At 44.6% G+C, this 133,588-nt stretch overlaps 4 protein-coding genes and 1 long non-coding RNA gene across 13 annotated transcripts; 1 reads left to right on the top strand and 4 right to left on the bottom strand.

The window, feature by feature from the left end:
• Positions 1 to 3,339: 3,339 nt before the first annotated feature.
• Positions 3,340 to 13,528, bottom strand: LOC147375991 (uncharacterized). Its single transcript, XR_015160617.1, has 2 exons — positions 13,287 to 13,528; positions 3,340 to 3,728 (listed from the first exon to the last, which is right to left on the bottom strand). It is a non-coding gene; the product is annotated as an uncharacterized LOC147375991 (long non-coding RNA).
• A 16,924-nt stretch (positions 13,529 to 30,452) lies between these two features.
• AMPD2 (adenosine monophosphate deaminase 2) lies at positions 30,453 to 42,471 on the bottom strand. 8 transcript variants are annotated; one of them, XM_086391658.1, is made up of 19 exons: positions 41,993 to 42,437; positions 41,447 to 41,509; positions 37,035 to 37,165; positions 36,680 to 36,810; positions 36,115 to 36,183; positions 35,914 to 36,025; positions 35,491 to 35,677; positions 35,133 to 35,274; positions 34,920 to 35,009; positions 34,539 to 34,668; positions 34,205 to 34,399; positions 33,987 to 34,118; positions 33,657 to 33,820; positions 33,294 to 33,420; positions 33,042 to 33,205; positions 32,580 to 32,700; positions 32,136 to 32,309; positions 31,842 to 31,952; positions 30,453 to 31,518 (listed from the first exon to the last, which is right to left on the bottom strand). In XM_086391658.1, exons 3-19 carry the CDS (start codon positions 37,062 to 37,064, stop codon positions 31,309 to 31,311), a joined length of 2,289 nt encoding a protein of 762 aa, XP_086247784.1. In that variant the 5' UTR covers positions 37,065 to 37,165; positions 41,447 to 41,509; positions 41,993 to 42,437; the 3' UTR covers positions 30,453 to 31,308. The 8 variants fall into 8 exon arrangements, 5 of the variants coding, with proteins under 5 accessions (XP_086247784.1, XP_086247783.1, XP_086247781.1 ...); XM_086391657.1 differs by lacking the exon at positions 41,447 to 41,509 and having other exon boundaries at positions 41,993 to 42,471; XM_086391655.1 differs by lacking the exons at positions 41,447 to 41,509; positions 41,993 to 42,437 and adding an exon at positions 41,036 to 41,222.
• A 7,285-nt stretch (positions 42,472 to 49,756) lies between these two features.
• GNAT2 (G protein subunit alpha transducin 2) lies at positions 49,757 to 58,696 on the top strand. The gene is made up of 8 exons (XM_086391665.1): positions 49,757 to 49,937; positions 51,599 to 51,641; positions 51,935 to 52,076; positions 53,024 to 53,181; positions 55,154 to 55,282; positions 55,514 to 55,643; positions 57,681 to 57,834; positions 58,366 to 58,696. The coding sequence occupies exons 1-8, from the start codon at positions 49,757 to 49,759 to the stop codon at positions 58,554 to 58,556; spliced, it is 1,128 nt and encodes a 375-aa protein (XP_086247791.1). The 3' UTR covers positions 58,557 to 58,696.
• An 8,157-nt stretch (positions 58,697 to 66,853) lies between these two features.
• GNAI3 (G protein subunit alpha i3) lies at positions 66,854 to 114,521 on the bottom strand. 2 transcript variants are annotated; one of them, XM_086391663.1, is made up of 9 exons: positions 114,444 to 114,521; positions 83,621 to 83,663; positions 83,358 to 83,499; positions 78,984 to 79,141; positions 76,507 to 76,635; positions 73,224 to 73,353; positions 72,498 to 72,651; positions 68,128 to 68,342; positions 66,854 to 68,037 (listed from the first exon to the last, which is right to left on the bottom strand). In XM_086391663.1, the coding sequence occupies exons 2-8, from the start codon at positions 83,623 to 83,625 to the stop codon at positions 68,152 to 68,154; spliced, it is 909 nt and encodes a 302-aa protein (XP_086247789.1). In that variant the 5' UTR covers positions 83,626 to 83,663; positions 114,444 to 114,521; the 3' UTR covers positions 66,854 to 68,037; positions 68,128 to 68,151. The 2 variants fall into 2 exon arrangements, with proteins under 2 accessions (XP_086247789.1, XP_086247788.1); XM_086391662.1 differs by lacking the exon at positions 114,444 to 114,521 and adding an exon at positions 111,092 to 111,317.
• On the bottom strand, positions 114,388 to 117,071 carry GPR61 (G protein-coupled receptor 61). Its single transcript, XM_086391661.1, has 2 exons — positions 115,206 to 117,071; positions 114,388 to 114,521 (listed from the first exon to the last, which is right to left on the bottom strand). Exon 1 carries the CDS (start codon positions 116,810 to 116,812, stop codon positions 115,457 to 115,459), a length of 1,356 nt encoding a protein of 451 aa, XP_086247787.1. The 5' UTR covers positions 116,813 to 117,071; the 3' UTR covers positions 114,388 to 114,521; positions 115,206 to 115,456.
• Positions 117,072 to 133,588: the final 16,517 nt, after the last annotated feature.

Below are 133,588 nucleotides of genomic sequence, written 5' to 3'. Positions count from 1 at the left end.
TGCTATGGGGCAGCTAGCAGAGAGAGAGTCTATGTGATCTGGCACTTGGGTCAAGGAGGCTCCTGCTATTCACCAATCAGGGTGAAAATGAAGTGTTACCTCAGTGTAATCAGAATGAGAACATACAAGTTACAATAACCCGAGTAGTTCTGCACAGCAAAAGAAACAATCAACAAAATGAAAATGCAACCCACAGAATGGGAGAAAGCATTTTCAAGCCATGTATCTGATAAGAAGTTAACATCCAAAACATAGTGAACTCATACAGCTCAACAGCAAAAAAAAAAAAAAAATTTTAACGGGCAAAAGTGTTCACCTGAAACTACCACACATTATTTGTTAATCAGCTATGCCCCAGTACAAAATAAAAAGTTTCAAATAAATAAGTAAACGGGCAAAGGGCCTGAATAGACATATTTTCCAAAACTGAAGTGAAAGTGTGAGTCGCTCAGTAGTGTACAACTCTTTGCAACCCCATGGACTTTAACCTGCCAGGTTCCTCTGTCCCTGGAATTCACCAGGCAAGAATACTGGAGTGGGTTGCCATTCCCTTCTCCAGGGGATCTTTCTGACCCAGGGATTGAACCCTGGTCTCCTACATTGGAGGCAAATTCTTTATCATCTGAGCCATTAGGGAGCCCACAGTTTTCATTTTCCAAAGACAGTATACAAATAACTAACAGGTACATGACAAGATGCTCAACATCACTAATCATCAGGGAAATGCAAATCAAAACCATAATGAGATATCACCTCACACCTGTTAGAATGGCTATCGTCAAAGAGATACAGCAATTACTGGTGAGGATACAGAGAAAAGGGAACCCTCGTATATTATTGGTGGGAATGTAAATTGGCATAGCTACTATGGAAAACAATATGATGGCTCCTCAACAAGTTAAAAATAGAACTAGCATATGATTCAGCAATCCCACTTCTGGGTGTTTATCCGAAGGAAACGAGATCACTATCTCAAAGAGATACCTGTGCTCCCATGTTGATTGCAGCATTACTTACATTAACCAAGACAGACAAATACTGTATGATCCCACTGATATGTGCAATCTAAAAATGCCAGATTCATAGAAAGAGAATAGGTTGGTGGTTGCCAGGAGCCAGGAGGTAGGGGAGGTGAGGAGTTGTTGGTCGAAGGGTACAAACTTACAGCTCTTAGAGGAACAAGTTCTGGGGACCCAATGTACAGCATCGTGGCCATAGTAAACAATACTGCATTGTACACTCGAAAATTGCTAACAAAGTCAATCTCAGATGTTCTCAACACACACTGCATGAAAACAGTAACTATGTGAGGTGATGGATGTGTTAACTAACCTTGTTGTGGTAATCATTTCACAATATATACACATATCAATTCATCACACTGTCTGCCTTATACTTATGCAATGGTTTATTCAGTTCAGTTTAGTCACTCAGTCGTGTCCAACTCTTTGCGATCCCATGGACTGCAGCACACCAGGCTTCCCTGTCCATCACCAACTCCTGGAGCTTGCTCAAACTCAAATCCATCGAGTTGGTGATGCCATCCAACCATCTCATCCTCTGTCATCCCCTTCTCCTCCCGCCTTCAATCTTTCCCAACATCAGGGTCTTTTCCAATGATTCAGTTCTTCCTATCAGGTGGCCAAAGTATTGGAGTTTCAGCTTCAACATCAGTCCTTCCAATGAATATTCAGGACTGATCTCCTTTAGGATTGATTGATTGGATCTCCTTGCAGTTCAAGGGACTCTCAAGAGTCTTCTCCAACACCACAGTTCAAAAGCATCAATTCTTCAGCACTCAGCTTTCTTTATAGTCCAACTCTCACATCCAAACATGACTACTGGAAAAACCATAGCTTTGACTAGATGGACCTTTGTTGGCAAAGTAACGTCTCTGCTTTTTGATATGCTGTCTAGGTTGGTCATGGAGAAGGAAATGAGAACCCACTCCAGTGTTCTTGCCTGGAGAATCCCAGGGACGGCGGAGCCTGGTGGGCTGCCATCTGTAGGGTTGCACAGAGTCGGACATGACTGAAGCGACTTAGCAGCAGCAGGTTGGTCATAGCTTTTCTTCCAAGGAGCAAGTGTCTTTTAATTTCATGGCTGCAGTCACCATCTGTAGTGATTTTGGAGCCCAAAGAAATAAAGTCTGTGGCTGTTTCCACTGTTTCCCCATCTATTTCCCATGAAGTGATGGGACCGGATGCCATGATCTTTGTTTTCTGAATGTTGAGCTTTAAGCCAACTTTTTCACTCTCCTCTTTCACTTTCATCAAGAGGCTCTTTAGTTCTTCACTTTCTGCCATGAGGGTGGTGTCATCTGCATATCTGAGGTTACTGATATTTCTCCTGGCAATCTTGATTCCAGCTTCTGCTTCATCCAACCCAGCATTTTACATGATGTACTCTGCATTAAGTTAAATAAGGAGGGTGACAATATACAGCCTCAATGTACTCCTTTCCAGATTTGGAACCAGTCTGTTGTTCCATGTCCAGTTCTAACTGTTGCTTCTTGACTTGCATACAAATTTCTTAGGAGGCAGGTAAGGTGGTTTATGTCAGTTACATCTATTTTAATAAAGTTGGGGGGATATTCCAAGTAAACCTCCTGAGCACAATAGTTCTCTTCACAGAAATAGCACAGTAACTCAAATATATCCTTTCATTTCTTTTTCGTATCACCCCAAGTTAAGGAAACCTGGCAACATCAAAGGGCAATGTGTCAATCAAAGCCTGATGAGAATCATTGGTGGGCAGAGTCTGTGAACGCAGACCCCTCCACCCTCCACCAGACCTGTTGAATTCGAGTCTGGAGAGGGCGGTGGTACAGGGCACTTGCATATATTTATTCCAGACCCACAAGTGCTGCTGATGGGCAGGAAAGCTTGAGAGCCCCAGACCAGAGAGGACATCCTCAGGCTGGGCAGGACAAGACCCAAAGCCCTCCAGCTTCGGAACCAGAGTAAGAGCAGTTCTGGGGCTGAGGCAGGAGGGGAAATGGTGAAAAGAGGATGGAGGGGTGGGAAAGTCAAGGAGCAGAAGAGCTGCTGAACTGAGGCCAAGATCCAGACACCTCGAAGATGGCTGCTTTCTTTCCAGCTTGTTCTTGATTTCTTTCCAGGCTGGCCTGGAAGAAGGGCAGGTTCAGACATCATCCCTCCCATTTCTCACGTCTTCACTGAATGTGCAGAACATGCCTGGACAGTCCAGAAGGCTTTCTGATTTGGTGCAAATCACCGGCCTTCAACCTTGAAGATCTAATTCTCTGAATACCTTCATCATCAGGAAAAACTAGAGTTTGCAAACATGTAAACCAGACTCTTTTACTGAAGTATAGGGACATACGCTGTGAAAATGGGAAATCGAGTGTGGGTGAAAATAAGTGCCCCAAAGGTAATTTGTCCGAGTTTACAAACATCTACAGAGAGGCAAGGTAGGGAAAGCTCCAGGTAAGCAGATCACAAGAAAGAAAAGAAACTGGTCAGACACCCTATGAAAACAGGCAGAGGGGAGACGGGATCCAGATGCTTGCAGGCAGTTTCTCCCTGTGGCCTGGGTTCCATCCTGAGTTGGCCCTTTGCCAGCTGGGGAATCGGGCAAGTTACTTCATCTCCCTGCGTACTCGAACTTCTTCCTGATTCCAGCGCTGCTGACAAACCTCACAGGGTTTGTTCCTTCAGCAAATGTGTATCAGGCATCTACTGTGTGGCAGGAACTCTTGAGAAATTCTGCAGTAAACAAAACAGACAAATTTTGCAAAACGCATTCATGGGGGGTGGTTTGGGGCATTGAATCTGCTCACATGTGAAGAGCACCTTGAACAGTGCTCTACACAGGGCACAAGTTCCATGAGTGTGTGTGTGTGTCTGTGTCTGTGATCCTCAGGCCGGGCCTGGCTCACTGCCTGTGGAGCCTCAACTGCTCTGCTAAGGCTGGGGCCTGAGTTCTCACCCGAGGCTCCTGGAAGCTCTGCTGCTCCCTGAAATCGGATCCCACCTTTGGCTTCAGTCCTTTTACATAATTCCCCAGAACAACCTGCCTCTGCCTCACCTGCCCCAGGTGGAGGGCTCAGCTCCTTACACTGCAGAAGCTGGAAATGGCCCTTCTCCTGCTTTTTGTCTGAGGCTGCAGATCCCTAGCACCACGGGGCAGCCCCTCTCCCCTGCTCCCTGAAATAACCCTTTCCCCAGCCTCTGCTCCTGGATGTCTGGGGGAACCACAACTTCTTGGAAAAGTGTTTAGTAAAGAGCTATGTTCCTTTTTAAAGGAGGAGCCTGTAATCCTAGTACTAATTACTAATTGACTAGTAACCCTAACCAATATTTTTCTGAGTGCCAATCACATCTACTACATATACTTTCTCACTGAATTCTCAGAACATTTCTTTGAAAAACATTTATTTAAATTTTGTACTGGGGTATCACCAATTGAGTATAGCCAATTGGATCATAGGAAAAGCAGTTCAGTTCAGTTCAGGCGCTCAGTCATGTTCAACTCTTTGTAACTCTGTGGACTACAGCATGCCAGGCTTTCTTGTCCATTACCAACTCCCAGAGCATGCTCAAACTCATGTCCATTGAGTCGGTGATGCCATCCAACCATCTCATCCTCTGTTGTCCCCTTCTCATCCCGCCTTCAATCTTTCCCAGCATCAGGGTCTTTTCCAATGACTCAGTTCTTTGTATCAGGTGGCCAGTGTATTGGAGCTTCAGCTTCAGCTTCAGCATCAGTCATTCCAATGAATATTCAGGACTGATTTCCTTTAGAATGGACTGGTTGGATCTCCTTGCAGTCCAAGGGACTCTAAAGAGTCTTCTCCTACACCACAGTTCAAAAGCATCGATTCTTTGGTACTCAGCTTTCTTTATAGTCCAACTCTCACATCCATACATGACTACTGGAAAAACCGTAGCCTTGACTAGATGGACCTTTGTTGGCAAAGTAATGTCTCTCCTTTTTAATATGCTGTCTAGTTTGGTCATAGCTTTCTTCCAAGGAGCATGCGTCTTTTTATTTCATGGCTGCAATCACCATCTGCAGTGATTTAGAAGCCCAAAAGAAATAAAGTCAGCCACTGTTTCCACTGTTTCTCCATCTATTTGTCATGAAGTGATGGGACCAGATGCCATGATCTTAGTTTTCTGAATGTTGAGTTTTAAGCCAACTTTTTCGCTCTTCTCTTTCACTTTCATCAAGAAGCTCTTTAGTTCTTCTTCACTTTCTGCCATAAGGGTGGTGTCATCTGCATATCTGAGGTTATTGATATTTCTCCCAGCAATCTTGATTCCAGCTTGTGCTTCATCCAGCCTGGCATTTTGCATGATGTACTCTGATGTAAGTTCAATAAGCAGGATGACAATATACAACCTTGACACACTCCTTTCCTGATTTGGATCCAGTCTGTTGTTCCATGTCTGGTTATAACGGTTGCTTCTTGACGTGCATACAGATTTCTCAGGAGGCAGGTAAGATGGTCTGGTATTCCCATCTCTTGAAGAATTTTTCACACTTTGCTGTGATCCACACCGTCAAAGGCTTTGGCGTAGTCAATAAAGCAGAAATAGATGTTTTTATGGAACTCTCTTGCTTTTTCAATGATCCAGCGGATGTTAGCAATTTGATCTCTGATTCCTCTGCCTTTTCTAAATTCAGCTTGAACATCTGGAAGTTCACAGTTCATGTACTATTGAAGCTTGGCTTAGAGAATTTTGAGCATTACTTTGCTAGTGTGTGAGATGAGTGCAACTGTGTGGTAGTTTGAACCTCCTTTGGCATTGCCTCTTTTTTTAAGGGAATTAAAAAAAAAAATCTACTCCTGCTTCATTGGGACTATGCTAAAGCCTTTGACTATGTGGACCACAAAAAACTATGGAAAATACTCAAAAAGATGTGTCGGGAGCCGCGTTAGGCATTACTGACAAAATGGAGGCATGGTCCCCAGCCCCTTCTCCTCATTCCGCAGGCACGGATCCCAGGATGAAGGAGTTAGGCCTTGTAATTCTGACTTGTCTTTTCCTCTCCTCGGCTGAGTTGACTGAAAAGGAATATTAAGGTGCTTATTGGTCTTGAGAGGAGCATGAGAAGGCACAAAGCCTTCTGCAGCATTGCTCAGAAAATAATTCATAAAGTTAATCATTGACATTTGTTCAAGGACTTTTACAAAAGAGTGTTCCAGGATGAGCACATAGGCCATACCTTGAGGCCATGGGAGAAATTGATATCTGAAGCCTATTTGTGAGGAGAATGTTTATGGCAAAGGAGTTTACTGAATTTAGGGCTTAGAAATAATTAAAATATTTAGAAGTTAAAGATTTAAGGAATGTTGTAAAGTTAGCATATTTTACTATAGCTTATAGAAGTTAGGAATTTTTAGAGACACTATAGCTAGAAGCATTTTTTAAGAGATAGTGAGCTCAGGATGTTAGGGGCAAACAGGATTTAGGAAGATACGTAATAAACTGAGGAATGTAGTGTGAGTTACAATGTAATCACAAGTTAACTATAGGACACATTAGAAGAGGTAGATAATAGATGATATTATACCGAGAGAATCACTGAAGCAGGGACTCTGTTTGAAGAGCAACAATGATTTATGGGGATAATCAATCTGGGAGAGGGGGAACTGAAAATGTCAAACCTCTGGCCTAATGTTTTTGTAATATAAGTATAAAAGAGAATCTTAAACTTGAAATAAGCAGGCAGTCCATAGAAAACTGAGAGGCTGTCTCATCACCAACACTGTTCACCTCTTCAGGTTGAATCCCTGGTTGCTGGAGTTGGACTCCAGCAGAGATGGGAATATCAATCCACCTTACCTGTCTCCTGAGAAGCCTATATGCAAGACAAGAAATAACAGTTAAAACTAGACATGGAACAATGGACTGGTTCAAAATTGGAAAAGGAGTATGTCAAGGCTGTATATTGTCACTTTGCTTATTTAAATTATATGTAGAGTACATCATGCAAAATGCTGGGCTGGATGACTCACAAGCTGGAATAAAGACTTCGGGGAAAAATATCAACAACCTCAGATATGCAGATGATATCACTCTAACAGCAGAAAGTGAAGAGGAACTAAGGAGTTTCTTGATGAGGGTGAAAGAGAAGAGTGAAAAAGCTGGCTTAAAACTCAACGTTCAAAAAACTAAGATCATGGCATCCAGTCCCATCACTTCATGGCAAATAAATGGGGAAAAAGTGAAAGTAGTGACAGATTTTATTTTCTTGGGATCCAAAATAACTGCAGACTGTGACTGCAGCCACAAAATTAAAAGACGCATTCTCCCTGGAAGAAAAGCTGTGACAAACCTAGACAGTGTGTTAAAAAGCAGCAGCATCACTTTGCTGACAAGGGTGCATATAGTCAAAGCTGTGGTTTTGCTAGTAGTCATGCATGGATGTGAGAGATGGACCATGAGGAAGGCTGAGTGCTGAAGAATTGATGCTTTCGAATTGTGGGGCTGGAGAAGACTCTTAAGAGTCCCTTGGACAGCAAAATCAAATGAGTCAATCTTAAAGGAGATCAATCCCGAATATTCATTGGAAGGACTAATGCTAAAGTTGAAACTCCAATACTTTTGCCACCTGATGCAAAGAGCCGATTCATTGGAAAAGACCCTGGTGCTGGCAAAGACTGAGGACAAGAGGAGAAGGGGGTGACAGTGCATAAGACGGTTGGATGTCATCACTGACTCAATGGACATGAGTTTGAGCAAATTTCAGGAGATAGTGAAGGACAGGGAAGCCTGGCATGATGCAGTTCATGGGATCGCCACAAGTCAGACACAACTTAGTGACTGAACAGCATTAATAGCCGATTACCAATGCTGTGTAGTTTCACATGAACAGGAAAGGGACTCAGCCATACATGTACAGGTATCCATTCTCCCCCAAACTCTCCTATCCCGACTGCCATAGAACATTGAGCAGAGCTTCCTGCACTATATAGAGGTCCTGTGCTATCCATTTTAAAGAAGTTTGGAATGGACATGTACACACTGCTATATTTAAAATGGATAACCACCAAACATCTCTTTAAATTACATATTTCTTCTCCCATTCTATGGATGAGGAAACTAAGTCTCAGAGAAATTAACTAACTTACCCGAGGACACACAGCTAGTAAGTCACTGAAGTATATTTGGCTCAGTCCAGACCACCCCAAGGCCTGCTTCTCCCCAAGACACCACCCTGCCCACAAAGGCTGTAAACTGAAACCACAGGACCAGAAGATCCAACAACAACTCAAGAGTGTTTCCAAACACCGTGGGAGCTGATACTAGACAAACTTGGCAGTAAGCAAAGGGCCCTCACACACCAAACATAGTGGGTGTTTCTTAGAATGCTTTATGTCTTTTGTATTCCTTATCGGCAAGAAATGCAACTTCACAAGGCCAGATTATGTGAAAGTTAGTAGATCTTATAAATACTTTGAGTGGTGTGAACAAGGTAACTGATATACCCGAGGGAGATCATAATAAGCCAGAAAGAATGTGCTAGAAAGATTCAAAACAGTGCTGCTGCTGCTGCTAAGTCGCTTCAGTCGTGTCCAACTCTGTGCGACCCCATAGACAGCAGCCCACCAGGCTCCGCCATCCCTGGGATTCTCCCGGCAGGAACACTGCACAGGGGCACAAAAGACTTGTTGGGCTGCAGAAGACTCATTGTATCTAACCTTTGGGCTTTTGCACACAATAAGATTAGTGAACTTCTAAATACAAAGAAAATGTGAAAGAAAGGGTGTGACTGGGTGAGGTGGAAACAAAAAAACAGACAGCATTGCTCATCACCCAGTTCTGCAAGGATTAACCCACTGCAGTTGCTGGCTGGTAGCACTCTGCGCTCCAGACAGAAGAAATGACTATGATAACAGGATGCCCTGTGTGTTGGACAACCAGGCTTATTAGATGTATTAATATTGATTTATTATTTAATTAATCTCAGGAAGAATTTTAACGACCCCAGATTCTTTTACCTTCCCATACATGGAAAAGCGCTTAAATCAGCAACTTGAGGTATCTATTTTTTGTGACTAGCAGTAGTGTTTTGCCAAAATGTATGCTTGACTGCACATCAGTCAGTTCAGTTCAGTCGCTCAGTCGTGTCCAACTTTTGCAGCCCCATGGACTGCAGCACGCCAGGCCTCCCTGTCCATCACCAACTCTTGGAGTTTACTCAAACTCAGGTTCATTGAATCAGTGATGCCATCCAATCATCTCATCCTCTGCCTTCTCTTCCTGCCTTCAATCTTTCCAGCATGAGGGTCTTTTCAAATGAGTCAGCTCTTCACATTAGGTGACCAAAGTATTGGAGTTTCAGCTTCAACATCAGTCCTTCCAATGAATATTCAGGACTGATCTCCTTTAGGATGGACTGGTTGGATCTCCTTGCAGTCCAAGGGACTCTTCAAGAGTCTTCTCCAACACCACAATTCAAAAGCATCAACTTTTCAGTGCTCAGCTTTCTTTATAGTCCAAATCTCACATCCATACATGACTACTGGAAAAACCATAGCCTTGACTAGACAGACCTTTGTTGGCAAAGTAATGTCTCTGCTTTTTAATATGCTGTCTAGGTTAGTCACAGCTTTTCTTCCAAGGAGCAAGCATCTTTTAATTTCATGGCTGCAATCACCATCTGCAGTGATTTTGGAGCCCAGAAAAATAAAGTCTGTCACTGTTTCCACTGTTTCTCTTTCTATTTGCCATGAGGTGATTGGACTGGATGCCATGATCTTTGTTTTCTTAATGTTGAGCTTTAAGCCAACTTTTTCACTCTCCTCTTTCACTTTCATCAAGAGGCTCTTTAGTTCTTCTTCACTTTCTGCCTTAAGGGTGGTGTCATCTGCATATCTGAGGTTATTGATATTTCTCCCGGCAATCTTGATTCCAGCTTATGCTTCATCCAGCCCAGCGTTTCTCATGATGTACTCTGCATATAAGTTAAATAAGCAGGGTGATAATATACAGCCTTGACGTACTCCTTTTCCTATTTGGAACCAGTCTGTTGTTCCATGTTCAGTTCTTACTGTTGCTTTCTGACCTGCACACAGATTTCTCAAGAGGCAGGTCAGGTGGTCTGGTATTCCCATCTCTTGAAGAATTTTCCACAGTTTATTGTGATCCACACAGTCAAAGGCTTTGGCATAGTCAATAAAGCAGAAATAGATGTTTTTATGGAACTCTCTTCCTTTTTCAATGATCCAGCGGATGTTGGCAATTTGATCTCTGGTTCCTCTGTTTTTTCTAAAACCAGCTTGAACATCTGGAAGTTCACAGTTCATGCATTGTTGAAGTCTGGTTTGGAGAATTTTGAGCATTACTTTACTAGCATGTGAGATGAGTGCAATTGTGTGGTAGTTTGAGCATTCTTTGGCATTGCCTTTCTTTGGGATTGGAATGAAAACTGACCTTTTCCAGTCCTGTGACCACTACTGAGTTTTCCAAATTTGCTGGCATATTGAGTGTAGCATTTTCACAGCATCATCTTATAGGATTTTAAGTAGCTCAACTGGAATTCCATCACCTCCACTAGCTTTGTTTGTAGTGATGCTTCCCAAGGGCCACTTGACTTCACATTCCAGGATGTCTGGCTTTAGGTGAGTGATCACACCATCATGATTATCTGGGTCATGAAGATCTTTTTTGTACAGTTCTTCTGTGTATTCTTGCCACCTCTTCTTAATATCTTCTGCTTCTGTTAGGTCCATACCATTTCTGTCCTTTATTGAGCCCATTTTTGCATGAAACAGGAGATGGCAAGAGTGAACATTGACATTTTAGGAACCAGTGAAATAATATGGACTGGAATGGGTGAATTTAACTCAGATCACCATTATATCTACTACTGTGGGCAAGAATCCCTTAGAAGAAATGGAGTAGCCACCATAGTCAACAAAGGAGTTCAAAATGCAGTACTTGGGTGCAGTCTCAAAAATGACAGAATGATCTCTGTTCATTTCCAAGGCAAATCATTCAATATCACAGTAATCCAAGCCTACTCCCCAACCAGTAACGCTGAAGAAACTGAAGTCGAACAGTTCTATGAAGACCTACAAAACCTTCTGGAACTAACACCCAAAAAAGATGTCCTTTTCATTATGAGAGACTGGAATGCAAAAGTAGGAAGTCAAGAAACACCTGGAGCAACAGGCAAATTTGGCCTTGGAGTACAGAATGAAGCAGGGCAATAATAGAGTTTTGCCAAGAGAACCCACTGGTCACAGCAAACACCCTCTTCCAACAACATGAGAGAAAAGTCTACACATGGACATCACCAGATGGTCAACACCAAAATCAGATTGATTATATTCTTTGCAGCCAAAGATGGAGAAGCTCTATGCTGCTGCTGCTGCTGCTAAGTCTCTTCAGTCGTGTCCAACTCTGTGCGACCCCATAAACGGCAGCCCACCAGGCTTCCCCATCCCTGGGATTCTCCAGGCAAGAACACTGGAGTGGGTTGTCATTTCCTTCTCCAATGCATGAAAGTGAAAAGTGAAAGTGAAGTCGCTCAGTCATTCCGACTCTTAGCAACCCCATGGACTGCAGCCTACCAGGCTCCTCTGTCCATGGATTTTCCAGGCAAGAGTACTGGAGTGGGGTGCCATTGCCTTCTCTGGGAGAAGCTCTATACATTCAGCAAAAACAAGACCGGAAGCTGATTGTCATTCAGATCATGAACTCCTTATTGCCAAATGCAGACTTAAATTGAATAAAGTAGGGAAAACCACTAGACCATTTAGATATGACCTAAATCAAATCCCTAATGATTATACAGTGGAAGTGAGAAATAGATTTAATGGACTAGATTGGATAGACAGAGTGCCTGATGAACTATGGATGGAGGTTTGTGACATTGTACAGGAGACAGGGATCAAGACCATCCCCAAGGGAAAAAAAAATGCAAAAAAGCAAAATGGCTGTCTGAGGAGGCCTTACAAATAGCTGTGAAAAGAAGAGAAGCAAAAAGCAAAGGAGAAAAGGAAAGACATACCCATTTGAATGCAGAGGTCCAAAGAATAGCAAGGAGAGATAAGAAAGCCTTCCTCAGTGATTGACTGCACATAGCCTCTAGCTAAAATTACACATAAACTGGCCTCTCTGTGTACCTCTTTAGATTCATTTTCTCTGAGCTACTGAACAACTATCTGCGGGCTGTTGTCCTCAGTAAGATACTGAATAAAACATAAACTCACAGCTCTTATGTTAGGTGTCTTTCTTTTGGTTAACAGTTTTAGTGACCACAAAGGGACCCAGAGCAAATTCTCTTCTTCACCTGAATCTGCAAGGATCCAGAGCGTTGGTACTAGTAAAGTCTCCTTGTGCCCTTCACCTCCTCACTGAGTCCCATAACTGGATGTCTCTCCCGGCCTCAGATCTCACATCTTGGTTGATGATCCTGAGTTTTATTCCATGATTGGTAAACTCCTCACTATGAGGAGAAAGTTTCTCTGAACTTAAATCAGTTCAGAAAGAGGTACCTGGACTTTCAGTTGAAAGACACTGGGAAGGAAGGTCACTTATTGGAAAGACACTGAGACGGTTTTTAGGTAGGGGGCTGACCTGGCTAAAAATGACCTGATGTTCTTTGTTAATTAGCTACTTTAACAGAGTTATTTGAATGAAAGTGAAGATATCATATGAGAGCTTTCAGCTTCCAAGATAAGGGACAGAGTTCCTCCTGGCCAGGTACAGATTTTTCAGGCAACTGAGAAATTTACAGAAGTGGTGGAGGTGAGTCCTATACCTGTGCAGTGGTCCCTCAGGGAAAACCACTCACTCGTTTAAAAACTGCTTGTCTGAGGGACACACACATTAAGATTGGCCATGTAAGAACCATGTTGAGATCGGCTCTGAGAGCCCATGCTGGTTTTAGACTGCTGGAGGGGGAAGAAATGACTCTTGAGTGACACCTAGAGGAGTTCAGCTCAAAGCAGCACACCAGCCCCCCAGTTTTCTATAGTAATTCTGTCCTGACCAACCACTTTGAAATGGGAGGCAAAGGCTTCAGATTTTTTTTTTTTAATATTTGTTTATTTATTTTGCCGCACCCTTGGGTCTTAGTTTCGGCAAGTGGGATCTTTAGTCGCGCCATGTGGGATCTAGTTCCCTAACTAGGGATTGAACCTGGGACCCCTGCATTGAGAGCACAGCATCTTAGCCCCTGTACAACCAGGGAAGTCCCAAGGCTTCAGATTGAACGAAAAAGGGGTGACAGATAGATGGTCAAACTCTGACCACCCTAGCCAGGTTTATGCATGTACAGAGAATATACTTAGAAGTACTTACTTAAATGGGAACTAAAGAAGACCTGGCCTTGAAATGGTCAAGATGAGGCTCCAAATGGGTTTTTTGTGTACGCAGCCAGAGAAAGCCAACCTGAGAAAAACATCGTTTCCAAGTTCTGACCCTAGGGGAGCAAAAGTCCTTCTGGGAGGAAATTACACTTATCTTCCTGTGCCTGTGAGATGTGGATGTTTCTCCATGTCTTCTCAGGATGCTCTTATCTAGACCATCTCCAATTCCTGAGACTGAGAGGGAAAAAGGCCTGTTTAAACTCAAGTGAGAGACTTAATTTATTCCAGCTGTTAATCATAAACTAGTGGGCTTCCCTGGGGGCTCAGTGGTAAAGAATCCACCAGCCAATGCAGGAGTTCGATTCCTGGTCCAGGAAGATCCCACATGCCTCAGAGCAACTAAGCCTGTGCCCCACAACTACTGAGGCTGTGCTCTAGAGCCTGGGAGCCGCAACTACTGAGCCCAAGCACTGCAACTACCGAAACGTGCGCACCCTAGAACTGGTGCTCCACAAAGGGAGAAGTCACTGCAGTGAAAAGCCTGTGCAGTGCAACTAGAGAGCGGCCCTGGTCTCCGAAACTAGAGGAAAGCCCACACAGCAGCAAAGACCCAGCACAGCTATAAATTAACAATTATTTATAAACTAGTGAGTTTTGTTTTATACCTGATTCATAACTAAAGCCTTAAAATGAAAGCGATGTGATCTCTGGTTGTGTCTATCTATTATGTCTTATATATTTTATAGGTAAGTTATGTTTCTAACTCCTGACAGTATTGCCAATCTTAATTTGTAAAGGAGCTCTATTTAATTGGCTTAAAAGTAAATGCTTGTGAATTAACTATTTCTAAATGTAATAGAAACTAATGCATTATTTTTAAGATTATGTGATCTAGGATTGGGGCTTCCCAGGTGGCACCAGTGATAAAGGTGCCCACCTGCCAATTCAGGAGACATAAGAGATGCAGTTTTTATCCCTGGGTTGGGAAGACCCCCTGGAGGAAGGAATGGCAACCCACTCCAGTGTTCTTACCTGGAGAATCCCATGGACAGAGAAGCCTGGTAGGCTACAGTCCATGGGATCACAAAAGAGTCAGACACGACTGAAGCGACTGAGCCAGCCTGCACGCATGATCTAAGACTAATGCTTAGTAAATAAAAACAGGTTTGTTGCTTGGCTTAATTTACATAGGCCTATCTTGTCTACAGAGTTATCAGTATTAAAACCTTTATTCTACCTAGGTTTACCGAAAGTGAAATAAGTTCATGTTATCTCTAACAAAATTTGTCATCAAGAAAAATAACTTGGTATGATCGTATCTTCATAAGTAAACTAAATGTAAGTGAGATAAGAGTTTGATGTAAACTTTTGAGAATAATAACTTCCCTGGTGGCTCAGATGGTAAAGCATCTGCCTGCAGTGCGGGAGACCCAGGTTCGATCCCCGGGTCAGGAAGATCCCCTGGAGAAGGAAATGGCAACCCACTCCAGTATTCTTGCCTGGAGAATCCCATGGACAGAGGAGCCTGGTAGGCTAAAGTCCATGGGGTTGCAAAGAGTTAGATACGACTGAGCAATTTCACTTTTGAGAATAATTATGTCTTATGGTATATCTAGTGAAAAATAGTTTCTCCAGGGAATTCCCTGTTTGATGTTTTCACTGCCACAGGCTCAGGTTCAATCCCTGGTCAGGGAACTAAAATCCTGAAAGCCATGCAGAATGGCCAAAAAAAAGGAAAGAAAGATCTTGAATTTAAAAAAAAAGTTTCTCCAAATCTTTATGGTAACTTGAAACTTTGGAGTTTTGCTACATTAAATTAAATTATGGGAATTCATTGAATGTCTAGATTATTTTCCAAATAAGACAAAATACTTAGGCATTAATTGCTAAACAAGTCTAAGTTTACCTATTTTTATCTTCTTAGTAGATAAAAAAAAAAGAAAGATGTTTCGGTTTATCAGACACACATCTTGTACCACAATGAGGAAATAAATTATGCTGGGAGGACACGTGTGTTTCTAGAGGCTGTGGAATGTGTTCATAAGCTTGCCAGTCTCACACTGCTAATGTGAAAGTGAGTGAGAGCTTCCCCAGGGGCTCAGAGGTAAAGAATCTTCCTGCCAATGCAGGAGATGCAAAAGACAGGGGTTAGATCCCTGGGATGAGAAGATCCCCTGGAGAAAGAAATGGCAACCCACTCCAGTATTCTTCTCTGGGAAATCCCATGGACAGAGAAGCCTGACAGGCCAGTCTATGGGGTTGCAAAGGAGTCGGACACAACCTTAGCCACAAACAACAAATGTGAAAGTAAATTTACAGTTGTTTACTTCTTAGTTTTCACTAGAAATTAAGATTTTTAAAGGTTAAGAATTCCAATCAATATGTGTGACGAAAACTATTAAAATTAGTAAGGAAAAACATCTTGGTAAGCAAGGAATGAAAACATGTTTGTTAAGGAAAAAAAGCAATTTTATCCTAAAGAAAGGTTAAAAAGAGTAAGAGAGAGAAAGGGAAAACATAGGACAAAATCTGAAGGTAAAAAAACTGTAAAAAGTTTGGGGAAGAAACCCTGAGAAAAGAGTTTTGTGCATGGTCAGGGCTGGTTAAGGTGAGAATAAATTTAGTTGAATGAATGACTTTTTAAATATTAAAAATAAGATAGTGCAAAACTAGAAACTGGCTTTCTCTCTGTTAAAAGGACAAAGGTTTCTTGGAATATCAATCTGCTTTTGGTAACAAATTGTACAGTTTCTTCATCTTTTAAGTAACCTGTTGTAACTTTCTGTATTTGCCTTTGAAATCTTTATTGTCACTTTGGTTAAGTGAATAAGCATTGTTTCACAGTGACAGTGATCCTATTTGGCCAAGTGTTTTAAAATCTTGTGATATCTTTGACAAACTTTCCCAAATCAAATTCTAAATGAAGCCCTTTTAACCTCTAACTAACTTTGAAACATTTTAGCAGGACTCTGAAACATCTCGAAGAAAAATATTAAACAAGGCTTATTTGATATATTAAATTATATGGGAAGCACTGTCAAATGAGTGATAATAAACCTTCTTAATTTATGTTTTATGGATATATGTTATTAATATAAATGCTCTAGGAATTATATGAAATTTGCATTTGCTCTGGCATAATGTTATCAATCACAGTGTTAGTTATTATCTTAAAATATGTCGTATGTCATAGAAATAACCAAATTTCTTTGTCAAACACATTGTAATCCAATCTTTAATCATGCCGTTTTGTTTTGACATTTATAAATAATTACTGTTTTACTTTGATGCTCTTACAAAATGCTTTGTCTTCAAGACAATTCATAGAAAGAACTTCTTGACAAGTAGAGGTTTCTGATAACTTTTAGATCAAACACTGAACAGGGTTGGAAATAATTGAACTCCAGCGCAGGACCTGATGGTTTCCTAAAACTGTTAACAGAAGGTTAATATCAACAAGAATTAGCTACATAGGGCTGAAGGTTTCCTTAAATCATACTAAGTTTAATACACACATCAGCTTAATAATAGTAGGAAATTGGACTGGGCACCTTATGAACAATTAGCTTAGTCACTCAGTCGTGTCCAGCTCTTTGTGACCCCATGGACTGTAGCCCACCAGGCTCCTCTGTCCATGGGGATTCTCCAGGCAAGAAGACTAGAGTGAGTTGCCATGCCCTTCTCCAGGGGATCTTCCCAACCCAGGGATCGAACGCAGGTCTCCAGCATTGCAGGCAGATTCTTTACAGTCTGAGCCACCAGGGAAACCCAAAAATACTGGAGTGGGTAGCCTCTCTGTTCTCCAGGGGAACTTCCCAACCCAGGAATTGAAGCGGGGTCTCCTGCACTGCAGGCCGATTCTTTACCAGGTAAACCACCTAGCAAGCCCCACCTTATGAACCATATCAATATATAATTAGCCTTAAAGGTAGTAGTTGGTATAGAACAGACTGAGTCAGGTAACCAGGGATATACTAGGCTGGACCTAATGGGAGTTCTTGACTTAAATTTTCACTTATGACCTTATTAATGTTATAAGACTTGTATTCTATTTTACAAGATGTTGTTTCTTTTTTTAAGATTTATTCATTTATGGCTGTGATGTGTCTTCATTGCTGTGCAGGCTACTTCCTAGCTGTGGTGTGCAGGCTTCTCACTGCAGTGCTTTCTCTTATTGTGGAGCACAGGCCCTAGGGCGTGCAGGCTTCAGCACTTGCAGCTCACGGGCTCCAGAGCACTGGCTCAGTGGTTGTGGTGCACAGGTTTAGTGGTTCCACGGCACGTGGGATCTTCCCAGACCAGGAATTGAACCCATACCCCCTGTACTGGCAAATGGATTCTTTACCACTGAGCCACCAGGAAAACCCAAGATTATAGTTTCGTGTATTTCCCAATGTGTACGTGAGCCTCTGACAAAAACAATGATTACTAAGCTACTTGAAATCATCAGTCAAATATATAGTTCTATATAAGATTAAAATTATTGTTGTACTGTAACTCTTGGTATGGGAAGAAGCGGCAAGGTGGAATCATGTCCTAGACCATAACAGTGAGACAAATGGTGCAGAGACCTTCATGGCTACCATTAGAAGGGCCCAGCCCAACCATAACACATCAGGTGGCCTGCCAACAAAATCCTCATTTGACCTAGGAATGAGCCTTCCTGGCACCATGGGAAATATTGGTCAGGAAATGTGTCTCAAACCTTGGTAGAATTTATGACCAAAAGGGGAGAAACTATAAGTAAACAGAGAGCCTTGCTCATCGCCCATTTCTACAAGGATTAACCCACTGCACTGATCAACAGGGCACTTTGGGCTTCAGACAGAGGAAACAAGAATAATAATAACAGGTTGTTCTGCACCGTGGACAAGCAGGCCCATAGTTAGATGCACATCTCAGGAAGAATTGTAATGACTCCAGATTCTCGTACCCTTTCATGCATAGGAAAACACCACAGTCCTTAACTTGAGATGTGTCCTTGGTGACTAGCGTTAATCTTTCACCCAGATGTACGCCTGACTGCACATAGTCTCTAGCTAAAAATCACAAAAAAACTGGCGGTTTACTCAGAGCTGAGTACGCGTTTACTGAGCAAATGTCTCCTGAGCCATAGTCCTCGGTCAGATGCGAAATAAACTTACACTCACAGCTCTAGCCTTATGCATTTTTCTTTCAGTCAGCAGTGGCAATGAGTGCGTCTGGCGGGAGCACAAAGCAGGCTGTAGGCTTGGCTCCAGCAGACTGGAACTGGGCCTTGTGTGCCTTCAGAAGGCCTGAGCTGACGTGGGAGAAGCAGGAATCTCTAAGTGGTGATGACGTAATAGTGGTGGTGGTCTCGTTCCAGGAGTTCTGCCCTTGGTAGAGCATCAGGAGTTGGGGATAACCCCCAGAGGAGGGGCAATGAGAGCTGTGGTCTCAGTGGGCAATCTGGGACAGGTCAACTAAGCCTGGCTTGAGAACTAACCAATGAAACATGAAGCAGAGGTGACGCAGACTCACGCAGAAGTGGCTGGGAGAGAAGGAAAGGCTGTGGCTTCAGGACACAGAGGGGTCAGACACCCCTCGCATCCCCAGATCCCTGAACCTCCAGCAAGGAGACCAACTCCAACCCACCAGTTCCTGGGTCTGAGCCTTCCCACACTGGTCCTGCCTCAGCACTGGCCAGGCCCTGGAGTCAGGGGCAAGGCCAGAAGTGCAATAGCTGGATGGGGTGGATGGAGGGGTGGGCCTGGGCAGGGCCTGCCCTCCACTCCAAGCCCACCTCCCTCCCTGCCAAACACACAGCAACCTCTATTCTATTCAGGGTGCATGCAAGAGAAGGAGAGGAGAGGAGCCTAGAGAGATTGCCTGACCATGGGGGAGAAGGGTTTTCCCCTCTTTCCCCTCTCAGTTCTTCTGGCAGACATAAGGCAGATTAACAGGAGAAAATCAAGTTTATTATGTGCACACAGGCAATCCACATAAGTATGAAGAATTTCAAAGACAGCAAGTCAAGATGAGGTATATGGAGATGAGAGTGCTCAGTCACTTCAGTCTTGTCTGACTTTTTTGCAACCCTATGGACTGTAGCCCACCAGGATCCTCTGTCCATGGGGATTCTCCAGCCAAGAATACTGGAGTGGGTTGTTGTGCCTTCCTCCAGGGGAACTTCCTGACCCAGGGATTGAACCCACATCTCCTGAATTGCAGGTGGATTCTTGTACCACTGAGCCACCAGGGAAGCCCAGGTATATGGATATATACATTGATACTTGGTCCATCTCCTGGTGGTCACATTTGCAGTTCCCAGGCAGGGGAAAAGCCACTCCTTACCTCTTGCCCTGGGAATGCCCAGCTTCAGCCCCTCCAGACCTCCCACAGAACACTCGCTTGTTCTGCAGTGGCTCCACTACTCTTGCAAGGGGCATATCTTCATCCACATGAGAACAATAGCCCATTAGGTACCACCTCACACCTAGAGCTCTTGGGGAATTTTGCCCAGGGAGGTAAGCCACAGCTCCCAGGGCCCGCAGGGAGACTGGGGCACCCCTGATGCAACCTTAGGAAGTGGCGTTGAGAGAACAACAGGCACCTTTTATTGAAGAGCTGAACAGGAGCCGCTTTGTACATACTGTTTTATTCCTTACCACCTCCCATGAAGTAAGTAGTATTTTAGCCTCTTTTTGCCAGTAAGAAAACTGAGACTGGTTATTTCTTCTCACATTTGTTTTACATTGAGGTGAAATTCACCTAACATAAAATTTAACGTTTTAAGGTCAGCAATTCAATGGCAATTAAGTACATTTAAATTATTGTGAAACTGCCACCTCTATCTAGTTCCAAGGTTTTTATCACCCCAAAAGCAAGCCCCACACCTCTTATGCAGCTGCTCCCCACTGTCCCTCTTCCTCAGGCCCAGGCTGTCTCTATGGAGTCACCTGCTCTGGATATTCTGTATAAATGGAGTCATGCGGTATATGGCCTATTGTATCTGTCTTCTCTCACTTAGCGCAATGTTTTCAAGGTTCATCCATGTTGTCACATGGCTCAGGACTCCATTTCTTCTTTTTAAAATGTATTCATTTATTTTATTTTGGAGGATGGATATTTATTTTTATGGCTGGATAATATTCCATTGCATGGATTGCACTGTTGTTTATCCCTTCTTCTGTTGATGTATCTTTGGGCTATTTTTACTTTTAGGTTATCATGAACAGTGCTGCTATGAACATAAATGTTCATGTATGTATTTAAATACCACTTTTCATTTCTTTCGAATATGTAGGTAGGACTGCAATTGCTGGGTCTGATGGTAATCCTGTGACTCACTTTTTGGGAAACCACGGAATTGTTTCCCACAGCGGCCGCACCATTTTAAACTCCCACCAGCAATGTATGAGGGTTTCAACCTCTCCACTAATTTTCTATTTCATCCTTCCAATTACAGCCATCCTCGTGGTTGTGAAGTTACTCTGAGACTGATTTTTTAAATTATTTTTATTTTTTTATTTTCATCAAATACAATGTTAACTTTTTCCCTCCTGCACAGCATGTGGGATCCCCAACCAGGGATCAAAGCTGTGCCCCCTGTGTGGGAAGCGCAGACTCTTAACCCCTGGAACACTAGTGAAGTCCTGAGATCGTTTTTGGTTTTTGTTTTTTTTACGTGAACTAACTTGCGTGGGAAGCGCAGACTCTTAACCCCTGGAACACTAGTGAAGTCCTGAGATCGTTTTTGGTTTTTGTTTTTTTTACGTGAACTAACTTTAAATCAATTTTAAGAAAAGCGTAGCTCGGCTGTTGTGGACAGGGTAGGTACGGCTGGCAAACGCAGAGCCTGCAGCCCGGAGGCGGGAAAGCAGACTTTCTGCCGGTTCGTCACTCCCCTGGCCAAAACGCTTCCCCTGCAGCACCCCCACTGCTAAACCCAGCCCTGACTCTGCAAGAAGCCTCCGGATCTTCTCTGTCCCCTGCATCGAGGTGAGCCCCAGGTTGAGGCAGATCTCCTCTGGGTAGAAGGGCCATCACTGTGTCTCCCACCTTAATACCAGGGACCTGACCACAGAGACCGTGTCTGCTTTGCAGGCTCTACCTGGTCCTGTGCCTGAGAATGCCCTGGCTCGGATCCCAGGGTTTCCCAGGGCAAGTCTGTGGGTTAGTCCCACCCGTCCCCATGATTTTGGTTTTTAACTTCTTATTCTTATTTCCTATATGTATTAAATATGTATAGGAAAAGTACACAAGTTACAAATATACAGTTCGATGTGTTTTCACAAAATCCAGACTCTGGCTAACAGCATCGAGAAAAAAATAGGACATCATTTATACCCCAAACAGCCCTAAAAGTCTGTACTACCCCCAAGGGTTACCACTAGCCTGACCTTTAATACCATGGAGTGGTCTGGCCCGGTTTGAGGTTTTGGTAACTGGAGTCACTTAGCATATGTGTCTGGTTTCTTCAGCAGCACTGCCTGTGTGGTGTTGCTCTGTGTGTGTGTGTGACTGTGGCTTGCTCATTTCCCTCACTGTCTGGCATCCCTTTGTGTGACTCAGCCACCTCCATTTCTTTATTCTGCAGTTGACCGGCACTGAGCTACATGGATGGTGCTGCTCTGACAGTCTACCAAGGAGTGGGGTTCCTGGTCACAGGGTGTGCCTGTCCTGCTTTGCCAGATACCACCAAACAGCTTTCTGTATCCACACCCATTGACACTCCCCCCAATAATGCAGGACTGTTCCAGCGGCCCCACACCCTCATCAACACTCGGCACGCCACCAAGCTTTTTCCTTTGGGGCCAGTTTGGCAGGTGTCCAGCAGTAGCAATCTGAGGTCTTAGTTTAGATTTGCCTGATGGCAAATAAAGAGGAACACCTCATGTGTTTATTGGTCATTTAGATGTTCTCTTCTGTGAAATGCCTAAGGCCTCTGTTTATTTTCTATTGTTACCTTTCTATTATTGCTTTTTAGGAGTTCTTTATTCTAGATGCAAGCCCTTTATTTTATGTTCTCATCCTGTGGCTTTTGATAAATAGAATTTCTTAATATAAATTTCATTTATCATTTTTTCCTTCATGATTAGCGCTTTTGGTCTCCTGTTTAAGACATATTTGCACTCCAGAGTCATCAAGATGTTCCTCTATATTTTCATATAAAAGCAGATCTTCAAGACACGTAGAATTGACTTCTGTACATAGCGTGAGGGTGGAGTTGGCCTCGTTTCTTTATGCATATCCAGTTATTGAAAAAGCCATCCTTTCCTGACCCCCAGTTTTCAAGTAATAACAGTGGTTTTTCTTTGACTCACAGGAGCAAGTGGAAGGCATCCTGTTTTCTCCAAGTTTTGGATAAGGGTTGCACTGAGAACTATATCTGTCATAGCCATACGAATGGTAAGTAGTCCCTAGGAGAAAAAAAATTCTCCCCAGGAGGCAGGAGGCAGTAAGGAAATCAAAGACCTAGGGGCCAGAAGAAGTATATAGGTGGGACATTCACAGGGAGTCCAGGGGATGGAGCTTTGGCTTGGTAGGTATGTGAGAGAAAATGGGGACAAAGAGTTGACTCTAACTTTGGGTTACAGAGATAGGGCAACCCCCAATTGCCATCCCAGAGATCCCAGAGGGTAGAGGTTGTTGCTCAGGTCCAGGGCTGCAACCACATCTTACATTGAAAATTCATTCTGGGGGCCTGCCATGGCCACCCTTCTCTTACAGTCTAAGGGACCTGCCCCCACCTTAGCCATAATGGGCTCCTCGGCCACCTCATCCACAGAGGCCAAAGGAAGAAGATAGTGCGACACAAAAGATAGAGCCAGATATCCTGGGTTGGCATCCTGGGTCCACTACTTCCTAGCTGTGTGACCTTGGGAAAGTTACTTAACTACTCTGTGCTTTTTCCCCTCTGTAAATGGCAATAATAATAATGCCTAAAAAATAAAATAATGCCTACTTCACAGGGCTGATTTGGAGATAAATGAAATCGTATATGTAAAATTCCTAAAACAGTGACATATGGGAAGTGTTCAGTAAGTGTGAGCCATTGTTATAATTATCCTGGACAACTGAATTTAGGACCCCAAACTCCTGCCAGAGCTATATGCTGAGCACCCATGAGAAGCACCCACTGAGAACAAGCCTCCCATTCCAGCTGACTCAGTCCCTGTCTCCAAGAGCCTAGGAGACCCCTCCAGGCCCCACCCCAGGGAGGCACTGTCCATGTGGCCTTCAGGACACTGACCCCACACCAGAGGAGGAAGGGGAGATGCCCCCCAGACAGCCCTAGGATGCCTTCCTCCCTCTCCCTCCTCCATACAGGTTTTCCCTGTCCTTGCAGGGCCCACTCAAAGCCCACCTCCCCCTTGGAGCCCAGAGCTTCCTCCTTGCTGACCACCACAGCCCACACCCGCCTCTGCCAGCGCTCTTAGCAAGAGCCTTGTCTCCTTGACTAGGACCAGGGTACAGCCAGCGCATGTCAGGGACATGGGCCTTCCTCAAGCTCTGAAGGCTACAGGCAAATCCACTCAGAGGAGATGAAATGAACTCCTGCAGTGCTCAGCTGACCAGTCAGGTCTGCCTCTTTGTGACCCTATGGACTGTAGCCCACCGGGCCCCTCTGTCCCAAGGATTTCCCAAGCAAGAATACTGGAGTGAGTAGCCATTTCCTCCTTTAGGGGATCTTTCTGACCCAGGGATCAAACCCACATTTCCTACGTCTCCTGCATTGCAGGTGAGCCTCTGGGGAAGCCTGAACTCCTATAGAAATCGTCTTAAAACTAAGAGGTGCTCCAGATGAGGAGCCTGGGCAGCCAGGAAAGCCAGTTAGGATCTGCTGACTGTAACAGGACAGGGGCCTGACTACTTGTGGCCCATAGACCTGAAAGAAGAATATGGTGACGAGGGAAGAGGGGTGGAATGGGGTCTGGAGCAGCAGAGCAAAAGGATTCAAATCCTCGTAGGGGAGACAAGAATGTCCACACCAGCTCACCCCGGGCAGCTCTTCTCCTGAGAGAGTCCTGCCTTAGCCTAAGCCACATCTCAGTGGGAGGATTCATATGTGAGCCAGCCTGCCTACTGGGCTAGTGGGGTGGGGCCCCATAGGTGCCAGCTTCATGAGACACTGATATGGGTGCCTGGAGAGGGTGCCCCAGCCCAGCCTCAGAGGCAGAAGCCGAAGCCCTTGTACGTCTCACACAGCTCTCACTAGCGCCACCGTGTGGATCTATTTGAAACCGCATAGGGCTATCAGTGGGGCAAGTGGAAGCTGAAATTCAGTCTACACTCTGCTCACCAAGAAACTTGCCCTAGTATGGCTGCCTGGGCTGCCTGGGCCAGCGAGGGGGGCGAGGGGACGCGGTGGGGGGGAGAGGCAAAAACTCTTCTCTACCCCAAAACGCTATCAGGGCTACACCTCCCCAAAGGGCCCACATTTTCCTATCTCCCACAAAGGTGACACGTGGGTGAACATCAGCCCTGGGTTTGTGCGTGACCCAGCGTTCAAGCAGCCTGGCAAGGCCCCTGCTGCACAGCAATGGTATGTGGCAGAGGGGAAGGAAAAGAGCCACCCAGTTCTTCACATCAGGGGCTCCAGCACCCAAGGCAGACTGCCCTGGGGGCACCGTGACATGAGTCTGTGTAACCCCACCGCGGCACTGAGGGCCCCGGGCAGTGCTGGGGGCACTGAGCTTTGTTCAGCTATAAGACAGGGGTGGATCAGAGGCGCCTGAAGCTTCATTTGACTTATAAGCTCAAGTAGGATGCTGCCAGGAACTCCCAGATCTGGCTGGGTGACACCTTCCAAGGGCAGATGCAAGAGCCAGTGGCATCAGTGACAATGTGGCTGTACACACACCCTCAGGTTGCAGGGGCCCAGGCGCCAGTTCAGTCTACCACCTCCATCCAACGGGGTGTCCACTGACAAGAGCTCCTGGGTGATCAGGGACCAAAACCCAGCCTACTGTCTGCTCACCAAGCTGTGTTCCCCAGCGTGAGTCCTGAATCTTCAAAGAAGAAGCATCTTTTTCTAATTACACAAAGGCACTCTATGAGCTAGCATGGCTCTGCCTGGGGGCATATGGCTGCAGAGGAGAAGGGGGTCCAGGGCCAACAGAGGCTGTTCAAACCCCTGGTTCCATCTCACTACTCACCAAGCCCTTGCAGGTGGACTTCTGAGAAACCCTCTGCTGGTGTTTCGATTCCCTGTTATAAGTTGATGAGCAGTTTGCCTGGTCTGCTGCAGGCCTCCCATGAGCTGGGTCAGAGAGATTCAGGTACTGTGCTGCAGTCATCTCCAGACATTGTGACAGATTGAGGACCTGGCCTGCAGGGTCACTTCCTCCAGCAGCCTTTTGACTACCACACTACCATCTCCATCTTGACCTCTGCCAAGATGTTCACCCACCAAGGCCCTCAGCACGTACTCCCTCCCTTCTGCTCCCCTCCCCCACCTCTGCCCCAATACATGCTTTTCACCCAGCAAATAAATGTCTTTGCTGACTCTGGGATGTGAGCAAAAAGCATCGGCAGGAATCGGACTCCATGGTCTGCTGGGGAGAAGGAGGGGTGGATAGAAAGATAGAGACAGGAAGCATTAAGGTTTCATAAATTTCACATGAACACTCTGGCTTTTCAGGTGCTGATCACCCAGCTAAGAGCTTTATTTAATGTCCACGATAACCAGTGCAGGAGACCTTGGTATCCCCATCTTACAGGTAAGAGAACTGAAACTCAGAGTTCATACAATTTGCCTAAGATCACAGGAATAAAGTGAAAGAGCTGTATACCACGAAACAGTAATTTTAACCAGGGGTCACAAAGTTAACTACCTCCCTGACAGTATATAGATTGAGCCAGGTGAAAGGCTCAGGGATGGGCGGGGCGCTTTCAGTCCTTTCCAAATGCTGCATCTGATTCTTAAGAGGCCCCACCGTTATTGAAACAAACATTAAAATTGCACGCACATCCCTCATTAAATAGAACCCTCTTTGCTTGAAATGTGAAAGGATGTTCATGAATTTCCTTTTGAAATGACTTGCCTCTGAGTAACTCATTCAATTTACTATTGGCTATGATTTCTCCTCAATCATCCTGCACAGTCTGGAACTCTTGCCAAAAATCCAACTTACAAATTGTTTTCAAATATAATGACATGTGTATGGATACCAAACTTAAATATTAAAGTTGATGTTACTTTCTGAAGGCACGTTGTTAAACATTCAGCAATTTTGACATTGTCTTTTTCATAGTTTGCAGCCCTCAAAGATTTTCTTTAAATCTCCAACATTTCCTGGGCCTTTGGAAGTCCACCCTGGCCCCTAAACAGGAGGGTGCATGCTAAGTCGCTTCAGTCGTGTCCGACTCTTTGCGACCCTAAGGACCGTAGCCTGCCAGGCTCCTCTGTCCACAGGATTCTCCAGGCAAGAATACTGGAGTGGAGTGGGTTGCTGTGCCCCTCCTCCAGGGCATCTTCCCGACTCAGGGATGAAGCCCATGTTTTGTCTCCTGCATTGGCAGGCAGGTTCTTTACCTCTAATGCCACCTGGGAAGCCCTAGGGTTGCTCATAAAGCCAGGACACTTGGCTCCTCCCCATCTCCAGACATGCAGGCTGCCCCAGCAGGTCCAGCTGCAAGACCACCCACCCAAGATGGTCCAGGGTATCCTAATTTGGGCAACTTGGGCTTCCCTGGTGGCTCAGACAGTAAAGAATCTGCCCGCAATGCAGGAGACCTGGGTTAGATCCCTGGGTTGGGAAGATCTTCTGGAGAAGGGAATGGCTACCCACTCCAGTATTCCATGGACAGAGGAGCCTGGTGGGCTACAGTCCACGGGGCTGCAAAGAGTCAGACACAACTGAGTGCCTAACACTTTCTTCATAGATTATTCTCATTTTGAAAGCAGAATGATTTGCCAAATGTTGGGTTAAATGTGATTTAATGCTTAAATCTCTATTGGAATTCCATATAAATACATTTACAAATGAGGCAATGCTTTGATGGAGTGAACATTCTTATAAAAGCTTTGGAAATTAGGATCACTGTCATCCTAACCAAGCCTTACCAGCCCCTCCCATCTAGGGGCACAACCAGTGCCCCCCTGGTCCCCTCAAGTCCCGCAGGATGGGGCACGGGAAGGTGAAGTAGGGCAGGCCAGAGTGTGATGTGTCCTGGCACAACCCGCCCAACCACAGTGTTTTGTGACTGACAAGGGACAGTCCCCCGGTGCAGACTTTATTCATGGCTGGCCCCATTCAAGGCAGACTGGCCAAGGCAAGCTGACTTGCCTATTTTATTGCATTCTGTTTGGGGCCTTTCGGAGCAGACTAGTTTTTTAAATTCCCTCTGCCATCCACCATCACTCCACTCCCTTCTCCATGCAAGAGGCAGAAGCCCTAAGGAGGGAAGATGCAGCCTCTTCACAAAGCCTTCCATGCATGCCTCCCGAGCCGGTCACGGGGAGGGGCTCAACGTGATCCCATGAAAGGGAAGGAGGCAGGACTGCACAGGAGGCATGGGAGAGGTAGAGGGCGGGAAAGAATTTTAACTGCAGTTTACACGCTTTGATTCATTCTATCAAGAAGCAGTAAGACAGACAGATGATAGATACCTTGGACCTGGTCATTTTACTCATGGGTATCAAGATTAGGAATATTCTGTAAAACCTTATTTGCATGCTAAGTTGCTTCAGTCGTGTCCAACTCTTTACGACCCTGTGGGCTGTAGCCCACCAGGCTCCTCTGTCCATAGGACTTTTCAGGCAAGGATACTGAAGTGGGTTGCCATGTCCTTTTCCAGGGGATCTTCTTGACCCAGGGATCAAACCCGGGCCTCCTGCATCTCTGGGATTGGCAGGTAGGTTTTTTACCATGATAGCCACCTGGGAAGCCCAAAGCCTTATATGCAGAGATAATAATATCTAATACTTATTGAGCACTTAGTGCTTTATATCCAGAGATTCAATGAATCCAGAGTCAACCTGTGAGGATTATTATTATTGATTGCTATTATTATTGCTGTTATTATCCCTATGAAAACAGTGAGGACATGGAGGCACAGAGAGGGGAAGTAACTTGTCCAAGGTCACAGAGCCAGTAAGCAGTGAAGCCAAAGTTCAAACCCCTGTGATCTGGCACCACAGGAGACAGTGGTAGGTAGCCATGACATTAGGCCACAGTTATTCCTAACAAAGAAGAGCCCTGATGGTCAATTATGGTGAGGCTCACCATGGGACAGTGTACAGTAATTAAAATTTATAAAGAATATGAAAATATTAATGAAATGTGGAAAGACATTAAAATATTTTTAAAATACAAAATAATACACGTATGATTTCATGTTGATATAGGGCAGAAGCCAACACAGTATTGTAAAGCAATTATCCTCTAATTTAAAAAAATATTTTTTAATGTCTTTTAAAAAAGAGCTAAAAAATATGTAATATAAAATATATTTTAAACATATAAATGTATCTCAGAAGTTGACCAAATATCTGTTGAAACTGGTGGATTGTGAGTGGACTTTTTTCTTCTTCTTACTTTTCTGTATTTTCCAAATTTCTTTCATGAAAATTATTCTTTTCAGTTAGGAAAAAGTATTAAGGGCTGACTTAAAATTATTTGCTCTCAATAAGTGTTTAAAAGAGAAATTTCTGAGAAACAAAAACTCCACAAGTTTTTTAAAAAAAAAATAGTAGGGGGGCGGGAGGAGTTGCTAAGAAACTTTTTAAACTGGTAATATACTTACAGCGAGGCCTCATAACACTGAGAAGAGTGTACAAGAGACGAAAAAACGGAATGAGGATTCTATAATAAAACAAGTTCATTTACTCATTTACAATGAGTAAATAAGGAGTCTTTGCTGTCCTAAGGCAGCTCTTGTCTTTAAGGAACCCTTCTAGAAATCCTTTTTTTAGCTTACAAATGAAGACATAGCATGTTTGTTATTAAATACATTCACTTCCTTGAAAAGTAAGTTCCCATCAGCCTGTTAAAGATCCTCCCGGAAAAAAAAAAAAAAAAAAAAAAGATCCTCCCGTGGGCAGATTTAGGCCCAGCGTGGGCCCCGAGCTCCCCTGGCTCCAGCCCAGACTCAGCCACTGGCCCATTCCATCCCCTGAGCCCGTTCCATCCCCAACAGAAATCAGCCAGACTTGTACAATCTCTTGCTCATCATCCAGCTCTAACACTCTGCTCTCCACTGTATAAATGGCTAGAATGAATTGGCTAGAGATGGCTTCTGAAGACAGAAGGACCCTGGGTCTTGGCCAGGAGCGAGCCCGTAGCTCTCAGGTGGCAGTGGCATCAGGGAGCCTCTGCCCAGAGGTGCAAATGCAGGAAGAGAGATGGGGCTGGAGAGGGGCAGGCTGACGGAGAGTAGGGAAGCCAGCCTCCTGCTCCCTCACCAGGCCCTCAGACACACAGGCTCATGCTGTTCCAGGGCTAATTGAGTCAGAAGAGAATGAACAACGCGTCTTTCTCCCCATTCAGCAGCAGCAGCAGGAAACAGCTTCTCTATCACCAACCCAAAACCCTACTCTCCTCCTTACATGAACAACAGACTCCAGCAACCTCTGTGCCCAAGGAGGTGGTCCCAAAAACCATGCATTAACCATGGGACTGAAGCCAAGTTGCTTTAAGTCTGCATTCAGAAAGCACAGGCTTGCTCCAACTCTTTGCAAGAGAATCTGCTGGGAACAGGCAGATTTCTGCACTATGCCTCCCACCTACTGACTCAGAGTCTCTGAGGGCAGGACCTGGAAATGGCATTTTAAACAAGCTCCCCAGAAGAACCTGATGCTCCTGGAGTTGCAGAACCACTGGCCTCAGGGTTGCATGTAAGCACATATTCCCACATCTACCAGAGGCTGAGAGGGAGGAGGATGGAGAAAGTGGAAAGGGGATGCTACTCCCCAAAATGATGTGATATGGATGTGCCCCAGACCTGGAGCCAGCTGTCCACTTCCGAGGGGGTGGGCCGAGCTGGATGAGGGCCTAGGGGCAGCAGTTGGGTCCCTGGTGGGCCTCTCCTCCCACCTCGCTTCCTCTGTCAGTTTCCACATGCATAAACAGTCAAGTCCATTCGTTCCCCTCAGAACTTGCTGTCCCTCCATCCACAATGCTCCTGGATCTGACCTCAGCCACCGTCCAGCACGGCTCTCCCTCTCCCAACAGAGACTCCACCTGCCTCATTACTTAAATAATCTTTATTTCTCATGCACTAGGAAAGATGGGATTGTATGAAACACTGCATTTCACAGCAAAGACCTCAGTCCAGATCACAACACAGGGGACCAGGGGGGATCCAGGTGAGGTCAAAACTCTGGGGATCACAGTGGGGTTACTACCCTCAGGGCCGGTGGCAGATCCGGGACCCTCCTGCTACAAGGGCCCCGGACACAGCACAGGGCGGCTGTCCCCTCCCACAGAGGCACCAGAAGCTGACACCAGAGGAGCACACAGACCAGAAAAGGACAGAGAAAGCTGCTGGGCAGTGACTTGGCAGAGGCGGTGGTCCAGCACCTCCAGGGCCTGAGTCCAGGAAGCCAAGGCTGGGACTCAGCCAACCCTACCTGCCGAGGAGCTGGGGGAGCTCACAGATCCCAGGCAGCCCATGCCCACAACAACATACGTGTACAGGCCACACCTGACTGCCTCTCCGGCCACATAAACAAGACGGGGGCCTAAATTCAAGCTCCAGTCAAAGGCTGAATTTGCCCAAGCAGGACCCCAAGGATTAGAGGGGCCAGCCCCCCACAACCACCCCGAGCTCTCAGATGCCCAAAGGACCGGTCAGGCTTCAGAGGATCCTGGGACAGAGCTTCCGGTGGGGCAGACCTCAAACCTGGGCCCTCAGGTGCCACATGAGCCAAGACGAGGGCAAAGCGGCTCCACTTGCCCCGGGGCGGCACAGGGACAGACACAGGTAGAAACATGCAGGACAGAACAAGGAAGGACGACACATGCAGAGACCAGAACAGGCTGGGAGGGGTCTGCAGACAGAGCGTGGGCAAGGTGCCGAGATGAAGGGCACTGCAGGGGCCAGGCTCACTGAGGCCCGGGGCTCATGGTGATGCCCCCCTCCTCCGGGATGGTCTCCAGCATCTCGCTCTGCACGGCCTGCGTGATGAGCGCCAGCTCCTGGCACAGGGTCTCGTGGCGGTAGCCCACGCGGATGTCCGGCACGTTGGTGCGGCGGATGTCATTGCCCTCAGGGCCCTCCTTGGTATAGTTGGGTCCCAGCCAGTGGCTCTTCACCTGGAGGGGCAGGGTAAGGGGCAGGGCTGCAGCTCGCTCTGAGAGGCCAGCAGCCCTGCGTGTCTGTGTGTGTTAGTCACTTGGTCATGTCTGACTGTGTGATCCCATGGACTGTAGTCCGCTAGGCTCCTCTGTCCATGGGATTTCCCAAGCAAGAATCCTGGAGTGGGTTGCCATTTGCTCCTCCAGGTAATCTTCCTAACCCAGGGACTGAACTCGAGTCTCCTACATTGCGGGCAGATTCTTCACCTCCGAGCCCAGCACCCCCAGGACCTTCCCAGATGCAGAGCGGGGGAGGAGAGGGATGGCGAGGGGGTGGGTACCTTGTGGGAGAAGCCACTCATGAGCACACTGTTGCGTGCCAGCTCGCACATGTCACAGGAGCTGAGCTTCCACACCTGGGTGGCGATGCTATACTCCTCCATCAGCGGCTCCTGCAGGGGCCAGGTTCCCTCAGGCAGGTACACCGGGGCCTGCTGCCCACCCATCCCGGGGGCTGACCACGAGGCACACTGCGCTCCACCAGCAGAGGGCAGCACCAGCCCCGAGGCCCCTCAGTCCAGGGGGCCTTTGTGCCCCAGGACACCCGCCTGCCTGGCTGCCTACCGGGCGCTGACCTTGGTGAAATGGAACTGCAGGGGATCGTCCGTGGACAGCGAGACCATGAGGCCGCGGGACAGGTACTCGGGGAGCGGGTTCCGGTGGTAGCTGAGGAAGAGGCTGTTGTTGCTGAGCGGGGACATGGCGATGCCAACCTGGGCCAGGTAATACAGGTACTGCAGGACCGGGGCCTGGGTGGGCGACAGGGAGGGTGGGCCTGTCAGGTTGGGGAGGACACCTGGTTCTTGGGGGTACAGGCCACAGTGCAGGTTGGAGGGCAGTCCAGGCTGGGCAGCAGTTGCAGAGGGTCGGTTACAGCCAGGTTCTGAACTGGGGCCTTGGTGTAGAGGCTGGGGTCCCAGCTGGGGGTGGGTGAGGAGAGGATCAGCTGCTGAAGAGGCCTGATAGACAGGGAGGAGGGGAGCCTCTGGGACAGGGGAGGCAGGGGTGCAGAGCCTGACCTTGCGCAGAAGCAGCCCGTGCGAGATGTTCTCAGCCAGCATGAAGGCCGACACCAGGTGGTGGATGGGCCCCGCCTCCCCGCAGTGTGGCCTCAGCACGAACGTATGGAAGCCCCTCTGTCTGGGGGGCCAGAAGACAGCATTGGGTCCCAAGCCTGGTGCGCTCAGGCTCCTAAGCCCCAACCCAGTGACTCTGTGGGCCGAGGACCAGGGGTCAGCGGTAGGTTCTTGGCTGTGAGGGTTGAACTACAGAGCCCCAGGGGCAGAGAAACAACCCATCAGATCCAAGACTGGGGGTAAGAGGTGGGTCAGGTGGCCCCAGCGGGCCCCAGGGCAGGCCTGGAGCAAGGCCTGATGACTGAGAGCTAGCCATGCGGGTAGAGATGCCAGGCGGGTGCACCGGGGCCTGCTGCCCACCCCCTCCCAGGGGCTGGGAGCACCTGCGGAGCCCAGGGCAGGCACCTGCGAAGGTGGTTCAGCATGGCCATGTTGGCGAAGGTGTAGTACAGGTAGTAGGCGTAGGGCGGGTTGTCCTCCTCCACCCAAGCCTCAGGGAGCGGGCTCTCCAGGTTGAAGACATGGTTCTCGGGCTTGGACTCATCATCCACACTGTCAAAGCCGTCCACCTGGCCCAGGACGCTGGGTCAGGCCCAGAGCTACAGCCGGGCCTGAGGCAATGTCTTCCCCACACCCAGACCCAGGCCACCCCCTCACATGCTCCAGGAAGAGATGCAGCTCCGGGTGGCTGGCAGGGTGGATGGTGGCCTCGAACAATGGCAGGAAGATGTTCTCCAGCATCTCCTGGAAGTTGGCCAGCTGGCCCTTGGTCCGGTACACATCGCTGCGGACAAGATGTAGGTACACGGATGTGCGCAGGTCAGGGCAGAACCACAGAAGCACTTCTGAGCCATACTGAGTGAGAGGAGCTGGAGAGACCGTGAGTGGAGCCAGGGCTCCCTCCTGTTCCAAGGGCTCGGCTGGGATGGGGGAGGCTCAGCCATCCCAGAGGGCAGGAGGCCAGCCCTGGCCCCATGACCTCTGCCCCCCACGTTCCCTCCCACGCCCAGGGACACTCACAAGAGGCGGGGCACCTGCACGAGCCAGCGCACGTTGGGGGAGTGGACACGGTGCGTGACGGCCCAGCGTGCTAGCTTGTCCCACTCGTCCCTTGAGCGCCCGTAGATGGAGAGCCGCAGCTCCGCGTTCTGGTATTTGCTCTCCTCCAGGTCAGACATCACCTCCTGAGCAGCATGTGTGGGCAACTGTCACCCTCAGGCTTCTCCCTCATCCCTGTCCCTGTGCCCACGAGGCACGCTCCGTCTGACCTCTTCACGCCTCTCACCCACCCCACAAACCCCCATCCACCCAGGCTCTCACTCAGTCAGGGAGGGCTGCCCTCCTCCTCACCTTGATGATGTGAGCAAAGTACTTCCCAGAAACCCTGTTGTCCGTCTTGATGAAGATCTCTCGGAGGACGGACTCCCCAATGGGGTTGTATTTGGCATTGAACTTGTCAAAGCGATGGAAGGTGTTTCTGTCCTGGGGGAGAAAGGCCAGCCCAGGTCACCCCTGAACCCCAGCCTGCACACCAGCCCAGCCTCTCAGCCCCCGTGCCGTGGACAGACCGCATGCACGTCGAGCGTGTCCACACTCAGGTCGTAGGCCGTGAGGTTCATGCTCTCGAAGACTTCCCGTAGCGTCTGCTCACGACCCTGCTCCACGTGCACGATCTCCTCCAGGTGCCGCTTCATCGCCCGTTTGATGAAGCGCAGCAGATGCTTCTGGTTCATGCAGGATGAGGCATGGATGTGTGTGTCCACCTGCGATGGAACGGGGACTGCTGGGGCCTGGGCGGTGGGATGCGGGAGGACTCTCCAAACTGGATGCTGGGGAGGCGGGCAGGCCATGGAGGGGGAGGCTGGGCAGGGGCGCTGGGTCAGTTGGGTGGGGAGGACCCACCTTGCGGATGTTGTAGAAATCTCGGTGTGGCACCTTCTTCTGCGCGGCCAGCTCCTTCATTTCGTTGAGCAGCACATGCATCTGGAACTTGGAGCTCAGGTACTGGAGCCGGCGGTAACAGAATGACTTTCTGGGCAGGAGAAGAACCAGGCAGGGGCTCAGGCATGCAGGGAGGCACCCGGGAGGGCCTGGGTGGCAGAGACGAGGGCGGGAGCCAGAGGGTCAGGAATGGGGCTGCCAAGGGGACAGCAGCCGAAGATGGAGGACGTCTAGGACTCAGGGACTATGAAAGGGTGAGACTGGGTGACAGGTGTCAGGGGCCAGACTGGAAAAATCTGAGCTGGGAGAGGAGCCGAGTGTCTGGGACAGGCGCGGACTCACATGGGGCCATTGATGATCAGAGCCATCAGCACATTGACATCTGCCACAAATTCCTGCAGGTCGGGATATGGCAGCTCCACCTCTGAGCAGCTGGTGTGTAAGGGGAGCTTCGGTGAGAGCAAGCCAGGAGCCCCTGTGGGCCCTCCTGAGCCAATGCCATCCCCTTAGTCTCTGCCCCTCCACAGCCCCCAGCACACCCCACACCCCTCTTACTGCTCATCAGGTTCCCTGCGGGTGTACACATGAACCACGCCCCGCACCATGCGCAGGCCCAAGCCCAGGTCCGCAGGCATGGTGCTCGGCTCACAGTGCTCATAGGGGTGCTGCTCCAGCACTGGTGGGTGCACCGGGGCATCTGCAGGGGTGAGGAGGGTGGAGTCAGGGCCAGGGCTCTTCCAGGCCACCTGCTTCCCGGCCCAGAGGCCCCAGCAGGACAGCTCCTGCCCCTGCCTCGCCGCCCTGTGTGCCAAGAGGCTGGGAAGAAGGAGGCAGGCTGAGGTTCCTGGGCACACGGCTCAGGGTGGCTGGGATGCCAGGGCACACGGAGTAGGACAGGGATGGGGGGTCCCACCAGCGGACACGGGGGTGTCGGGGCCCTGCTCGTAGGTGCGTGTCTCCAGGGGCTTCTCAGCCAGCTGCTGCAGGTACCGGCGGGTGGTAGGGCAGAAGCTCTGCAGCGACAGGGCCATGTACTTCTCCCGGATGAACAGCGCCCGCACCACGCTCTTGGCTGCATCCAGCAGGTCTGTGAAGGGCACCTAGAGACAGAGATGTGGACGCGCTCTCCTCGGTCCCAGACCCAGCCTGCTCTCACCTCCTTCCTGAGGCCCGTACCCCAGAAACACTCAGACCATTCTATGCTCAACAGGGTGACTAGCTCCCAACCAGAGCCTCTGCCTCTCCAGCTTTTAGAAAGAGAAACAGCCCCTCTAGCCTCTATCCCCATAGCCCAGACTTGGGGAGCCCAGCAGGATGCAAGGACGGGGACACTCACCCCACACTTCTCCTCCCCAGAGATGGTCACCCGCTGAAACTCCCGCTCCAGCACCGCGTCGCGCTCCCACAGGCCCCGGTCACCCTGCCCCTCACCCTTCTCCTTGTAGAGCCTACAAGTGGGGAGGACAAGAAAGGGGCTGGAAGCAGCAGAGGGACAGGCCCCAGCCCCGCAGCCCCCGTGCCCCTCTGCCCTCCTCACTGGAAGTCTGAGTCACTGTCAGTCTTCAGGAAATCTTGCTTGGCCCGAAGCAGGATGTCCGGCTCCAGCCTGGAGGTGAGAGGAGAGGGCGGGCCCATGATGAGGCCCGTGTTCCTAGCCAGAGCCCTGCACCGTCTGAGGTGCCGTGCGCATGTTGTCATGTGTGGCCCTCACAGGGCTGAAGAACCCTGGGCCACGCAGGCTGCTCTCGCCCCACGTCAGAGATGAGAAAACACACCCAGAAGTTAAGCAACATGTTCCCAGACACACTGGTGGGCAGAAGGCTGAACCGGGCAGAGCCCAGCAGCCTGACCCCAAAGCCTATGTCTAAACACCACACTACTCTGTGCCACCTCCCAGGGGTGGCCCAGGGGCAGGACTGGTTGTAAGAGAACAATGACGGGGCTCTGCAAGTGCCCAGGAGCAAACAGAGGGATGCTGGGCGGACTGCCCTGTGCCCCTCCCCACAACCCCATAGCCGCCGCCTGGCTGTGACCCCACACCCTACAGCGGCTTGGCTGAGCCCCCGCCCCGTGGCCGCCTGGCTCTGCAGCTGGGGGCTCACTTGACATCCTGGCTGATCTGCCGCTCCAGGCGCTGCCTCCGCTCCTCCAGCTGCTCGATGGGGCTCTCCTCCGGGAACTCGTAAGGGGCGCTGCGGAGCTCACTTTCAGCCAGGGAGCGGCTGAACAGCTCCTGGTGGGAGGGAAGGCAGGGTCAGTGTGGCCAAGCCGTCAGGGTCCAGGAATGCAGGGAGGGGACAGGGGCTGGGGGTACCTGGGACCACCTAGGGATCAGGGCAGAGCCAAATATAAAGTAAGGGGACAGCTGAGGTGGAGGGGTGCAGGGAGCAGGGACCAGGCGTGGAGGCAGCGACCGGGTTGAGTGGGGGAAACGCAGGGGGTGGTGCCAAGCGATACCTCGGCGATCTCCTTGCATTTGCCATCCATGGACGTGCGCAGGTCGAGCGGGAAGTGCTTGAGGCAGGGGGCAGGGCCTGGCAGGGATCGGGCAGACTGTAGCGGAGGGGCCCCCAGCCCACCCCGAGCCTCTGTGGAGACAGTGATGTGGGGTCAAAGGGTGAGGGCCAGGGCCTGAGTGCACTGGAAGCCCTGGGCCCTGGCATGACCCCAGGGCAGCCCCAGAGAGAGGCCAGCCCCGCTCAGAGGCTGAGGCATGAGCCTACCCATGGACCTCACCTGCAGTCTGGCCCGGGGACCCCTCACCCATTCCAGGTTCGGGGGTGGGGCTAAGAGTCTGCCCCTACAACAAACGGACTCATTCACCCCAGGAATAAAACTCTGGATCCTGGACCAGGGGCCACTCCATCGGGCTGTGAGAGAACCTCCAGGTGAGTGCCTGCTACAGGGAGCACCCACGTATCCATGCACACATATGCACACTCTCACTCTCTCTCTCTCTCCAGGCGCTCATCCACACCAGCGAAGCCCGGCGCACAGCTTCCATGGCAGACAGTCCAGGGTCAGACCTGCCTCTGGATGAGCAGACGGCCCCTCGAGGGCAGGCTGACCTAGACCTACAGAGCCTGGGGGAGCACAGCTGCCACTCGGCTCTGGCCTGGGGACCAGCCCCCGAGGGAAGAGGAGGAGAGGAAGTGGAGGACTTGCTTGGGAGCAGGACCCTGACCTCCTCCTGGGAGGCCTGCCCTCTCCCCCAGGACCCCAGGACTGCCAAGATGTGGCCTGGCCTCAGCCTGCCCCTCCCACTGCTGGCTGCCCCTCCAAAGGGAGCTGCCACAAACAGTCTGCGCCACTCAGAGGCCCCGGGATCTGGGCCGGAGGCCCTGGGGAGGGCCTGGGGAAGGGAGGATCGGCAGCCGGAGTCTCTCTCCACAGAGGGAAGGATTCCTCAGCTTCCACAGGAGGCTGGCACTAAAGACCTTGAAGCTGAAGAGTCTAGAGAGGCTGCCTGAGCTCCCAGCCCACTCCCAAGAACCCTCCCTGGGCTCCCCAAGCCACCCTCCCCAGCAGGAAGCTCTCCAGCCAGCTCTGGGGTGCTCCCCTTCAGCACCCTCCTTTCCCCTCCCCACTGTGGCTTAGGGATGGACTGGAAGCTCTACCCAGGTGGCACGCTTTGAAGTCTCCAGGCTGCTTCCCAAAAACCTGAGTCCTGTCCCACAGCTGGACAAAAAGAAGAGGGGGTATCTGTCTCAGATCTAGGATCTAGCCCCCCACACAGAAACCCTGCTGCCTGCCTGGGTCCTACCTGCAGAGTCAGGCAGCGCCGGCCAACAGCCCTGTGCCCCTCGCCCGCCTGTTTGCTGAGTGGAGCTGCAGCCAGTCCCCCAGGACAGCTCAGGGGCCGGCACGGGCTGTACCAAGTGCAGCTGTGTGCAGGGGAGACCCTGGGATGCTGGCAAGCAGGGGGCTGGGGAAGCTCAGGGGAGCTCAGAAATCAAGGGAAGGAGTAGCACAGCTGGGAGATAAGAGAAACCCCCAAACTGAACAGGGCCTTAACCTCTACAGTGCCAGGGCCCAGCCCAAAGTGGGGCCCCCAAGGGGGAGGAGCAGAGCAGACTGATATGGGCAGGGTGGGCTGGCAGGGAAGGGACAAGCCCCCTTAAAATGCAGTGCCCCAGGGGACAGCATGCAGGGCCTGGCTGACCAAAGGGCAGGAGAGGGCACCAGCCCTCCTGGGCTCCACACCCCAACACCCCTAGGTCAGCTCCCTCTGCCCAGTGGCCTTGTTTTGCTCACCACTGTCCTCTGGGCCCCTGACTATAGGGTCCCTTGGGAGAGATGGGGCCTCTGCAGGGGAGATGTGCTGGCTGGCACCAGGGGTAGACACTTAGTCCAGGGAGCAACCAGTGTATGGAGCTTCCCTGCTGCCCCAGAGACCAGTTCACAGCCCCCTAGACCTCCAACTCTTCTCCAAGCCTATTGTCGGGGATAAAACGCCTGGGAAGAGAGGTTCAGACATAGGGCTAGAATTTGGAGGACTTAAGTTTGACTCTGTTCCCAATTACTGGTGAGTCTCTACCATCTGGAGGCTTCAAGTCTGCCTACAATGGGGTGATAAGGGATCCTGCCCTGCCTAGCCACAGCTACCATAAGGCACACAGAGATACGGCTCTGCAAGCATTCTGGAAAGCCCCATCATCTGTGATTAGGAACTCCTGGGACCCTCCAAACACTTCCCACATGCAGTCCCACCCACTGGGGGTGGGTGGAGCTTCGAGTTCCAGATCAGAGAGGCACACAGGACTGGGCGTGAAGGGAACAGAATGGGTGGGGTGGGGACACTATCTCTGACTTGGAAGAGAGCAGAGCAGAAAAAGGAAGAAAAGATGGGCACTAGCTCGGCCCTCAGAGTTTAAGGCACAGCCTAAGGTTCTTGTATTCCGCCCAAGAACCCTGATCCTACCCAATCCTCCCCTTTTCTAACCCCTCCAGAGAGGCCAGCCACAGACCCCCAGAACTGGTCTGTATCAAGTCAGCAGAACTGACACAGAGGCCCTGATCTCAACCACCTCCCCTAGCAGGGTGACCCAGGGCCTCCTCAGAAACGCTGGTCTGGACAGGTCCTAGCAAGCAGCACCATCCCCTCAGCCTGTTGGGCCACCATAAAGGACTGCCAGGGCTCACTAAAGGTGACACACAGGCAGTAACCACCACTCCCTGAGGACCAGTCACCTACTGGTCACTTTCTCCCAGGGTCTGTGCCACAGCACCACACACACCACACACACACACACACACACACACACACACACAGCGTGGGAGAGGTGGCCAAAAGTCATAGGGGGCTATGCCCTAGCCATTCCCATTAACTCCAAGATTCTTGCCAACCTGTCTACGCACTTGACCAGAGCCCCTCACTCACTACCAAGGCTGCCCCAGTAGGCAGAGACTACTCCAGGCTTTGACCTACAAGTATCAGCTGCTCCCACCATGCGACCACCCGAATGTGGACAAATCTAGCCTCAGGGGACACACGCTGTGGGGGCACAGACCTGGGCACAGAGAACAGAGCCCCTCGGGCCAATACAGAACTCAGGCCACCATCTTCAGGAGCATAAGAAAAACAGAAGGTAGTACAGACAGCTGCTGGGGGGATGGGGAACACCAGCTTCACCTGGTCATCAAAGTAGGGGTGGGCTTCCCTTAGCCACAGGCCTGAGACCAGCAGACAGCAGGTAGATTCCCTCAGCAAACACATATCTGGGCAGTGGAGCCCTCAGGAAGATGGGCACAGCTGCACCATGCTGCCAGCTCCAAATGGTGCAGAGATGTCTACTGGAGTGGGAGCCGAACCAAAGGGTGCAGGAGCACATGCAGGCAGGCAGCAGCCCCAGCCTGAGCCCCAACACTGGCTCGGCCCAAGGGCACCCCACACTTCCAAGGAAGCTCGCAAGACAGACCAGAAATGAACAAACTGCAAACAATAGATACAGCTGAGCCCTCAGCTCCTGGATGCCCACAGCAGTAAGTGTGCCCTAATGTCAGACGCCCAGTAAGAGGGTTCAAGATCTGGGATCCTGGAAAGAGAAACTAACCTCAGGAGGACAGCCCGAGTCTGCCTGGTAACCACACAGCCGCCAGCAGTGTGGCCAGTCCGCAAACCAGTCAGTCCCACACATCCCCCACTCCACACACACTCCACATGCAAACAATCTTAGCACAGCCACACACGGACACGTGTGCAAGTACACTCTCGCTGCACCCACACCCACGCCCACTCCTCATTACAGAGGACCGCATCCCTGACACGGAAACCAGTCACCCTGCACCCCACCTCCGTCCCCAAACCGCCTCCCAAGCCAGCTGTCCCTGGGAAGAGGACAAGGGGCATCACTGCCGAGAAGGCGTAAGAGAAGTCCCCCTCGTTAGGGGACCCGTGGCCCCCTAAGAGGTGAGGGTGGGGAGCAGGGCCAGACTGAGGACAGGAGGCATACACTCACCTGGTACTGCAAAGGAAACCTGGAGGCTGGCCCGCTTCTTAAAGGGATATTTGGCCTTGGGATTGCTGGGGCCAGATGAATAAGATGCCATGGCTCAGGCTGCCGCGGAGCCCGCGGGGGTAGTCTGAGCTGCACCAGCTGGGCTTGGCTCTGCCACATCCAACCCCTTCCTCCGCCCCGCCCCCAGCGGGAGTGACTGATGCAGGAAGCAGAGGCCCCGCAGGCGGAAGAGGCCCTGGCCACGATTTCTGATGTTGTCTAGGCAACCTCAGGAAGGGGGGGCCTCCATCCCTGCCCCTTATCCCTCCCTTTCTCAATCCCTGGAGTGACTCGACTGATGGTAACTGGGCCTGAGGGGGTAGAGATGAGGAAACAGAATGGGGATGGGCCAGCCCCAAGCACCCTACTAACCCCGCTATGAGCCAGGGCTCTGGAGCAAGAGAGTCAAAGTTCAAGCTAACTGGTCCAGCCAGCCTGGGAGAAAAAAGATAATAATAGAGAGAGGGATCCAGCGCAGGTACCCCAGGCTCAGAACACATTTCTTTCAGGGTCAGCGGACTCCGTGAAAACACAGCCCCTCTGGGGCAGAATCCCCTTTTTTCCTTATCTGAACCTCCGGCCCAGGTGGTTCAGTTCTGGGAGGATGGGGTAGAACTGAGAATCCCAGTCCAATCCAGGGAGGAGCCTGTCTTGGGAAAATTCCACTGTCCACAGAAGCTGCCCTCTTAGAAGACAGGGAGGCAAGGAGGCAGGGGCTTTCTCTGGGGTCTGGGAAAGCAACCCCAATAGCTTCTGACCGTTCCTTGTCTTTCCACACTCAGGCTCTGCTCTCCTGGCCGCTCCCCAGGAGCCGGCCGCCTTCCCTAGGTCTGAAAGCAGTGCCCACCCTATTGTCACTCTGGCCACTGCACTTCTCTGTCCCAGAGACCCTGCCCCCCTTCACACGCACACACTCACCTGAGGCCATGCTGCCCGAGCCCTGTGGGGAACCAGGGAGTCTGTCCGCCAGGGTCTGCACCGCCTGGAAAGCCGGTCACGAGGGAGGGGAGGAGGGCTAGGGTCCAGACCCTGCCAAGTGGCTCCAAGGGCCCCTGCCCTGGCACTGAGATGGGAGAAGTAAGACAGTCTTTCAAAATTGCTGGCTGGTTGGAGGCGGGCCCCCTGCCGACCTGGGCCGCTGTACTGGCCTTGTAGACCCCGGAGCCCCGACCCCCAAGCCCGGCACTCGGGAGGCGGGCAGGCCACGTGCTCCCCAGAGCGGGACCCGGAACTCGTCTGGACTTCTCTCCACACTTTCACGGTATTCGGGGTCGGATTCCGGTAGCTGGACCGTGAGGAAGTCACGCAACAGGTGCGACCCCACCAAAGCCGCCCCAGCGACGGCGCTCTCCTCCGCAGCCCCAGGCCCCGCCAGGTCCGTGGCCCCGCCCCTGCCCGGGCCCGCCCCCGCTAAGCGGCCCCGCCCCCGCCATTTTCCCTCTCCCGGGCGCCACGTGGGCCGCCGCCACTTCGCATCCGTCCGGCAGCGTCTTGGGTAACTTCTGTGCGTCAGCTTCCTCACCAGTAAAGTGATGGGGTAATCGCAGTACCTCACTCAAAGGGGTTATTGTGAGAATTAAACGTTAAGCACCTTTGCACGATGCTGGGCAAAAAGCCAGTGCCCAATAAAAGACAGATAGCTATTATTATAGTCCCAGGATTCTCCTTTAGCTGAAGCCCTTCCCCGCATTCTTATTCTAGGTCGTCTGTTTTCTTACTCAGGCAGGCGTAGCTGGGCAGGGTGTGCCCTGCAATTCTGGCTCCCATTCCCACATTTATCTGTGTACTTGTTGGTCAAGAGCTCAAGCTCTGTAGCCAGAATGCCTAGGTTCAATTCCAGACTCCACTTACTTCCTGACTGCCCTTGGGAATATTGTTAACTTCTCTGTGCTTCTTCTACTTCCTCTATAAAATGAGTGTGAGACCCTACTTTATAAGCTGTTAGGATAAATGAAGTAACAGAAGTGCCTGGCTTTAGTTACACTCAATGTTTCCTATTATTGCTGTGTCCTTGGCCTCGGTCCCCTGTACACACTCAGTTGATTCACCTGTAGCCTATAAAGAAGGTGTGTTGGGCTATTTGGGGGACTGCAGATACCCCACCCAACCAGCACCCCTACTCCCAAGTGGCAGAGAATCCTACCACCAGGGTTAAAGGAAACCTATGAGGGAAAGGACCTAATGTATTAGCAGCTTAGTCTTTTTCCTATTCTCCACCTTGTGGGAGCCCTTTGTCCCCCAAACCCAGTTGTATTAATGCTGTTTGTCCAGCTTCTCCCAGTCCTCACCATCCCTGCAGCCAAATTCCTTCCCAAACTCTGCCTCCTCCTCCATCCGCCCAGACTGGATTGTGGACCCTGAACCCTATTCTCTACCGGAATCTGGTATTGCCTCCATTGATTCCTGCCTAATGCTCTTTACCCTGGACAACTTTAAAAAAAAAAAAAAAAAAAAAAAGGCCTCTGTAAACAAGGGGGGAAAAGTTCACCTCACAAAGAATCGATAAAACTAAAAAGAGAACAAGGAGAAACCACGCTAACCCATCAAATTGGCAAAGATTAATGGGAAAAGAGTCCTAAAGCAGGCAAGGGGGTAATAGTGAGATGGGACACACACATGTCCTACTGGTGGTTGTAAACACTGGTAGAATTTTTCTGAAAGCATTTGGCAACCTATAATCAAGAGTCTTAAAAAGGTTCATATTATTTGACACAGTAATTCCACTTCCAGGAATTTGTTCTTTAAAAAAAAGCTGCAAGAAAAGTATGCACAGAATTGTTCATAACTGCAATGTTTATCACATAGAAAGGTTGGAAACTTAAAAGCCCAACAACAGGAAAATGTTTAAATTATGTCATATGCACACAATGAAATACAACCATTAAAAATTGTTCTGAAGAATTTCTTAATAAGGTGAAAATGTTTACAATGTAAAATTAGGGTGGAAAAAATGGGTGCAAAAATCTGTACAATACAGTATGGTCCTAATTAAGTGACACATATGCATAGAAAATAACCACATCAACAAATTTAACAAATGATTATCTGTGAGTGGTGGAATTATGGGTTATATTTATTTTCTTCTTTATGTTTACTTGCATTTTAAAAACTGTCTACCATGCATATCCATTATTTTTATAATCAAGGAAATGGAAAGCAACAGAAGTCTAAGAAAATCTTTAATAGCCTCTACACCCCACTCACTTAATACTCTTCTGTGTTTTAACCCTAGACTAAATTGGTTTGGGAGCCTTTAAGAATTTTGAGGCTGCTGCACTCCCAACAATGAATAATAAAATAAATCTAAAAAAAAAAAAAAATTTAAAAATCAAGGACCAGGTAAACCATGCAGAACGTCATCTATATTGTGCTTGCACTAAATCACTTCTGTTGTGTCTGACTCTTTGTGACCCCATGAACTATAGCCCGCCAGGCTCCTCTGTCCATGGAATTCTCCAGGCAAGAATACTGGAGTGGGTTGCCATACCCTTCCGCAGGGGATCTTCCCAACCCGGGGATCAAACCCATGTCTCTTATATCTCCTGCATTGGTAGGTGGGTTCTTTACCACTAGCGCCACCTGGGAAGTCCCTGGGAAGTCATCTATATTGATATAATGCAAATTTTGACATAGTTTTATGGGGAGGTATCTTGCATTGAACCAGGTCTTTTTAGGACTCCCCCTTAATCCAGACCTACCTACCTAACCAGCCCGTAGGTGGCAAGGCTAACCAGTCCACTAGTCTCTTCCTTTCCCTCCCTAGTCCTATCTACAGCACACCCTTCACCCTGTAATCCTCCCTATTTCTAGGCCTTTTGGTATGCTGTCCCTGCTAGAAGTCTGCACTGATTACAGTTAAGCAGCATTCTCCCCACCTACACATTATCAGCAAGAATCTTGGTGGGACTTCACTGTCTATCTAGAACAGTTCGGGAAATGAAGGAGTGAGTCATTCTCTCCAACCTCTAGCTGTTTTCATGTTAGGGACCGAATGTTGTCTTTGAGCCTCTGAGATCTTCCTTAGCTTGAAACAAGCTTCCTTACCTCCTAGCCTGGAACCAAGATGGTTTCTTGAATGGCTCTCCCTGAGCCCCAGGCCTCACTGACAATGCACTCATCTCTGAAGAACTGCTTATCTTCTTGCCTGATGCTCACTTGTGATGTCAGCTTCCTACCGAGGCCAGACCACTCTCAGCAGATGGTAGGCCTGGGAGAGAACACCGGCAGCCTCAAACAGATCATTGGCCATGACACTTTCCCAAACCATACCTTATGCCTAGATCCTTCTGGAATCAAGCTGTTCAGCTCTTCTTCTCAGCTTCTATCGGAAGCCAGCCCCCCACCCAGCCACCCAGCATTGTTTATGGCAACATGCAGCAGTATCCAACCATATTTGTTTGTAAGTCTTCAATGAGCTTTAGCCAAACCTTTGTCATTCAAGGCCCTTCACTGGCTAGCCTCACTTTTCCTTGTTTCATCTCCCAGCTCTTCCCTCCATGCACTTTTCACTTTTACTCCAGTCCCATCACATCAAACTTGCCAGTCTTCTCCAAGCACACTTTGTACCTCTTGTCTCCATGCTTTTTCTCATGCTTTTTCCTCCTCCAAGTGCCTATCCTCCATTTCTGTTGTTTTGCTTTTCTGCTGAAAGTCTATAATTTTCCTCCCTTCTTCTACTATAGAATTTATCCATCTGCCAGTGAGATGTGTGTTTAATTGTCTTTCCTACCAGAAATCGAGGCTAGGTTTTAAACAGCTTTGAATTCTCCAGCATTAGCTGGAGTGTTCCTTTAACTATGTTGTTTCTCTGTGAATTTACACCATCTCTTCCTTTGGACTGTAAGGTCCTGAAGGAAGTTCCTCCTTCTTCATGGCCCTGCCCCCAAACTCCAGCTGGGTGATAAGGCTTTACCCACAATCCCTACCACTGGGTATAAGACAGATATTGAGATTTCCTTTTAACTCAGAAAGCAGGACTTAAGTGGAAAATGATGATTTTTTTTCTTTCATTCAGAATAATTTGGTTATGCAAATATTCAAACAGTAAAGTTGTTGCTAAAGAAGATAAAAATTTTGTTTCAGTTATAAGGGCTATGAACTAGGACACCTGAGCTCTGGCTGATTCTAACTTGTTTATTAACATGGAAAGGATCACCTTTCCATGCTTCAGTTCACTACCTCTAAAATGGGAATAACACCTACATGCTTTACTGACTCCATCAGGACATTAAACCTAAATGCAATAATAAAGGAGAAGAGCCACAGGAAAGGCACAGGAGCTGAAGACAGGAGACAGGAAGCATCATGGTGGTCCATGTACAGCAGCAGGTCTACACAATTAAGAGGGCAGGCGAGGTACAGGAGTTCCCTTACTCAGGTTAGTAGTGGACATTGAGAGCCCAGCAAGCTAGGAAACAAGCAGAAGCAGCACAGAAGTTTGCAGAGGTGGTAGATGAGAAAGAAAGTGAAAGTGTTAAGTCACCCAGTCATGTCTGACCCTTTGCGACCCACAGACTGTATCCCCCAGGCTCCTCTGTCCATGGGATTTTCCAGGCAAGAATCCTGGAGTGGGTAACCTTTCCCTTCTCCAGGGGATTTTCCCAACCCAAGGACTGAACCCAGGTATCCTGCATTGCAGACAGATTGTTCACCGTCTGAGACACCAGGGAAATCCAGATGAAAAAGGAACAAGCATAAACATTTTTCCCATTTGTGAAACAAATTAGTGGTTCCTTTAACAATACAAGTGCGGCCGTTATTGAGCTCATGCATTTGCCTGTCTTTTTTGCCCAACATTCTTTCAGTGGCTGCTTTTATGGGGCAGTGGAAATAAAGATCCCCTGGTCTGTTTACTAAGCTATATGACCTTGAACAAATTATTGATACTTAACCCTCAAGTCGCAGTTATCTGGTCTGTAATTTGGGGACAAGAGCACTTACCTTGAAGTTAGCATGAGTTAACCAAGATGAACCATGTAAACTGTCTAGCCCAGCTCCCAGCGGTCCCTTGCTCTGAACAGTGCAGGCTGCAGCACAGCTCTGCCCTGGGTATACGTTGTCGATACTGTGGGTAGGTTAGGCAGGGCTGGTGAGGTATAATTACTGAAACTTTATAGCCAAGATTCCAAGCCAGTAACAATTTCAAAGACTCTTCTGTTTTCCCTCAGTAAGCACTTGCCAATTTCTGATTGGGAAAAGATGATCACTGTGGAAGGCACCTTGAGTGCCTTCTTCTTCATCAGCCCCAAGAGTCTGGGCCCAAGGCCCAGGGCTTCTCAGATATGCAGGCAAGAAGCAGTAGAAAGAAAGATGATGATTAAGGATGGCTTAGAGTACCTGGCAGGCAAGGAGACCTAGGTTCTACCTCCCACTTTCTCAGTCTACCTGGCCACTGCTTCACAATTCCACTGTAAGAGGAATAAGCAAGTTAAATCCTTCAAGGTCAGTGGCTCTCCACGTTGGCTGTATGTTAGAATCACCTGGGAAATTTTTAAACTCTTCATGCCTGGACTGCACTCTAGACTCATTAAATCAGTATTTTTTAAAAGGCTTTCTGGGTAAATTCCAATCTATACCAAACGCTGAGACCACTGTTCTAGATCAGGATTTTTCAAACTCTGTTAATTTAGAATACGGTTTCTCAGGCTCTGGGGTTGGCATTACTACTGGAACACAGGGCTTCCCTGGTGGTTCAGTGGCAAAGAACCCTCTCCACCAATGCAGGAGATGTGAGTTCAATCCCGAAATCAGGAAGATCTGCTGGAGAAGGAAATGGCAACCCACTCCAGTATTCTTGCCTGGGAAATTCCAAGAAGAGAGGAGCTGGCAGGCTACAGTCCATGGGGATGCAAGAGAGTCAGACACAACTTAGTAACTAAACAATAACAACAACTGGAACTTATTGATTCAAAAACACACTCTTTTAAAAACATGTACGTATTAACATCTTTGAAATCAGAATGATCTTTCAATCAGTGCCATCTAATATTTGATGAAATACAGAAACAAACATCCCAGGTAATACTTATGATTTAGCCAGTCTGAGGGGGAAAAAATGGTTCTCTCGTACTCCCTAGGGCAGAGCTTTCCAATCTTTAGCATCCTTACAGTCTCCTGTGATCCTGTTAAAATTCAAGTTCTGAATCGGAAGGTCTGTGCTAAGCCCTAAGATTCTGCATTTCTAAGAAGCTCCCTGGTGATGTGTGCGGGGCCTTGCACAACACTTTGGGTAGCGATATTCTACAGTATGTCCTTCTAAGGAGCTTCCACAGCAACTCATTTAAGTAAACTTAAATTATTGGCCTAGAGAAAGATGACCAATGGAGAGTCTTCAATATGTCTGGGAGGCAGCTTTAGGATGCCACACTCTCATTTCTCCCTAGGAAGGGGCAGCTGGGATGAGAGCCAGAGGAAGGGTTGCTCTGACGTTTGAAGAGCCAGAGGCTAGAAGTCTAGTTTCCAAAGAAGCACTTTGTTATGTGAGGCAACACAAACCCTCCACAATAAATACCAAGTTCACGCACCAAGTGAAGATAGGCCTCAGGTGAGTTTAATGGGTAAGCAGCTCCATTCTTGGGCTTCCCTCATAGCTCAGGTGGTAAAGAATCTGCCTGCAATGCAGGAGACCCTGGTTTGATTCCTGGGTTGGGGAGCCCCTGAAGGAAGTGGCAACCCACTCCAATATTCTTGCCTAGAGAATCCAGTGGACAGAGGACCCTGTCAGGCTACAGTCCATGAGGTCACAAGAGTCAGACACAACTTAGTGAATAAACCACCACCATCCCCATTCTCTCTACCATATACTCATTTTCCTTCCTTTTTTCATCCATCAAACCATCATGGAGGATCCACAAATAAACCACAAGATCTGAAGTATTCAAAGATGAATCAGATTTGGTACCTGACCTCCAAGGGGAGGAATTCGGTCTGGGGAAACCCATTTGTAAAACCGATAATAATGAAGTGATTAACTGGTAATAACAGGAGGATGTAAAAAGAGACACGCCAACATAAAGGAATGCTAATAGCTTCCTAGTGCAGCAGCCACTGGAGGAGCTGGAGGGAACATTTCTAATCTTTCCAAAAAAGGGCAAACCCTTAAACAGATTCCTTGCCAGGAACCGGCCTGCTATGATGGAAGCAGTGCTTTGATGCCTTGAAACCATGAACTCTGGAGTCACAACATGGGGAGAGCTTCCTCTGCACCTCTAATCTCTAGCTCTATGCAAGTGTATCTAGGAAAAGACTTTTAGGAGATCAGCCCTTCCAAAGTATGGAGCCAACCATTATCTTACTCCAGACAGTTCCAGTATCTGCATGCCAACCTCCTCTGTCAGAATCCAGGACATAATTTCCCTAGTTATGGAAACACTTGAGTCTTTGCCCTTTGTCATACTGAGCTCTTAATTGGTTTAGCCCATCACACCGCTAGATATAAAGGCTACAATCCCTAGACTTAAGTAGGTCTGCGGCTGGGATAGGGAGTCTCAGGCAAGGCAGGCAGGGTGCCACACAGCACCTGCTCTTTCACCCAGCTCCCTACAGACTGGCTTTTTAGAAGGACTAAGAAACTGATACTCGATCCCAATTTATTTTTCCTTATCTTCCCATCTCTCAGATAGGAAACCCTGGAGGAGAAGCTTAAGGGCTGGAGAAAGCTGCTGAGGAGGAGACGGATGAAAGATGGGGAGTGGAGCCAGTGCCGAGGACAAAGAACTGGCCAAGAGGTCCAAAGAGCTAGAAAAGAAGCTGCAGGAGGATGCTGACAAGGAAGCCAAGACTGTCAAGCTGCTATTGCTGGGTGAGCGAGATGGGACGATGAGCCAGAGGAGAAGGTACTGCTCCTTCCCGCTTATCCTGGATGGTAGGTGGGCTCTAGCCTGCCACGTGGGGAGGAGGGATGGAAGGTTATTTGTCCTTCCCCCATGCAGTCTCAGGCTAGGGGATCAGGAGCTCTAGGGCTGAGCACAGCCACCCCAAGATGTTCTACCAAAGTTGCTCTGGAATCATTTTGCTCTTCCTTGAACCAGGAACAGTGCAAGGGCCAGGGTGGACCCACCCATCTCCAAATCTACCAAACCTAACACCTAACAGCTTAGCAACTACCATGAACTCTGGGCTCGAAGACACTTAACTAAGTCTGCAGTCAGAGAACTCTGAGTCAATGAACTCAAAGGATAGAGAAGTTCTACCATATAGTTAGTGTTATGTAGACTCAGGAATATGATTTTTACTGGTTCCTTCTCCTTGCTTCCAGTAAAAAAAGAAATCTTTAAAAACATTAGAAGTGGGGAGCCCTGAGTGGGAAGGAATGGAGTCTTTACAGAAGTCCTTTCCTGGCTTTCTATTCCGTGATTGCCTCTAAAGCCCCTGCCAGATGGGAGGCTCAGGAGCTTGATGAGCTCCTAAGCAGATCACAGGTTTGTGCTGAAAAAAGAAAAGCACCCCAGTCAGTCAGAAACTGATCATGGCTGTAAACAGAACTAAGACAACAGAGTTTGGGAAACCTGGCCTAGAAAAAGCCCCAGTGGTAGTAGATTCTAGGTAGGCAAGCTGGAGCAGCTAAGATCTTTATAGCAGAAGACTGGCTGGCTGGGTGTCCAAGCCCACGAGGTGCCTGGGAACTAGAGCCCCAAGCTAAGGTGCCTCCTTTTCCTCAGCTGATCTGTGGCACAGCACTAAGGACACAGTGAAAAGCACACCTCTCTAAGTAGACTCAAGGAGCCCAGGAGGCTACCAAGGGGAAAGAGACAGCAAGGCCACTGAGCGAGCTTTTAAGCCTAAGCAGCTTTCTTCTACATTCAGGATAAGAAGCTTAGAGGAACCAAGCACAGGATAAGTGGTGGAGTGGGGAAGGGCGGGGGGTGGGGGGGGGGGGTGGGGGAGGGCGGCGGGGGCGGGTATTAAGGCATCAGGGATAGTATAGACTGGGGGAGAGGGTTGAAGGGTATGCGGTTTTTGATGGAGGGAGAGTGAAGTGTGAATGAGGATATAAGAACATTTTAATCAGTGAGGGAAATAGCAAGATAATAAAAAGTGTTTCAGTGAAGTGATTGAGTTCTCCACAATCCTGCTCCAAGATCACTCCTGAGAAAAAACAGGCAAAGGAAAACTGTGTGGAAGGAATTTGCCTGAATCTATCAGTGGTTCTCAACAAGGTTTTGCACACCTGCACCCCTACCGCAAGACATCTGGAAACGTCAAGAGCATTTCTGGTGGTTACAACTGGAAGAGTGGAATGCTACTGGGCCCTAGTGGGTATTGGCCAGGGGGCACGGGGCAGCCCTCCACAGAAAACTCACCCACTCAAAATGTCAACAATGCAGACGCTAAGAAACTCTCCTCCAATCCCAGATCAAATGGCCTGAGCTCAAGGCTGGTACAAACTGAGGTAGTAAGCATCCCTGTATGTTCTCCCCTAAAAAGGCTCCCAAGTGAGCAGTGGCTTAGACTTCTCACAGGCCATCCACTGGAGGGTTGGGGAGAACTGGTGGAAATCTGAAGCATAAGCATTTCTCCCTGCAGGTGCTGGGGAGTCAGGAAAGAGCACTATCGTCAAACAGATGAAGTGAGTAGGAACAAAGCCCCACAGGACTGAGGTAGGGTGAAGTCAGTGGAATCAGTAGAGGTCGAGGATAAAGGGCTCTTTAAAGCCTTTAGGAACCCAGATGTAAAGAATATAAAGGACCTTATTCCCAATGTCCCTTATCTTCATGCCCCGTGTCCCTCACTCTCCACTCTGGGACAGCAGTATGAATAGAGAGATTGGGTTCTTAGAATCCTTTAAATCCCCCCCAATTCACAATCCCTTAGGTCTGGTTATTTAGGTCCAACTAATGGCTGGGTGTCTTCCCCTTGCAGGATTATTCATCAGGATGGCTATTCGCCAGAAGAATGCCTGGAGTACAAGGCCATCATCTACGGCAATGTGCTGCAATCCATCTTGGCTATCATCCGGGCCATGCCCACACTGGGCATTGACTATGCTGAAGCGAGCTGTGTGGTACGTGGTTAATGGTATATGGTTAAGAGTGGAAAGAAAGGCTAATGAGGAGAAGAAACAGACCAGTGGCCAACAAGCTATGAGAAAACGTGCATCAGAAAAAGGTTTATGTCACAAAAATCCCACTTGAAAAATGTGAAAGTGCTAGTCCCTCAGTCGTGACCAACTCTTTGCAACCCCATGGACTGTAGCCCACCAGGCTTCTCTCTCATGGGATTTTCCAGGCAAGAATACTGTAGTGGGCTGCCATTCCCTTCTCCAGATCTTCCCAACCCAGGGATTGAACCTCAGTCTCCTGCATTGGCAAGCAGATTCTCTACCATCTGAGCCACTAGGGAAGCTCATTTGCTGAGCTTCAAATCTTTACTTCAGCCCTAGCAAAGCATGCAGTTCTTACCTTAGTAAGTGTTCATTAAAAAATCTGCTCTCAGCTTCCTCTGCCTTTTTGTCTTATTTTACCATTTAAATTGCTCCCCTCAGGTTCTATGCCTTGAGTGTGGAACTTTCATAAGCTAAATCCCTAGTTCAAGTATTATCGTTTTCCTAGATTTGAATAATTGAAGAAACAAAGAGGTTGAGTTCCTGTCTGCCATCTTGTCCACTTCATGGTCAGTCTGGTCTTTAAACCAATCTCCCTGAGGCAGAGGACCCACATTTCCTGGCAGGACCCCCACATTTGGACTAAGGATGGAAGATGAAAACACCTCAGAGGAAGCCTCTGGGATCTCTGCTATCCACCAGACATCCCAGGGCTGGATGAACTGCCACCCTCCACATCGCAGAAGCACCCTCAGAAACTCATCAGCGTGTTCACTTAGAATCTTTGTCGAAACCGCCTCCACCTGAGGCTTTGACAGAATGCAAAATGCTTTCCTTTCAGAATTCCCAAAAGCCTCCTGGAAAGTCATTACTCCCATGTAATTCTGATCCTGGTTTCTGCCTTACAGGATAATGGGCGACAGCTCAACAACCTGGCTGACTCCATTGAAGAGGGCACCATGCCTCCTGAGCTAGTGGAGGTTATCAGGAAGTTGTGGAAGGATGGTGGGGTGCAAGCCTGCTTTGACAGAGCTGCAGAGTACCAGCTCAATGACTCAGCATCTTAGTAAGACTGTGACTGGGGGCAGGGTGGGATGAAGTGTCAGCAACATTCTGGGAGAAATCTCAGCCAGTTGAAATTTTCCGGCCCTGAAAAATGGAGACCCAAGGACTGAATTCAGCCTGTATACCTGTCTTGTTAGGCTTTGAACAGTGTTTTACTATGCTCTGAATTTAATGCCTTTGAGACCTCTGCCCCAGTTCCCTTCACTCTGTATTTATTGCTTTAACACTGGTCCACTGCAGCCTACAAAGCTGAAGACTCAAAATCCAAAACAGAGATGCTCTGTTAACAGCCTCAGTCCCTGTCTTAAGTCAAACACAGAGCCTCTTCTTTCAGAATCATGAATACTAATACAGTCCTACAGTTCTGCCATATACTCCTTTAGGAGACATGATTCATGATGGCCCTTTTAGTGCAACACAGGCTCTACTTAAGTCACTAACCTAAACTCTCCTTCACCCCTAGTATCTTATGTCAAGGTGCCAAAGGACACAAACTGCCACGGCAAAGGTCAGGGGTTAGAAAGCACCAACTTTGCAAAGCTGCTTCCAAAATATAAGGTAGACAGAGTATCAATCCTACACAGACAGCACGGTCTCACAGATGGGCATAAGCTTCAGCATCAAAAAGATCCGGATTTAGCCACTGTTCTATCACCTGGTCTAATAATAAAGTTATCATTTACTGTCCCTCTAGCCCTCACTCAGGCCTAGACACTGCTCAGTGCATTAGGTACATCTTCTCATTTAATCTGCACAATATATCTTCATGGTAGATAGTAGTTTTTATCAGTCCCATTTATAGAGGAAAAAAACTGAGGTTCAGAGAAATAAATTAACTTACCCAAAGCCACACAGATAAATGGCAGAGGCTAGGATTTAAATCTAGGTCTATCTGACCACAGAGTTGAAGGTTTTTTACAATACACCCACAATGCCTCTTGTCCTGGACAAGTTATTTAACTTTTCTGGATCTTTTCTTCATCTGGAAAATGGGATATGAAACCTGAAGGTTTATGAGGTTAAATGAGAACTTAAATGTGAAAAGGCCTGGCATATAAAAAAAAACCTTTACTTTTCTTCTTTCTCTGTCATCGCACTTCATATATGTCTTTTTTTTTTTTAACTTTTAATGGTAACTGTCAAACATATACAAAAGAATACAATCAATCACTTGGCTTCAGCAGTCACCAACTGATGCCGACTCTTGTTTCATTTTATATCCATTCCCCACTAGATTATTTAGAAGTAAACTCAGATATACCATTTCATCCTAAAAATTTCATTATGTATCTCTAAAAATATATTCCTAAAAAAAAAGTCACATCATTATCACACCTAAATATTCAGTAAGTCCTTAATGTCATCAAATATCCAAGTCAATGTTCATTCAACTTTCTTCAGTTATCTCAAATGTTTCCCCTCCAACTTGATATACAACGTCTATGCATTGCACTGGTTCATGTCTCATATGTTTCTGAAATCCCTTTTAATCTACTCCTGCTTCCTAATAGAACTTTTGACACCCATTTAAACCAGCAGCTCCCAAGGACCAGTTTCATGGAAGTAATTTTTCCACGGACCCAGGGCACAGGGGGAGATGCTTTCAGGATGATTCAAGTGCATTACATTTATTATGTACTTTATTTCTATAATTATTACACCAGCTCCACCTCAGATCAGGCATTAGATCCCAGAGGTTGGGGACCCTTGATTTAAACCACCAAGTCTCATTCAAAAGTCTAGAAAACTTTGTAGTCAGATGAAACATAAGGAAAAGTTATCTGATGACCTAACTTCCTTTTGTAAGGATACATGAAAAGGGTTTGAAGTAAACACTCCTAGATTTAATAATACAGATTCTCGTGCTGGTTCTATCACCATATTACAGTTATATGCCTTTGGGTAACACTCTTCACCCTTCTTGACTTCGGCTGTGGAAAATTTTATATCAATTGACAATCCCTTTTCTCCAGCTACCTGAATCAATTAGACCAAATTACGGCCCCTGACTACCTCCCTAATGAGCAAGATGTGCTACGATCCAGAGTCAAAACCACAGGCATCATTGAGACTAAGTTTTCTGTCAAGGACTTAAACTTCAGGTGAGTACATTGTTCCCTCAGAACATGTCAGATACCCCAAAGGGGGAATAGGAATGCTTCTTGGCCTTCACTAAAGCCCAGTCTGAACTACTACTACTTCCCCCCCTTTCCTCTCCACTTCCCATCTTACTGCTAACTGGCCCCAAGATGGCCATCTCTCTGGGGTAAATACCAAGTGCATGTGGGTCATACGTTGGGTATACATTTAAGAACAGGTGTTTTTTCTCTCAGGATGTTTGATGTGGGAGGGCAGAGATCAGAGAGAAAGAAGTGGATCCACTGCTTTGAGGGAGTCACCTGCATCATTTTCTGTGCAGCCCTCAGCGCCTATGATATGGTGCTGGTGGAAGATGACGAAGTGGTGAGTGACTTTTGCACCAAGCAGCTTTGATAGATCGATCCCCCATGACCCTTCCTCTAAGCTTTGTGTCACTCCAATGGCCCAACCTGGGTGATCTCCGCTAACAATAATAGTTGAGCAGTTTTCTAGCAATCGATGTCTTAGGCAAATAATTCTAGAAATACTTCTTCTGCAGGTTCTAGGTTAGCACTTTAGAGGTCCAGATTTACTGAGAGCTTGGTCTCAGATAAGACATCCAAGTACTACTTGGGACATCAAACAGTTCATCAAAGAAACTGAGTACTAGAGAGATAAGTGATCATTAACTTGGCAAAGCAAAAGAGTTACACTTGGTACTCTCGCAGGCTGCCTATGGAAGTGAAGGAGGTGAAAATGACAGAGCAGAACAGTGTATGATGTGCATCTTTACGCAACTTGATAGAAGGGTTGAACTAGTAAACTCACTTGGAAGCCTAAATATATACTCCGTGTCAACAGGACTACAGAGAGACTGGCAAACCAGGTTTCTCACATGCCACTTAAATTGGCAGCTGGAGAACTACCTGAGGGTGGTTCTCTTGAGCCTACAGAGTTTTACAAGACAGAAGCTCTGTAGAATACTGTCAGCCCATCCAGGTAGCATCCGAGTTTTAGACTGCTGCTGCTGCTAAGTCGCTTCAGTCATGTCCGACTCTGTGCGACCCCACAGACGGCAGCCCACCAGGCTCCCCCGTCCTTGGGATTCTCCAGGCAAGACACTGGAGTGGGTTGCCATTTCCTTCTCCAATGCATGAAAGTGAAAAGTGAAAGTGAAGTCGCTCAGTCGTGTCCGACTCTTAGTGATCCCATGGACTGCAGCCCACCAGGCTCCTCGACAGAGATGTCAAAGGCATGGAAAACCCCAAATTCACATAAACATCTGCTCCACAAATGGAGGCCCACAGGGAACTGACAGAAGACAAAGCTTCTACCCTCCGAGCCCCTGCTCCAGTTCTTCTGCCTTCTCCTTAGTGCCTCAGGTTCACATTACAGCACTCTGAATATCCTCTAGCCAAAATGTCTTAGAGAGCCATTCATTTTCCAAGAACTCTTCTGTCCTTAACCTTAAAGTTTACAAGGTCTTAAAGGATTTTGTAGGAGTGTTAGCAATGAGCGAAGGTTACAAATTATATTTGTTTTATCAGGTGAAAAGATTGAGCCCAAGTCAGCTAAGAGCACATTCCAAGACCCTAAAGTCCTGCTCCCTAAAAAAAAGGCTGCTTTGGGGGCACTGGGTAACCTCTGGACTCCGCAGGTAACAGCACTACTTCTCACTCATTCCAAGTGGCGATCAGAAAAAGAAACAAGGCAGAAGTGCTTGTGGTGTGGCACTGGAAAATTTTTTAGCCCTTACCATTTGGCACTAGGGCCAAATAATCCCTATTATATTCCTACCCAAACCGAGATCTAGGACTGTCTAACAGAAACCTATCAAAATCATCCTGGAGATGGAAGTGGACACATGTTAACTGGCACCCAGTTTCAACCCTGAATCAGCAGCCTTAAGGATATCAAAGTCCTTACCTGTGCCCTGGCTGCCAAAGATTTCCAAAACATTTATTGTACACCGATATGCCAGCTACTGTCATGGACACTTGGAGAAAGAAATGGCAACCCACTCCAGTATTCTTCCCTGGGAAATCCCATGGACAGAGGAGCCTGGAGGGCTACAGTCAATCGGGTTGCAAAGAGTCAGACATGACTTAGTGACTAAACAACATCATCACCATGGACACTACAAACACACGATCTCATTTAACTTTCATAATAATCCTATGAAATAGGGAAACAGACTCAGAAAAGCTCAGTAATTTCCTCCAAATCATACAGCTGATACAAAGATCAGAAGGAAGTCAGATCTCTTTGCATCTACTCTACCACACTAAATGGAGATAAGCTGTTCCCTATCTTTCCTTTTACATTTGGAATGCAGGTCTCTTCAAGGACAGCAACAACAGGAAGCACACAGGTATGCCATTAGCCCAATCTGATATTTCTGATGGTATTTCCTCTCACTAGAATCGTATGCATGAGTCACTGCACCTGTTCAACAGCATATGTAACCACAAGTTCTTTGCGGCCACTTCCATTGTCCTCTTTCTCAACAAGAAGGATCTCTTTGAGGAAAAAATCAAGAAAGTCCATCTCAGCATTTGTTTTCCAGAGTATGATGGTAAGTGCCAAAGGCTAGAGACAATTCTTTCATAGTAATGATAGGCAATTGCCTCATTTCCTATACCAAGAAGTTCCTATACTAAGGAACTTGTATTTAAGGAGTACTAACTCCTTTGCTTTGCTGAGTTGATGATCCCTTATCTCTTTAACATTGTCTTATGTGTTTTATGATGTCCAAGAGGTATTTGGATGTCTAACCTGAGAAACTGGAGTATTCAGTTAGAGGTTTAAATTCAGGTATCTCTGGAATACAGCAGACATTAAATGCAGATGAACTGCTGATTATTCAAATGATACCTGCCAGAAATCAAAGGTGTCTAAAGAGACAGAGACACCTCTCTCCTCAATTCCTTTGCTCAAGTGTGAAACACTGGAGTGCAAGAGAGGAGAGGACCCACCCTCCAAAACTAAACCCCCAACCACAACTGTCTAACACATTTTGAGGATCAAATCAGTCACTTAAAAAGTAAGTGAGCAACTAAGAAAGCCTAATTTATCCCACTTCTTCACTATTTTTCTGGAAAACCAGGGAACAACTCTTATGAGGATGCAGGGAATTATATCAAGAGTCAGTTCCTTGACCTCAACATGAGAAAAGATGTCAAAGAAATCTACAGTCACATGACCTGTGCTACAGATACACAGAATGTCAAATTTGTATTTGATGCAGTTACAGATATTATCATCAAAGAAAACCTCAAGGACTGCGGACTCTTCTAGTTCTCACCATTCCTCAAGTATGTTCTATAAACAGGCTCCGAATCTCGTTAATTTTAAGCAGAAAATTTAAGGTCAATATATTATTGAATCCATAAGAATGAATCCATCCTCCCTTGGAAATGGAGTATGTATGATTGCAACTGTGTCTCATTTGTTCTTTTAAAAGCGGGATAGTTAGCACAGTTTAAAGAATGCAGGACCAGGAAATCAGAAGACCCAGGATCCATTATTGGCTCTGCCACTTACTATTGATGCAAAAATGTAAATATTTCATTTGTCTGAGCCTTGAGTCCCTCATCTATAAAATGAAGGTAACTTCTCTACTACTTCACAAGGTTACTTTAATGATCACAAACATAACTGAAGGCAGGCACATAAAAACTGTGTGGTGACACAAAGAAATTCTATGTTAAAGCTCCCACTAATGAAATTCAACACCAAAGTTTAGATGAATTATCCCAAACAAAAAAGCAAACCTTCCCTGCAATCTGCAAAAAAACTTAAATTAGTTAAAAACAGAATTTCAATAAACCTACCACCCTTTTTTACTATAAGACCTTTATGTGCCTTAGCTAAGAGATCTGAATCACCAGATGGATGTCAGTTTGTGAGCTCTAAGGCACACATCCAGTTTTTTTTTTGTTTTGTTTTTTTTCTGTTTTTTTGGCCACATGGCTTGCCTTGCAGGATCTTAGTTCCCCAACCAGGGATTGAACCCAGGCCCTGGTCAGAGTCCTAACCACTGGACCGTCAGGGAGTTCCCCAAAATGATTTTCATTAAATCATATTATCCCTCTGCTCCCAAACTGCCAAGCTGTGTTCCTATATCTCTGTAAGTACAGGGATACTTATCTAAGTAACTCTCTCAGCTATATAAGACACTTTCTGAATGAACCTGGAGGACAGAACACACTCCCACTTGGAGTATTAATGATTGTGTCGCTGCTACTTCTCTGTCACAGAATTTAGAACAAGTGAGCAATCCTAAAATCCTCATTTCAACTGCTACATGTTTCAGAACAAAAAAGGCAGCTGATTTTGCTTTAGGCACTGAAAATTTTTGCAGTTGGATCCATGTGATGCCTGGCTGAAAACAACATCTCCCCAAACAGGCCAACAATTAAATTATCCCTTGAACTCCTTTGAGGGGAAACAAAGCTTGTATTTATCTTGACAGGAGGTGGTGAAGTCAAGTATAGATTTAGCATTTACAACTACTAGTGAGGAAAGCTCTTGGCATCCAAGATTTAGTATATAAGAGAAAGTGTCAATTAAAATGAAAATCTGCTCCTTGCCAGAAAAACACATTCACACTTAGGCTACTACTAGCAATATTGATACTAGAGAGCCATATGAGCTTGAAATACACTGAAGAATAAATTTGCAGGTGTTAAAATTGGATTCATTTAAGAGTCTTTTTGATTCTTTGAAAAGAAACCAACTTGGGAAAATTACCAGGGAAATAAGGAAAACTACTGTCTACTGCCGATTAAAAAACTTAAACCGAAGGAAAAAAATCTGGGCAAGATTTCTTGTATCCAAGCACTGTTCAGGGACTATTCTAAAGGGCACACTCTAATGCTCACTAACCTCTTTGCTTTAACTCAAGTTATAGGGGTTCCGAGGTGTTTTTTTTTTTTTTTCCCTTTTGGTATCATAAATCCCTCTAGCAGTCTGATGAAGCCTATGGGATCTCTTTCTCAGGATACTTCAAAATGCATAAAACAAAACTCAGAGAACTACAAAGGAAACCAACATACTGAACCAACAACAGTTGTATCTTTGGAGTTCTGAAGCCCCAGGTTAAAAATTTTGCTACAGCTATGATCTTAGCTATTCAAGGCCCAAATGTAGTTTTCCCATTTATTCCACCTTCAAGTAGGGTAACCCCACCTACCCTCAAATCACGGCAAATTGTTTGCTTTTCTAAATTATCTTTTCCTTGATCTTTGACTCTAGGCAGGAATTGGTTATAGGTCAAACTACAGAAGCCCAACACAGACTCCTTGGTTATTAATGTTCATATAGAACTTGCCCTACAGTACTAGCATGAAAACAGAGTCAGTGGGACAGGTCTTATGGTAGAACAATCTATAGCAGAATAAAACACAGTTATATTTTAGTTTTCTTCTGCTCTGGTAGACGTCTCAACTTTTAACTGGTTTATAAACAGATTCCCACAAGCCAAAAGATGCCCTATTATATTCACTTCGCAGAAAAGTTATCTTGGAGGCTGGATAGGGAAGTAGCAGTACTTAAAAGCAACACTTCTATAGCTGCTTTACTCAGGTTAGAATCTGGTTATTCATCTTATAATGCTTTCAAGCTAAAACTCTTCTGGTGAGTTTACACAGAATAAAAATTGGGGGCCTTGGTCATCCACTCATCTGTTCCTTAGAACAAAGTCAAAATAATTTCCTAAAGCTCTTAGCAAACACCAGGCTCTTCTCTGAATAAAGGTTAAGAGGACGTGACTTCAAATGTTCTAGGTAGGCTTCCAAAAAGCCTATTAATCCTTACTGCGGCTTAACTGTTGGTCAGACCCAGAGATGATTCCTAAACCTTACACTATTAGAGACAACTACATTGGTACTTCTTTCCAACTGGCTTATTTTTATCTCGTGGACATTTTGATTGTGTCCATGAAAAGTTCTCTTTGCATAAAACAGCTGCTAGAAAGCTTAAAACCAAAATTATGCCATATACTCACTCTGCTGTCTATATGTCTTCTTTTGATCCATTTTAAATTTACATTATACTGTTGAATTTTATGTCATCACAAATTCTTTTCTGTAACAAGATAGGTTAGAAACTAATACTCAACCCTGTTTTCATATACTGCAACCTTAATGCTTAGGATGATAAAGCTAGAAGAAACTCAAAATATTCCAGGTCCATCACTAGCAATTTATAGATAAGAAACTGAGGTCAAGAGAGGTAGAGTGTCTTCAAGATCACACCGCTGGAAAGTAACAGAACTTGAACTCCAAAACAGGTCTTCTGAATCCAAAGCCAGTAGTTTTTCTATCTGCACAATACCAACAGTCCACCAAACACCGTAACATCAAAGTCAATTTTCTCATTCACCTAAGCTCCTTCTAGTCCCAAACAAGTCCTTGGTTATTTTTAAATTATGCCAGCTCTAAATCATAGCTATTTAACAAAACCATCTCCAAACTAAATACAAACTGGCCTCAAAATGGATGTGATATTAGTATAAAATAATAAAAATATAAATAGCTTTGTTTGCTGAAGGTATCTTAGAGGGCAGAGACCATGTTTTCCTTGACTTGCATGATTAGACATTGATGAAAGTAAGCCAAATGTAAATTAAGTTCCATTTCATATCAATCTGATGACAGTTGCTTTTTTTCTTACAAAAATATGACACATAAGGACAAACAATATGATTTCACTTATATCAAGAATCTAAAGTAGTCAAATTTATAAAGACAGAAAGTAGAATGGAAGTGAGGAGTTATTATTTAATGAGTACAGTTTCAGTTTGGGAAGATGAAAAAAGTTCTGGAGATGGATGGTGGTGATACTGCTAAAAACATGAATGTACCTAATACTACTGAACTATATACTTAAAAATAGTTAAAATGGCAAATTTTATGTTATGTACATTTTACTACAATAAAAAAATAATAGAAAAAATATAACTGGAAATGTGCTTTTATGTTTCTGTCAATTAAAGGATGGATAAAATGACCACAAAAATTCAGTATAAGAACCATATAAAAGACACATTTACTCAAAATAGTTCCTACTCTGATTAAAAAAAAAAAAAATTAACCTACATGTACCCCAAATAGTCAAAATCTGGGTGGCCCCATCCCCAAGGTGAAAAATAAGAACCTTCAAAAACCATGCTATACTTGGAGATATGCCGTAGACCAAAGTGTGCTGGCCCTGCTGGGTGGAGAAGGTGGTGAAGGGTGAAGAGCTCTTACCTCCCACTGCCCTCTCTACCCGGCACAGCCCCCGGAGCACAGATTCCAGCAGGACTTCAGTGTTGGGCCAGGGACTGCAAGTGTGCCAGAGCCTCTGGTGATCCTGCTAGGCAGAAGTGTGAAGACATCTCTGTGAGGTCAAACAGATAAACTGCAGATTGTAGGAACTTTTCTGCCCTTTGGTCATGGAAAAGCAAACACTGGTTTGAATCAGAAATAAAGAACTGGATTTAAATGCAAAATTTTTACAGACCTTTTCACCCTGCTTCACAAAATAAAATTTCTAGTTGAATTTGTAGTAATTTAGTTCATTTTAGGTTTTTGAAAGGAGTAGGGAAAAGTGATTCTGAGAAAAGACAACCGGCAACAATGAGCATTTGTAGGTATTGTCTCAAGACTGACTTTTTTTTTGGAGTAGAGTACAATTTCGAGTATCATAAAGAGTATTTATGAAACATTTCTAATGTTATTTCTATTTGATCAGAACTATAGTATATCAGACCTGGAAGGAGTACTTTAGTCTGTCTTTAGATGAGGGATATAAGACTGAAAGATTTCATAGCTAGCTGGAAGCAGGGAAAAGACCAGAACCCAGCACATCAAGCAACTCTCCAATCTCGTAAGAGAACCTTTCATCCTATGTAAGCAAAGATGAACAGTTAGAAAAAACAGGTAATTTCTTATAATTTGTTATGTCCACTGGGATTCTCTTACAAATAAACAAGCCTCTTGGTAAAAATGTTTGGATAACCCAAAGGAATATGGCCGGGGGTGTGGGGGTAAGATAGGATATCTGTACAACAAGGTTGTACAGAATTTAATATTCCAGCTGTAAATGATCTTACAGCTAACACACTGAGACGGTGTACTCTATAAGTATATTTACTAATATTTGATTATTTCTCCTATCATGTTGATTCCCACTAGATTTCAGGAAAGGAAAACATATACCACTGGGCATATGGAGATATATGTTTAACTCCTCAATCATTCATTCCCTTTACCTACCTCATCCTCAAAAGACTTTCATCCTATAGCTAGTTTTGTTCTTTGTCTACCGACTGTAAATGGATATTCATGTTATTATAGTTATCTTTGTTATAGGATTTTATCTTTACTTTTGTGTATCTATTTTCACTGAAAATAAATGGAGTGAAATAAATGAAATAAATGTTTAGAAACCCCAAGTTTCTTGTTTTGTCTAACTTTTGTATAAAAACTAAATACTCTTATCCAAAATGCAATAATGTTCTTTGGCTAAACAGTCCTCAAACTAACTTTTTGGGTGAAAGGCACTTTAAGTTATGTACAAAAGGTGCTTTGTACTTACTGCAAATAAAAAATAACTCAAGTCTTTCACTAGTGATTTACAGGTTGTTTACTATTCATGTTGATCTTTAATATAAGGTCTATTCAGTTGTCCCCAGGATGTTGGCCCAGGTTAGTTACATCAGAACCACCTGAGGAATTTACTTAAAAAATACATATTCCCAGGACCTGGTTTGGACATTTTAATTCAGTTGAGGTTAGCCAAAGAATCTCCATGTTAATCGTGCACCACAGGTATCTGCTGCTGCATAATATTCCACATTATCTCTTATTCCTGAGAAGCCTTGAATAAAGCCAGGTGCAGGCCTGACAAAGTATCAGAAAATAACTGTCTTGCCCTGATTTGTTCTGAAATATGCTCTCCTCGGGAGAAGTAATTCATAAAACATTGTGAGAAAACTGGAGGGTGGGTGGTGAGGGGTAATGGGAATTCAAAACCTAGACAAGGGTAAAGGAACAAGGATCCTGACCATCCTGGAAGTCTATTCTTCAGTATGCCTCACTTAAATTAAATCTTTTACTTTCTGATAGTTGATAGCAAGAGGTATCTAAGTTCCAGGTCTCTAAGCAGCTTGGTTTTCTTTTGTGTTTGGACAGTCATAAGTTTACAAGGAGACCTGTGGCTGGTTCAGGTCAGATCTCTGATTTGTACTTTGAAGCCTAAACTGGAAAAAGAAAATTACCTGGTAGTACTGGGAAACTGAGATAATTTTATTCTTAAAGTCAGTATTACATATGAAAGATTTCATAGGGAATCAGTAAAAGGAATTAGTACTATTAATATTTTAGGTTTGTATCAATGAGTAAGGGGCCACTGTTTTTTGAACATCTAAAAGGAAAAAAAAAATCATTCAAAGGCAGCTTTTTGATTGACTGAGAGACTAACTTAACTTCTCCTTGTATGTAACTGCCAATGCAGCAAGGAGCTCTGCAACAGGAAATGCCAGAACTATGCTAAGCAAATGGATAAATATAAAAAAGTAACTAGTCAGATCAGGCCATCAAGGTCCAAACAAAGTTATAGCTACAAATCAGAGAGAACGGCCACAAATTAGAATTTAAGAATATAAGGTGAGCAAATAAATTCGAAGAACCACCAGTTATTTTTAAATACTCCAAAATGTGTATAAATAAAACACAAATAGAATACATAAGAGAATAAAAAATGAACAAGGCAAGGAACAGGTTTTTAAAATGTGGTCCATCTATTCTTAGAAAGCAGCACCTTGTGAAAAGTCACAACCCGTCAGGTACAACGCACTAAACTAGAGGTCTAGAGTCAAACCATCCAAGATGAAAATGGCACTTCAAGATCCACTTATGAATAACTCTAACAGTTCTTAGAATTTTCACGCCAGGAGGTGAAATCTGTTGAAAGGCTGAAATTGTAAGGTTATTTATTCCCTAAGACTGACCATTAAGGAGCAGAATACTTCCTCTTTACATAGGAGCCTAAAGATGGCAATTTTACACCCCAGAGTTTTAATCAAGTGGCTAAGATGTGACTGTCAACAAAATAAAGCTGCTGTTACAGTCCTTCCTGCTAATGGCTATTTACTGTTATTTAATTTTTTAACTTTCTTAGATGTGCTGATTTCTTAGATGGTCCAAAGCCTGGCCAACTAAATTCTGAAACATGATCCATCACAAATTTTCAGTATTTTCCACCAAAAAGATACAGGCAACTTTTCATTTCTTTGATTACAAATATCAATCCTTTTTCTCCAGGCTAGTAGATATGATGTGTCATCCCTACATTTTGGTTCTGCTATAAGAAAAGATCTTTTAATTCAAAACACAATAGTGGTTTGTAAGGCAGACCATCAGATTCATCAGATCAAAATCACCTTTTTAAAATTATAGACTGCTAGCCCACCATCCAAGAGTCAGTCTCTGAGATGGATCCAGGTGATTGTGACTGAAGGCATATTTGAAAACCACTGACTGAAACTGTGTCCTCAACGAATGTGCATTTTGATAAATTATTTGGGATGGAGGGGTAAGAAGTGATCCTCACATAAATATAGGACAAATGTAAATGGTGTAAAGTCAAAAAAGTGGAGAATTACTATTTTTCATTAATGAAAAGGCTAAAAAATTAACACATCAGATAGACATATTCAAATGAAAATACAAAATGCATTTCAAGTTAAATTAACTTTTTTGGATTATCTCTTGTTTTGGGTTATCAACAACACGATCCCACTAGCCCAGACTATAGAAAAACTACAGTTAAAGTAACATTCTACCAGTTCTCATTTCCAAATGATTCTACATCACAGAATACAATAAGGAAAAGATATATTCAAAATGAACAAGAACTATCCCTTATTTACACTGTGGGCATAAGTCAATCACCAATTGAAGCTGATAATTTTCTTTCTTTTAGATCCAGTTTTGCCAATCCTAAAAAAAAAGTTGTTAGATAATAAGAGTTATACCACCTGCAGAGTTAAAATTTTCCCAAGAAAGCAAAAAGAAAAAAACCTACCAATAAAGGCACTGAAGTGCTGTGGCTTGCCTTCTGAACCAGCTTTGATGACCACCAACCTTATTTTTTTAAAACTACTGAAAGGTCACATCAAAAGATGAAACAGAATCCAATCCAAAAAGACTGGACCCCAAAAGGCACTGCTCAAATTACTGATTTGGAATGCTCAAACTGCATTCTCTTCCTTTGCCTTCCCCTAATGGACCATTCAATATTTAATGACATTTGCAGTACATTGCACAAAAGGACCTGCAGGCTGAGGTGAAAAGAGCTCTTCACAAAACCAAAATGTAAATCTGGAAAATGGGTTTTGACTGTGCATCACTTATACAGATATGACATAACAACCTCAATCAGGCCAAGACTCAACAATACTATTACATCAAAAGACTTAAGACCTTCAGAGAACCCTTCTACCTAAACCCATTCTCAGACAAAGGCCTAAGCACACTCAGCAGGGGCAAAAAACAGCAGAAGAAAATATTTCCAGAAAGGACTAATTACAAACAGGAACAAACCTGGACTCTTTACTCACCATTTTAATACTGCTGTCAACTGTAACAGATTAAAATCTGTACACACGACAAAGTAGAAAAAAGTCCCAAAATCAATAGTTTCAGCAAAACAAGGTACTAACTAAGGATTACTACAATCAACATTGCTACAGTAAAAACAATGGCAAACAGGGATTTGGCACCACATTTACAAAGTAAAAGCATGCACTTTTAATACACTTCAGATGTTTCTCAACAGAAAAGGCCAATGGAAGATGGAAAACATGGGGCATCTTTTACAGAACTCCCTATGACTAAGACAAACAAGCAGGAATCAAAGTGATCAATTTAGCAGATATGTAGCAGCAAAGTCATTGGTTCTGTTTGGAATTTAGCAATATACTTTTCTAACTGACAGCTGCCCTGGGTGTGTCTGTATCCAAGAAGCTGACTTTATCATACTACATCAGCATTTATTTAGTAATTTGGTGATTAGCATAAACTAGGTTAACCTTCAACCACAAGCTTAAAAAAAAAAAAGAGAATCTTACTATAGACTTCTTCAATGTAATTGCCATTTAGAAACCATAATGGTACTCTGAGCAGGATAGTAACATAAATTTTATCCAAAAAACCTATAATCAGAGCCCAAATAACTGAAAAGAATTAAGTTATTATGGAAATATTATATTCTGACCATACCTAGAGTTATAAACAAAGAATTCCTACTAGGAGGAATATTTTCAAGATGATCTGGTCACATTATGTGCATAGTTAAGATTGTTTGTGTTTTAATAAAGGTTCTTTCACAAAAAAATAAAATTCAGTGAAGTTATTCTTCCCTTGATGAAAAAAAAAAGAAAACTTGAAAAAAATGAACTACTGGTGGTTTGTCAAGAGGGAAGAAGAAAAACAGTAAGCTACATATTGAAGTTCTGGAATGCAGCACCTCAACTTCACATCTGCCCTAAACGTTTGAGACTATGAAATCCAAGTCATGTCTCGATGATCAAACCATACTTTACAGTTGCTCCAATTCCAATGTCTGACTTTAGCATCTTGTGTCAATTAAGAGTTCCCTAATACAGAGGATTGTGCTAAAAGAGTGCTAGGATTCTGCATGCTGCTGCCATTCCCTGGTCCCGTTCATGCTTGCGCTGCCCAATGAGGCAGCAAAGGAAGTCTGGTCTCAACACTCCACACTGTAATAACTAGAAAAGAAAAACAGCTGTAATTAGAAGAAGTTTACAAAGTCAAGAGACATCACTACAGCACTATAACTAAACTGTTCAAAGTTTTACCTTTTATTAACATCCACACTCTATTCAATAAAGCCCACATTCCTTTAAGTTGTTTTTAATGATGACATCTGTTACAGCATCAAAAACAAACTGCACGTTCTTGGTGTCTGTGGCACAGGTGAAGTGGGTATAGATCTCCTTGGTATCTTTTCTTCTGTTCAGGTCTTCAAACTGGCACTGAATGTACGCAGCTGCTTCTTCATATGTGTTGGAACCTGAAGCAGACACCCAATATTCTCAGTTCAAATTATAACAGCTGCCTGAACTCAATTAAGTCAGGCCATCACCATTTACTTATGGAGAGAGGGACTATAACCCAACTGAAATAAACAGATTTCTATTTTTCTATAATGATTAGGTTTTTCTATAATCACATGTTTCTTGAGTGCACAATCTCATTGTCAATAAACTTATCAGAAAGATCCAGGAAAACAAAACTTTTTTCCTTTTTCCCTTTCATTTGCATTTTTTAGCTAAAAAATTTATAAAGTATAAAAAGAAACTAGGGAAATAGGAGGATGCATTTCTAGAACACAATTGCTTAAAAAGTCAAGAGAACTTGTGTTCCTTGGATCAATGTTGAAATAAACAATTCAAAAGGGTAACTCCTGCTTCTTTTCAAAATCATCCACTTTTAACAGCGTAGCCTCAGAGCCTTACAGGAATAGTTTAAATAACCAAAGGTAATACAGTAGATGCAAATGGGAAGGGGTTTGAATTGCACACTTTTAAGTGGTGCATTTTATGGTACGTGAAGATCTCAGTAAATCTGTTATTTCTTCAAAGAGGGGGTTATCCAAAGTAACCCTATTTCAATAACATTTAAAATTAACACTCTTAATCACCTGCTTCAGAAACAATCTTGTCTACTTGTGAGTTTTTAGAATAGCCTTAGAAATTGGCTGCAGAGCCAGGGAAACTCAACAAAGACAACACACAGTTGCCTGAGAATTAGGGGCTATTTTCAGTGACATGAAGCATGACCAAAAAAATATCAACGACCAAGTATATAAAGAAGACTAAATAACAAAGGAAAGCTTAAGAAAAAAATGACTATTATTTCAATAATATTTTAAAAGAGGAAGGAAGATAGCTTGGTAGGTGCTTGAATAAGATTTACTGAGATGTACAGAACCTCTGTAAATTAAAGCAGCTGCTGTTGTTCAGTCACTAAGTCATGTCTGACTCTTTGCAACCCCATGGACTACAGCATGCCAGGCTCCTCTTTCCTCCACTATCTCCTAGAGTTTGCTCAAATTAATGTCCACTGAGTCACTGATGCCATCCAACCATCTCATCCCTCTGCTGCCCCCTTCTCTGCCCCATGAGGAATATGAAAAGGCAAAAATTTAGACAGATGACCAAAACATGATGTGAAAATTCTTAAGAAGAATGACAGCAATGGAAAACAGGCTTGGAAATTCACCCCACCCCCTACCGAAAAATAGATTAAGATATTGACAACTCTTTGCTGTGTGTGAAGATTCCCAGCTGAAACATTAACATCAATCCTTTACTTAAGATTTTTCTCCCATTCTAAAATCTGGCTACCTTCTATGAACTTAACCAACTCTAATCTTCCTCCTCATTCTTAACAAAGGCTGCAGTTCTAAATTCCCTAAGAAAAGAGAGGGCACAGGGCTTTAAAACTATATCTCAACTTTTTAAGTTGAAATGAAACTCACATAACTTGCTTTCTGTCTCTACGGATCTGCCTATTTGGGATATACCATATAGAAGGAGTCATACAAATGTGACCTTTTCTGTTTGGCTTCTTTCATTTAGTATAAAATTTATAGTATTCATCAAAATTGTAGCATTATCAATACTTTGTTCCTTTTTATAGCTAAATAGAAGCCTGGCAGGCTGCAGTCCATGGGGTCAAAAAGAGACAGATGCGATCGAGCACACACACACATACCTAAATAATATTCCATAGTACAGATATACTAATTTATTTATCCATTCATCCTATCTAGACTCTCGATTGCTTCTTTTCCCACCTGCTTACAAATTTTGCTCATTACATCCACTTTTAACAACTTCTCTTTTGCTTTAGGATCTCACCTCTAAGCCTATAAACATTTAAAGATCTCTCCTTCCCCTGTAATCTAAGCTGCTCAAGAGGAAGCTACACTTGTCTTTATTTCTTCACTTCCCACTCAGTAACCCACTGGTCCTGGCTCTGCTCTCATCATTCCACTGATAATGCTCTCCATTAACAGTCAATGATCTTCTAACTGCTAGCTCCACAAGACATTTTTTCAAAATGCATTTACTTATCTGCATATGACATTGTTGACCACTCCGCACTATTTAAACTCTCCTCTTAGTTTATGACACTTTAGCTTTCCAGATTCTTCTCTTTATCCAATATAAACCTTTATTATATTATATTATAAAGGTTTATCCAATATAAACCTTTCTTTCTCTCCTGCCAACAGAGGCTGGTATTTGCTCCCATTCTATTCTTTTCTCTCCTCATTCTATATCATCACCCTAGGTCATCTCATCCATTTTCATGTTGTATTTACACATGATCCCAAATCAGTATCTGTTACTAACCTTTAACCTCTCCCCAAGCTCCAAGGTCATATATATAACTATCTATTAAATATCTCTATTAGGATGTTTCAGAAACTTCAAAATCAACATTCCAAAATATGAACTCATATTTAACGTTCCTAAATGTATTTATATTTAGGAACATACCAAGTACCAATCAAGAGTACCTCTGACTCTTTCCATTGTCTTACCCTAGCTACACTCTTTCACCTTATTATATAAAGCATTTACAGCATCTGCTCAGCTAACAAGAGGTCTCCTTTCCTAGAAATACTTAATTCTGATCTGAAGGTCATAATGGTACAGCCCTAGCACTCATGTTTGTTGACCCTAACCTAAACTGACTGAGCTAAGGGTTTTTGCCTTACTTAACCTTGGCCAGTCAATATGAACCTTGGGCCAACAAATCCCAATCTAGCCTAGTTTTTTAAATGGAGGAGATATAGTAACCATGACAGGGCCAACTTTTATCATATACACTGAACAGGAGAGAGTTGGTAAGGAGAGAGAGAAGAATAGAGAAGACACAGGAGAGAAAAAAGATGGGGAAAGAAGGGCTTCCAGGACTTCTGACAATATTTCCTAATTCCAGCTGCATTCTTGAGAACCGTTTGCATTCTTGTCCCTGAATTCTGTATCTCTGAACCTTCACCAAAAGTTCCTATGTGCATACTGGAAGTCCTTACTAATTCAACTCCCCTACTATCCATCTTTATTGGCATCTGTTATGTAATTTTAAAAAATCAGTTTCTACTACATCATGTACCCCAAAGAATATCCTTCAATAGTTCCCCTCTGTCTCAGCATGGCATACAATGCCCTCTACGAGCATCCCTGCCCTTTTCTCTAACCACTCCTCCCCACAGTCTAAGCTCCAGCAATATCAAATTCCTCCTAGGTTTCAGAACAAATCATGTCTTTTTCTTTTTTTGCACATGAAGTTAGTTTATTAATGACGACATTTTGAAGCCAACCATTTTGATCCAGTATTTAAATAACAAGCTGTTTAATATTAAAGCAGACAGTACTGTCACAATGCTGCAAAAATACAGCTTTACCCATAAACCTTTCACACAATTATACATTAAATGCTATTTTTATTTAAGCAAGGCACCCCTATTTGTTCTAAAATATGAGATGTGTTCTCCACTGAAATAGCAAATGAGGAGACAGATTTTTTTCCTATCTAGAGCTGGTTTAATTCAAGTGAAGCCACTGATGTCCTTACTAGTCATGGCAGTTATGACAAATCATGTCAATTTTAACTGCAGATTTTTATATATGCTATTTTCTTTTCCTAAAATGTTTTTCCTCCCGCACCTGCCTGATGATTTCTAGTTCATCCTCCTATTCTCTCACTCCAAGTGTCATTTCCTCTAGAAAAAGATTACACTGATCCCACTGAGGTAACCACTTCTTTGGTTCTTCTATTAACGAACATGTCACACTAAAATGAAACTCTTTACATGCGTCTCTCTCTCTCTTTCTATAACTAATGTCAGTTTCTTGAGTGCAAAACTCCATCTTATACTTGTTTTTTGTGAATATATTTATATCAAATTTTTATCTTGCTTTACCTCAAAAAATGAGGACAGAAATATAAACACCATAAATATGATTATATCTGGAATAGCACTTTAGACTTAAGGGGTCTTAAGCACATGCTTAATGTTGATACCACTACAAATGAGCACTCTCCACAAGGAGATACACACAACATTCAAAACGAATGACAGCTGTAGGAAGGTCATGAAAGTTTTGATTCAAGATGTATACCTCCAACAAAATCTTTCATGACCCTTTACCTGTGTATTCTGGATAACAGATAGTTAATGAACTCCTCTTTATTTTTTCCTCAAAAAGATCTTTCTTGTTGAGAAACAGAATGATCGAAGTGTCTGTAAACCATTTGTTGTTACAAATGCTGTCAAAGAGTTTCATGCTTTCATGCATTCGGTTCTGAGAAAGAAACAAAGGATGATATAGGTCAGTAGCAAAAACTAAAAGTAGATTAACTATTAATGAAAAAGAGACCAAAAAGAGTTTATTTCTTTTCTTTTCTTTGACTATGCCACACAGCATGCAGGATCTTAGTTCCTCGACCAGGGATTGAACCCATGCCTCCTGCGGTGGAAGTGTGGCATCCTAACCACTGGATCACAAAAGAAGTCCCACACCACAAAGTTTTAAAACCACTGATGGGCAATCATGGAAACTAGTCAAATACTGATAATACAAAAGCTGAGTCGGTCCTTATTTTTATAATTCTTGAAGCTTGGGAAGTGGGAATAAGGACTAGCTAATAAGAGACCTAATCCTGTCCTTATTCTCAGTGTGCTGTCATATCTCCTTACGGTTAATAGGGTATAGATAAATAATTTGAAATTTTAATCTCACTGACAAGGAGAAAAATTAAGACTATTAGGTTCTGGTTCAATGAGTAAATGGATGCCCAAAGTCTTCCTAAGAGTTATTTTCCATTTCCTGCTTGCATTAGACAGGTCTTTTATTTACCAGAAGCTCCAACATACCATCTCCTCATCTTCAGCCAGAACAAGGTCATAATCACTGAGGGCCACACAGAAGATAATTGCTGTCACTCCCTCAAAACAGTGAATCCACTTTTTTCGTTCTGATCTTTGGCCACCTACATCAAACATCCTGAACAAGGGGAAAGAATGCACAATTTTAGCAAGGTCACACACACACACACATTTCTAAACTGAAATGGTTAGGGAAGTTCCCACTACTGCATTTTCAAAACCCCATTTATAATAAAAAAAGACAAACAAGAAGCAGATAAAAATGATCTGTAGTTAAATGTAAGAGAACAATATGAGAAAATAAAGCTGAAGAACAATCAAGATTCTCATTTTAGAAAAAACAGTTGAGCCTCCTCTCTATTAAAGCTTGTGCCAGACATGCCGAAAGTCAGCAGAGTGAGCGGTGAAATAGATTAAAGGAAGGAGGGAAAAAAGACAGGAAAAATGAAGAGCTGAACAATACTGAACAATCTGAGATAGTAAAAATAATAACTAACATTTGCCAGACACTACCCTAAACATCTTTAAGTACATTAACTCATTTAACCCTTATAACACTCCTGTCAGTACTACTATTATCCCCGTTTTACAGATGAAGAAACTGAGGTGCAGATATGTTCATTTGCCCAAGGGAACACTACTAATAAATGGTGACTGGAGTTCTAATTCCTATACCCAAGCTGGTACTCACAACACCACTCTACCTCTCAAAACGATTTATCTCTTTAGTTAAAAGAGATAAAAAAGAAAAAGAACAATGAAAAAACATAAATCCCCAACTTGCATCCTGCTTCCGTAACTCTACTGATTCAAAATTTTGTTTTCCTTACTTTTTTCTTTCTTTAAACTGAGTTATAACTGAGATGTGTTTTTCTTACTTTAAGGAAAATATTTTTGAGATTAATTGCAGACAAAAGTAAATCATATTTCATGGTAGAACTTTAAGAACCCAGTATCTAAACACAAAACTTAACCAGTATTTTCCAACTTGAAGTCTCATTCAACCTAATTAATAATAACAAAGCCTCAAAACCGTTCACACACCTTATGTTCCACTTCTGATTAGTTTTAGTCCACTAATCCCTTCCGGGAGACTTAACTTGATATTCTGAGTAAACTGCTGAACTTGTGTCAGCAGTGTCCTCCTTTGCCACCTACAGTAAAAGGAGGACCTGCACTGCTTTGTTTTTTAACTGGCACTAGGGTCTGAGGAGGTATGTACACAAATGGTTAGCTACTCTTAAGACGTATGCTTGATGACAACGATAAAATGTTTTAAGGTTAAACTCTGCCAAGCTGGTTCAGTGTGTCAGATCTACAGGGACTAGGCGTCTATTTTAAGAGAATATTTCCTATAGAGATTGAGAGAAATTTAAGACATAGTTGAATAATTTTTCAGTGTATGTTTTAAAAGAACAGTCATCTCATCTCTTCATGACCCACTTTCACTTTTGGCTGATCTTACGCAGTTTTCTGAAACTTTAGTCCTGACCCCTGAAATGAGGCAATCACAAGTTGGTGCTAATACAAGGTCATATTATAAGTTTTAGAAAAGTTAACATCACATATTTCACCATGGACCTTTCAAGGGCAGACATACACTGGTACACAAATAATTTCAGTATGCTCTACCATTTCTTTCTATAAAATCCGTAAAACTGGTAGAACACTGTGAAGTTCCCAAAGTGGGCTTTTCACACATATTAACATTTACAGTATCATTCACTAACATCAACATTTTATAAACATTACCTCATAACAGAGAGGCAAGTAAGCAATTACAGAATGCCTTGCATATACCAGATGCTCAATAAATGTTTGAATAAATGGATAGTGGTTTTTGCCTAGAGAGAAGAGGAAAAGGAAGAAGTGATAGTACTTCATAACAAGGTATCTACATGCCAACAATAGTGCGTGCAGAACCTTAATTAGATCAGGCTATTAATGCTGACATAAAGAGACCAATAGAATTTACCTAACTAAAGATCAACTATGACATCGACAAGTTTCCCACACTAAATAAGTAAAGGTCATGACATATAATTATAAATGGATTACTAATCTTATAACATATAGTCATCTCATTTTTTCGGTTTCATGACTTATAATCCATGGAGACTCTGCTATTCTTGTTAATAAATTCATCAGTACTATGATAAGCAGCTCTTCTACTCTAAAAATATTCAGCTGAACTGCTATTTTCCTCTATCAGGTTTCAAATCCATTTTGGTGTATTAAGACTTCAAGACCTCAACTAGTGTCTAGTAATAGGTAAACTCTATATGGATTTTGCATACTGTTTTGCATACAGAATTCTATGAAGCAATTTTTTTCAGAGAAAAGAAAACTAAGAGAATCTGAGCTAGAAGTTACATTTACATGCAATAATGCTGAATGTCACACTCTACATATAAGCATAACAAAGTAGCTAAAAAGTACATCATATATTCAAGAGGGAAAGTTTACTCCTAAGCTCAAAGGTCACAAAAGCAGAAAACAGGAACCAAAAAGACAGGTCTATTATTAACACAGAGACAAGCTGAAGCCTATTTTAGAATTACTAATAATGATGAGAAAATCCTCTGTATTAGAATACTAGAATTTTCTCTCTCTAAAATAGTAATTGTTTATAAATTATCTTACTTTCTGCAAATTAACTCTACCCCTAGATCAATATTCCACTCTGTACATAGTACTAAGAATTAAGCTGTGCATTATACTGTGCACTAATCAGTCAAAGGCCATGACAATATTAGCTTCATTCCATTAAACTTAAAGAGAAGTGAGATCCAGTAAGAAATGGTTGACACTGGTGAGAAAAGCATTTCTATTTTAATATCAAAATGCCAGAACAAAGCCACATAAACTAAACCAAAACACTACTTTCTATCCTTTTAGTATTGTTGCTACCCTTCTAAACAACAAACATTCAATACCTGTTTTGGTGATTCCAATAAAAAAGCAGCTGAAAAGAATAAAATTAAAGATAAAATAAATTGGTAACCACATGATTACTTTTATTGATACGTAAGTTCTAATTTAATTTTGAATTCAAATTGCTCCAAATAGAAAAAATATTTGACGCTATTTGGAGAAAGAAGAAACACTTGGACCCATTCACTTAAAACAGCCAAATACTAGCAGATGAATATAATTTATAAATTTCTGAATCAAAGAAAGTTGCCTAGATAAATTATACCCTGATTAACAGATACTAACTAAAGGAAAGATATTTGTGTTTGGCATATCTAGAAAAAGGCTAGTGACTTACTTGAAGTATAGGTCTTTGAAAGTGAAATGTGTTTCCACAATGCCTGTGGTCTTCACTCTCGTCCGCAAAACGTCTTGCTGAGTTGGAATGTAGTTGGTTTGGGATATTCTATCCAAATCATTTAGGTAACTAAGTAAGTAAAATACACATTTATTTTTACCTAATGAAGCCAACCATGTGCAGAGCAAGTCAACAGACTAAACTAGTTCCTTGCTGAAAGCAGAATCTGTACCTGTCACTAAAGTGGCAGAATAAATCAGATCTTCAGTATCTTAGAAATGATAATGAGGGGAAAAAAGGGGAATCTAGCACAGGACAATTAAAGTAGACTCTTTACACTCTACACAAAAGTGGTATTAATTCTACCAAAATTTAACTGTGAAAGCCAATTAAAAAACATGAAAACACTATTCTTAATAAAGACTCCTGAAATTTAATACTAAATCAACTGTGCACTGCACAGTACAAAAATCCAACCAAACAAAAGCCCTCAGACATTTAAATTAATGGGTCATTTGTCTGTTTAAACATTTGCCAGGACATTAGAAATACTGTTTGAATTATTAAAATTAAAAAGAACTACTAAGCTCAGTAAGAATGAGTATTTATTTCCTCCTGTTTTCACTCATAAAACAGAAAAGTTAAAGATTTCTTTTTAATCTAAGCCAAAAACAAATAAATACCTCCAAAGAAACTTCACTTGTTCAGTGAAATAATTTAAAAACTGCTTCAAAGCTAAATTAAATTCTTCACAATTTCAGGTCCCCCCCCCAATTTTTTTTTAAAGAACAGCTGATACCATAGTAAGTGAATCATTAATGACCCTCTAAAACTTAGTAGGAAATGGCAACCAACTCCAGTATTCTTGCCTGGAAAATTCCAGGGATAGAGGAGCCTAACAGGCTATAGTCCATGGGGCTGCAAAGAGTCGGATACGACTCAGCATGCACACACACACAAAGCTAAGTACCATCGTTAATGTTAGGGAATCAGTCAAGCTTAGATCAACGATTATGGAAAAAAAAAAAAAACACTCTATAAATCATGTGTCTTCAGGTATAGTTAGAGGATTCAGAGTTTACTGAATGCATGTTTTAAAAATTACAATCTAGCTTTGATGACTACAGAGAAAACTATAGAATCCTGACAGGAGGAGAAGGGGACAACAGAGGATGAGATGGCTGGATGGCATCACCGACTCGATGGACATGAGTTTGGGTTAACTCCGGGAGTTGGTGATGGACAGACAAGCCTGGCGTGCTGCGATTCATGGGGTCGCAAAGAGTCGGACACGACTGAGAGACTGAACTGAACTGACATGTTTCTAAAGTCAAGTTTTCATTTAAAAAATATGTTTCTCAAATATCATTTAATTTCTTCTTATAACAATTTAAAGCTAGAATGATAGGAAAAGGAGAATATAATATTGGAAAAAATACCTTAATGCTTAGAAATGCCTTCATTTGGTACAGAGATGAATACAGGTAACAAAAGCACACCAAGACCCCAAAACAACATTAAGAAAAAACCCACACATTCTGAACATAGGTCTTATAAACACACTGTAAAAGAAGCAATATAGGACAACATGTAATAGCTTAACAGAAGTATTAATTACAAATTTTCTAAAACTATGTAACACTCCAGAGAATTTTCTTAACAAACAGATGCTTCAACTTTGTCCAAAGACTCAACATTCTCCTTCTATACAAAGTCTATTATTGTGATCTAGATAAAAGATTTTTAAGTGGTAACTAGTACCAGAGAAAGCCATAGTGCAGCCCAGCCAGAGTTGTGTGCATAAAAGGGATATCACAATTTTAACTTATTTTGTTAGCTGGCAATCAATGTAAAGCCCTTATGCAGAGAGAACTTACTGAGTTGAAAGAAATTCAGGACTCAGCTGCAATTGATTTCTCTCCTCTCACTTATTTACTATAAATGACCACTGCTGCCGCTGCTGCTAAGTCACTTCAGTCGTGTCCGACTCTGTGTGACCCCATAGACAGCAGCCCACCAGGCTCCCCCGTCCCTGGGATTCTCCAGGCAAGAACACTGGAGTGGGATGCCATTTCTTTCTCCAATGCAGAAAAGTGAAAAGTGAAAGTGAAGTCGCTCAGTCGTGTCCGACCCTCAGTTTCCCCGTGGACTGCAGCCTACCAGGCTCCTCCATCCATGGGATTTTCCAGGCAGGAGTACTGGAGTGGGGTTCCATCGCCTTCTCCAATAAATGACCACAGAGCTACTCTAATGATGCCAAGTCTCCCATTTACATTCCAAGAGGAAATATTTTTCTCCAAGCCACACAAAATGACCAATGGCTCTATAACCCTAAACTGAAACAATTTTTATAAATATATCCTACAGAATTCTAAGGGTGTCTGTTCCTAAAATATTCCCTTAAGAATAGGCACTGAACTTTCGATAGGGTCACCAAGACACTTTCTGTTTTAGTTTCACAAGGAAAAATTACTTACTATGAAGCCGAATCATTGAGCTGATATTCCCTGGATCTGCTGAAGCAAGCTTGCACCCCACCATCTCGCCATAACCGTTTAATCACTCCTGCTAATTCTGGAGTCATGACTCCTTCTTCGGCACTGCCAGCTAAAACAAATAATTGCCGGGCATCGTCCTGAGGAAAGCATTTAAGGGAGAGAGACAGATGATTCTCTATTTCTTGAAGACTTAACAAGTGTCTCATTAACACACACATGCAAATGGTACCACATACAATACACGGTAACTATTTCTAAAAAGAGACATGAAAGAGACCTTTCTTGGCAGTGTAGTTTGAGAGAATTTACAATGAAGCCTGTCTCCTCCCTTCTCACCGCACTATAGTCAGAAGTGCACTCCCACTCCTCACACCACCATTCCCTGAAATGATCTCTCCTGACTGTCCTACAAATCTCCATGCTGGTCACTCATGATTTCTTTGACAGAAAAAACTTGTCTGTGAGACAGGCACATGGAATACATCCCCATTCTGTTAAAGGAAGCCTACAATAAAAAATAGAAATGAAAAGACTAGCAGATAAGAGGTAAAGTCTAAATACATCAAAGGGAGTAAAACATTAATCAAGTTTAAGGCAACATTGTTCTGTTTCCCACCCCCTAAATCTTAGAAGAACAGGAAGAAGAACAGACTGAAGCATATACAGAGTCTGGATGTCTAGTGGGGGAAAAAAAATCCCTAAGGGAAAAATTCAGAGTCTCCAGGTTTCCCTGAAGTATAATAATCTTCTAAATAAGAAAGAGGAAGAAAGGTAGAAGAAGAAAAAGAAAGTACCACAAAGAGATTTGATCAAAACTTCCTGAGTCGCAGGCACAGCTTTCTAAGTGGTTATAGTTTTAAAAACTAAGACATGTGAGAGATAAAGAGGACAGAAAGGGCTGTGAGAATTGTGACTGCTTTGTCCTAACAAGCCCTGCTTGTCAGATACTTTAAAAATAAACACAGATCTCATGGGATGATTTCCCTGCCTTGAATCTAATTATTTATCTGTCTCAGGAGATTTTTAATTAACTGTAAGAATGCAACTGCTAAACACATTCATAAAGTAGTAGTAAAGGGGGAAGGGGAGCAATCAACTATATTACAAGTAATCAGGTAATATTCTCCTTTTGCGATTCTTTCCAGTATTTTTCCCAGTAGTATTTGAGACCCACCCCCCTTTAATAAACTTTATCTAATATCTATATTCCCCTCCTCTATTTTCAGAGATAATAATTTTATAAAAAAGGAACGAATGAGAAAAGCTCAAAAATTACACAAACTGGCAATGTACTCAACAGTGGGCATGTCCTTCTACGTATATGGTATAAACCCATGGACTGCAGCCTACCAGGCTCCTCTGTCCATGGGATTTTCCAGGCAAGAATACTGGAGTGGGTTGCCATTTCCTTCTCCCGGGGATCTTCCTGACCCAAGGATCGAACCTGGGTCTCCCGCACTGCAGGCAGATGTCTGAGCCACCAAGGAAGTTACATATGGTATATTGCCTTATTTAACATTTAAAGATTTTATAGGGACGTCCCTGGTGGCTCAGTGGTAAAGCATCTGCCTGCTAATGCAGGAGACACAGGTTTGATTCCTAATCCAGGAAGCCTTCACATACTGCCAGAGCAACTAAGCCCTTATGCCACAACCACTGAGCCTGTGCTCTAGAGCCTGGGAGCCACAACTACTGAAGCCCACACCCCCTAGAGTCCATGCGCCACAACAACAGAACCACAGCAATGAGAAGCCCATGCACCACAACTAGAGAGTACCCCTCACTCACAGCAACCAGAGAAATGCCTACGAAGCAACAAAGACCCAGCACAGCCAAAAATAAAACTAAATTTTTTTTTAATTAAAAAAAGTTTAAAAAAATAAAGACTTTATAGTCCCTTGGTTCTGAAATTTGACCTATACTCATGCAAGTATTCAAAAACCTTAATAAGTATTAGTTTTTTTAAATATCATGATTCTAATTTCAGAAACTTTAAAACAGAGATACTGCTACATATTTTTGCTGTCTTGACTTCGTTAAGCTTTAGGAGGAAACATCTTTCCCTTAACCCCTTCTAGAGACCTACTCCTGCTTGTCCACAATAAACCCTCTTTTATAGGTCCATAAAGAGGCTCCTCTTTTCAGTGAACATCATACCTCCACCTATAAAGCAAATATGAAAAAGCAACCTATCCCACACCAGTTCTATGCTTTTCCATTCACTCTCCTACCAACTACAAAAAAACTAGCAAAAGATAAGTGAGGAGCTATAAATATAAATCCTTACATACGAAAGGAAAAAAAAGAAAAACTTCAAAAAATTATATAGGGTTGTAGATTATGATGAGTAGATGCTGGAGAACTAGGTGATTCAGCAGGCATGAGAGGAATTAACAATGTCAACTGCTTCTGGTGACACAGGAGTGTTAGGACCTGGAAATTAATGGTACTGATTTGATCAAAAAAGAAATGAAAGGAAGAGGGATAGTATGGTGTGAATGTTTGTATCCGCCTCAAATTTCTATGTTGAAATCCTAATCTCCAAGTGATAGTTTTAGGAGGTAGGCCCTCTGGGAGATGCTTAGGTCATCAGGGTGGCACCCTCACGAATGGGTGAATGCCCTTATAAAAGAGATTCCAGAGATCCCTTCCCCTCCTGCCTAGTGAGAACGCAGCAAGAAGTCTGCAACCTGGAAGAGAGCTCTAACCAGACCATGCTGGCACCCAGTTCTCAGGCTTCCAGCCTTTAGAAGTATGAGGAACAAATTTCAGTTATTTATAAGCTACTGAATCTGTGGCATTTTATTATAGCAGCCTGAACATTCTAAGACAGAATGTCAACTGCGTCTGGTGACAAAGGAATGATAGGACTCAAAGATTAATAACAACTAATTTGACAGAGGAAAGAAAGGAAGGAAGAAGGAATGGCCAGGATAGAAAGGAGGTCAGATAGAGAGTGAGAAATAAAAAAGGAGGAAACTAAGAAAGTAAGTAAATAACTGAGACAGAGAAAAAGCCAACAAAGAGAGGGAAGAGAGTATTACTAACCAGTTACTGGATACAGCAAATATGACAGATAAACAGAGTTGGGTGATAAGAAGGAATGAGAAAAGAGGAAGAAAGTAAGAAAACGAGAAAGAACTGGTAGATGGTGTGGGGAAGAAGAAGTCAGGCTGGTGAGAGAAAGGATAGAAAGGAATAAGACAAAAATAAAGACTTCATTTATTCTTGTCTCAGCTACCACATTTTTCCTGCTCAGAGGGTTAGAAAAACAGTCTCTAATTTCTGTGATATGGAATTTCTACAAAAACGTCAAAGTCATGCCCCACACATTCCTCTTCACTTTTTCTTTTGCTCTCTTCTCTCCAATCATTTTACAATCCTTATTACAGCTTCCCTTCCTTCATGGCACCTCTAGACTTCCTAGTCTAACATTATCAATTATAACCATCCTTTTACTATGATTCCCTCCAATATGTTTCCCACTTATTTACTGTATATTAATTTGCATCTGAAAAGTTGACAGTTGCTTAGAAGAGTTCCTAAGCTACTTTACAGACATAGAGGCTTTGCCTTTCCAGGCAGTCTCCCAAAGTCACTTCCTTTTATTGACCATAGCACCGAAGTATGACAATGAACACAGCTGATGACTCCCTTAGTTCTAGGAAAGCATTCTATACATTCCCAGCCTTCTCTTGAAATTTAGCTAATGATGATATAAAAAATCCTGCACCTTCATTTTGGCCCTCTCCCCACTGTATCAAATATCTTAATTTACAAACTACACTTTCAGGGCCCAATAAGTATTATAATCAATCAACACAACTTCTGAATATCTGGCATTTCAAAAATTATACTAGGACATGGTAAAACTCAATTCTATAGCCTACAGTACAGTGTAGTATAAGGATACAGTATTCTTGAATACCAGAAAATCGCCTCTAAAATTGAGACTTAGTGTTCATGTCCTTATCAAGTTTATCGCAGAGACTGATATTTGTTTTTAATCTCTACACCTCAGAAAGCAGAGCTACTTATCATGACAACCTCTTTTAGATCATTTTAATTCATTATCATTTACTACTACAAACGTCAACAGTGCTGTAAAAGCAGCAAGTAAATAAAAGTTACCACAAAAACCTACAGTATATCCACAGAATCCGATTTCCTAGATTTATATTTGTGGCAGTAATCAAATATCTCTTAAAGTAGATAGTTAACACATCTCAAATGAGCATACAGTACTTTGCTACATCTTGTCACTTAAATTTATTTCCCTAAAACATGAAGCAGATTTTGCTTAACTGCATCTACTGAAAAAGGGCAAGTAAAGAGGAAATGAGAAGCACTTACTGCTCTGGCAGCTTCCCCAAAGTCAATCTTTAGCCGTCCCATGGCTCTTATGATTGCAATGATAGACTGTATAGTATTGCTGTAGACAACTACTTTATATTGTTTACATTCTTCCTCTGAATAGCCATCTTCATGAATGATTCTTTAAAAAAAAGAAAACCACAAATCATTACCATGGAACTAAAATGAAAGACACTATGGACTTTTACGCATTTTGAGGAAATGTATCGAACAGTTTTACAAAAGACCATGTTCCAACTTACTTCATCTGTTTCACAATCGTGCTTTTGCCAGATTCTCCAGCACCTGAAAGAAAAGAAAACCAGACTTTGAATTCATCTGTAATCCAGCTCAAAAGTATGAAGTCAACATGAGTGATAATTCTAGATTAACAGAAACCACAGGTCCCAGGGAAAACTTTGATGAGGTTTTTCTATCAGGAAAAACTACAAAGCTTCTCCATTAGAGATTTCACACACACCACACACACACACACACACACACACACACACACATATTTTTTTACTTTCTTCAGCAACCAAATATAATTCATTGAAAGTGTCCCAGTGCCATCTTGATATAACTTGTGTAACGCAGGCACTCTAAAGGAGATATGGCAACATACACACCTCTACAAACTCATCATCTACATGAAACATTGTGCATGATACAGGTACTGAATACAGGCAAAAAGGAAATGATTATTTTTTGGCTTATTCACTTTCACTAATTCCTGTCTATATCCATGAACCTGAGAAGAAACTTCCATCTTAACAAATCCAATGGTCAATTCTAGGCCATGACTAAAGAGTTCAAAACAGAAGCAGAGGGGGCGTTGTCTCTACCACCTTTCCACTGTATATTCCCTCAAAATCACACTTCCCTCCTCAGCCACGGGGCCCCTGAATGCCCTGACATTCCACCTGCACTTCCCTAGTGAACTCTCTGTTACTTCCCAAGATGCCTATCCGATACCACCTCTTCTCTCTCAAACTTTACAAACCCCTTCCCACTCTGACTCTCAGCTAATGATTCTGCCTCCTTCTTATGGGCAAACGTAAAGCACTCCGAAAAAATTATCTCATTTTCCCATAACCAAACCCTTCAATCTATCTCAGTTCAGTTCAGTCGCTCAGTTATGTCCAGCTCTTTACGACACCATGAACTGCAGCACACCAGGCTTCCCTGTCCATCAACTCCCAGAGCTTGCTCGAACTCAAGTCCATCGAGTTGGTGATGCCATCCAACCATTTCATCCTCTCTGGTCCCCTTCTCTTCCTGCCTTCAATCTTTGCCAGCATCAGGGTTTTTTCAAATGAATCAGTTCTTCCCATCAGGTGGCCAAAGTATTGGAGTTTCAGCTTTGGCATCAATCCTTCCAAAGAATATTCAGGACTGATTTCCTTTAGGATGGACTGGTTGGATCTCCTTTCAGTTCAAGGTACTCTCAAGAGTCTTCTTCAACACCACAGTTCAAAAGCACCAATTCTTCAGTGCTCAGCTTTCTCTGTAGTCCAATTCGCACATCCATACATGACTACTGGAAAAACCATAGCTTTGACTAGACAGACCTTTGTTGGCAAAGTAATGTTTCTGCTTTTTAATATGCTATCTATGTTGGTCATAGCTTTCCTCCAAGGAGAAAGTGCCTTTTAATTTCATGGCTGCACTTACCATCTGCACTGATTTTGGAGCCCACCAAAATAAAGTCTGCCACTGTTTCCATTGTTTCCCCATCTATTTGCCATGACGTGATGGGACCAGATGCCATGATCTTAGTTTTCTGAATGTTGAGTTTTAAACCAACTTTTTACTCTCCTCTTTCACTTTCATTGAGAGGCTCTTTAGTTCTTCTTCACTTTCTGCCATAAGGGTGGTGTCATCTGCCTATCTGAGGTTATTGATATTTCTCCTGGCAATCCTGACTCCAACTTGTGCTTCATCCAGCCCAGCATTTCTCATGATGTACTCTGCATGTAAGTTAAATAAGCAGGGTGACAATATACACCCTTGATGTATTACTTTCCCAATGTGGAACCAGGCTGCTGTTCCATGTCCACTTCTAACTGTTGCTTCTTGACCCGCATACAGATTTCTCAGGAGGGAGGTCAGATCGTCTGGTATTCCCATCTCTTGAAGAATTTTCCACAGTTTGTTTTGATCCACACAAAGGCTTTGGCGTAGTCAATAAAGCAAAAGTAGATGTTTTTCTGGAATGCTCTTGCTTTTTCGATGATGCAATTTGATGTATGGCAATTTGAACTCTGGTTCCTCTGCCTTTTCTAAATCCAGCTTGAACATCAGGAAGTTCACGGTTCACATACTGTTGAAGCCTCCTAGCTTGGAGAATTTTGAGCAGTACTTTGCTAGTGTGTGAGATGAGTAAAGTTGTGCAGTAGTTTGAGCATTCTTTGGCATTGCCTTTCTATGGGATTGGAATGAAAACTGACCTTTTCCAGTCCTGTGGCCACTGCTGAGTTTTCCAAATTTGTTGGCATATTGAGTGCAGCACATTCACAGCATCATCTTTTAGGATTTGAAATAGCTCAACTGGAATCCCATCACCTCCACTAGCTTTGTTCATAGTGATGCTTCCTAAGGCCCACTTGACTTCACATTTCAGGATGTATGTGAAGGATGTATGGCTCTAGGTGAGTGATCACACCACCGTGGTTATCTGGGTCATGAAGATCTTTTCATATAGTTCTTCTGGGTTGGGAAGATCCCCTGGAGAAGGCAATGGCACCCCATTCCAGTACTCTTGCCTGGAGAATCCCATGGACAGAGGAGCCTGGTGGGCTACAGTCCACGGGGTCGCAAAGAGTCGGACACGACTGAGCCACTTCACTTTCACTTTTCTGTGTATTCTTGCCACCTCGTCTATCTGCACCTCCATTAATCTTCTCTACCTTCACCAGTGGATGAACTATCTTAAGACTAACCCCTCCAAACTTTGCACTTATCCACCTTATTTTACCTACTCAAGGTCTTGGCTGCTACAATTAGTCCATGTCACTCAAACATCATTGAGTTTTCTCTACCCACTGGTTCGCTCTCATCAGTATACAAACTTGCTATTTGACCTTCTATCTTATAATCAATACAAACACACCCCATGCATGCATGTGTACTAAATCACTTCAGCTGCATCTAACTCTTTGCGATCCCATGGACTATAGGCCACTGGCTCCTCTGTCCATGGGATTCTCCAGGCAAGAATACTGGAGTGAGTTGCCATGCCCTCTTCCAGGGGATCTTTCTCACCCAGGGATCAAACCCATGTCTTCTGCATTGGCAGGCAGGTTCTTTACCACTAGCGCCACCTGGGAAGTCCCTCAAACACACCCCACTTTCTACCTTTTCTTGACTCCACAAATCTTTCTCTAGCTACCGCTTCATTTTCTCTCTTCCTCTTATACCCAAACCCCTCTATGTTGTCCAACTCTGTACCCCCAATTCTCCTTAACCTATTCCAATCAGATGTTTATGCACTTCTCAACTGAAACCACTTCTCAATGTCTTCAGTAACTTCCATCTTAACAAATCCAATGGTCAATTCTCAGTCCTCATCTTACTCAAACCCTCAGAAGCAGAATTTGTCCAAGTTGATGACTCTTCCTGAAATATTTTCTTCACTAGGCAGCTACTAGAACCCACACCCTACTGGTCTGACTCCTACCCCACTCCTTCTCAGTGTCTTCTGTCCCATCTCTGAATTCTAAAGGTTGTATTGCTTCAGGGCTCCTTCCCTGGATGCTTTCTCTACCTACATTGACTCTCTAGGCCATTGCATCTAACCTCATAGTTTTAAACACCATTCATAAATTGGTAACAGTTAACATCCACTGGGGAGAAGGCAATGGCACCCCACTCCAGTACTCTTGCCTGGAAAATCCCATGGACGGAGGAGCCTGGTAGGCTGCAGTCCATGGGGTCGCTAGGAGTCGGACACAACTGAGCAACTTCACTTTCACTTTTCACTTTCATGGTTGGAGAGGGAAATGGCAACCCACTCCAGTGTTCTTGCCTGGAGAGTCCCAGGGACGGGGGAGCCTGTGGGCTGCCATGGGGTCGCACAGGGTCGGACACGACTGACGCGACTTAGCAGCAGCAGCAACAGCAACATCCACTGAATACATGCTAGACACTGTTCAAACACTCTGCTTGTGTTAATTTGTTTAACCCTCACAATAACCCAGTGACGCACATGTTATTACTATCTCCGTTTTATAGAGATGGTAAATTAACTTGTCCACCATTACACAGTGAATGCCAAAGTTGAAAACTGCATTTACACAGGATGGTTCCAAAGTTCTTGTACACTGCCTCTTTGCTAATGATTCTCAATCTCTAATCTAAATCCTGGCTTCTAACCTGGACTCCAGGGTCATAAATGTAAATCTCTTACCTGATAATCTCATACTTCTAGTAGACATCTCACAATGTCCAAAATGAGTTACTGCTTCCCCACCCTTATCCTCAAACCAACCTTGCTCTACCACGTCTTCTCAGTAAATGACATCAGCATTTACCCACCTGCTCAGGCCAAAACTGGTGACATGCAGCTAATATACAGAGGGACTGTGGGTGCCAGGACAGATGTGTGTACTGAATTAGTAGAGCTTAACTTTTAAAAATAAATATAAATATACAGCTCTAACAGTTACTTCTTGCACCACAATGGATGGTCATGAGTATACTGGAAATCACAGACCTAGTCACTGCAAAAGACTCCAAATGGTCGAATGCTTCAGATCTCACCTTTCCTATGGTCACTTTTCCACTCACTAGCTGGAATGAATTTTGTAAAATGTAAATCAGACCTTGTCACAACTCTGTCCCCAAACTCTCCTATATTGTCCAATTACACTCAAAATACAATTCACAGGCAATAAAGCCCAATATGCTTCAGCCCCTGCCTGCTCCCTCACCCTCAATTCCTATTATTCTACACTTTGTTCTCTGCACTTGTCAGACCAGCTTTCTTGCTTTTCCTCCAACATACCAAACTGGTTCTCAATGAGCTAGATCCTGACTCATGATTTTCACATTTACCATTCCTTCTGCCTGGAATAAATTTTTGCAATATCTTCTGCATCCAGGTTTCTGCTTCCCTCAAAACAGCCTTCCCTGACTCATCTATCAAAACAGCCTTCCCTGACTCATCTATCAAAACAGCCCCTACTTGATCACATTCTCTCCTTTTACTCTGTTATATTTTACAAACTACCAATCACTTCTTCACATTATTTATTTGTTCATTTCCTGTCTTCTCCACAAAATATAAGCTCCATGAATGTTTACTCATCCTTGTATTCCGAGGGTCTAGAACTGCACTTGATATAAATTGGTTACATAGGTAAGCAACGTTGAACAGATGAATAACTTTTGTTTTAAAAGCATAATCCTTTATAATCCGTTGTTAATATTTCTCAACTTTATCAACCAAAACTGGTTGAAATAACATTCAAATCATTTTAAAATTCCAGATATCTACATTTTTACAGAATCAAGAAGAACATTTATATATGGTTTTATCTCTGTTCTTACCACTTAATTGACAATCAGGGGTGGTACTAAAATAGTAACAATCAAGTAGCACACAAAGAACTTTCTTACGGTAGTGAAGAAACTCAAGTTGAACGGTTCTATGAAGACCTCACCTACAAGATCTTCTAGAACTATCACCCAAAAAACATGTCCTTTTCATTATAGGGGGCTGGAATGCAAAAATCGGAAGTCAAGACATACCTGGAGTAACAGGCAAATTTGCCCTTGGATTACAAAATTAAGCAGGGCAAAGGCTAACAGAGTTTTGCCAAGAGAATACACTCATCATAGCAAACACCCTCTTCCAACAACATAAGAGAAGACTCTACACGTGGACATCACCAGATGGCCAATACTGAAATCAAGTTGTTTATATTCTTTGCAGCCAAAAATGGAGAGGCAAAACAAGACTGGGAGCTGACTGTGGCTCAGATCATGGGCTCCTTATTGCAAAATTCAGACATAAATTGAAGAAAGTAGAGAAAACCACTACACCATTCAGGTATGACCTAAATCAAATCCCTTTTGATTATACAGTAGAATTGACAAATAGATTTCAGGGACTAGATCTGATAGAGTGCCTGAAGAACTATGGACAGAGGTTCTGACACTGTGCAGGAGGCAGTAATCAAGACCATCCCCAAGAAAAAGAAATGCAAAACGGCAAAATGGTTGTCTGAGGAGTCCTCACAAGTAGCTGTGAAAAGAGGAGAAGCAAAAGGCGAAGGAGAAAAGGAAAGATATACCCATCTAAATGCAGAGTTCCAAAGAACAGCAAGGAGAGATGAGAAAGCCTCCCTCGGTGATCAATGCAGAGAAATAGAGGAAAACAACAGAATGGGAAAGACTAGAGATCTCTTCAAGAAAATCAGAGATACCAAGATAACATTTCATGCAAAGATGGGCACAATAAAGGACAGAAATGGTATGTACCTAACAGAAGCAGAAGATATTAAGAAGAGGTGGCAAGAATACACAGAAGAACTATACAAAAAGATCTTCATGACCCAGATAACCATGGTGGTGTGATCACTCACCTAGAGCCAGACATCCTGGAATGTGAAGTCAAGTGGGCCTTAGGAAGCATCACTATGAACAAAGCTAGTGGAGGTAATGGAATTCCAGTTGAGCTATTTCAAATCCTAAAAGATGATGCTGTGAAAGTGCTGCACTCAATATGCCAACAAATTTGGAAAACTCAGCAGTGGCCACAGGACTGGAAAAGGTCAGTTTTCATTCCAATCCCATAGAAAGGCAATGCCAAAGAATGCTTAAACTACCGCACAACCTTACTCATCTCACACACTAGCAAAGTACTGCTCAAAATTCTCCAAGCTAGGAGGCTTCAACAGTATGTGAACCGTGAACTTCCTGATGTTCAAGCTGGATTTAGAAAAGGCAGAGGAACCAGAGTTCAAATTGCCATACATCAAAGTGCATCATCGAAAAAGCAAGAGCATTCCAGAAAAACATCTACTTTTGCTTTATTGACTACGCCAAAGCCTCTGGCTGTTATGGATCAAAACAAACTGTGGAAAATTCTTCAAGAAATGAAGACGACCTGACCTCCCTCCTGAGAAATCTGTATGTGGGACAAGAAGCAATAGTTAGAACTGGACATGGAACAACAGACTGGTTCCAAATTGGGAAAGTAGTACATCAAGGCTATATAATGTCACCCTGCTTATTTAACTTACATGCAGAGTACATCGTGAGAAATGCTGGGCTGGGTGAAGCAGAAGTTGGAATCAGGATTACCTGGAGAAATATCAATAACCTCAGATAGGCAGATGACACCACCCTTATGGCAGAAAGTGAAGAAGAACTAAAGAGCCTCTTGATGAAAGTGAAAGAGGAGAGTGAAAAAGTTGGTTTAAAACTCAACATTCAGAAAACTAAGATCATGGCATCTGGTCCCATCACGTCATGGCAAATAGATGGGGAAACAATGGAAACAGTGGCAGACTTTATTTTAGGGGGCTCCAAAATCAGTGCAGATGGTAAGTGCAGCCACGAAATTAAAAGGCGCTTTTTCCTTGGAAGAAAAGCTATGACCAACATAGATAGCATATTAAAAAGCAGAAACATTACTTTGCCAACAAAGGTCTGTCTAGTCAAAGCTATGGTTTTTCCAGTAGTCATGTATGGATGTGAGACTTGAACTACAAAGAAAGCTGAGCACTGAAGAATTGGTGCTTTTGAACTGTGGTGTTGAAGAAGACTCTTGACAGTACCTTGAACTGAAAGGAGATCCAAACAGTCCATCCTAAAGGAGATCAGCCCTGAATATTCATTGGAAGGACTGATGCTGAAGCTGAAACTCCAATACTTTGGCCACCTGATGGGAAGAACTGATTCATTTGAAAAAACCCTGATGCTGGCAAAGACTGAAGGCAGGAAGAGAAGGGGATGAAAAAGGATGAAATGGTTGGATGGCATCACCAACTCGATGGACATGAGTTTGAGTAAGTTCCAGGAGCTGGTGATGTAAAGGGAAGCCTGGCGTGCTGCATGCAGTCCATGGGATCACGAAGGGTCGGACACGACTGAGTGACTGAACTGAACTGAATAGCAGTATTGGAAAGAAGTGATTTTGCCCATGCATATCTAAGAAAACCTTAATGATTTCATTCTGAGGAAGAGAATACAAAAGCATACCAGTTACATTTTATACAGTCTCAGACACACAATTCCCAGATTATCCTATGTTAGCAATAACTACAAAATTAACTATGAAAAGTAGCGATTAATGAAGTAATGTGTACCATTCTTTTATATAATGAAAACAGCATTTCAATCACTGATGTTGGATTATTTTGAGTGAAATAAGTTTATTAATCTCAGAATCAATTTCTACTCATCCCACTAAGTTCTACTCTATGAAGGTGCTGATTTTTTTTAAATGTTGCTCTCTCTCATGTTTTTCCAAAGCTACTCATAAAATGTCACTTTGTCTTCTCTTTATCATACAACATTATCACACAACATACAGGTTTTTACCAGGCATCTAGTTCTATCTCTTAAAAGAAAGCACCTCTTACCACAGAACTAAACACAGGATCTGTTTCAGGGGGCATTCCATGGCACTTCATACAAGAAAAGAAAAGAATCACTTTATACCAAGTCTTTGACCCATTCAGTTTCTAGATCACTATGAAAAGCACCACCATCTTATCTTTCTTCCAACACGAAATCTAAGAGTCATCTGGAAGCCACTCACCCTTCTTTCTTTACATCAGGCTGTAATAAAATCTTCTTCTTATGCATTTCTCAGATTAATCCTTTCTATTCTTCACATGCCTGAGCCTGACATTACATCTATTGTATGTTACTGCTATAATTTTCTCAAACTTCTAGCTTAAGGCCCCTCTTCCTTCTCATCATCTCCAAAAGGCTCTATTTAAAAAAAAAAAAAAATCAGTTTATCTAATAATTCTCCAAATTCTTAAAACATTTTCTATAAGCCTTTTTCTTATTAGTCTGAACTCTTTACTTTCACCTCAATCCTCTGTGCTCCACTGCTTCAAAAGTAAGTTCTCTAGTAACTTCTCATTCTTAGGTTTTCCCTAAACTGCTTTCCTTGTCTCACCTTCTTCCCCTAATATACATGTGGGGTTTGAAACTTCCTAATTTTATCTACATCTTTTTACATATCTTCCTTCAAAATTCATCAAGTTGAAGGAGAGATTCATTTAACTATGTCCAATCTTCAACAGTAAGGATATAAAGAATGGAGTAGACACAAAGGAATTGCAAAGACCGACTCTGGCTTGGAGCGGAAGGAACTGAAGATGACTTTGTAGGCAGAAGAGGCAGAACTGGGCAGGCAACAGGATATACAGGGGAAAAATCTGAAAGTTTCCAGAGACAGGAAGGAATGGGATAAGTTTGGCTTAAAAGATTTATCCTTATAACAATATTTATCTAAGGGACATCCTTTTTATATAAAGGGAAAAAGGAGAAAATGAAGACAAATAACTAAGTTAGATGCTGTTTTCAATAAAAGAAGCAAGGCAGTCTGCAGAGAATAAAGGAATAGAATTATTAATAATTTAAAAATCATGTTATAAACTGTCAAACAGAACAAGAAAGAAACATGTGTACAGCTTGGTGCACACAATCACCAACACTGTAAAACCAAAACCAATTTACCAGTACATAGTCTACTGTAAAATCACTGTAATTACCTAAATATATTCTAAATTTTACTTTTAAGGAGCTCCTTGAGAGCAGGTTTCATCACAGGCCCCCTCTATTTCTTCCCACAACATATACTATATTATGGGTATGAAAAGAAGAGGTGATGATGATTTCTTTGCAGGTTTTCTTTTTAAGGTCAGTGAATTGCTAACATAAATAAATCATTATATATCAGGAAACACATTTAGCTTACATATACACTGATTTTAAAAACCCTGAAAGATGGCTGACGCTCAAAAACACCATGTCACCTGATACCTCCTCTTTTTCTCTTTCACTTTTGACTAAAAGAAAACTTTAAAGTCAACCCAAAGAAGGTACGTGAGTTTATCATGCTTTTTCATATTTATGTGCCATCAGGTATAATAAATTTCTTCATCTATAAAACAGGGGTCCATAGGAGGTTCTTAGAGCAGTGCCCAGTACATAGTAGGTATTCAATAAATTTTAACTAGCCATTATTTGTGAATGCTGTTTTCTCTGAGTACCACCAAGTGATGTTAAGGCCCAAAGAGCTTAACTTAATAAAAACTTGTTGGATATTGGATATTGATGTTGGTTCAAAATCACAGTAGAAATGGTGTAATTACTTAGCTGCTCTCTCACAACAACAATACTATAGACAGAATCTGGATTCACACACTTAAACAGCAACTTACAACCTAAAAGCTGCAGCAAATACATCAAAGCATTAGTCATTTTCTCTGCCCCACCCTGAGGAACAAAGACACTTTCTTCCTTAAATCTATTTTCAGTTCTAGATTCTCCTGTCTGCTATCTCTGCTCCCACACTTCTCACCCATCTGCACCTCTGCAGCTGTTTCTTAAGCTCCCCCACAGGTCTCTGCACTACTACCTCCTTCTACCTCATATACTAGTAGTTACTCCAGTGGCACCTGAAAAATCTCTCTTCCTTTCAAATACTTGTTTCTGTGGAAAAATCATGAAACTTCTAAAAGCCCAGGATTATAGCTGCAGCGTAACCCCTTTTCTAGAGGTCTGCACAGCCCCCAGCATGTCAGTATTTTTGGATAACCCTCTAGCCAGTGCTAGACCAAGATATAGCTCATGGACTCTCCATAGGCCTCCAAAATCAGACTATGGGAACACATGACTGGAACATATAGGTATAGACAGCATCTCTCCCACAGCAAATTGAAAGCTTGGTCAGTACATTCTATTTTTCTTTCTAAATTATTTTCACCTTTCATTTACAACTCAGGCACTTAAAAAGATTTTTTTAGTCAAATGCCTTTCTCCAGGTGATCTTCCCAACCCAGGGATTGAACCTGGGTCTCCCACACTGCAGGGAGATTCTTTACCGCCTGAGCCACCAGGGCAGCCACGTAGTAACACACTATGCAAGAGGAGACTTTGGTGCTAGCTCTGCCATGACTAGCTTGTGACGGTGGGCAAGTAACCTCATTTAATGCCGAGTTTCCTTATACATAAAAGGTGAAGGATTTTGGCCTCAATGTGCTTTATGGCTGCATGCTAATATTCAATGACTGTATTATAATACTAAAGGCAGACTAACTAATTCTGACACACAGAGGCTTCAAATCAAACCATGGAGCCACATCTTCCTATTAATTCAACAATCCACAGTACTACCATAATACAGTGATCAGCATGTTCTCCAATTATGTACTCTAGTCAAGAAGGCACAAAGAGCAGAAAGAATTAAAGAGCGCAACAACAGTGAGAAGGTAAGAGCTGTTTAGCAGCCAAGCTCCTATAATCATGCTCAAGGATACTCTGTATTTATACAGTCTCAAACTAGAATAACATTCAAGTTGATTACTATTCATTAAAAAAAATGTGAATATCTATAACTAAAGATCACAGATGCACAATTCATGCTATTTACAGTAAGATTATCTATTGTGGGAGGGGTCTCATGTTGATGTTTGGCATAAATCAACACAATACTGTAAAGCAATTATCCTTCAATTAAAAATAAATGTTTTAAAAAAGATTATCTATTGTTCATACTGATTCCTTTCTATTAAGGCAAAAGTAGCTAACAGAATAAAAATTCAGATTAAGGTAAAAAACTGACATTTCATCCAACATGCTTTTCAAGGTACGACAGTGATAGTGATAGTGAAGTTGCTCCGTCGTGTCCGACTCTTTGCGACCCCATGGACAGGAGCCAACCAAGCTTCTCCGTCCATGGGATTTTCCAGGCAAGAATACTGGAGTGGGTTGCCATCTCCTTCTCCAGGGGATCTTCCCGACCCAGGGATCGAACCCGGGTCTCCCGCATTGTAGGCAGACGCTTTACCGTCTGAGCCACCAGGGAAGGTCTCAAGGTACGATGCTTAACACAAAGACTAGTTTCCAGTTTTCTAACTCAGTAAAAGAAATGGTTAGCAAAATTACAGATGGAGAAAACATCACAGAACAAACAAAAATTGTTATTCAGCCTTTGAAACAAACAAACAAACAAAACACAAACATATCTTGCATTGCCTGGCACTGCTAGACACTGTGACTTCAAAGACAAATAAGTTTAGGAATTTATGGTCTTAAAGGAGAAGTTAGATCTATTTTTCTTGTGAAATTAACAAGTTTCCTTAACCTAAAATATAATTTTTTCACCTAGCTCACTGTCCCTCTAAGCATGCCAGTCTTCTCCATTTAAACATTCTTGAAAATACTATTCAATTCAATCTCAACTCTTTGCTGAAGCCTCCCCTATTCCCTCTGAACACAGTCAATTAATACTCCCTGCTCTGATGGCTGGCACAGATTATTTCCTTTCAGCATCAGCCCTAGAGGTTAATTTCCAAAATTAAGCCCCAAACTGTCCTTCCCAGTCACATCAACTCATTTTATCTCTAGCCAGCTCTGGATACTCAATAAGAAAAAAATTTTTGACTCTCTTTCCAGCTCCTAATCTCATAAACTGCTAATGGGTTTTTCTTGATTTTGATTAAAATGGTAATGAAACTTTTTGGTACAACCTGAAAATCCTTCCGCATCTATGTAATTCTCCTTCAAAGTGACTCTGACCAGGTTCAATTTGATCCTACATAGGCTAATGTCAAACACCAAAACACTAATACTTGAACAAATTATTTTAAGTATTTGAGTTGGGGTCTGTTTAGTATTCCACTAGCCCTAAACTCAAAAGCTTGCTCCTCGAAAGCACAAAAACACTGCCTTCTTTTTGTGTCCCTATCCCCAATCTAGAGCACATTGTAGGACAGAGTAGACACATAATAACTGTGGGGGAAATGGCTTGAGTTTCTATGAGATTCAGTGGTTGCCTAATCAACATTTTGCGAATGCCAGTTGCGATAGATGGAATTTTCAATGTTGGGCAGTTAACAGAAACAGGACATTTCCACTCCTCTGCTATCTTCAGTCAGCCCACACCCACTCGTGGTTACGTCTTCAACTCTCACCTCACAACTATATTTGACAATAAATTTGGACTCACTCACAAGTCTCCTATTTTCCCTGAGCTGTACTTAGGCCCTCAGTTATGACCGACTCTTTGCGACCCCATGGACTGTAGCCCACCAGGCTCCTCTGTCCATGGGATTCTCCAGGCAAGAATACTGGAGTGGGTTGCCATGCCCTCCTCCAGAGGATCTTCACAATCCACGGATCAAACCCAGGTCTCCTGCATTGCAGGCAGATTCTTTACCATCTGAGCCACCAGGGAAGCCCCCTATTCTCCCTATTCCCCTCTAAATTTTATTCTCAAACCCTGTTCCAGCTCTCTTATACCCATTATCTGCTTCAGTGAAATTAACTGCTATCAATCTGTCCTGTCCACTCTATATCCAATACCTGAAAGAGTGTAAGAAATGTTATGAGTGCTCATTACATATTTGTTCACTGAATGAATGAAAGAATGAATGAATATCTTAACAATAAAAGATGGCAGTGAGTTGTGACTAGGACAAAGATAAAGGGTCTCCTCTCTGAGAAAGATTTTTCCAGGAAGTAACTATATACCAATCACCAAAGAGACTAAAAGTGCACTATTTTTATTAAACTTAATTGATACATTAAGAGTACCTGCCTACCCATAACCTCTTCTGGAGACATCCCTATTTCATTTGGGGGTTGGGGACTACAGGATCTGGGCCATGGCCCTCTCTATGACTGGATAATCAGTAAAAACCTCACACAGGACCCACCCAGTCACAGGCTGACAGAAGACCTACACCCTGTGTGACCTAGCTCCAAAAGATGAGTGTGTTAATGTTAGTCGCTCAGTCGTGCCCGACTCTTTGCGACCCCATGGACTGCAGCCCACTAGGCTCCTCTGTCCATGAGATTTTCCAGGCAAAGATACTGGAGTGGGTTGCCATTTCCTTCTCCAACTCAGGGATCGAACCCGGGTCTTCTGCACAGCAGGCAGATTCTTTACCGACTGAGCTACAAGGGAAGCCCTGTCTGAACCATAGCCACTCTATTTTGACTTTTTAACTGTAAAATTTTTCTTAATAGCCAAAGCAGATGTCACCATTAATGACGTCAGTGTTTCTCTAGGTATAAGAAGATGCAAGAATTGGAACTCATAAAATCTTTTCCTGAAAGGATCTAACTATCTGAAGGCCTGTTCTGCCAGTTTTTCCCAGAGCACAGAGTGCCTCATTTATGATTTTCACCCTGAACTCCTTTCATGGGCCTTGAAAGTCAGCAGTGGCCATGACTGTATTTCATGACCATTCTATCCCATGGTGCTGAGAATGTCCATTCTCAGGTTTGGCAAAGATTTTGTTGATAGACCACTCAAAGTGCCTTACTGGAGTGAGTGAGTGAAGTCACTCAGTCGTGTCCGACTCTTTGCAATCCCATGAACTGTATAGCCTACCAGGCTCCTCCGTCCATGGGATTTTCCAGCCAAGAATACTGGAGTGGGTTGCCATTTCAACCAATCAATTATTGGAGGACTCTGCACTAGAAGACACAGAAAAAGTCATCCTAAACTACAAGGTCACAATGTGTGAAAACTAAGACTACCATTATAGCACATCAATACCATAAAGATATGTTAGTCGCTCAGTCGTGTCTGACTCTTTGCAACACCATGGACTGTAGCCTGCCAGGCTCCTCTGTCCATGGAATTTTCCAGGCAAGAAGACTGGAGTGCGTTGCCATTCCCTTCTCTGGGGGATTGTCCTGACCCAGGGATCAAACCCAGGTCTCCTGCACTGCAGGCAGATTCTTTACCGTCTGAGACATGAGGGAAGTCCCCCCATAAAGGAAAGGATTCAGAAAGCTGGTCTGGAGAGAAAACAGTATAAACAAATGCACACAGAGACTCAGAGATGTCATGTGAGAGAGACTGCACAAAAGAAGACACGAAAAATAACTGAGGGAAGAGAGAATGTATGGGACCAAGGAGACAAAGGAGAGAGGCAGACACAAAGGAGAATCAGTAAGGACAAAGTAAAAAGAGGCAGAAATGGTGAATAATGAAGACAGTGAGAAAGAAACAGAATAAAGGCAGACAACAGGTGGCCAATGCCAATACTGCTTCAGTTTCTGCAGCCTGATTCTTCAGCTCCTGCAGCCTGATTCTTCAGCTCTTCCTGCACTTTCATAAATCTATCTCTAGTTTAACAGTAATTCCCCTCTTCAACTCTAAGCTAGTTTGAGTGAGTTTTCTATCCCTTGTGACCCAACAAAACAAAACCACCATGACCACCACTTTGAATGGAACTGGCTTAAACCCCTTTTCTGGCCTTTAAACCTTTTTAAGTTGCTTCAATTAAATACTGAATGTAAGAAGAGATATTTATGACATGTGCAAGACAAAACAAATATATGTGTACCTATTACTCAATATCAAAAGTTAAACATTACCAGTTATCTGAAGTTACCTATGTGTCTCCTCTCAGTATCAATTACTTTTTCATTAAATATTTCTAGAAGGTAAATACGCAATAAGGGATGGGGAGAATTTTTTTTTAAATCTCTAACAACCAAGATATGTCTGGCTTACACAGTGGTGTAGGGTTTGTTCAGCTTCACATCTTTCATGGACTTGATCCTATCATTTTACAAGCCACATTATAAACCATAAAGTAGAAAGTTAACGTTCATAAACCACCTAAATGGGGACAAAATATTAAAAAAAAAAAAAAAAAAAGATGCAGCTCACTTAGCCAAGTAGCTCTCCTCAAAATATTTTCACTTGAGAATATGAACAGTGTTACTAAAGATCATGTGTTTTCTTTGGACAACAAGTCAATTAAAAGGGGGAAGTAGGCTCTCCTCTTCACTTTTATGAAATATAACAAGTGTGCTTAAGGGATCAGTCATTTGCGAGCAAGAAGGGGGTTCATTTTCTGACTGCTGCAATGTTCTAATCCTGGCTTCTGGTGAGTAACTTTCCTTTTATTTCTTTGAAAGCAGAGCAACATAAAGTCACTGTAGTGCTAAGGCTAAATTACATGGTATATACATGTGACCTGACTGAAAACTATTTTTAAATAGGCACATTTCTTACCAGCTAGCTCTGCCTCAAAATTTTCTTGTGAAACAGAAATGTGAAATACACATTTAACCCATACAAATAATTCATAGCAGTGATGTCCTACAAAGTTAACTGTAATGTTACATCCATTCATCAAATTTTCACATTTAAAAATATTAGAATCATATTGCTACCTAAGTCTCAAACATTGATGGCAGCATACAGCACTTTTCTAAATGCCTATTTAATTGAATGCAAATGCCAACTTTAAAAATTCACCAGTAACAAAATATAAATTCAGTTGTCTACAATTTCAGTTCAGTTTCAATTCAAATTCAGTTATACATCCCTATGGATGTCTACAATTTCAATTTCCTTTACCATATAAATGCTCACCAAGGCTATAAGTCAAAACCCCAAAAAGTGGGTTCATACATGTATTTCTTTCTACTAACCTTTATTAGAGCATGAATTAGTAGCAGAATGGCAAAAAAGAGAGGTAATAAAAGGAAAGGAGAATGCAAAGTCTCTAGATGATTTCCCCAAAATTCTATCTATATTTACCTTTACCTAGGGGCTTCCTTGGTGGATCAGTGGTAAAGAATCCACCCATAATGCAGGAGATGCATTTCGATCCCTGGGTCTGGAAGATCCCCTGGAGAAGGAAATGGCAACCCACTCCAGTATTCTTGCCCAGGAAATCCCATGGACAGAAGAGCCTGGCTGGCTACAGTCCACGGGGTCACAAAGTTGAACTAAACAACAACAAATCTTTATCTACTTAGCGACAGTAAAATGTAGCTTTTTAAAATACAGCTAGTAAAAATTCAAATCAATACTCTCCAAATGCCCTGTATACCTTTCCAGCCTTACCTCCTACACTCCTCCCATGCCAACCCTTTACTCCGGGGCAAATCTATTTGCTCATTCATATTTCTGAGTCTTTGTACATACTATTCCCTCTGCCTGGATGTGCTTCTCTCTACTCTCTGCCTTAAGAGTTTCTATTTATCCTTCAAAGTCTATCTCAAATGTCACCTCGGAGAGGACTTCCCTGATATGTCTCTCCCTCCTCCCAAAACTGGCTATTTTTTCTATAACAGCATTCCATTACCACTGTTTACTTGTGTATCTCCACAACTTGAACTGCTTAAGAGTTTTGTCTATTTCTCATTTATATCTCCAGGCTAGCAAAGTACCTGTGTACACATAAGACAATCAGATACCTAATGATAAATAAGTCAATAAACAAGCCTCCTTCTGAACACTGAAAACCAAAAAGCTTAATAAAAAGTAACCTTGACTAAATGCAATGCAGTGTCCTGAACTGGATTGTGCAGCAGAAAAAGAACATTCATGGAAAAACTGCTGAACTTCAAATAAAGTGTGAAATTAACATTAATGCATCAACATTAATCTCTTAGTTCTGACAAATAAACCACAGCTATGTAACACATCAACACTAAAGAAGATCAAGCAAATACTACACAGGAACTCCCTGCATTATTTCTGCAGCTTTCCTACAAACCTAAAATTATTCCCAAACAAAAAGCTTACTTAATAAACTTTTAAGTAGTCTAGAAAAAGTTGAAAACTACAAAATCAATGAGAACATGAATGTGGACTTTAATTACAACTGTAATAAAAATAAAAGAGTAAGAAACACATGTGTCTTCTTAGACATAGACAAAGAAAGGAAATTATTTTCAATAATCTGAAATGAGCCTAAACATGAAGAATTATTAATGCTGCAAAATGGTAAAAAAAAAAAAAAAAAAGGACTTACATCATTAAACTGAAGTAGTTCAATTTTTATTTTCAGAAATACATACATAACTCAATATTAAAATAACTTGCACAGAAAGGTTAAGACTGTGCCATCACATCACATACATCAGAACTACAATATCTACATAAATCATTGTAGTATTTATATCATTACTTCAAACCAAGTCCTGTTCTGAAGTTAACAATTCCCATGTTCTAACTGCAGTAAATAGAGGGGGGAATGTTCTATTAAAGGTATCTCACTCTAAAACAATCCTTCTGTAATTTACAGTAATTTGTAAAACATAACTTCAAGGTACGGGGCAAAATTCATTTCCTCATTAGTTCAAAAGTAGTGACTAAAGAGGAGCTTTGCTGCTCCTCAACTGATTTTAAAATATTTTTAACCTAATGATTCTAAAATTATATTGGTTAAGTTCCAAGGTCATATCTAAGTATAAAATACTATCCATTAAATAAAACCTATAAAAACTAGAGATTTCAATACATGACTAAAACAGAAATCCAAATACAATGTTTAAAGATAACATGTTCCTAAGTTCTCAGAATTCAATGGAATACTATTTTACTTTTAAAATCCAACTTGAAAGGATAAAGGAAATTTTGAGTATTTAGCCAAGTGTAGATAGGTTGCACAATCAATCACTACAGGAAGATTAATTACAATATGACAAGAATCAGGTTATACTGCTCATTTTTAAAGAGGTCTGATTTAAATGGCCCCTGTTTTACAAGTGTAATAAGTGTTAACAGCAGGCCACGTGAATAAAAGCAGGAAATACAAGAACAATTTAAATATACAAATAGTATATGTTTCAATCCTGGTGAGACATGCCTGTCATGCCAGCTATAGATTTATACAAACAGCTAAAAAAATAGGACACCGTCCACTTTTAAGCAATGAAAATTTTTTGAGATGTAAAATACTAACAACACTCAAAAAACTTAAGACTTTTATATGATTATTAAAACATTTACCTATCTGAGATACAGACATGTGACTATAGCAAAAAAACAGTAACAGGACAATGTATCTCAGCTAATCCTTAAAAGTCTTAAACTTTAAATATCTTCTAAGTTAAATTCAGAAATCAAAGCAAACTCATGTCTAAAGACTGTATCTGGGAACTCCCTGGCAGTCCAGTGGTTAGGACTCTGCGCTTTCAGTGCCATGGGCCCTGGTTCAATCCCTGGTTGGAAACGAAGATCCCATAAGCTGTGCGGCATATCCAAAAGGAAAACACAAGACTGTATCCTCCTGAAAATTGTTTCAAAGATCACCTAGGCCATTATTCAGGTACAAGTCAAACAAATTTGGTCTTTCTAGTATCCTTTCTTTGCTTGGTTCTTATCAGATATATTCATTTCTGTTAGCACCTAATAGCAAGACATCAAAAATAGTGTATTCCATTTACATACAGTGCTGCATCAAAACTGGAACAATTAAACAGTGATCCTAACACTGTTATTCAGTTCAAGAAGCTTGAATTACAGAAATGACACGGATGATTGCTACGTAGGTAAAACAATAGCCTGGATAGATAAAAGTTTAAAGATAACTCTAACTTGCCCAACACTGATAAAGAATTAGACAAAATGAAGATAATTAAAATAGGTAGGAAAATCAAATACTAGAAGAATTTATTTATATCCTCTTGAATATTTACATACAAGTACTTCGTGAATTTATGTCTTTCAAGTTTTAAACTTGTCTTTAACTATCTTCCTAAACAGCTTTATTATGTTACACTACTTTCAATCAGACTCAAGAAAAAGAGAAATAACACAAATATAGCCTTGTTAATAACTTGCTAAAATATTCCATCTAGTTGACAATATTAATTTCACAGACAAGGGACCCCTGAAGTTGGACCTCACTGTACAGAAAAAGGAAAATGCAGCTCAGAGATGAGGACTGCTCTTCCATTTTCAGTCTCTGCCCTACATTACATGCTACCTCCTATTTCTCAATTGAGTTACTAGTCCAAATAGATGGATTTTATTAGTGCTAGTCTACTGTATTCTGTTTACTACAAAACAAATGTTTTTAATTTTTATTGGAGTATAGTTGCTTTACGATGTTGGGTTAGTTTCTCCTGTACAGCAAAGTGAATCAGCGGGACATATACATATCCCTTCTTTTGTGGATTCCTTTCTTTTCATTTAAGTCACCACAGAGCACTGAGTAGAGTCCTCTGAGTTACACAGCAGGCTCTCATTAGTTATCTATTTTATACATAATATCAATAGTGTATATATGTCAATCTCAATCTCCCAATTCATCCTACCCTATGGACTTCTCAGGTGGCTCAGTGATAAAGAATCTCCTGCCAAGCAGGAGGTGCCTGCTTCAATCTCTGGGTCAGGAAGATCCCCCAGACAAGGAAATGGCAACCCACTCCAGTATTCTTGCCTGGGAAATCCCATGGACAAAGGAGCCTGGTGGACTACAGTCCACGGGGTTGCAGAGAGTCAGACAGGACTTTCACAAAGAGTCAGACAGGACTTAGCAACTAAACAGCAACAACAACATACCACAAACTGGTAATCTGAACAAATTTAGTGTCCACTGCTCTAGACAATTCTTATAAGACCCACGTTTTAATTTTTTGGTCTTTACTGCTAATATTCTAGCTCATGAATACTTAAAGCATATCTTCCTTCCCATTTCTCCTAACAAGCCCCACTTCCAAATAAAACCAAACAGAAGAAGACACGGCATGGATAAGTAAAATCTAAGAGCAATCTCTTTACCAAATGTTTTTACCTACTCTCTAACAAAAACCTCTAAGCAAGGTTATTAACAAGGAGAAAAATGGTCCATTTTCCCTCTCCCTTAGCTCCGGACAATTTTCTGGTGCTCATAAAAATAATAGAGGGGGAAAAAATTAATAATAATAGAGGGAAAAGTTAGCCAGGAAAAAGTAGGGACAATGATGCATAGATTCTGAACTGATTATATGCATTTAAGAAAATTAATTCCTGAATTAAAAATCAAAGGTAGGACTTCTCTGGTGGTCCAGAGGTTAAGAATCTGCCTGCCAATGCAGGGGACACAGGTTTGATCCCTGGTCCAGGAAGATTGCACATATCATGGGGCAATTAAGCCTGTGTGCCACAGCTATTGAGCCTGCGCTCCACAGTGAGAAGCTTGTGAACTGCAAACCAGAGAGTAGTCTCCACTCTCCACAACTAAAGAAAGCCCACGCTCAGCCATGAAAACCCAGCACAGCCAAAAATAAAAATATAAATTAAAAATAAATAAATAAATAAAAATAAAAGGTAATTAAATTCAAGTGATATTAACTACTCTGGTTGGATGTGTTGCTGTTTTGTTTGACCTTGCCATACACCATGTAGGATCTTAGTTCCTCTACCAGGGATTGAACTCAACCCCCTTGCAGCTGGAAAGAAAATCTCTGAGTTGGATATGTTGATAATGGGAGCTTAAAATCTTGCATCTACCTGAAGTTGAATTTAATTACATCTCCCAACTACACAAAATGACAACTTGATGTTGAAAATTAGCAGCCATGCTCTTGTGAATTAAAGAAAAACTAAATAATGATATGTTTAGCTCTTCAATTCATCTCATTCCATTAAGTTCAGCTTACATTTAATGAGTGTCTACTAGCTAGGCATTCAGTTCAGTTCAGTCGCTCAGTCGTGTCCGACTCTTTGCTAGGCATTATCATCTATTAAACATTAACTCTCTAGCCAAGCCTTTTTAATAGAGAACTTGGCCCACCTAGTCCCTGAAAGGGTCAGCCTTATGAAACTCATGATACCCCACAACCCTGCCATATTCCCACCACAGGTAGGCACCTGAAAGGGATGGGCCAATCTGATATTCTTTTCCAGGAACCCAGAATGAGAATCCTGGGAACCTGAGTCAGATGATATGAAGTACCTGAACTACCAGATTAGGCAGTGTGTGAGCCAGAGGTATCACAGTAAGTCAAAATTGAAGACTTAGGGAAGGGAAGTAGGAGCAAAGAGGTCCTGAGTGAGCAGAGAAAGCTGATCTGAAGAGGTGACTTACCAACAAAGCAGAGCAAGTGACCAGTCTCTAGGAGAAATGGGGGGAGGGGACATGTATTACATTCCACATGCATTCAACCTGCTTGTATTTCCTTTCTTATCTATCCTTGGATGTCTGATGCCTATAAAGTTGCCTACTGTGTCTTTTCAACAAAGACCTCCTTGACTGGAACAAGTATGAATGAGTTTCTTACAGGCAAAACACCTTAGCATTATATTAGGTGCTGCAGCAGATATAAAGATATAAAAACACCAAGTTCACTCAGCCCTCAAAGGCCATACATAGTTAGGAGCTGCTAAGTTTACAAATAACCTAATATAAGGTAGATGATAGCATAAAAAGTACTATGAGGTTTCAAAAAGAGGGATACATCATATCCAACTCAGAACATCAAAAGGTTTCAGGGAGGAAAGGAAACTAAAATAGTAATCATAACAGATGGTGCTTGGAATAGTTAAAAAAATGTGTTTACTAAGAAAAATATAATGTTGGAGACATTAGTCAAGTCAATAACATAAAAAATCATTTTACTGGTTCAGGAAATACAAAAATCTGGTTAACAACTGAGTCACAGAATTTGGCAACTGACTGATTGTATGGATAAGAGCAAGCCAGGAGTTTAAAAAAAAAAAAGTTTAGTTTTCAGGGTAGGTGATTTTGAGAATGATAATCCCAGAACAGAAAGGTTCACAGGAGGTGGATTTGGGGAAGAGAAGTGAAGAGGGGAGGCAAGTTCTGTACTGGATATACTGACTTGAGGCAAGTGGCAGTGAGCAGTTCATTAATCACTGGGGAACTGTAGAAAGAGAAGCCCTCTAAAGCACAGAAAACGGTTTTCTCAAAATTCCAAGTAAAAAACCTTTAGAGAAAAGAGGTAAAAGACTTTTCAGTGTCTAGGTTTTCCCTTTGCATTCTGAATGTCCCATTTTTGCCCAGCTACTGATGTTCCGGTCCAAAGGTGACAGACTTTAAGGAGGTTAGGCAGTATCATAGAAGAACTTGATGAAGATACGGTTCTTCTCTCCAGAAAACCCCATGTAACCACAAATATTGCTAACAATTTTATAAAGTTTATGGATCTTCTGAAGCCCTAAGGAGTACACACACCCCAGGTTTTTTGTTTTTTTAAAAAAGGCATGATGTGAAAGACCCTGTGGAAGGAGAGAGTGGGTTGGAAGAAAAAGAGGAAATATCTGCAGGGACTCATCCACTCCCTTTTCCCTTCCAAGCAACTAGAGCATGAAGCAGCACACCATGGCGGAGAGGCAGAGTGACAAGCACAGAGCTCAAGGTCTGCGGTTTTACCAACCATCTGTAAGAGAATGAACTACTTTTATCAGAGATATCTGCCCCCAAACTAAAAGATTTTTAGTAGTAGTCTAACACTGGGCTGGAGGAAGCACAAACTGGAATCAAGACTGCTGGGAGAAATATCAATAACCTCAGATATGCAGATGACACCACCCTTATGGCAGAAAGTGAAGAGGAACTAAAGAGCCTCTTGATGAAAGTGAAAGAGGAGAGTAAAAAGTTGGCTTAAAGCTCAACATTCAGAAAACGAAGATCATGGCATCTGGTCCTATCACTTCATGGCAAATAGATGGGGAAACAGTGGAAACAGTGGCTGACTTTATTTTTCTGGGCTCCAAAATCACTGCGGATGGTGACTTCAGCCATGAAATTAAAAGACACTTACTCCTTGGAAGGAAAGTTATGACCAACCTAGACAGCATATTCAAAAGCAGAGACATTACTTTGTCAACAAAGGTCCATCTAGTCAAGGCTATGGTTTTTCCAGTGGTCATGTATGGATGTGAGAGTTGGACTGTGAAGAAAGCTGAGTGCCGAAGAATTGATGCTTTTGAACTGTGGTGTTGGAGAAGACTCTTGAGAGTCCCTTGGACTGCAAGGAGATCCAACCAGTCCAACCTAAAGGAGATCAGTCCTGGGTGTTCATTGGAAGGACTGATGTTGAAGCTGAAGCTCCAATACTGGCCACCTGATGCGAAGAGCTGACTCATTTGAAAAGACCCTGATGCTGGGAAAGATTGAGGGCAGGAGGAGAGGGGACGACAGAGGATGACATGGTTGGACGGCATCACCGACTCAATGGACATGGGTTTGGGTGGACTCCAGGAGTTGATGATGGACAGGGAGGCCTGGCGTGCTGTGGTTCATGGGGTCGCAGAGTCGGACACGACTGAGCGACTTTAACTAACTAACTAATACTCTGCATGCAACTTAATTTTTGCCCTGCCACTACCAGCAAAATCCTAAAGAAGAAAGCATTAACCTCATTTTGTGTAACAATGCTTTCTCAAGGTCTGCTAAGGGGAACTATCAAGAAATGGATCGAGATAGCACAGGAGTAGATCATTCAATAACCCACAAAACTAAAAGATAATGTTTAATGCCTTCTACCACGAAAGAGTTGTATTAAAATTCTTTGAAGGTCTTTGAAAAGGGTTCATTAATATTTGAAAAAAAAAATTTGAAAAATAATCAAATATCTGTCTGAAACACCCTTGAAAAAAGCAACTAAAATGATGTTTTCCAATCATTGTAATAACAGAAGTCACCATTTAGTTAGTATTTATTTGCTAAACAGTTTACATATATTATCTCATTTGAACTTTAGAAATAAGTATCACATCCCCACTTTATATGTGAAAATAAGACTCCTAGGGCTAAGTTACATGCTTTGGGTCTCACAGCTAGTAAATGGAGGTGGGAATTGAATTCAGTTTTATGTGACTCCAAAAGCGCTGCTCATATCCATTATACCAGCGATTCCCAACTTTAGTCACATCATGCTGCATGCTTAAAATTATAATACTTGTATAGATTACCAACGTAAACTGGAGAGACCTGGTGAAAATAACATACGTTTTCTTTATATTATAAAATTATGGCATGAAAAATAAAGTACAAAATGTTACAGATGATATTAAACACTAATTGGTACAAATCTTCCAAATCAAATATTTTCGATTGCCAAATTCAGAAAGTGTACTGGTGGAATCATACCAAAAATGTTCAAATATCATTCTAACTGCTGTGAAATTTGAAAAGTTAGTTACAAAATGATTTAAAATCATAAAAATGATTTAAAAATTCAAAACCATAAAACATTTGCAAACAGCACACTGCAAGCCTTCCGATGCACTACACTCTGGTTAGGAAGCCCTGTATAACATAATTTTGTTTTTTTACAGAATATTATGATTAGACAGTATATCAAGAGCTTCTCAATAACACATCTAAAAGAAATTTAAACAAAAAGTAACAAAACAGGTACAATACTGCATTCCTCCTGAATTTCTGTAGTAACTTTAATTGGTAACATTCATTTTGTTAAAATAATAACAATGATTGCAACTTAGACCAAATTTGATAGTTTTACACAGAGGAAGTAAAAATGACTTGCATGTATATCAAAGGAGGTATTCAACAGCAAAATTATTTGTATACTGTGATAAGTGCATTTTGTTTATAGAAATAGCAAAGAAGATAATTTTAATTTCATATATGTGTTATGTCGGGAGAAGGCAATGGCAACCCACTCCAGTACTCTTGCCTGGAAAATCCCATGGATGGAGGAGCCTGGTAGGCTGCAGTCCATGGGGTCGCACAGAGTCGGACACGACTGAAGCGACTTGGCAGCATGTGTTATGTCATGACTCAAGCAAATGCATCTCTCTCTGCAACCTGCTTGAATCTGTTCATTTAACTTGCTCAAGAATATTAAAAAAAAAATTACTTAAAACAATGAAATTGATTAAAAAGTAAAATCAAATGTTGTAGTACTTTGATTTTTACCTACTGCTTTTGAAATTTCCTAAGTGATCATATGTTTAATTTTGGTTTTAATTAAATGCACTGTTTATAAAGTCATGTATTACAACAGCCTAATATCCTGAGGGGATCTCTGATTATGAATGTAAACCAAAATAATCATAGAAGATAAAAACACACCTCTACTTTCATAACCAACTGATCAATAGAAACAATGCTAATGCCTTGAGTACTATAGTTTATATCAAACATCTGAAAGATCCCAAGGAGCTATGTCCAACAGTAGCTGGCACATGCTGGTTAACAGTTTATATTTAAGCATCTACTAAATACCAGGGACCATGCTCATTCACAAATGATACCTGTTCTATGGAAGAGTAGCAGTTTGAAACTTCAATTTTTTTTTTCATACATTCTGTAAGATCAAGTATTCAAACTGAAGGCTTAAACTCCAGTGCATAACTTCCTTTCTTTATTCAAAAAGCTGTTACCAGGCCTCCTGCAACCTACAAACTACCAAATATGTTAACATGAAAAGACTAGCATGGGCACCCTGAACACCCTAGAGTACAAAATAAACCCTGGGTTATGGTGGTACATTCTGTCCTCTGGAGCTTCACACCATAAAAATTTGGCACTTATCCTAAAGCAACTTCTTTTTCCCAAAAATCAATTGTTTTAAAAAGCAAAGTTCTATTGCTTACAGAAACCATTATTTCCATTTACTCTTCCCTAACAGATCCCTAGAAAATACTAACAGTGAAGAAAAAATATGGCCTGATTTATTGGTAAGCTGACATCAGGGTATTTTATATGATTCACTGAGCTTCTAGAAAACAATCTCTCAAAAATTCTAAAACTAACCAGGCTGAGTAAAATGCATCTGACTGTACATAAAAACTACTTAAAACAAATGTCAAGTAAAATAAACAGTAATTCCTGAAGCCAATATTTTTCGTTTGAAGAAACAAAAAAGCCCAGCTCAAAAGAAGTCTGTCACAATCATCTTTTACAGTAAGTCCAATTCCATAATTTATCCTAAGATAACTGCATTCCCACTGCACATCATCCCTAGCAAATATTCATCAACTCCCACTGTGTAACCTATTGTCATCATCACATCCTATGCCACAAACCTCAAACAAGCCAGTCCTTAAATATCCTCAGCTCACACCAGCTCCCCCTTTATAAAAACAATGGAAGGAGTTATAAAAAACCTTAAGAAAATAAAAATAATAGGAAATAGTGGATAAGTACACACAGCCTCTACACTCAAACTCTTTACCTTTACACCTGAGAACTTGTCAGTTATTTCAACCATACACTTTTATGTTCCTGGACGACCCAGGGTTCCTCCACCTCAGCGAGAGCTCGAAATGTCCACTCTCTAATAAATGACAGGGTCCTATGTGACCACTCTGTCCAAGACCCCCTCTCTATTTATATTAATTATTCAAACCCCCACCCCAGCTCTAATCTGTCATAAAGTATCACCACGCTCCAAACTCACAGTCCATTATACAAGCCCAACACACTCTCCCGTCCTCAACACCAACTTACTCTAACCCTTCCCTTGAAAAACCTTCTCTAACATCAGCTCTTCCTTTATGAGCTTTTCCCATATTCCCAATACAGTCTCAATGTCCTATTGGACCACATTTCGAAGCTCCTTCGCTAAACACAATCCAGCATGGTGGCACACCCTCTTTCCAGCCTAATTCCTACAACCCCAAAACCCCACCCCTTCATCACGCCCTCCGGCATCAGCCACCAACCCCACACCCCGCCCCACGTCCGTCACGCCCTCCAGATTCTTCGGGGTCCTCTTCTCCCGCCCGGCCCGACCCCCCATTAGGACTCTCAAGCGCCTGGGCCCTCTAAACCACCCCGCCAGCCCCGCCCCCAGCCCCTCACCAAGTAGCAGCAGCTTCACTTCTTTGGCCGCTTTCTCCCCGTCCTCCCGCAAGTTGCGGTCGATCATCTTGCTTCGCTCCACCGCCGCCTTATCTTCGGCGCTCAACGTGCACCCCATGGCGGCGGCGGAAGAAGGGACCGGGCCGGGGCTCACTCAAAAACCGCGGAGACTGCGGCTTAGCAGGCGGAGAGAAGAGTCTACTGCTGGGCGGCGGCCCTCTCCGTCAGCTCCCAGAGCGCCCAGAGGAACCGGATATCCGGCGTTTTACGACACTTCCGGCAACGCCCGCGGCCGTTATTTCTTCGACCTCCCTAGCTGGGGTAAAGGAGGCGTGACCAAAAGCGGAAGTACGGAGAGAGAGAGACCAGGACGCCGAGTGTTGGTTCCGAGATGTAGGGCGGCCCTGTCGAGTTTACCGGGCGCCGCTCGACTTTAGTCCCCTTTCACCTTTTTGGCTGTCTTATTTGGATGAATATAGAGATACCAGGGACTGGTTTCTCCGGTTCAAGGCACCCTCCCGAGGTCGCACGGCCGATTGGCGTGGGGAATGGGAATTCCCAAGAAAAGCCCGCAATCCGCACGGGAATTTCTGCTGGGAATTTTTCACTGGCCAGAAAACGCAGTTAAATTCTGGCTGTGGAGATCTGAGACCAAGTGTAGGATAGTTTGTCTGTTGGCGTCGTCCCAGCCAGAGCTATGGGATGAGAATTACAGAGTCTGGGCCTCGCCGCGGTCACGCTCCACATCTGGAAAAAGTTAAGACCCACCATGCCTGGGACTTTGCAGTCCCTTTCTGCCCTCTCCTCTGGCTCACCTACTGGTACCCAGTGGGCTTGAGAGTTTCCCCGCTACTGTATCGGTAAAGGATCTCTTGAAATCGGTAACAGATCTTGCATAAGGTAAGAATGTGGTTTTTCCATGAAATTTCCATGCTGCCTTTCCCCCACACAAGCCAGGTTTAGCCCTGACATATTGTCGTGTGTTAAGGGCTTAGGACTTCTACCAAGATTAGTCAACCAAAGTTCCACACCCTAAAACAAACCAGTGCATCCTATTAAAATTTACTGTTGTGGTAACACACGAAAAGAGAAGTCATAGTAAAATTTGTTTCTCAGCTATAGTATCACCTGGAAGTTGATAAATCCCCTATGAAAGCCCCACACTGATACTCTTTTTACTCATAATCCTGGATTCTATGGTGAAAGTAGCCCTACATTACCGTTACTTCCAAAGAGCCCCACAAAAGCATTCACCGTACATTCTAGGGAGGGGAACTCGTGCAGCCTCCAAGACCTTACCCTATGATTAAATATTATTTCCCCAGTTGAACCTAGACCTTAGAATATAAGATCCCAACAGAAAGATATATACGGTGACTGATGATCATTAGAGGGATTTCTTGAAAACCACATTAAATAGCCTCATGCACCTTAATTTATCAATGCCAGTTCTTCAAAGTTCCAAGTCTCCTACTCTTCCTAGTGGCTGTTAGAATATCAATACTTACGGGGAGAAAGGGCAAGAAGAAGGGAAGAAAAAACGATGTTTATTGAGTACCTATTTGCCAGGTATGACTAGGTACTTCGATGTGTCATCTCGTTTATTCCTCACAACAACCCTGTAATTGTGGGTTGTTATCCACATTTTTACAGGTAAACAAATAGGCTCAGAGAAATTAAGCATCTTTCCACGTTCACACAGTGAATAAGTAGATCTGATTCCAAATTCACTCCTTTTCTACCATGCCATTATAAGATGTTACCTGGGAGTCTTGACAACAGCTTTTCATTTAAGATTGAGAGTTACTCCAACAACACTGGGGTGAGGGAAAAAATAACTTGAGAGCACAATTTTCTCAACCTGTTGATTTCTTCAGTGGATTTATAAGTCAAATTTTGCCTAGGAACTGCTTTCACAAGCTTAAGAATTACATATGGAACTTTACCAAGTGATCCTGGTGATTAGAATACTCCTGGAAGGTGGTCATGACAGAAATTGTTGGGAAAGTTCTCAGCAGAATAGAAGAGAAAATTTTATTTCCTTCATGATCAACTCAAGGAAAAATAAATGCAAATAAACCAGCATATGTTAAATTCTGTAATAAACGCCAGTGAGGTCACAGTGTCAAGAAATTTCAGCCTAAATTAGCAATATCCTTCCACTCAAGACTTTCTCCTTTGAAGTATGAAGTAGGGGTTGGAGGGCAAAGTCAAAGGAAAAGGCAAAATAAATTAACAAAATGGCTGCCAGGCAATGTTCCCCCTCCCCACCTACAAGCTTCTTTCCTATTTCCACTAGACTCACACTGCCACCTGCTGGCAACGCTCAGTCTGCTAGTTAATCAGTGATGTTTGGATGTTTTCCCCTATTTCTAAAATGCGATTCCTCATGAATTTATCTTAAAAGGGAGGAGAGGGTGGTGGAGAACATGCCTTCAATCGCAAAAGACTCTCTTCGACGTATAAATTATCTGAGGGAACTCCTCAGTGCAATAGGCCTTGCGCATAAGTCTAGCAGTAGGAAGACAGAAACCTGGAAAATTTCCTAGATCTGGAGAGAAAAAGCTGCCCTATTTCATTTAATAAATCATTTTGTTCAACTAGAGTTTCATCTGCAACCCCCACACTTTCCAGTCTGCAGAAAGCCTCCATGTAGACATCTTGCTGCAATGGGCTGAAGTCTCAAGTTAAAACCATGAACATATTTTTCAATATATTTCTCTAAAATTCTATAATGCTTTACTATATGTGAATGCTCTGTCAAAATATAAAACAAGGTACCTGATTCAAATTAAGACTGTGCACTCCTTGAAGGCAGTGACTATAAATCTGTGTGAGTCCCAGAGAGTGGGGTATTCAGCTATTATGCACTGGGTTGAACTGAAGGAGTCAATGTTGATATCAGCATAACTTTTTTATAATAAAAATTATTTATTAGCTGTTCAAAGGGGAAGCTATCCTACTCCCACCAACCCGACTTCCCTTTGAAGCTCAATAAACCAGGAATTTGTTCAAATACAGATCACATCACCATCTGGTCCTGCCTTGACTCTTTAATGTTACCTGATTGAAATGAGGGAAATGGATGAACAGGTAGTCCCAGATGGGTGTCCTGTCCAGTTTTGCAGTTATTCCCCCTCCTTTGAATATACCGCCATCAGTACCACCTAACAGTTTCTACAGTCTCAATCAGTGAACAGCTGAGCCCAGTTCCTGTGCCCCCTGTCCAACCCAGGGCTGCAGATAGGAGAGAGATTTAAGTCTTTGTCACTGAAGCTAATTTTGAGAGCGATGAATGGGAGTAAGGAAGCATTTAATGAACCATGGAAACCCCACCTTTCCCATTCCCAACCTTAGTCTCTTGTACCCGGTTGTCCAGGGGGCTGGCGATGGGTCACTGCCATGAGGAGAGAGATCAGGGAGGCCAGTTCTGGAAAATAAAGATTTACAGTATTATTGGTCAGGGTTATTGTGAGCCTCTCTGTATCCAACCACCTTAGCAATTCAAATGCTAACCCCCACCTTCAGCAGTCCACCCCCAATCCCTCCACTTCATCCTAAAACACAAAGAGAAAGAGCCATCCTGCTTTAATCTTCCCTCTGCTAAGATCAAGTCCCAAAATCAATCTCTCACGTCTAAGAGAGAGACAGAAGAAATACAACAGAACAGCTGTTCCTGGAAGGTGGGAGACAGAGCTGCAGTTATCTTTCCTCTCTTCTACTCTATGGGCCCTGATTACTACTTCCCCTTGCTCTGACCAAACTCAAGAAAGGAATAAAGCTGGTCCTCTCACTTCAAGGAAACCTCAGGTTTAAAACTAGAAAAAAAAAAAAATCTGTTAAATGGAAACACTTGGCTGCGATTTTGCCCCTTTTTTTTTAAGCCTAACAAGGAAATGAGAAGTCAGGGGTCATTTTCTTACCTTGCCTGGGTGCAGTTTCTACCATGGACTGTTACACTGAAAAATGAAAGATCCTAAAGAGTCCTCAGAATAACTCCACGCCTGGCCTGCTGCCCTATATCTTCCAACTCCTGCCCTTAGAATTTCCCTGCTTCCTGAGGCATGGAAATTTCACTGGTTGAAAAGCATCATCATCATCATCATCATCTCACCTTAGTGACCCTTGACTCTCGTCACCATCTCACCAGGTCCCCTCCCCCAGTAGTCAAGGATCATAGCCATGTCCAAGGCTTTTGCCACATATCCATCCAGTTGGCTCTGTTGCTGACCCAGAAAACATTAAGCAAAAGCTGTGTGCAGAGACCCCAGCCCCAGCTAGCCAGGAAAAGGTGATCCCACAAGGAGTTCCTTGCAGTTACAACTGGCCCCCAGCCCCATCACCCTCCAAGCGTCCACCAGCCCATCATGACTCCAGTCGTGGTGAGGGAGCGGGACGGAGGTAGCTGTCTGACATAATGATATCGCTGGTGAGTTGTTGTTCCAAGAACTCAGAGGTCTCCTCAGCTATCTGGCCAGGGATTCGAAAGTCAACTGCAGGTGGCTCCTGCTTGGGGCTGGGTACAGGTCGGGAAGCCCAGGACTCCGTGGGACAGCCAGTGCTCTGAAGAAACTGCAGGAAGTTCTCCTCAATGGAGCCCTCCCGGCTTGGCAGCCTCAGCTCCTCCTCTGGAGCCTGTTTGAAGAAGCAGACAAACTGCTTGCTGAGCTCCCCCCGGATCTGCCGATTAAGACATCCATAGAAGAAAGGGTTGGAAGTGAAGCAGAAGTAGCCAATCCAGGTCACCACATTCTCCACCTGCCCCGTCGAAACAGGCTGAGCACTCAGGGCGACGTAGAGGTGAAAAGAAAAGTAGGGCAACCAACAGAGCAGGAACTGTCCCCCCACAGCCAGGAGGACCACTGCTGCCTTCCCTCCCCCAAACGTCCGGTGTGGCGTGGTCTGGGGGGCCCCTGAGCTGGTGACCATAGTGGAGCGGCTGCTGAGAGACTCAGAGCGTTGCCGGGGGGTCTCCATCCACGTGGGCAGCGGTCCGTGCTGCATGGCAGCCACACGGGCTACTCGGAACATGCTGCAGTAGACCACTAGGATGAGGAGCAAGGGCAACAGGAAGTAAAGGACAGCAAAGACCACCACAAAAAGCTGGCAGTAGGCACTGTGGCTCCATTGGAGTGAGCAGCCTAGGGGGACGCCGGGAGCTCCCTCCTCCCGCGAGACCCTTCCCAACACTGGCACAGAAGCCATGGCCAAGGCCTTCACCCACACACCCACCAGAACAGAGGCCACCAGCCCCAGCGTCATTCGCACCTCATAACGCATGGGGTGGACCACGTAATAGTAGCGCTCCACGTTGATGGCCGACACTGAGAGAATGGCCAGGCTAACGAAGCATATGCTCAGGAACAAGTAGAGGCGGCAGGCGACCTCCCCGAAGAGATCATGGTCAAAGAGGGCGGAGCTGGAGAGCATGGCAAGGGGCATGAGGGTCAAGGCAGCCAGCAGGTCCACCAGGCAGAGGTGGAAGACAAAGACAAATTTTCGAAGGGCAGGTGTCTTGGCAATAACAGCCATCACAGCCGCATTGCCAGCCACAGCAGTCAAGTCCAGCAGAAGCATGAAGAAGAGGGCCACGGATTCTGAAGCCACGTCCCGCAGCCCTGCCTCCGGGACCCCGCTGGCAGTAGAGGGACCTGGGGTTTGAGGGGCCCTCCCCAGAGTGGAAGAGTTCCCTGATGACTGGGGGATGGGTGAGGACTCCATGGGGCCGAAAGAGGACACCCAGGGCACCTCCTGTCACAGGCCCATCCCCCATCCTAGTCCAGTGCCCCTGGGATGGCGAGCCCAGGCCCAGGCTTCCCAATTTTGTGTGTGCAGATCTTGGGGAGAGAGCGCCTCCTGCTGGAGCCTCTCTCACTGTTGCCAGCCTTCAAGGCCAGGGACTGAGGGCTCAGGAGGCAGCTCTGGTCCACCTTGGTGACTGCAAAGAAGCAAGAGAGGGAGCGATGCAGGAGCCTCACCAACTCAACACTCCATCTTCTGAGTGGTCTCCAGCTCCTTTTCCACTTCCTTTTCCTCTCTTTTCCACACCCTTCTCCCCTTTCAAGGACTGTTGTCCAGAGTCTAAATCCTCTGTCTCCCTTTCTCAGGGTCCCGCTGAGCTCTGGGATCGTGCCCCAGTTTTAAGGTTGCTTATGTAAATTTCCTGATTTCTTGTCTCCTCAGAATGGCAGGAGTCATTGTGGAGAATAATCACGAGATCCGGTTTCCAGTCCCAGGTCTGGGAATTACTAACTCTGTGGCTCTTCTCAGCTTCAGTTTCCTCATAAAGCCATCTGTAAAATGAAAGGAATAATACCTACTTCACAACTGTGTTTGGAAGATGATGCAGGATGTATTAATCAGATCCTAATAAGCAGTAATGTAAATATGGAGCTTTCCACACGCCAGGCCCTGTTCTCAACACTCCATATATATTAACTCATTTTAATCCTTATGCAACCCTATGAGGTAGATATCCTTTCCCTACTTTGCAATTGATAAAACTGGGGCCTACCAGAGATAAAGGAACTTACCGAAGGTCACATAGCTAGTAAGTGGCCAGGTCCAGTTACACGCCCAGGAGGCCTGGCTCCAGGGCTAGTACTCCAGCCCACCGTGCCATGCTTCGCCTGAAGGTGCCCTCCACAGTGGCTGCAACACAACAGACATTCAATAAATAATTAAGAATTTGAAACATCTCTAAAAATGTCTCTCGGGCTTCTCTGGTGGGTCAGTGGTAACGAGTTCCGCCTGCCAATGCAGGAGACACGGGTTCCATCCCTGGACCAGGAAGATCCTATATGCCGCAGAGCAACAACCGCAACTACCGAGGCCTGCAAGCCTTCCAGCCCATGCTCCACGGCGACAGAAACTACCCACGATGAGAAGCCCGGGCACCGCAATGATGAGTAGCCCCTGCTTGCTGCAACTAGAGAAAAACCCACACAGCAATGAAGACCCAATACAGCCAAAAATAAAAATTAATAAATTAATTAAAAACAAAAAAAATGTCTCCCACTGAACCGGGGCTACCACTGGGAAGAGATCACCTGAGAAGGGGAAAGACTGTGCTTGAGTTTGCTCTAACATCACCACCCCTGAGCCAAAGAGCTGCCCCTTTGGGAGTGTTTAGAAGGACCAGTGAAAACAAAACGTCCCACTGGCAGGAAACTGGGAAGTCAATTCATCCAGCCTCCATTGCTCCCAAAGCCAGAAGGGCATAAGTCATATGATAGCTGCCCATCTCTACCCACTCATTAACTTCCCAAGGTCACTGTGCCCCTGGAGGTGGGAGAGGAGCTGCTCCTAAACTCCCACTGTCCAGGGTCCTGGATCCAGGGTCATTGCAGCTGACCATGGAGGGGCCTCTGGCCAAAACCCTCCTGTTCCTGGACTGTTACCATAGACCGAGAGCAAGAAGGGGGTGTAGGCATCTGTATAAAACGTATGGGGAGTGAAGGTGGGTGAGCATAAAGCAGAGAGGTAAACCGGAAGAAACTGGCAAAGGAAGAAGTCTCCGGGTTCAGCGTTTCTCATTTCTCTGATAAAATCTGTTTTATGTGTCTCATTATCCATGCTGAGTTCGCACAGAATTGAACTAAGTTGCCCAATGTACAGCTGACCCTTGAACAACATGAGTTTGAATTGCTGGAGTCTACTTACACGCAGATTTTTTTTTCAATAGTAAACTACAGTACTACAGGATTCCATCAGCAGTAAAGGATGCGGAACTGCGAGACAGAAGACCGACTATACCCGGATTTTTCACTGCTCAAAGGGGCAGCACTGCTAACCCTCACATGTTCAAGAGTCAGCTGTAATTTTAATTTTTTTTATTTCCATATGCCATTCTTTCAGTCCAGAGTCCCTCAGCATAGTGTACTAAGGTATAAAAATTAGAGGCAAACTGTGGCCATGCCAAGTCTGATGGGCTTTTTGCAGACAAGTCAGAAGTTTCCTGGGTCACTCTCCTCATGTGTTAAATGGGAGGATTGGACTAGAAAAACTTCAAGGTTTCCATATGTGATAGCATTGGATTGCTCAGTGAGTTCCTGGGCTATGGAGGGCCTGGTGGCTGCTCAATTAAAAACCCCATGATTTCTCTGACTGAAGTAAAGAGGCCCACATGGGGCAGATAGGTCCCTTGCCCCTCTATAAGCTACAGCCTTACAACCCTTGGTTTTTGGCATTACCATCAACTTTGCACTAATTTAACTTCTAGCATGCCATGCATGCAATAGGTGCTCAATACAACTTTGTGACCTGAATCAAACTCAGATTATTCAGTTGGATCCTTTCCTCCAGGATATACTCCAGGAACACTCAGTCCATCAGTTGTGTGCCAGCCAGGAGCCTCTTCTGAAATGAGTAAGTTGGGCTCCTGGACTTGAAGGAGTCCTAACTTTGGACTACCTACCTAGAGATGTGCCTCTCCCAGGGGATAAAAGACAGCTCCTATCACATAGACTCAGAGTCTGTGGAGAAGGTGAAAGAGAGGGCTCAAGTAGAGACGCTTATCATAAGACAAGCTTCCAGAAAAAAATGTGGGAAGAAACACCAGGAGAGGCAAACTTGCCCTTTTCTTTCTATGCCATGACTCCCCCATCCCTTCTACCTGGGGTGGGGCCCAGAAGACATGACTCTGGGGCCCTGGAGCTAAAGGAGTCAAGGCCCACCACATCTGCCCAGATATCAAGAGTCTGCCAACAGGGCCTGCCCAGGGTCCCCGACCACGGGAAGCAGATGTGTGTTCCACGTGGAGATGGAGAGGTGCTGTGCAGCCATAATGGAGCCCTAGGCAAGAAGGCATTGAACATTCCTCTTTTTCACAGCCCCTCTGAGCCTTACCAGTATCTCCGCACTGCTCCCTAAATTCCAGCATTCCCATTTACCTTCTAAAGAAAAGCCAGCATACCCACTCCCCAGCACTTCCTCACTGATGGACCAGGGTAAAGGCTGGGAGCGACATGGGGTAACAGTTTCACAGTGGAAGCCCAGGGAGCCTCGCTCCACTCCTCGCTTGGTTATCGTGGCTTCTCGGATGCTCTTATCCTCTCCCTGCTCCCTTATAGCAACCCTTCCCTCACCTCCAGGACATCTCAATACCTGGAAGGCTTTGCCATCCTAGAGGCTGAAGTCTGGGCCTCTAGCAGGGGTACGGTCAAGTTACACATAGCCTTGTCTCAGGAGGCAAGATGTACATAAGTGCCCAGCCCAAGGCCGCAGAGGTGTTGGGATTCACATGCACCTGTTTCTTGGTTACAGAGTTTCCATCCCGAGGACCCGAGCCTGGCCTTCCTTCAGACAGGAGCATGCCCCCCCTAAGCCAGAGGAGATTTTCAGGGGGCTATGTCACCTCCCCCCGGCAGAGTTGCCCATGCCTAGGACACAGAGTTTCCCGTCGGCCTGCATGCCAAAGGACCTATTCCTAGGATGTAGGGGACCCGTTTCTATGACATGGAGCAAGATAGATGGGGAACCCTGTCTGTCTGCAGGATGTGGATACTCCAGCTGTAGATCAACCCCCATCTCTAGACTTCAGAGATGCCCACACCCCAATATTTCCTTCAGGGTACCTGGGGGCCCATCCCTGGACAGAACTGCCCACCGTAAGGGAGGGTGGGCTGTACCCTTCTGTGGGGTATCTCAGCACTCATCACCAGGCCTGGGTCTGGCCCCCATTTCTGGCCTAGTCGACAACTCCTACCTTTGCTGAGCAGCTCCCGGTTCCCATGTGATAGCGCCTCTCAGCTGATGCTTCTCCAAGGCTGCTGAAGCCTGAACCACTGCAGTGATCAGTGAGAGGCAGCCGGCAGAGCAGGATGCTCTGAGAGCTTCTGGGTCCTAATGGCCTCCTGCTTCCCACCCAGACCCTTGGAGCCACTTCTGGAGCCAGGAGCCAGGGACCAGTGCCCCCAGGCAAGGTACCCAGGAGTGGGCCCAGCCCCTCCCACTCCTCTCAAGCTGCTAGAGTGGTAGCTCAAAAGCCTGGTGAGGCCAGGTGATGGCAGACTGGAGAGACCCTCCCGGCTAACCTGATGACATAAAAAGAGCACTCAGAGTCAGAAGATCCAGGTTTAAGGCCTGACTCTGGCAGGTCCTAACTGTGTGACCTTAGGCAAGTCACTTGTCATTTCTGGCCTTAGTTTCTTATTTGTCCAAAGGGAATGAAAATGTAAGTGTTTGCTAGTCGTCTCCAACTTTTTGTGACCCCATGGACTGTAGCCAGCCAGGCTCCTCTGTCATGGAATTCTCCAGGCAAGAATACTGGAGTAGGTTTTGCCATTTCCTACTCCAGAGGATCTTCCCCACCCAGGGATTGAACCTGGGTCTCCTGTATTGCGGGGAGGTTCTTTACCATCTGAGCCACCAGGGAGGCCCTCAAAGGGAATAGAAGGCAGATGATCCCTGAGGTTTCTGACAGCTGTGCCATTGCTTGGTTCTGAGACATCAGAGCCAAGGCACTCCGGTAGTAGGCCAGCCAGCGCAGACACAGGGCCCGGGTCAGGTCTGACAGGGGCTGCGGCTCAAGAGCATGGCCCAAACTTGGGCTCCTTTGAAAGCTGCTTCCTGTATAGAGAGAACAGGTTTGGAGGAGAGCCAAGGGCCTTGTCCTAATCCTGCACTTGCCCCTCAAAAAGTGCTTTATTATTGTCTTCTTAGATAGTATGTTTTCTGGTATGGGGCTGCGAGAGCTTGTGGAGACAGGAGAATTGAACACCCTCATAAGCCACCCTGTGGTACCAACACAGCACTGCTCCCTCAAGGCAGGGTGGGAGGCAGGTGCTTGGGGAGGCTCTGATTGTTCCAGATCTGTGGGGCTGAACAGAGCTGAGAAACATCATTGGCAGAAGGGCGAAGAACAGGTGATGAGCCTTTGGAAGTGAGATGAAGGGGCATGACTTCCCACAAACAATGAAGAAAACAGCTCCCTCAGGATTGGGGCTGACACCCAAGGACAGGATCCTAAGACTGTAGAGTTGCAAGACATCCTACAGGCCAAGGCATCTGTGTTTCTGAGGCCCAGAGAGGTGAAGAGATTGCCCAGAGTCACGTATGGCAGAGCCGTGAGCCTAGACAAGGAATTCAGTCATGATATCTGCTCCAGAGCCCTCTTCCCTGAGACTCACCTGTATGGGAACTCCTTCTGTCTCGAAAAAGGAAGAAAGGGAATTCTGGAACTGTTTACCAGACCCCAGTCAAACAGTCATAAGAACAATGAATTTCCCAGGGAACACAAAGAGGGCAAGGTGGCTGTCCCAGGCCTTGGGTCGACAACAAAGAGTCCGGCGACCAGCCCAGACCCACACTGTGGTCTCCACTGTTCCCGTCCACCCTCTCCTGAGCTCTTATGAGTGCCAGCCCCTTTACATACGAGGCCTTCAATCCCCGCACCAGTTCTATGAGGCAGCCGTCATACACCTTACGTCACAGATGAGGAAATGGGTACCAGAGGTGAAGTGACTTTGTGCAGATCACATAGCTAGTAAAAACCAGAGCCAGTATTTGAACCCATGTCTGTCTGATGTCAAAGCATTTACTTCTTTCCCCTACCCCCCTGGCTTCTCTAGAGGTCTGACATGAGACTCTGGGGTGAGGCCCTAAAGCCAATTCCATAGAAATGGCTATTACCTTCCAGGAAACAGCCTAAAACAAAATTAGATGAACCTGAGTATAGGAAAATGTAATTAAAGTGTCAAATTAAACCCGAAGACAGCAAAGTGATTTTTATCTAACCTTGTGCTCTCATGTTGGCAGGATCATCCTGGCATTAGTCAGACCCTCTGGGATCAGGTAAAGCCTGTCCCTGATCAGGGCCCACATCATTCCTGCAGGGGCCAAGCTCAGACTGACATGGCCCCCAGCTCAGACTGACATGGCCCCCGTCCAAGGATTCACAAAGAACCAGAGACTACACTTAGAATGGGATTATAGGAGGGTCTTCCCTGGAGCATTCATGGCTGGAACCCAGATTCAGTCCTTGGTTGGAGAACTCAGATCCCACAGGCCACACAGTGTGATCAGGAAAAAAGAAAGAGCGAGCACTGGATTGGTCAGAAGTCCTTGGTTCTAACTGGGCTTTACTCTGTTGGTCAACAGCAGGAACTTAGCCTGAGCCTGAGTATTTCTATCTATAAAATGGATAAAATTCTTCACTTCCTACTTACCCAATAGGGATTTGTTGTTGTTGTTGTTTAGTCACTAAGTCATGTCCAACTCTTTGGGACCCAATGGACTGTACCCACCAGGCTCCTCTGTCCATAGTATTTCCCAGGCAGGAACACTGGAGTGGGTTGCCATTTCCTTCTCCGGGGGATCTTCCCAAGCCAGGGATTGAATCCACGTCTCCTGCTTGACAGGCCGATTCTTCACCACTGTGCCCCCTGGGAAGCCCATCTAATAGGAATAAGAAGCCTACAATACATAGCCTGCATCTCAGGCTTGGGGTAGCTAATACAGTTACCCTAGCTGGTCAAACAACTGGGGTGGGGGCCAGCAGGCCAAGTCTCCAGGTCCTGAAGTCCCTCCCAGGATCCTGGCGGGGTCCTTGGTACTGAAGTCTGATTTAGTACTGAGGTCTGATTTCATCCCAGGCTTGCTCCTTGCCCTGCCTGACCCTTGCCCACCATCACCTCTTTTTTATTTTTGGCCATGCCACATGGCTTATGGGATCTCAATTCCCCAACCAGGGATTGAACCCAGACCCCAGCAGTGAAAGTGTTGAGTCCTAACTACTCGATCATGGGGCAGTTCCCCACCAGCACCTCTTGATGGGGTTATGTCCACCCCTCCCACTCCTGCCTCCACAAGATGAGGCCTTGAAATGGACCAAGTTTATCTTTCATTCATCCACCCATGTGTTCAGAAGTCTCTCAAATGTTCCGTATGTTCCCACAGCCCCCTTCCCATAGCCCTTCGCCTGCTTAGTGGCACCCACTGCCCTCCTCCTCTCCTCTCTCTAGGTCTGTCAAAACCTGCTCTCGAGAAAGAGGTTGATAAATCCATTCACACTGATAGCAGCTTAATGTGTTCTCTCTCCAAGGAATATTAACAATTTAACAGGGAACAAAGGGAAGAAGCTGAATGTTGGGCTTCCGGCATCGACAAGGGGTGTCCCCGAGATCCCACAGCAAAGACTGGTGTTGCCCCCCAGGACGCTGACATGACGCCCTGCCAGCCCCCACCACACCCACATGGACATGCAAGCCTCCCCATGTGGAGAGCAGGCTCACAACTGGGACCTCCCCACCGCAGCTCAGCTCCTGGCTGTCCAAAAGCCCCCTGTGCCAGCACCAGCTGCACCTGCTCCCCAGGCAGCCAGCCCCCTGCCCACCATCTGTGGCCAAGCTGAGGGGCTGAAGAGGGAGTTGGAGGAAAGCAGAGGTGAAAGCCTTTCCATTTCCTTTATTCCCCCACAGTCTGGCCTACACCCCCTGCCAGGAGCCAAGATCCGACAGTATATTCAGCCTGCAGCTGCCACTGGTCATGTGAGCCCATTGCTAGGTTACAGGGACCCAAAAATAAATCCTTCCCAACCAGATTAGAAACTGAGGGCCTTGGATGAACCAGACTCACAAGAGTGACAGGAACACCCACAGTGCCTGCGCAGGCCAGGCCTGCTATGAGACCGCAGAACCTATCCCTTGTTGCCTACCCACCCCCAACCCATCAGCTGGGGCTCAATGCTGGACCTCCAGAGAAAAATTCCCAGAGAGCTGCTGGACCCTTGCTAATTGCACTATAAATAGGTATCCAGGCAGAGTGGCCCTTCCTCACTAGTATCAGGGGCTGGTTGGGTGATACCTCTCTGCCTCTTCTTCCCATCCAGCCTGCGCCTTCACATGCCCCGCCCCATCCCAGTGTATCTGCAAAGCACCATTAATCATTTGCCCTGTGGCCAGAGGGCCGGTCTGTGCCAGTTGCCTTTTTCCAGACTCCGGGAGGGAGGGAGATCTAGCAGTCACCCCAGAACTAGGCACTTTGACAGGAGAAATGTCACAACAATCTTTTGAGTTAGTTTCAAAAACTCCATTTACACATGTGGAAACTGAGGCTCAGAGAGGTTAAGTGACTTTCTCAGAGCCACACAGCTAAGCAGCTAGAAATCCCAGATCTCTATTTACTGAGTCTGGAGATGGGACAAGGAAAAGGATAGGGAAGCAGAGGGAAGGGAAGTAGGGGTCCCTGAAATCCCTTCCCTGGAGCCTGATAGCTGGACACTTTACTTTGAGTTGGGAGTGCTCTCTCTCTCTGCTACTCACTTCCACATCCTGAGACCAGCCGCAGCTGACCCAGACCACCTGCCTCCTTCTTTATGGCTTTGGGCTCTGTCACCTTCTCTGGTCCAGGACCTAGATGGGGTCATTCCTGATGCTCAGGCCTGAGAAGAGTCATGTACAAATCCCTAGTAATCTTTACCCTTCTACTTCAGAACCTTGACCTGCAGTCAAAATAGCAGAGCTTTGAGGCTCATCATGAGTTCATGCTCAGTTGTGTCCGACTCTCTGCGACCCCATGAACTACAGCCCACCAGGCTCCTCTGTCCATGGAATTTTCCAGGCAAGAATACTGGAGTGGGTTGCCATGCCCTTCTCCAGGGGATCTCCCTGACCCAGGGGTCAAATCCACATCTCTTGCATCTCCTTCACTGGCAGGCAGGTTCTTTACCACCAGTGCCACCTGGAAAGCCCCTGGTGGCTCAAACAGTAAAGAATCTGCCTGCAATGCAGGAGACTGGGTTCGATCCCTGGGTCAGGAAGATCCCCTGGAGAAGGGAATGGCTACCTACTCCAGCTTCTTGCCTGGAAAATTCCATGGACAGAGGAGCCTGGCGGACTACAGCCCATGCAGTTACAAAGAGTCAGACATGACTGAGCGACTAACACACACTTGAGGGTCATAGGGGGCTTCCCTGATAGCTCAGTTGGTAAAGACTCCACCTGCAATGCAGGAGACCCCAGTGTGATTCCTGGGCTGGGAAGAGAGCGTCATAGGAGGTCAGATAGCAATTTTACAGATGAATAGGCCCAGAGACAGGAAGTAAATTGCCCAAGGCTACACAGCCAGAGGGCAAAGGAGAAATGACCAGAATCTAAGCCTCTGGATTCCTATCCCCTTTTTTTGTGCCTGTCACTAAGGACAGCTGGGGGTCTGTCATACTTGGCGCTGGGGCAAACCCAAAGTTCCCCCAATACCAGGTTCCCTTCCTCGAACTGCCACATCTCCAAGGCCCTCCCACCTGCCTGTTCTCTTAAGGAAAGTGCTCCTCCCCAAGCAAGGGTCTAAGGAGACCCAGACTCCCCACTCAGCTCCTTGTACGTGTCTTGTCTCCGCATTCTGATGACACTCCTATCATCGCCTAAAGCCTCGGAGCATCCCATTCTCACCTCCTGCAACTCCCAGCAGCCCAAACTACAGGCTTCATGTTACTCAATTCATGAAATATTTCTTGAGCACCTTCTATATGCAAAGCTCTGTTTAGGAGGTAAGAAAGAGGGTACAAAGGTGAAACAAATATAAACATTGCCCTCTTGGTGCTTACAGTCTAGGACGGAGATGAAGCAGGTTATCACCTTCAAAGGAGAATCAAAATGCTGTGGAGGTTCAAAGGAAAAAGTGAACCCACTCGCTCAGGAAATCTGGGAAGGCTTCCTGAAGGAAGTGGCAGGGCTCTTAAAGGAGGAGTAGGATTTAAACTCCAAGTAAATCAAAAAATTGATGCTGTTGAACTGTAGTGCTGAGAGAAGACTCTTGAGAGTCCCTTGGAAAGCAAGGAGATCAAATCAGTCAATCCTAAAGGAAATCAACCCTCAATATTCATTGGGAGGACTGATGCTGAAGCTCCAATACTATAGCCACATGATGTGAAGAGCCAACTCACTGGAGAAGATCCTGATGCTGGGAAAGATTGAGGACAGGAGGAGAAGGAGGTGACAGAGGATGAGATGGTTGGATGGCATCATTGACTCAATGGACATGAGTTTGAGCAAACTCCAAGAGATAGTGAAGGACAGGGAAGCCTGGGATGCTGCAGTCCATGATGTTGCAGAGAGTCAGACATGACTGAGTGACTGAACAACAATAATTGGAAGAGGAGAGTAGTTCAAGTGGAAGCAGCAGGTCTTGGAAAAACATGGAGACAGGCAGGTTTATGGAACATCAAGGCAAGAGAAGTTGTCCAGTTTGACTGAAAATAATACATATGTAGAGAAGAAGTGAGAATAGAAAAGTAGACTGGCTAGGCTGAAGGCCTGGTAAGCCAGACTGAAAAGTTAGCACCGAAAAGTGTTTTGAGCAGGGAAGCACAGGGCCACAAATGTACCCCACCTCCAGTCTTTCAGTGAGTCAGTTGATAAGTATTTACTGAACCCACAAGTTCCAGAGTGAGGGGTTGAACTCAAAGCTGGAAATTTTCCTCATCATTCCAGCCTAGAGAGAGGCACAAAAAAACACATAGATCATGGAGACAGTGTCTGTGAACGTACGAGGAAAGGGGTGAACTCAGAGGAAAGGGGCCATCAGCGATGAAGTGATGTAGAGATCAGATGATACCCCTGCGTCCCGGGTGGGGCTCTCACAGGTGACCTGCATATCTATTCTGTGGGGGAGGTGAACAGCGGAGTGGTAATTCAAATGCCTGGAAACTCTCCCTTCTAGATTTACGTGTCATAAGATGCTGCCCAGCCTGATCTGCAGGGACAGGGCATCCTGGACCACCCAGCTGTTCATTCCAGGGCAGGTTGCCCAGCTGCCCACTCACTGCCAGGTCCTGGGCACTGACCTAAGAACAAAGAGCTGAGCTGGGTTTCCCAACTTGGGTTCCACAGAGTACTTTCAGCAGTGCCTGGTCTCGGACTGTAGGGGGCATCCTTGCTCTACATCTTTAGGACAGTGCCCCCTAAGTGACGTGTACTCAGCCCTTGGGGACAAACTGAGAGATAGGGTAACCTGACTCTTCCTTCTCCGGACTGGGCATAGCTGGGCACAAGGATACGAGCCCTAGGCTTCTTTCCCAATTTTCTTTCCTCCAAAGTCCTCTCCCTTCATTTCTGACCCACCTAAAACTAGGATCCCCATCCCCATTCAACTCTCATGCCCTTAGGTCCGAGGAAGGGCCAGACTTCTAGAGCCAGAGCTCCTTAGGGATGGAGAGACAGCCTGTGCATAGTCCCTCTGGGCAAGGTGGAGAGGGACGGATTGTCAGCCCTGGCCCACCCACATGAGGACCCTGTTGGAGAATTATGTGTGAAAGCTTGTTCTCTCAGATGGCCTAGCCTGGAAGGGTAGCCCCGGAGGATCTAAATCAGCCCCGGGAACGGGAGGATCGATCCTAGATAGTGAGGACCTGAAGGAGAGAAGACGCCAACTGCTTGCTACATTTCAGGGCCTCTAGGCTGCCCTGACAGTAAGTAGCCACAAGAGGGCAGTGTTGATCACAGAGCTGCAAATAGTCAACTGCTGTTTCCAGGTAGAGGCGCCTCACTTCCAAACCCTCATCAGCTGTATCCTTCCTGGGGGACTTGCTGTCTTGTGGGCCCCAATTTTCACCTTTTAGACTCCCACAATATATGCATGGAGGGCCAGATAAGCGGGCCAAGGATCCCAGGAGAAAAATCTCTCCTACTCCTAGGAGGTGGGTAGGAAGAAGTAGGCAGGCTAGCATCCTGGAAGGAGCACTGATTTCAGAGTTCAAAGGCTGCACCCGCGTGAGTGAACAGTGCACTTGTGGCTACTGTCCCCACTTCTCTGAGCCCCAGCTCCAAATGAGGGTTGGACTAGACCTGTAGGTGCTCTCTAAGGTCCTTTGCAGCTCTAGATTTTGAGTCTGAGTCTTAGCTGCTGTCGTCAAGTGGCTTCTCTCTCCAGGGCCCTGGCAGCTTGAGAGAATCAGGACCTGGGGGTAAGGGAGTGGATGCAGGAAATAGCAGTGGGCACTTCTACTCTCCACCAACCAGGTCATTCCTCTGGGAATTACAGCTGGAAAGAGATTCAGTCCTAAGACTGAGAAGGGACCCAGGAAGGGGTGAATGGCATCAGCCAGGCCCCAGAAAGACTCCTCTAAAGGGTTCCATTGGATTGGTTTGTGTATGATGGTGTGAATGGTAGGAGGGCTGGAGGATGGCTGAGCAGTGTCCCCTCCCAGGCCCAGGCTACCCAGAAAGCCACAAGGCCAGATTCGACAGACCCAAAATGGAGGCTATAGGAAGTTTAGACCCCTTCCCTTGACCTTTGCTCTCCAAATCCCCTAACAATCACCTTGTCCCCTTCTCCCCACATTGCTCTGACCCCTGCCCTGCTTCCAGCCCACACCCTCATCCCCAGAAAGCAGAGTTCACAGCCTCGATTCTAGGGGAGGGTCCCTGCCTGACCAACCCATCTCTGTGGGCAGGGACTCCCTGCCCACCTGGCATCCCTCCAGACCAGCTCTGTTCCCTGTGCCTCTTTGTCCCCAAACAGTGTCTCCTGACTCCAGCCATTCCACACTAGGCCCCTGGACACACTCTGCCCAGCACCTCAGCTTCCCTGGTGGCCATCTGATCCGACACCTGGGGCCTGACCTTACCCAGTACCGGGTGTGTTCTGCTTCTTGCATCCCGTCTTCTCTTTCTTCCCTGCTGGCCTCATTTCTCACTGTTCTGTCTCTTATTTGGCTTCCCTCCTTCAATCTCTCTCCTGTGGCCTCCCTAGCCTGTTCTCAGAACTCTCTAAGTCTCAGAGCCTCTTTGCCCTGGGCCTTTGCTCCCCCGTCTCTGTTTCTTTGCCTCAGCATACACCTTTCCTTTCTATCTCTCTCCTCCCTCACTTCCTCCTCTGCAGTGAATACATTGAGAATCCGATCCATTCCTCCCTGGACTGAAGGTATAAATAGCAGAGGGAGGCTGGGCTAGGAGCCAGACTTCCTACCAGCCTCTTCCTTGCAGCCCCAGGCTTGGGCATTTGGGACCAGTGGTGGGAAGGGTCCAGGGCACAGAGTTAGAGAATTGGGATTGAAAGCCCCTGTACAGGGTGGCAGACCCAGGCAGAGAGAGGATGTGACAGGAATCTGGGGGTGTGGATCTTCCAGTCCTCCCCACCAGCCTATCCACCTGCACTAACATGGTTACAGAGTTCCTTCTTTGCTGCTGGAGAAGGAGCTCTGGGTCAGAAGACTCCCCAGGGCCACTCAAAGGCCTTGCTACCTCCTGGCCACAGATGCATGGGCCCAGGTGGCAGCCAGCAGACAGCAGCTGGGGACTAGAGTGGAAGTGGTGGCCTCAGGAAACAGGCCACAGTCTCACCCCAGCCAGCTCCCCGGCCTAATTAGAGACCGGAACAGGCATTGATCGTCCCTGAGCTCATTATGTCACAGCTGGGGAACAGCTGGCCAGTTTTTTCCAGGCCATTAGCTGCGCCATGAAGTGGAGACAGGGAGGGGGCGTGTGAGCAGGATCAATACCCTGTCTGTCTGCGGGGGAAGCGCCTCGTGGCTGCCTCCTTCTGCACTTAGGGCCAGCCTTCTCCTCTCTGGAGCGGGCTGCCTGTGTGCTGAGCTCCTTGGAATTCACACACCAGGCTCAGCTCCTTCCAGTCTAGAGGCAGGAGAGACAGACTCTGACCTGACCCTGATCCACGGGGACCCCCTGAGTATTCTCTCTCTGGGGATGAGAAGGGCAGGAAAGAGTTTCAGGTTACCCACGCTGGGCTCAGAGGAGACCTTTAAAGTCCAGCTTCTCTCCACCCCCTAGGCAAGATGACACCTATGGCAGCTGTTTCTGCTGGCCCAGGGCCCACCTCTCTGTGCCCCCGGGCTGAGCCAGGCTTGGTTTCCAGGGAGCGGGGGCGGGGGGAGATGGGTGGGGACGCTCCAAACTTTGGGGAATGGCAGGTGGTGGAGGAGGGAGGCAAGCAGGTCAGCTGAGCGGGACCCAAGATAGGAGGCAAACTGCCCACATGCCCTTACCCCCAGGAGGCCCGCTGTCAGAGGGGAGTTCAGCTTTATTCAATGAACTGGCTTTTTACTTACAGAGTTAGAAGGTGTCAAGACCTCTAAAATCCCCTAAACGATACTTCTCAATTTACAGAGAGAAAAAGCAAACTCTGCTGCTGCTAAGTGGCCTAGTCATGTCCGACTCTTTGTGACCCTATGGGCGGGAACCCCCCAGGCTCATCTGTCTATGCAATTCTCCTGGCAAGAATACTGGAGTGGGTTGCCATGCCCTCCTTCAGGGGATTGAACCCTCATCTCATGTCTCCTGCATTGGCAGGCAGGTTCTTTACCACTAGCGCCACTCGGGAAGCCCAAGCAACTGCTAACATGTCTTAGGCTCTCTATGCCTGGCCAACTACTCTCAGCATTTTGCTTTAGTTCTCTCTGTCTTTTCCTACTGCTTCTATATGAGTTCTAATGGAGCCCTGGGGACTTTCAGTCACATGTCCTTAGGCTACCAGTAGAGTTATGGGAACCACTGGGTTCCCCTCCATCCTGCCTCCACCCCACCCCATCCTGAGCACCACCCTGTGTCCAGCTGCTGCTTACTGGGCAGTTCCCCTATCCCATGAACAGAGGCCAGGATGAGCCACGCCCTCTGCTCCCTAGACGTCCCACCCTCGCCTCTGTTTCCAGAATCAGCAATGAATTGAGCCTGGGAGTCAGAAGGCCTGAACTCCAGACTTGAGTTCCTGCTAGGCTCGGCTCCAGTCATGCAGAGATGGTGGACTGGTTTGACTAGATGAGCACAGAGGACAGAGGACCCTTAGAATGCATTCCTTGTGTTATGGATGAGGAACCTGTGTCCCATTGAGCAGAAGCCGTTTGCCCAGCTGGTTAGAGCAGATCTGAGACTGAGTTTGCCAGCTCCCAGCTGGTCAGCGTTGGTTCTATTCCACCACAAGCTTTGGCTCTAAGTTCCCAAAGCCACAGATCGAAGTCTAGTGGATCTCCCTTGACCCATCCACTGTGCCTGTGTGTTCAGTTGTTAAGTCATGTCCAACTTTTTGTGACCCCATGGCTGTAACTCTATCCATGGGTCCAGGCTCCTCTCTCCATGGAATTCTCCAGACAAGAATACTGGTGTAGTTGCCATTTCCTCCGCCAAGGGATCTTCCTGACACAGGGATCGAACTCATGTTTCCTACGTCTCTTACATTGCAGGTGGATTCTTTACTGCTTGAGCCATCGGGGAAGCCCCTGACTGATCCAGCACATCCTGACAAATCCAACAAATTGATTCCTAACAAGCCCAGAGTGCACCCTCTTCCTCAGGCCTCTGAGAACCAAGCAGAATGCAGGTTGGTCACCGCTGCTGACAGAAACAGCTTCTTCTCCTGGAGTCTCTATCCAGTCAGGAGCAGCTGCTACCAAGGGAGCTGATGGAGCAGAGGCCAGCTGGGCACTGCGGTGTCTGATGTTCATCCATCTGTCTGTCCGGGTGCAGGAGGTGCCGAGAGCAGAGGGAGTCTGGTGGTAACCTGGCCTTGCTGAACTTCCTCCTGCCTGATTCACAGAGATAGAGCGGATTGGAAGAAATTAAGTATTGCTCCTTCTGCTGGCGTCGTGAGGAAAGAAATGTCTATGTGGACTTGAAGATGACACAGCAACTGGCCTCAGAATCAGGAAGAACACAGGAATGAGCTCCAGAGGCCAGCTTCCCGGGGCCATCAGCAGGATGGCCTCATCCTCGTCGTCTTCTCCTTTGACTCTGAAAGGAAGACTGACAGCCTTAAGCAGCAGGGGCTAAGATGCTGAACCCCATGGTTCTAGTCAGAACGTAGCGGGGCAGGGGTGGTCGGACAGCCTAGTGAGGGAACCCTAGCATAGGGTGCCTCAGATGGGGATCTTGTGGCAAAAGAGCTCTGAGAAGCCAGGGGCACAGGAATCAAACCCCCTGAGCCTGGAAAAGGGCAGAAAGGCACCAGCGCTAAACCATCTCCCATCAGAGGGTCCGTCAGAATGTCCATGATGAGGAGAGCCCTTGTCCTGGCTGGGCATCCTGCGGGGGCCATTTATTAGCCCTGTGGGCTGGGGCAAGGCCTGGTCTCTCTGACCATCAGACTTTCCTGATCTGTGACAAGATGCAGAGAGCAATGTTTGCCTCACAGGTTGCTGCAGCTTTAAGGCTCACGGCGGGAATGTCTGTGAGAGGCTTCAGAAAACAGGAATGATGATTTTCATTACCCTAGCGCCTGTGTGTGGCACTAGGACTCCGATGCCCAAGTTGCCAGCAGTGGTTTGTATCACAACACTGTGTACACAAGGACTCGGTCAGGAGGGACAGAAGCAAAGGGCCTTTTCTCTAGGAAGGGACTACCCGGCCCCACCAGCAGATGTTTATGAATCTATAACAGCATTCATCAGTCCCCCCAGGGTCCATCTGCTCACAGAGAAGAGGCCTAAGATTGAAGCAGCCAGGATGTGAGTGCGTACACATACAGGCACACACAGGGACACAGGCACACGCATCACAGCAATCCATGGCTCTGCCATCAACTGTGCTTCCTCCCTAGGTGCTGGGCCTTCTC

This window comes from Bos grunniens, chromosome 3 (genome assembly GCF_055505025.1).
Source record: "Bos grunniens cultivar Pamir isolate PY7600 chromosome 3, Bosgru_T2T1.0, whole genome shotgun sequence".
NCBI classification, from domain to species: Eukaryota; Metazoa; Chordata; class Mammalia; order Artiodactyla; family Bovidae; genus Bos; species Bos grunniens.
The sequence above is the reverse complement of the archived record's forward strand: the minus strand, read 5'-3'. Positions and strand labels throughout refer to the sequence as shown.

Bases quoted from the DNA above. Each gene is read 5' to 3' on its own strand.
- AMPD2 (XM_086391655.1), bottom strand. From the start codon at position 41,126: ATGGCATCTTATTCATCTGGCCCCAGCAATCCCAAGGCCAAATATCCC. The intron at 36,184-36,679 runs GTGAGCCCCCAG...TCTCACCTCCAG, and splicing joins CAGATCAGCCAGGATGTCAA to GCTGGAGCCGGACATCCTGC. The intron at 33,421-33,656 runs GTGAGTGTCCCT...TCTTGTCCGCAG, and splicing joins GTGCAGGTGCCCCGCCTCTT to CGATGTGTACCGGACCAAGG.
- GNAT2 (XM_086391665.1), top strand. From the start codon at position 49,757: ATGGGGAGTGGAGCCAGTGCCGAGGACAAAGAACTGGCCAAGAGGTCC. The intron at 51,642-51,934 runs GTGAGTAGGAAC...TTCCCCTTGCAG, and splicing joins ACTATCGTCAAACAGATGAA to GATTATTCATCAGGATGGCT. The intron at 52,077-53,023 runs GTACGTGGTTAA...TCTGCCTTACAG, and splicing joins ATGCTGAAGCGAGCTGTGTG to GATAATGGGCGACAGCTCAA.
- GNAI3 (XM_086391662.1), bottom strand. From the start codon at position 111,209: ATGGGGTGCACGTTGAGCGCCGAAGATAAGGCGGCGGTGGAGCGAAGC. The intron at 83,664-111,091 runs GTGAGGGGCTGG...CTTTTCTTTCAG, and splicing joins AGTGAAGCTGCTGCTACTTG to GTGCTGGAGAATCTGGCAAA. The intron at 73,354-76,506 runs GTAAGTCACTAG...CCCCTTGTTCAG, and splicing joins TTCAAAGACCTATACTTCAA to GATGTTTGATGTAGGTGGCC.
- GPR61 (XM_086391661.1), bottom strand. From the start codon at position 116,812: ATGGAGTCCTCACCCATCCCCCAGTCATCAGGGAACTCTTCCACTCTG.